Source organism: Neopsephotus bourkii, unplaced genomic scaffold (assembly GCF_033783945.1).
Source record: "Neopsephotus bourkii isolate Nb327-2 ecotype Australia unplaced genomic scaffold, CSIRO-AGI_Nbou_v1 NB_1820, whole genome shotgun sequence".
Lineage (NCBI taxonomy): Eukaryota > Metazoa > Chordata > Aves > Psittaciformes > Psittacidae > Neopsephotus > Neopsephotus bourkii.
The window spans coordinates 6298356-6420251 of NW_026902293.1; the positions used below are offsets into that span (position 1 = coordinate 6298356).

Sequence of the window (121896 nt, forward strand, 5' to 3'; positions counted from 1 at the left end):
CCTTCCGTGTCCAAAGACAAACACGGAACTGGAAGCGCTAGTATTCAAGCTTGCAGTGCTGTGCTGGCCAAGGGTGGCATCTGCTACATAGGAGACCTGGCTTCATATAAAAAGGATAAACTTGAACTTCTACAGTCAGGTAATCTTATGCCTAATGAGGGGACAGAACAAAACAAACATGCAAGTTTATGGCCCTCAAATGCTGTGAAAAGCTTTAAGCTGGTTTTAGTAAGTCTGTGTAAAAAAAAAATGACAAAAAAGCCCAGGTCTTGTAAGCTTACATTTGCTACACAGGCAAACATCACTCCATTGTGACAATTCGGTAAATACATAATCGTGGCTGGTTTCAGATAGTGTGTGTGGGGGGATTAGGATTTAAACTGATGTATTTTTTCTTACCCTAGTGCTAGAGAGCAGAACAACAACAGTCTTCATTCCTGGGAAGAAGTATGGAGAAGAGGCTGACCAGCAAGTTACTATTTCGCTTCAAACCAACTTTTGGTCTTACGTGGATTCTTCCTCAAAGAAACATATACAAAAGGACAACTTTTTAATTGGACAGATGGTAAAGCACACACCTTGTTATGACTAACTGTATTACAGCAGCCATGCGTTTACTTTTATTGTTTCATGAGTTCAAATAACCATAATCAAATTTGTATTTCCCGAAAAGTCACATCTTCAGTGACTTGAGCTCATCATGCTAAACTGTAGCAGCTGTTTTCTTTCTCTGGGTCTTCCCTCTAGGACATGAGTTTGATTCCACCTAACCTTGTAGATGGATTTGGACTTTTGATACACAGTGAGTTTCCTTCATGCCAACAATCTTCACCTCTGGTACACCATATCTTGAAAAAAGCCATTCATCCTGAAGCCATGCTGTACAAAGTCTCCCAGCAGTTCAGAATGCAGGATTATGAGGAGGTAACAAATACTACCCAGCAATTTAAGTGCATTATACTTGGGAATATCATACTGTTTCTGGGATTGGAAGGTTCTCTCCACACATTCAGACTGCTAACACTAATTTTCTATACTTCCCCACCCCACCCAACATTCCCACCAGCACTAACAGGATCATTGACAACATTAGCTTCAGTTCCTCAAAAGGACCAGCATAAGAAATCCCATTTGAACTTGTTTCTGAAAAGCATCCTGGGTTAACACTGACATGAGAACTGATCTCCAGTACCTACTTTTGACCGCAATATTTTACAATTAGTAGTAAAAGTTAGTATTCCATTCTAAGTAAACTGTCAATGCCTCTAGAATAATTAACAGATGATTCTGTTTAGCATCTGCGATGCATTCCTTATACACAGCTGAATGGTGACAGCTGTCTTAAAAAAACTATTTCTAGAATACACTGCCTAAACTACATTACTCTGCTATTGGCATGTTACAAGGTATAAAAAAGGTAAATTCTTCATTTTCCAGTTAAATATTAAAATGTATACCCCCCTCTCCAGTTTATTTCGTTTGCTAAGAATCTTCATGTTGAACTGAGTCCAGAAGCAGAAAACCTCATTCAGGGCTACTATCTTGCAAGTCGCAGAGTGAGAAGAGATTCTAGTCATGGATCAACACTATCAGCATCTGCGCTAAAAATTCTGTATGTCCTACTTTTCATAGTAAAGGAAACACACCTACATTTCAAACAAACGGTGCTGAGCTCCTCAGGAGCTTGCTAAGTAGAAATCTAGACAGGACTCAAAGTTTTGAACAGTTCAAGCATAAAGAATCTCACAATTTATAAATGCCATTTATTTTATGCATTGATGGGGGGGGAGTTTAAAGAACTTTGCCAGGCAAACCCCATGATTTAAGAAACAACTTTCAATATTAAAGCTATCTAGAAAAATGGGATTTTAGTTATTACAGCTTGCTGTTATGCAAACAAGGGTATTAACAGTATATAATATGCCAACTTCCACTGCTTTCAGAGCATGAGAAAATCATGCCTAGTAACACACACCTTGTCAGTGACAAGTAACTGCACAGTATCTGGGGGAGTTACACAGACAAAATACAAGAAAAACCCACTTGTGTTAACTTTTGAGGTATGGAAGTGCTTGAAGCAGCACAGTACATACTACATTCATGTACACAATATTTATTTCTGACACACTTGTATTAATCTCTCAGGATTTCACTGTCTAAGGCTCATGCTAAACTAAGTTTAAGAAAGAAGGTACTTAAGGAAGACGCGTTGATTGCCATCTTGTTCCTTGAATCATCTCTGACCCTAAAACACGGTAACTAATGCAACTCAAGTCTTTAGTCTTGGTAGTTTTCAGATTTTGTCAGTTTGAAAAACGTTTGTATCATTGATTGCAGTAACAGCTCATTTCAAATCAAAGTCCAGAACTTGCACTGAAGACTTTGACACACAGTTAGTGCTGTCCTTTACGCTGGTAGAGTTCCCTCCCTGGAGAAATGGAACACAAGGGTTGGGGGGCTAAGGTTAGTTGTTGTTTATCTAGCATTAGTCACAAATTTGACACTTGAGACAAGGATTACTATCTAACACTCCATAACATAACCTTCTATGTTACCATTTAAGTAATCTGTGTCACAGCTTTTTTTCCCCTTCAAATGGAAGGTCCGGCAAAAGTTTATCACACATCTTTTAGCACAAGTCTTTCTTCTTTGCTTAGGCAAGTCTGCGTTATGCATAGCACCAAATCCTCTGTTTCCATTTGACCTCAGTGATGAAAACTCCCTGCAACAGAGAGACCATTACCTCATGCAGTGTCACCATCAACTGCTGAAGTTCATTGGTGCATATGGCCCAGGAATTCACATTAACACTAACGAAGAGTGAAAAGTCCATTGTGCAAGTAAAGTAAAGCCTGAATCTTTAGGCTTCTGAGACTGCAGATAGAAATACACAACTAATAAGTTTCTAGTGTTTTTGTCAGACAGTTCAGTGCTGGTTTGCTAAGGAATAAAGCAAGGTTGACAAGATTTAATTACAAACTTTGTGAATTGTTTGTAATTAGATCTTGTCAAAGTGTTGTTTGAGAGGCAGGAGTTACATCTTCATCCTGAGAGGCCACAGCTACAGAATAAAGCCAGAACCTGAACTTTACTTCCTGGTTACCACTGTTCATCCACAGCTAAGTAAGGAGTAAAGCAGGACTTTTAATAAGACTACAACTAAGAATTAAACCAGGAGTTTAGAATCTGTCTCCAAGAAGTTTCTCTTGTTGTTCTTTTTAAATACACCACCCAGTGAGGGGTGGTAGGTTTCCAGCATACGCCAACTTTCTTAAATTACTCATGCTCTGTAAATTGTAAAATGTATAAAAGCGTCACCATGCTGCTTGATGTTCTGTGTCTTAGTTTCACATTACAGCGCCATTTTAGCGCAGGATGCCCAGTGTGCTCCTGCAGTTAAAAAACCTCAGTAGTTCCACATTACTTTGTAGATATTGCAGGGGAGAGCAGAACCTTACAGGAAAGTGAAACAAAAAAGCTATTAGACAACCTGGTGGGTAGGCAGCTCAGTGAGATCAACTCTTATCTCACTGCAAAAAACAGTGTAAAGAGTGGTGTGGTAGAAGATGAGGTGTTCAAGACACCACATGGTTTTACAACTATGGACTTTCCTGAATTCCATCTTCCTGACAAGGATACGGTAATAGAGAGAACACTGACCAAGTTTTACACCCAAGACAGCCCTGGTTAAAAAAAGGCAGCAGAAAAATTGTACAAGCTTTCTGTCAGCTCTTGACAAGCTGAAAACCAAAGGTTTGCTTGGTTTGACTCCTACCCAGGGTATCCAGCAGGATGTACCGCTCGCATCGCCTCAACAAAAAACTAGTCATTGAAAACAGAAACCCAAGATTTTACTCATACACACACTGCCAAAACCACTCTGATTTAGACAATTTTTCCTACAGATTTTAACACTTGATTTACTCAATTTTGTTCTATTTGGTACATTCAAATACTCAGTTTTTTCAAATGCCCACAGGACCATTTCCCTTTCTAGAGTTTCACCTGAACATCATTTGAGGATTGTTCACAGAACAGCTGTTCCCTTGCCTTGCTGTTGAATCAAGCCATATTTCTGAGGAACAGGAAGGGCCAGGAAAGCATTTCCAAGCACATTAGAACTCCGAATTTCAGGCTGCTGTTTCAAGCTAAGGACAGACAGAACAGAAAAAAAGGAATTTCACAATTAGTGTTCTGTGCCCTTAACTGATCTTACACAAAGATGCTAACTGCACTGGCATTATCAGAGTCAAAGATACACATCAGAAAAAATTCAGATGGGTAAACGGCAAAGATTTCATCATTATGCCAGCAAAAGTTCTCCTAAAATAAACTTAATACAACAGCTTTTTAAATCACTATTTTTGCAAAGCTGTATTAAGGAAGGTACATCCTCAGAAAAGGGTTTTCTCTAAAAGGAGCATAGCTTTTATTATAGAATCATGAAATGGTTTGTGACTTAAAGATCATCCAGTTCCACCCCCCCCTTGCCACAGGCAGGGACATCTTCCACTATACAAGGTTGCTCAGTACCCTATTCAGTGTGACCTTATCTTCACCTCTCCCCAGTTTCTTCTGGGCGGTTTCAAGCAATAAATTAGAAGACAAGCAGCAATACCACAACTGAAGGTCAACAAAGGCAGGCAATAGTCCAGAAGTGTTCCTAACAGGCAACACTTCCTGCTGATGGAAGCCTGCACAGCGTCAGGCAGCAGCAAGTGTGGTCACTACAGGCCTTCATCAATACCACTTACCAGTTACTTAACTAGTTTTGTAAAAAAAGCAACTTACCACCTTAAATACCCATTCTTCTAGAGGTGGATGGAGTCTACCGTTGGCTGTATGTGCATACGCAGGTTTTGGAGACAGTGGAGAAGGTCATCTGAAGTCACAGCACCTTTAAAATGATGAATAAAATCAGAACTGATGGTAGCAAATCAAACAGGGAAAACCCTCATAATTAGCTGGCACCTCAGATGCAAGACTGCTCATCACACATTTCAGCTGGGTAAACGGCAAAGAGTGATCATCATCATGCCAGCAAACAGGTTCCTGCCTGTTGTAAGGCTGCTGTAATGTTCCTAAGGTATCAAACACAAGGGGATTTGTTTGTCTCAAGAGACTCACTTCTATAACCTTAAAGAGAGCCTTGTTTGTAACTATTAAGCGCAGAATGGTTTCAGTAGAGCTAGAAGCAAGAGAAAAAAAGCTTTCAGTACAGAAATACAGGTCCCTCCCTGTTAATTCAAGCCCCAGGTGCCAAGTATCTTTCCAGAGGTGAAGTTTAGTGCTGCAGCCACCTTTCCGTTCAGGATATATTCCAACAGACTGACACAGCTAAGTGCCAGCAGAGGCAGTGACTGTTCTTCAATCTCACTTAGTTCTCCACAGCAGAAGCCTTGTTTCCCATCCCAGTTAAAAACTAAATTCTCTGATACTATTACAAGCCTCTCGCTTACAATTCCTTCAGAGTTCTTGGGTTACACCTGATTTGGAGCACATCTGGGAGGTTTTACAGCTGGCGGAACAGCTTCTGTTATTGAGTTCCAACCTCTTAACACTACACGCAAGCATATTCCTCCCTGTTCCACCTCTAAGAGAATTTACAAGCCAAAAAACATCTTCAGAACTCTAGATTTCGGAAGGCTTTCCTCAGCATTTTTAGGTACAGGAAGAAATAATTACTTCTGTAGCTCCAGAATTCATGTGACATCTTTCTGCTTGCAAGGCAACAGCATAGCAGGGTCCAGACTGAGGATTCCCAAAGCCAGTAACAAACTCACAACTTCACTTGCTGCCTGAAACGGTGAAAAGAAATCAAAGCCATTTCATTTAGAGAACTCCACTGCTGAGCCAGTAGCCAAAAGTATTGACACTTCCTTGGGGAAAGTAAGCCAGTCAAACAAACAGCAACCTCACTGCTGCCTTTGTCACTACCTGGGGAAAAAAACCTACTGACAGCACCAGCTGAGCTGGTGGTTAGACAAGATTCACCTAGAGAGCTCCTGCATCAAGAATGACTGATTGCAGGAATGCTACACTAATCCTGAGGAACAGCCATCCCTGGGGAGAGGAGTACCCCAGCAGGGTACAGCCTTTAACCCCAGCCCACCCACCACTACTGACCCATTTCCCTATTGGTTGAGATAGGGTCAGCACTCACACGATAGTCCTGGCAGGAAAGCATGGCCACAGCGACCACTGAGCCCCTGGGGTTATGATTCCCCCCCCATTTTGGATCTGTGCTAGCAGGCCAAAGGGCACAGTCAGGGTCACCATACAGCACTTGCCAAATTCCCAAAAGGAGAAAAGCGGCTATTTATCTTCAGAATTAGGACATGCATCTGCCGATGAAAATGATTTATCAGCAAAACCGAGTCTCCCTGGATGTCTGATCTGTCATTCCTTTGAAGACTTGATGACTCAAGAGATAAAGCAATCACCGCAGCTCGCTGGCAGCAGAGCAGCGCACACTACCAAGATCCCTCTTACTCTCACAACACACACGCGTCCCTTTGTGGCCAACGGGTGTCAGCCTGTACTCCACAACTCCAGCATCCAGACTCGGCCTGTTGTTAGCACACAGTCACTACGCTTGGCAGCCGAAACAGTTACAACACAGTGATAATTGCTCACCTTTAAGTGATGCCTTACGCCGTTAAGGGAACGGTGTCAGCAACCCGCCCCTTCAGCTCCTGAGGTTGTACTGCTTTGCGCTGCCATAACTTAACTTATAACCACAGCCTGGTTTGGGTTGGAAGGGACCTTAAGGGTCACCCAGCTCCAACCCCACTGAAGCTGAACAGCGGAGAATAGTCCTAATTCCTCCGAAAAAAATGAGCGAAACGGCTCTGTTGCTTGGGACGAGCACATGCTCTGCCGGAGGAGCTGCCTCGGGGAGGCAGCGGCAGCACCTCTGAGGCCGGGTCCACCACTCCCTGGGCCGCTGCCGTAAGACCGGCACAGCCGCCCGGAGGCCCAAGCTATGGCGCCAGCGGCACGGACGGAGCCGTGCACAAGTCACAGAGCTACCGTGCATCGCCCCCGCCGCCGGGCCGATCGGCACCGCCGAGAGCTGCTCCTGCAGCGCGGGTCCCGCCAACGCGGGCGCACCGGCCTGAGCCGCCGCCCGGAGCCTGCGCAGGGCGCTCGACACCCACAGAGGCCTCACCCGCCGCCCCCGGGGCGCGCGAAAGAGCGAAAGACCTTCCGGGACCCCCTTAAATAGGCCGCGCGCCAGGGGCGGGAAACACGTGCGCCACAGCGGCGCTTTGCGGCGGGGCGGGGCTTGGCAGAGGCCTTGGGGGTGGCTGCGCGCGCATGCGCACGGGAAGGTTTTGGTGCTGTTGCAGTGCCGGGTTTGGCCTGTCCCGTCCCGTCCCCTCCCCTCCCGGCTGTGTCCTGGCAGCCCCCAGTGCTAGGCCCGCGGGTGGCACCCGCGTCCACATCGCCTTGGTCTCCCGCCCTCAGGCCGCCGCCGGCACAGCTCGTCCTCGGCACTGCGGGGAGGCGCGGTCCGTTGGTGCCGCAGCTACCGTAACGGCGCTCCCGCTGGAAGTGGGGCAGGACAGCCGGCGTGTCGCGGGAGCTGCGGGGCCGCCGTGCCGGGCCCCGTGTGGAGGAGCTGCCGGCGGCCCCGGGGCTGTGTGTGCGGGACGGCTCCTGGGGTGGCGGTTTCGCTGAGAGAACCGAGGTGGGTTATTCCAGGCGGGTTACAGACAGGACTGCCAGGGGTGGGAGCACCTTCGCTTGCTTTTTGGTGTGTCTCATCTACAACCCGGCGTTTAAAACGCTTCCGTTCCCACCGAACAATCAGCCTTTGAGAAGTCAGAGCCATGGAAAATTCGTGTTTCTGGTGTTGTCATTCCTCAGTTGACACAAGCACAATGAATGCTTTGTCCTAAAGGTCTCTCAGGGAAAGAGGAGGAATTGGTAGGGTGTGTGCTAAGAGGAAGTGCTATGTGGCTGGAGGGCACGGTACTACAGTTACAGCCGCAATAGGGTGTGTGAGGAAAGATCTATGTGCAGCAGGCTTTGCATAGGCAGGTTATTTAGATAGGGCCATTAAGGTTTAGCAGTCCCATCCCTTTCAAGGAAAAGCTGGGATTTCAGTAACTGAGGTTTGCTAAGACTTTTATGTTACTTCTGATAGCAGTGTGTGAATATCACAGTTTTATTTCCTAAGCACCTATTTCCAGTATCAATGCCAAACTGTTGTTTCAGTATACAAGGGTATGAACTGTTCCTAAGAAACCTGGCATTGGATCCAGGCATCAGATTTGAAACAAAGAGGTTCAGAGGGTCTGTTTTGATCCTGATGTAGATTCCTGGAAAATGAGCTTTAGCACTGGTGGAAGGAAGTGGGTTTGCCAACCTGGTGTCTTTGTGCTGGGGGAAAAGGCATACAGATTTGCAGCTGATGCTGAGTAATGTCTTGGAATAAAAATCCCAGCTCATAGTGATGGGGAGTTCTTCTCAGGTAACTCTATGGAGTTCTGTTGCAACTGCAGATTCTCACTGGCCTTTAATGCATCTGTAGAACGCTGCTGAGGTCTTTGCGCTATCACCTCTGTAGCCACACCTTCTGCAGACAGGGTGCGCCGTAGCCAGTGTTTGCTGCTTGGCTCCTCTGCCTTCCAAGCATTGTGAACACGAGTGTAATCGAAGTTTGAGTAGACAAGTCCTCTCCATACCATCCATGCATAACTTCCTATGATTTTAACCCTTATCCCTATCTATTTTTCATGGATAAACACTCCAAATCATTCATTTACATTTAGAGGAAAGAGGCCTTTAAAAACAGCAGGGGAGCTGTCATTTTCATCACTTTTTTTTCTCCTTTCTGGATTTCTGTCCCTTACAGCTGCATTATTCAAGAGCCCATGAAGTAACCAGCACCACTGTGCTAGGTGAGAGCCCACAGTTGATGTCGACCATCACCACAGTTCGTGCTTTCCTCACACTGTTCTGTGTGCTTGATTCACACATGGTCTGCTTTTACTGTCACACTGCTGCTCCACAGCAGCAGCTCAAGGTTTGATGCTGAGATTTCACTTGCCCTTTTCCCCCTGATGCCACCTGTTCAGATCTCAGTTGTACACAAAACTAGTTTGAATTCTCTGTGCTTGTGTGTCACCATTTAACATTTGAAGCGTGATCTGTGTCTCAGACCCTCATCTTGTACAGCTGAGTCCTCCTGGGAACCCCCACTGCTCTGTCACTCTTCTCTTACTTCACTGTTGTCACCTCTACAACTCCTTCGCATAGCCTCATTAAGAACTCCACACACAAATAACCATCCCCATGATAAGAGGTTGTGCTAACCCACTTTTTAGTAATATGGAAAGCACATATACTTTAAAAAGTCAGGCTCTTATCTATGAGTAGAGATTTCTGTATGCAAAACTACTCTTTTGTATGTATTTTTCCACAAAATGGAGTAGCTCGTGTGTTGAGTGATGCCCTGGCAGTGTAACCATCATATCTTAATAAACCACTTACAGCTGGAAATATGAAGTAAATGTATTTCAAATCTTAAAGTATGTTTACTATTTAAAAGAATAATCTTGCTAAAAGCTCAGAGTGCTGCAGGGGTGATGGCAGCTCACACTTTCACCATACTGCCATCTGAGATGGCTTGTCCACCTCTTCCTAATGATTCTCTCTTTTGCCAGGGGCTTGTGGTTCTGTGAACCTGGGCACTCAGCACCTCTGAAAGACATCACAGGTTTGACTCAAGACCAAGAGCAACAGATTACATATATATAGTATATATAAAGGTTGTTCTTCCTAGTATTTTTGTTTTACTTTTTCCTAAATGTAATTTTAGAACTTGAACCATGAAGTCTTCAGAAAGAAGTTACTCTAAATGCAGAATATTACTATTAGAAACTAGCAGTCCTGTACAATGAAAAACAGGCAGTTTTTACAACTTGGTAAGTATATAATGTTCACTGAATAATGTTTAATAAAAGGTTTACCTCGGCAGTAACAAGTAGTACAGTGTTTTACAGAACAGACACATCAGATGGCACTTATTCACTTAGTTTCAACTTTTCCTGCCTAAATACAGATGATGCTTAAGTAAAAAAATGTGCTGTGAACAAACCAACTCCTCAGGCTTCAACGTGAAGTTTTTCTGCTTCAATGCATGAGCCCACTAAAAGACTGGAGAAATGCTCCTCAGTGTCTTGTGATTGTGCAAGGGAAAACACCTAAACACATTTTAAACACGCACCACAATCATACGGATTGACACAAGTGATACTTGATGTGCAGAGCAGCTCGTGGCTATTGGACATGGTGCTGCAAGACAGACCTCAGCACATTTTTACTGGAGGTGAACATGCATCCACCCCTCTGGGAATAGCTCTGGACATCTAAGATTCCCCGAAGGATGAAGCCCTTGCCTGGCAGCCGTGGTCCATGGATTTCCAGCATTGGCTTTATGCAGTGAAGAAAGTGCAGACAGGATTCTGATTGCTATTTTGAGGCTTGCCTTTCGCTTTCCACCTGAGCCCACAGTGCTCTGCTCTCAGCCAGCACTGCACCCTGCCTTTTCCCCCCTTCTCTGCAGCACACCCCTCTACCACTTGTCCCGGAGGAGGTGAGTGTCTCACTCTACCAGCAGCCACTTCTGCTGGTGGTGGCTGCAGTCACCTTCCCTAATTCCTCTGTTCAGACCCCAGCAATGCCCTCTGTGATAGAGCCAACCACACATCACATTCACTTAATGAGGTATTAATTACATTTAAGAATCAATTCCTTCTCTATAAACAGTATTTCAGGAATTGCAGCTTGTCTATAGATACTATTTTTAACTTAAATATATAAGGTGTAATAAATAATTATTTTTAAAAGCCAGAAGGGAGGTTAGATTTGTGAAGCTGTTGATGTTTCTCCTTGGTTTGCACCATCTCCTTGTGCTGAGTGAGTCAGAAACTGCCCTGTGGCTCCAATGTATAACCTGGAACGCATTGGCCACTTCTGCAAGAGAGGAGAGACAAGCAGAGTGCTGACACACCTGGGATCTTTGCAGTCTGAATGCCGCTCTGCAAAGCTTAAGTGTTGATGGATTACGGAATGAGAAAATAGGAAGCTTGCTATCACCTGGAAGTTCCCATTTTGTCACTTGTTGGGAAAAGTCATTAGAAGCTGGGTAAGGGAAAGGGAACTTCAGCCTGGGTGTTTGTTATCTTTGGTATTTAACCACGAGGCTCTGCTCCCAAACCCCGCTGTGACCCTGCAGGCAGGAGTGGTTCATGCTGGTCAATCCTCCTACCACCACATGTGTAACCAATGCACCATTGGTCAAATAAAGCAAAGCATTCCTCTTTACAGTGCTGGAGGTACTACACGGATACACCAACGCCTGCAGAGACTGCAGCCCTGTGCACATACCTTCCGTGCTGGCAGCCCTACAATACAGGGCCTGCCAAAAACTATCTATTAAAGGGAGTATCTAATTGCTGTAGCACTGACATCTGCTTGTCTTTGTCAGCTCTGGCAATGAACACTGAGACACCCCATCTTTCTGTTCAGTGATTGTTGCAGTCATCAGTTAAATTTGTGTTGGATACTTGCAGCTCAGGTTTCTTTACCCAAGGAAGTTCCTTGGGTAGACAGCAGACAGCTGCTGGACACCCATCTCTAAAGAGGAAGCATTCAGCTCCACTTTGATAAGCCAAGTTCGTTATCAGAGAGGTAGATGCTTGAAAGACAACTTGTCATACACATTGGATGCAAAAATACCTGACACACAAGTCTCTGATGGTAGTTACCAGCTGCCAATTATCACTAGCAGAAAAACACTTTTGTTCCAAAAGAACACAGTTTATTTTTGGACACTTTGGGGAGTAGGCTGGAACCTTTACTGGGTGAAAAGAAACAACAAACACTGCTGTAAAAACTAGAGAGGCTTAATACTGCAGCTGACTCTCAGCTCTTCTATTTAAAGACAGGAAGCAGCAGCATTTTCTCACTTGGAAAGACCATACAACCTCATTCAGTATTTAAATCTCAAGCATGATGTAATGAATTTGTCACCAGCGAGACAGCTGAGTTTAAAGCCATTAACTGTATCTTTTGTTCAGTTACACACAACGGTACCTGAATACTTTCCTCACTCTATTTACTGTGGTTAATACATAAATGCTGTTAAGGTCCTTATTGTCCTGGTTCTCTCATATCCTGCACTTGGGGGGGGGATTGAAGCACATAACATGATTCATCTGTGACACGTGTTTTAGTGCCAACTAAAACAATTAAATTGGCACATAAGCTTGGTTAGACTGATAGAATTTCAAGCCTAAATAAATGCAGGTAAATGGCACATCTGTAAGACTAAAAAATATAATTGCTTAAATGAATCCAGTATTGCTGTATTCCAGCAGGCTGGGAAATGTGCGTCTGGGTCATTCAGCTGCTGTAATAACTATTTACAAGGGTTTTTCTGCAAGTAATAGTCAGTAGCTGATAAAAAGCACTGTAGGAGACCTGTGTCCTTTCACTCTGACCAAGGGACTAACAGAAGCGGCTTCAAAGTTACTTGAAAATACATCACACTGTTTTTGTTTCTTAAATTAGAGCCATCTTCCAATTGCTGTACAGGTTTTGCTTTCTGGAAGAGCTGTTGATCAATCATATGGCCTCAGCAGCATACATTCATATTGCACTTTTTACAGTCACTAATGCCATGAATAAGAAACTCTGAATTAAGTTCACTTCATAGGAATTAAAGATTACCTCACAGATTAATCTTAATTAAATCATTCTGAATTCATCAGACTGTTTAAAACAAACAAACACCCCACCCCAGGGCTCTTAACTTGCTCCCTGAGACCAGAGCCAAAGAAAACACACCATGGTATTCGAGTCCCTTCAGTCAGTGAGCAATGCATGTGAACACAGTTTCTAGCCGCAGGCCCTCCCCAGGAGCAGTTCCCTGTTCTTGTCCCCTCCACATTGCCCTGATGTTATTTTCTTGGATGAAGGGAAGATCTACACTAACCATATGAAATGAACACATCAGGAAAGCACTTTCACAGAAGGGATTAACATGTGGCCAGTGATTAACACCTCCCTTCATGCCATGGCTGCCTGGCAGGAGAGCCAAAGTGGGCCCGGCCCCAGGGCTGCTGTCACAGGACCATGCATCATAGCCAGACGCATCCCCTCCAGTGGGCTCCGATGGGTTTGGTGGGGGGATCACCAAGGTTCCCACATGGGGACTGAGGATGTGCTGGTACTTACTTCCAAAGGGACTGAGCCCCACTAGGTCTGGACTTACACTGGTAGTTTTGTGCAAAGTCCCTGAGGGAGATGGCTCCCAGATATTTCCAACAGGCCCCGAGCACCGAGACAATGGCTAGTCTAGGCAGTGTTCTCGCCTACTCATAGAATAGAATCATAGAATGGTTTGGGTTGGAAGGGACCTCAAAGATCATCTAAGTTCCACCCCCTGCCATGGGCAGCAACACCTCTCGCTTAGACCAGGTTGCTCCAAGCCCTGTCCAACCTGGCCTTGAACACTGCTAGGGATGGGGCAGCCGCAGCTTCTCTGGGCAGCTTCCTCATGATCCTCACAAGGAAGAATCGCTTCCTAATATCTAATCTAAATCTACCCTCTGTCAGCTTAAAACCATTTCCTCTTGTCCTATCATTACATGTCCTTGTAAAAAGTTCCCTCTCCAGCTTTATTACAGGCTCCCTTTAGGCACTATTAGCACTAGGAAGGCTGCTATAAGGTCTCCCTGGATTCTTCCCCAGGATGAACAAGCCCAGCTATCTCAGCCTGCCTATATTAACATCAGCAAGGTAAAAGTAAACTGAAATTTTAGTCTCATCTAAGACCACTCCTCCACTGAGGAGAGACAGCAGCTGATCCTCAGCCCTCCTACCTTGACAGGGTGGAGGTATCCATCCCCTCGAAGGGTACCCAAGCCTTCTCCCGGTGATTCCTCCTCATCCTGAAGGCTGCGGGTGAGGTGTGCGATGTAGGTGGTGGCCAGGAGGAGCACATCCAACTTGGAGAGCTTGGTGTCGGGCGGCACAGAGGGCAGAGTCTTCTGCAGCTCGAGGAAGGCATGGCGCAGGGTCTGAACCCGGCTGCGCTCCCGGGCGGCATTAGCGGCAGCGGGTCTGCCCGGAGAGGCTCCGGCCTGCCGCCCAGCCCCCGGGAGGCTGCAGGGGTTGCTGCCGGCAACAGGAGGCAACACGGAATCGGGCTCTGCGCCCGGGCTGGAGGTCTCCTCGCCTCTCTCATGCAAGTGTCCGCAGTCCATCGGTGACTTCCCCGGCAGGGAGGGACCTGCAACCAACAAGAACATCTCTGGAGCCAGCCCCTGCAGCAAACGCTTTCCAAACCCAAAGATGATTGGAGATACAAGCACTGCCCGTGCCAGGGAAAAGCCGGGATGCAGCGGTGCAAGCTGCTCTTCCACTCGCTGCTTGCAAATTTGATACCACACACAGGTACAGAAGCAGAACTCTCCAGATATTGTATTTAATACCTTTTGGACAGTACTGCATAGAACAAGTTTTCATTCCTCAGAGTCCAGAGACTGCTTCTGAGAAAACCCTTTCTGAAAACAGGCTCTGCTGAGCAGCACTACCTTGGTGGCTCCCATCCACAACCAAGTGAAAATCAGGCTAAATGTGATGTTTAAAAAAACATTATCTCTATAATCTGGTGTGCAGGACTGTCTATATGTATATATATATTCTATTTAGCTGCAATTATTTCATAAAAAGTCTTATAGGTGATCAGTTTGGATTAACAAAAGAAAAATCGCTGCTTTCAGGCAGAGCAGGGTGTGGAGCCACAGGGTGCAGCACCGAGGTTCTGGAGGGCAAAACTTGGTCCAGTTTTATAGGATCAGGAGCAGACTTCTCCTGCCCTCCCTTAATATTATTCAAATTCCCTTGCTAATCCTCTAACACTTTCAAGCTTTAAAAGAATCCTGTAAGCTGTACTTTGGCCATTGGGGGGCAAGAGAACCTTTGGAAAACAACAGCAAAAAACTTTCGAGCAAAGCTAAATGTAAAGCCCGGGAAGTCTTTCCCCAGCTTTCAGAAGTGTCGGCCAGCTCTGCCTGGAGTAACACTCACAGTCCTTTAGCTCATTTCATTCTGCAGTAAAGTGTAATTCCATCAGTGCTCCCAAAGTGCAGCACTCCTTAGCCAGAATCATACCTGTTCCTGTCGCCCTCAGCCAAGGAGCCCTCCCAGGCCTCTCAGATCCTGGCTTCCACGTGCTGGGAGCAGCTGTTTCTGTGACAGCCCAGCTGGAGGAGAAGAACAAGAACAAGCCATCAAAACCTTTAATTTCATTCAAATACTATGCAATTAAAAACAAACAAAAATGAGGTACATAAATGACCCAATATCTACATTTGCAAATATTAACCTTGATTTTGCAAAGCGTTTCAGTCTCACACCAAAGTCTCACAGATGCCCCTCTGCAGCTGCAGCTGGTCACAGCGAAACCCAGGACAATGAACCAAATCACAGGTTTCTAGCAGAAAGGAGGAGAGGTTTCTCAATAACCCATTTTGCAATGCTCTGGTTTGATGGCATTTAGAAGTCACCATTACTTTGGGTGGTCTATTGTGATTTGCTGTTAATGAGGCTCACAGTTTTATCAGGTCAGGGTCTCTTAAACAGAGGTACAGTTCAGGCTGAGGTTATTTGTTAAATACTGTATGTGCATCATAACTGTAAACCAAAGGGGAAAACCCTCTTTTTTTTTTAATGGTAGTACCTATGACCAATATAAAACACTGAACTTGTTTGAGGGAGGGCTGAAAAATGGTCCTTAAATTGGCTGTTTCCTTTGACTTACAGGAAGAAAAGGTGCCATGTGCTTTTTTTATTGGTGTTTTCTCATGTGTTCAGGCACAGTCAGGTCTGGATGCATTTTAGCATCAAAGAGAAAACAAAAGTCATCATTATTGTTTAGTCAAGACGATCATGAGAAGTAGCAGAAGAGCACAGGCTCATGTCTATCAGCAGTGTTTCTCGTTTGTCACCCAACTAAAATCCCACCAAAATGAGGAATTATTCCCCTATTAGTGGAAAAGCCTGAACTGCCCAACACAGACCAGCTTCATATAAATCCCTGCTTGCCCACTGCAGTACAGGACTAGGGCTGGTGTACACACTGTTCTTATGGTGCTGTGTTGGTACATAGCCAGAGTTAGAACTGGGATCATTTTCTGCACGAAGTACAGGACATTAACATGCATGTACCTAAAACCCTCATCTCCTTGGGCGCTCCTTGAAGTAGGAATTTCTGGTTTACAAGCTTCACATCTACGCTGGATGAGATCCTGGGCCTATGGGAAACAAGAAAAGGCAAAGTTTCAGCTGTGAAAAGGAGAGATTTCACTCTGAGTTAATCTGTTCTCTGTCAGATTTTCTATCATATACGTACAGCAAACAGCTCAGGAAAACCTGCTGCATAGAAGCGCGGGATCCGCTGTAGGTGCGTACGTACATGCAGTCAGAACACGGTGGTTCCTGTGCACACACTGGGGTGGGCAGCGTCACACTCCCGGTAAGGAGGTCGCGATCACCCAAACCTCACGGCCCGAAAACCTGTTGCTGAGCGCTAAAGTAAACGAAATGCCCCAGAGCAACAGCCGGTTTCAATGTAGCCGCCTTTAAAAAGAGAGAGGTTTGGATTTTAAGGTCGTTGCAACGATTTTTGCCAACACCTGCTTGCTGCAGACCTGGAAACGCAGGGGTGAGTATTCTAAGTATTCTTATTTAAGTATTTATACTCTTCTTAAGGCATCCCTATTGCAGTATTTCTAAAGCGGGCAGATGCATTCACGGTTTTACATGACAGTACAAAAGCAGAATCAGTTTGAAACCTAATCAGTTTACCGAAGAAAACAAAGCTTATTTTAGTTCTATATTCCGTGTGAACAAAAGGACATCAGGAAAAGATCGAAAACACCAAAGCGGAGCACACAGACTAGAAAGAAATAGGTGGGAACCTCAGATATAGATGAAAGCCTCCGGTAATCTTGCTGTCAGCTTTTGCCGTTGTTCCTAGGGGGGGAATACAGTGAACCTGCGTTGTTTTGCATCGGGTTTAAGAACACCTCGTCCTTCGCGTAACTCAGTAACAGTTAACGAAACCACTGTCTCCGAAGCAGTGAAAGCGGACCTCGCCCGTTCGCGTGCGAAGCCAGCACAGTCGCTGACCCGACCAATACCGTCGAGTCCCCGCCGGCTGCGGTACCACGGCCGCCCCATCCCGCACCGGCGGAGGATGAACCCGTCCCCTGCGGGGATCCCCCGCGGTCCCCATCCCGGGGATGAACTTACCGCTCTCGTCCGGAGCAGAGCCACCCGGCGCAGCCCCAGCACGACCCGTCCCGCGGCGCCCGTCTTAAGGCGTCGCGGCCGGTGGGCGCGGCGGGGCTGGTCGCACCTGGCCGCTGGGCTCCCCCCGCCCGCTCGGGCAGCAGCGACCGCCCCTTCCCCGGCGGGTCCGTCATTAATCACAGAGCTGTCGGAGGGCGGCATCTCCGCACGGCCCCCATCTTCCCCCTCAGCCGGTGCGGAGGTCCCGCGCCCGCCGTTTTTCTCAGGGTGAAGTAACGTTTCTGCTGGAGGACAGGAACACAACCGCTGCGTGGGACGGGGGGGTCCCGGGCGAGGCTCCGTCCCGCGGCCGCGGCAAGGGGGTCGGTGGTGGCTGCCTCCGGGGCCCCGACACTCCTGCGTGGGTCCAAACGCGAACGGGACTAGGCGCTGCCGGGCGATTGCAACGTGAACGGGGAGCGATTAACAGGCGGTAACGTTAATAAGAAGGGGCAGTCAAAACAAATCCTGGCGGTATAGAATCGGCCCGGAGAAACATTTTGAACGAAGCCCGATCGTGCGATAACAGGGACCCAATAAATCACGCCTCGGGGGCAGTAGAAAAACAAAAGTCTGAGCTGTTCGCTGCCGCTTTTGCAGCCGAGAAAATCAAGAACTTAATCTTTAGCGGCAACGGGGAGTCCCGGGCAGGGACGATCTAGGGGCGGGATGGACAAGCCCGGCGAGCACACGGCTGGGGGCAGCCGCTCCCGGGGAGCCGCGCACCTGACCCTGACCCCGGCCCCTGTCCCGGCCTCGGCCGCCGCAGCCGTGGGCCCCCGGCACGGCTCGGAGCGGGCGGAACGCTCCGGCCCGAGTATGTCACACCGAGAGGAACGCGCAGGAGCTGCCGGCCGGGGGGGACCCCCGGCCGTGCCCCGCCGAGGCCCAGCGGCTGGTGAATTTAAATGCTAAAGCTGAAGCTGTGCCTCAGCATCGGCCTTTGCCTGGAGCTGGCAGCCTCGGTAGGGGGTTTCCCATCTTCTGTCTGGCCTTACTGTGACCAAAGTTATTCTGTCAGTGTATACAAGGTCGTGATTATGGGCTTCACCCACAGCACAGACCATCCTTCAGCCTCCTGGTGCCTGGAAGAATGATGGCTGCAGCCTCTTGGAGGATGGTGGAGGTATCTCCAAGCATCCCTGCTGAGCCAACCTCACATCCTGGCCCATGCCTTAGTGACAAGGTTTCTAGGTTTGCCTCCAGTGCAAGTGAACATTCCCAGAACCTTTCTGCAGCTAAAACCTCTTAGAAGTTCACTTGCTGGACGCCTCTCTGCTTAGCCGGTCTCTGGGGCTCAAACAAGCAGTTCTTGAACAAAGCCCCAACTGGTGTTGAAAAGATGCTGGCTAATACCAGTTCTGTAGGGAGCAGAGCCTTGTCTTCCAGACTCAGTTTCCCTGGGGCTCCTCTTCCAGTCTGCAGCTGTCAAACGAGTGCTGACTGGGTCCAGTGCCCAGATCTGACTGGGGGCCTGCTGTCCCACACCTCACAGAGGTGTCCTGGCTCTGCCTGCCCAAAGAATGCCTGCTCAAAAGGACATCTAAGGAGACTGGGGGACACTTGGCTCCGTTAATGTGAAGGGGTCAGTGACAGGCAGGTGTCCAAACTGCCTGAGACTTCCCAGCACCTTAAATTAGCAAATCTAGGTGCTGTGCTCACCTTCACTGCCCTAATGGATTTAATGACACAAAGTTACATGCTGTTTAGACCTTAAGCAACCTGGTCTAGTGGAAGGTGTCCCTGCCCATGACAGGGGGCTGGAACTAGATGGTCTTCAAGGTCCCTTCCAACCCAAACCATTCTATGATTCTATGACTGCCCACTGTACATGCACGGAATTCAGCCTCGGAGCAGGAAACCCAGCAAAAGAGCCTGGAAGAGAGGTGATGCAACCCCTATCACCAGCTTTTGGCATCTCCAAATCCCACTTTCTGCAGGGTGCAGTTAGGGAGATTTGTGAGCAGGGTTTGGAGAGACCACCCTGGCTGCTAAGACCATTACCACAGAATATGTGCTTTAGATACATTAAAAACCCCAAGAGGTACAAAGGTCAAGACAGTTGCTCTTTTGCCTCATCAAGACTTTCTCTCACCAGAACTCCTCTGTTGTAACCACGAGTAGATCCAGTGATTATTTTCTTGTATGAACCCACTACTGAAGTCTAAAGCTGTGACAAGCTGCTGCAGCTGTTTCTTCTCCCCCAGTTAAATGCCTGAGAATTCCTTTCCTGCCTCACCTTTCGCAGTACATTTCAATGAGAAACACCAGGGCCACAGAAGAGCCATATTTCCAGTGATTTAAGTAAGACAGAGTTCTGCAAGAGACAGAGCAATGTTCTTCCAGGTGCACTTTGCTCCCTTCATGTCAAATTATTTGCTGGCTTTACAGCTACAACTTAGCAAAAAACACTCCCCTTAAAAATTCTCCTCTCTCTAGATTTTTCCATCCAGTCATAAATACAAATATTTTAATGTAAATGGTTTGGGTTTTTAAAAAAGACAGGATTTTCAGAGGCAAGTTGCAAAAATGAAGCTTGAGTGACTTTAGTATTTCATACTCCCAGCTACCACCAGCAAGTAATAATAACTTTAAAAATGTATCTAAAATACATACCAGAAAAGCTCCATTTTAGGGGGGGGGGAGGTGTACTAAGGGTTAGAGCATAATTTTTCTTAAAGCCTTAGAGATACTGAGATCCCACCACAGTTCCATTTCATACCCAAACCTATTTAAGGAAATACTTTCTGACCTGTGGATCAGAAGACAGGTGTCTTGTTTGGAAGGGTCTCCCTGACCTTGGCTGTTCTAACTGTAGGAGAAGACGAAGGAGAACCAGGGTAGAGGCAGCGCATCCCAGGGTCTCTGGCTCATAGGAGCCCTGGCTCACAGCTCTCCCCTTGCTAGCAGCCCTGTGGGAAGCACAGCACCGCAGCCAGCATGAGTATCGTGGGAGCCAAGCAGGGTCAGGGCTGTCTTTGCTGGAGCTGAAGAAGTGGGAATATTTAAGCATCAAAGACAGAGTGAAAGACTGCACTGGAGAGGGACTGCAGACTTAAAATGCTGGAGGGCTTTGGAGGAGGCCAGAGAGTGGGACTGAACATACATGTGTGCGGTGGGGATGTGGCCATATTACTACAGAATGAAAAAAGTGAGAGGAAGATTAGATCCAGTGACAGTGAGACCCACGTACCACACTGGTGCTACTTCACCAGTGGAAGCCTTTGACAGGCTAGATGTCAGCTGCTTGGCTGCAGGATTCTCTGTGGGAAACCCCACGGCCTGCATTGTAGGGGCTCATTTACTACTTGAGGTTTGGAAATCTTTATAATAAAGATCATGTTATTCAAGGGGAGAATGCCTGCAGGAGTTAAGTTTATTTGAATAGTATTTATCAAAGAGCAGTAAAATATTACCAATAACAAAATACACAAAATGTTGAAGGTGAAAAGACAGACCTGATCTCCTTATTCAGGAAAAAATCCCTTCTTATTTCAGAGAGGGTCTCAAGCATAAAGTAATAAGGTAGATTCAGATTAGACATTAGGAAGAACTTCCTCACTCTGAGGGTGGTGAGATGCTGGCACAGATTGCCCAGAGAAGCTGTACCAACCTGTGCCCTGGCAATGTTCAAGGACAGGTTGGATGGGGCAACCTCGAGCAACCTCGTCTAGTGGAAGGTGCTCCTGCCCATGGAAGGGGGCTGGAACAAGATGATCTTTAAGGTCCCTTCCAAACAAAACCATCCTACGATTCTATGAATCTATGCTGAGCTGAAATTCATACAGAGAAACTCCATTAGGAAAGGTTTTATTCCAAGGACAATTTACAATCTGGGCTTTCCTTTCCTTACCTGTATGTTTGGAATTTTCCTATATCAGGAGTCTTTTAATCACTCAAACCAGTGCAAAGCAGCCAAACTCAAGTCCCAGTTACTTAAAACAGAATTTGAGTTAAAATGAATGTGTAATACTCCCAATCCAAAAATTAATCAGCACAGGCATCATTAATCTTCTTTTACCTTCCTCTCTAACTATTCCACATTATTCACCAGAACTTGGAAAAACCCAGATGATGGAAATTACTTGTTAGGACTACAGATCTTCTCAAAAACCCATGTGCTAATAGCTACTTTTTCTTGAAGTAAGAGACTGTAAGCATGCCTCTGTGTAATTGCTAGGAGTACAGAAAGAAGCAGGCCTTCAGGTATTCAGGTCACAAAGTAGGTAAGACACTGGTTAAGAACAACTCCTTTCTTGAAGAACTGTGAGAACTAGGTAACCAGTTTAGCCTACCACGTGCAGATGTTTTTACATGCCCTCAGTACGAAAGCACTGCTCCTACATAAATAAGCAGCCCCCTTATTTTTCTGAATGCTCTTAAAAAGCAGTGTTAAGTTCAGCATACTTCACTGTGGAGATTCCTACAGGACACAAGAGGAAAATTTTTCACAATGAGAACAATCAGGCATTGGAATAATCTCCCCAGAGAAGTGGCGGATTCCACGGAGTTGGATACTTTTAAGGTTTGGCTGGACAGGGTGCTGGGACATCTAGTACAAGTCATGTTTCTCTAGAAAGGTTGGAGCAGATAATCCTCAAGGTCCCTTTCAACCTGGTATTCTATGATTCTACGATTCATTTTGTCAGGTTTTGAGATTACAGAGACACAGATAACACATCCATAGAGACACCAGTACCTTTCTTTCTAAGCTTTGAGGGAAAAAAAAATCAATAAAATAAAAACCCAGGCCAAGTCTTCACATCCTGGAACTTCTGGGTGTTAGCCTTCAACTTCTGCTGTTACTTCAGATTCCTCCTCAACCTACGTCAGAGAGATCAGAGAAAACAGATGAGACTTTCACATCAGAACCTCAGCAAAGCCCCCACTGCTCACATCTTCCTTAATGCTTCCCAGGACTACACAACACTTCTACAACAGTTCTAAGCAGTATTATCAACAGCTGCATAAGAAAACCAAAAAAGGATATAGAGATGCAGTAAAAGACTTATTTTTTTTTTTTTCCCCAGTGCCAAACCTGGGGCCAGACTAATCTGACTTGACCTAATCTAATCACTGGGGCATTACACATTCCTTTATTAAAAAATTGATTGATTTTTTCCACACATAAAAATGGTGATAGTCAACACATAAATTTGTATAAAGAACGACAATTTTCAAGTTCCATAAGAAACAAAATCTTAGTAATAATCAAAGCAATTTCTCATACAAATGAAATCAGATAAGCCTCAGTCTTTTATTCCAAAACATTTTTCTACGAACTATGTGTAAGTGATTATACCAAACTTTCCTGGGCATGTAATTAGTGATTACTATGACAGCATAATATATTAACTCTCCAGGAAAGGAAGAGCTTATTGCTTATTGCATCCATTTTGAATGAAAGTATTAGTCTATTACATGGATCATTTCACAGCTGGCTCAGATTTATCTAGAGTTTGATGCAGCAATTAATTCTGCTCAGAATTAAGGGAACAGAAAGAAGTAGTCAAGTCACTTCTGTAGTCTCTGGTTACAGTGTTACATGATTGCAGAGGTAACACTGATCTTTTTTTGGCAGTGAACTCCTAGAGTCCTTCAAGGCCATAAAACCTCAGTAGTTTGTTTTTTAACCTAGCAAAATGTATTATTTAGAGTTACAACATATAACATTTATGATTTAGTGCCTGTGAATAAGCAAGTTCATATATTACCTGATTCTCCTCAGAGCTGTCAGGATAGCTACTTTGTACAGCACGCCAAGATAAAAAAATCACAAGAAAACCAAGGAAGAACCTTTCAGATCCCCTTATCTTTATCAGTTACACTCTGAATTAGTTACATGCTTTCCCATATTAATAGATCATGTGTCTGAATCCTCATTCTGAAGAATCAGTGGGCACACTAACTAAATTAGTTGGCTGTTTTTTTCCCTTTCTGCCCCTGTCTCAGAACTTTTGGATTGTATAGCTTTTATAGCTGTAGCACAGGCAGTTCTATGCACTGCTTTGTACCTGCATATAGAAAGAAATAATATGGCATTAAAATAACTTACACCTTGCACTAGTTTTAATGCGTCATTCAAGAAAAATAGTGGTTTTTCATTGGTTACTGAAGTTCAAGCGTCAACTTTAGGTCAGTAACTAAAACACTGTGTGTGCACACAGTGATGACAATGCTTATGTATCACAGAATCAGAATAGTTTGGGCTGGAAGGGACCCTAAGATCATCTAGTATATCTGGTACCTATAAATCTATTCTGATTATGGTCAGAGCAGTACCAAGGAGAGGTGTTCAGGCACGGAGGCCTTATTTCTTTCCCTTTTGGTACTTCTAGCACACCAAAAAGCTACAACAGTACTGCAGGTGCTCTGGAGGCATCAGAACCGTTACTGGCAAGGCCTGATCTCACACCTCCTAAGTCCCAAGCACAGTTTTTGGTGGGGGGAAATACTACCAACAATAGATGATGACTAATTCAGGAGCCACTAAGACCAATCTGACATATCCAAGTCTTTGCAACTGGATGGGCTGCATCCCAGCGTGCCAGAAGTGTTGCTAAGGAATTAGTGGTTGTAACACTGTCCTCCAAAAAATGTCACATCTCAACTTGCCAGATAAGGGCACAATTATTCTGGTTTCACCTCAGGTTTGTTAAAACAGCTGCATATGGGAGTATGCCTTCACAATGTGTGATAGGATACAGGAAGGCAAATACTGAAACAGTGTTTATATCACTTCAGTAAATTAGTTTATTGGAACTGACTTCAACTGAATTGCTTCCAGGGTTATACTGAAGTGGTTAAAGAATTTATTTATATATCCCCATTTAAGTAGCATTCTTTATTTTAACCTCAAATTACTTTTAAATTCTCCATGCAGTCTGCTTTAAAAACCTGAAGACGCAGCATTATTTTTTTCACTTGGTTGATCTGATTTATGCTTTGTGTATATAGAAGTGATTTTTATAACTCTGTATATTAGATACACAATAAAAAGTGTGCAATGTTAACACAGCAGCCTAAAAATGTTGTGAAGTTTTGAGTTTGTATCTCAACTGTAGCCTGTAAAAGGTCTGGCAACAGGATAGGAATAGAGTAAATAGTGCCTACTGGATGTCTGTTTCATTTATCCAACAACAGTTACAGTGAACACACAACACCTGAAAAATAAATATGCAAAGACTTGGGTCTGCTTTTTGTTTATGTTACCATTCTACAGTAGTACTTTGTTCCTGATACAGTTTTGATGGAGCCACTTACAAGATGCAGCTCACTCTGAAGTCACTACTAGTTTGCGCTGTATATGAATTCTGTTAAATGTTATTGACCTATGACTGGACTTGATGAGCTTTAGGGTCTTGTCCAACCTAAATGATTCTAAATATTAATGTATTTTATGTACAACTTTTCAGACAGTCTGAGTTTCAACATTCTTGAAAGTGCATTACAGCCTGCAGACTCAGATGTACCCTGGTAGTTTTTAGACCCACTGCTGGCTGACAAGCTGCATGTGCCATTTGATTTTCTAAAGCTCTGAGAAATAACCTGTATCTCCTGGAAAAGGTAGTAGATTGAAAAGAATGTGGAATGCGTCTGCATGGTATCTGGCCATCCAGACATGTAGGAGTACATGTGGTCTAGCTGGCAATCTAATCATCAGGAGGTGCGCACTCCCTCTCAACAATTTGGAAAAGCATTTATTCTTTTCAAGGGCAAAGGGTTCTGTCGGTGCATGTGTTCTGTTGGTGTATTTTAGTTCCTTTCTCTTTCACAATTTTGTGCCAGCAGCACAGCAGCACAGAGCACTGGAGAGGGGAGGCATGGACATGGCCAAAAAGGGATGCCTTTTAATACTGGTTTTAGGATGCTGAATGATGTGTCAGTGTTAAGTACTACAGATTTGGCATATATTAAAACTACATATCTGGTTTTGTTTTTAAATTACCACTACTGAAATGTAGGTTTATATAGAAGATAATGCCATCTCTATGTCATCTTGCATGCTTGTAATGACAGAGTTGAATTCTTCCTCGTAAATAGATTATGAATCATCCAGGCAGAATCATCAAACACCACATTCAGCAAGGCTGTAAACATGGATACAGAAAATACCATGAAGATACACATTACTGTAATGTTAATTGTGATGCTACAGAAGCACTTAATTCACCTTTGTAGGTAGTACATACCCTCCAGAAAAAAGAGAATCAACCACTAAATTGTGTGAATTGCCCTCTGAAACCTTACAAGGGCCACAATAACCAGAAACTGCTAGTACCTGACCTCCATTCAAACAGCTCTGATTCAGCAACAATTTTCATTTCAGAACTTCACTCCATCTCTTTATCAAACTTACACTTTATCTCACGTTACAGTGACTCCTTTCATATCCTGTGTCATGGCTGAATAACTCAATGAGAAGTAAATTCCTTACATTTCTCTTCCACAGCTTCACCACTACTTGCTGATAGATATTTTCTAGACCTCACTGAGGTGACTTCTACATTTTTCCTTCAACACCTTCACCAAGGAAAGGCGGTGGGTCAGCCTATAGATGCTGGACCAGGCACTCCAGGTCTGTTCAAAACATGCTTTCAGCTCTGCCAGACTACTCTAGCTGGTATCCAAATATCTAATGCACCTAATTCTGAATTCAGTTTTAGTGCTTGTAGGTTATTCAGTGGATAAAACTCGCTGTAGGATGCACAGCTGAAACTGCACTGGTTTGTATCTTAGTTCTGTATTTCTTCTTGTCCTGAAGCCAAGGCTAAAAGTATTTTTTATTTTTGAATTTTCAGAAGTTTGCTGGAATTGATATTAGTAGGAGAACAAGATTTAGGTCACCTGGAGGTAACATATTCCCCCATGGTTCTCTCAAATAAGAGAACTATATTCTGTAATAAGAAATAAACATAAGATTGTAAAAGTTACAGTTTGGGTATGCAATCTTTATAGCTTGTATCAGCCCCCCCCCCCCCCAAACTGTCATATAACAGGCCTTAATAATTCTAGTTATTGTAATGCCAGTTAGATTCATATAAACAAAAGCCCAATACACATGCAGAACACCTACATTCTGTTATCAAATATACATTACTTTATAAAGATTTCAGACCACACAAATCACCTCTGCTCAAGGCATTTCTAAATATTTCATAAATAAATACATACAATGGTGATAGAATCACCTGCCAAAGCAGCTAAGAAGAGGAAGAAGTAACATTGCTCACTTCCCTTTGAACTACAACTTGAGCTACACAGGATGTGTATGGTGGCTCAGAGAGTGGCTTATGATTAGTTGCACAATACAGTGTACTTACTATATGCTGACTGCATTATTTAAAGATATAAACATATTGCTAATCACATCACATATACTGGAGAGACAAAAGGTGACTTTCCCACCAAATTCTGAATTGCTACAATATTGCTATGAATACCTATTATGATACTTAATTCCATGAGTAAGGAAATGTGGGCAGAAACTGCTGGTTACAGGTTAAGTTTACAACATCGAAATTTCAACAACTTCTCTATTTAGGGAAAATTCATATTCATGCATCCCATTGGAAGGTATTAGGTATCTTTAAAATAGTTAAGAGATTTGTTTTCTTTTAATTACTTCCTGCCAATATCCATAATTCTCTCTAAATGTTCAAAACTAACTTAAAATCCAATATAAATTTGCTATTGTTTTTATATCACCCAGAAAGAAAGATTAATGACATATTTCAGTAATCTAGTAATAACTGGCTTTGTTTCATTGTTCAAGCTGTATGTAATCCTCAGTGGATCTTAGATATAGGTTAAAAAGGCATTTAATGCCTGTTTTTCAGTTGCCAAGGTCAAACATCACCTAGCATGTATAGGGAAAGAGGAAACATCTGTTGGAATAATTTATTTGACTAACAGAAAGGTTAGAATTCAAATTCACTAATTTCTTTGGTCCAATACTGAATTTCATTAAACAATACAAGTATTTGTTCAGTTCCTCATTTTACATGTGGGCACATTTATGCATATCCCTAATTACTGGGTCTGGCAAGGGAATACTGTGATTTGTCATTATTTCATATTTGCATATACTCTGAGAATGAATATTTATGTATTCTGAGGTGGGGTTTTTTTACCCCCCAAAAGAACATTTTAAAGAATTCACCAACCTTTAGGTAATTCCCAAGACTCTTTGGTTTCCATGGAGTTCCACTAATAACAAGATTAGAATAGGTCTTAAGATCAGTGATTACACATGAAATTGTAATTAATGAACAGCAATCTTCAGCATCCAAGAGAAAAGTCCCACTTCCAAGCTTTTTGAAAATACTAAATGCATGTCATCTGACTGTAGTTTATTCTAACCTTTATGTGATTCAGAGTCAAACCTTCTAGACTAACAGTAAAAAAAAGGTAATTAAATAAAATCACTCAAATAGTTTAATTTGCAAATGTGCATTTATACAAATATAGGCATTAAATTCCGATCAAGTATGGGAGATGCAATCTTTGCCTTTCTAGGATCAAAAGGGATTTAAAGGGATTTACAAAGGGCCAGGATTGTAGTCCAGCTTCTTAATACTGAGAAAACTTTTGTCAAGCAAAGAAGCTCAACAATTGGTCAGCTTTTAAATACAGTAGTGTAGAATCAGAATTCATTATCTCAAAGGAGATAGCAGAAGTTCTCTCACTGAAGAAAACATCTTCCTGGGAGGTGCTGTACACACGCGTTCCACCCTTTATTGTCACTACTTATAATTGTAAAGAAAAAGTGTAGTTTTATTCTACCTGGCTCAAAAGACAGAATGCTAATAAAGATGCAATACAAGCTCACAGAGCCCTGAGCATGTGGACAAACTCGTTTGGCAATGGAATTAAAGGAAATGCATGTTTGCATGACATGAATCCTAGCCTGAACTCCTCTATATTTCACAAGCCTGGGCTATCCACTGGAAAATAATTGTGTAGCAGTACTATTTTGTGATAACTGGTGCATTATTCCTTCAGTTCTTGTTTTTCCAAACTTCTCCACTGCAGCAGCAAAAAGAAAAATAAAAAGAACGGGCAAATATATGATGAGTTCAGTTTCTTCCTAGGCCAGAATACATCCATTGTCATATGAAGGACAAAAATGATGCTTTGGAGGAGAGCAGCTCTGTGATTTGTAATTTTTCTTCCCTTTTTAAAGAAAAAAACAGCTATTTTTAATCAGAACAGGAATCAGTAAGAACAAAACTGATGGAATTGAAAGTGGGAAGTTGTCAAGAAAAAATTCTATTAAATGCTGCTCAGTTACTAATAAATTCGGATTTGAATGAAAAATAAAACACTACCTTTAGTAATTTTGTTACCAAAGAATTCCTGTGTCAGTTGAATTTATTTACCTGCAGCACTGCATAAATGATGAATTTTTTGTGAGCCAGCACAGCTGATAAATAATAAAACAGTGATGTTAAAAGTAGCATTAAAAATCTGGAGGGAGTGATATTAGGTCCCCAATACTGAACTAAACTATTACTACAGGTAAAACTGAAAAAACTGTAGGTCCCAAACTGCAAATCCCTGTGAGCAGATATTTCCACAAACAGTTGGACTACAGTTCACAAAGCTGCTTAAGTGAGTAAGAAATACATACGCCAAACTCAAAACTATTTAATTTAATCTAATGTCTAAATGTCTTTCAGGGACACACAGATTTTCTTTCTAGGTTATCTTGATGGTCTTGAGCTGATGCTACAGGAAAATGCTAATCAAGTATATACTACACTGGAACATGCCTATTAGAAGTAAGCTAGAATGATGAAACCTGATTATTTCTCCTTCTACATATTACTATGTGCATGGGATCAGCCTTTGCCAATGTTGTTGACAGTGACTGTACTTCCAAGAATTAACTTGGATATTATTTTATCTTTGTAGAAGATTACAATCAAATGCATATGAGAGAAACTAGTAACACAGAAGTTATTGCTGTTAGCTAGTCTACTGATTTATAACCAGAAACTGAAATCTATTGTCCTGTGTTTTGAAGAAAGAAATATAAAAAATATAACATGGTTAAAAAACCCCCCAACAAAACAGAAAACTTCTTTTATATTAAATTCTACCTTCATGTCCTCATTTTCCAACCGACTCAGTAAGAGCTGTGCAAGCAATAACCAATGGAGCTAAGAGAAAGATATTTGAGGAACATACCTAAGTTTTTGTCTGACTTATTTTTTTCCCCAGGATTCTTGGCAGAGGTTTTTTTATAGCTTTCTGCATCTCAGACAAAACTAAAAAATCTGGTTTTCCTTTCACAGAGTGACTGTAGTGACAGGGAACAACAGGATAAAGTGTTTCCAAGTCAGCTGCAGAAAACAAACAAACAAGGATTAATTCAATATCCCAAGTCAAACCATATCTGTTTTAATACTCAGTATGATTGATCACAGGTTCCAATATATCTTGTTAAAGAAAACAGTATAATAAGCCTTAGGGTTATGCCTTGAATTTGATAATTGAGAATAGAAAACTTTGTATGAAATTATGGAAAGTGCTGCCAACACTGATGAAAGGGAATATTAAAGCAGGTATTCCCATTCAGGTAGTTATTGAAAGGGAGGAAATTCAATTACATAGCACCTCCTTATATCAGCAGTTATTCAGAAGACAGAATATTACTTTCAGAATTGTTGCCATTCATGTATGGCTTCCAAACACTGAATAAACTGCAACTTTATTGGGCCTGAGGCTGACAGGCTGACTGCTTTTTTACTTCATGTCTTCAGAAACAACTGATCTTCATGAGATTTCACGAATTAAAAATTAGTATGTATTAGTAATTAATAAATAGTGTGGTTATAAAGAACATGCTCTCTCCATTAAGCTACATATCACAGTTAATCCTTTGAAAGCAATAGTGTAACTTCTACCGGTTTTATTTGATAAATACAGTCACTCAAACCATTTTGAGTAATTTGAAGTCTAATGTCTACTACCAAACCCTGCAAGATGGCAAGACATGCTGGTAAGGTTTTAATCTGTAGTCAGCTCTGTAACAACAACCACCCCCATGTTTTGATAAAAAAAAATAAAAATCAAAGTTTATTTCAGGTTTTGCTTGAGTTTCAAAACTAATTTGTTTCCCACCTCAAGAACATGTTGCCTTTTCTTATAGTTTTAAGGCTTTTTTTCAGGAGGGTTTTCTTTTTTTCTAATCTTTCCAAGTTTAAAACTTTTACTTCTGCTAGACATGTATCTTGGGAAAACCTTTAGAAGGACTGTAAATCTACACAGACCAAATAAATACCAACAAATAAATTTTAAAAGTCTGATGTATTTCATGCACATTTATTCTAGAATGCCCCAAAATTTTGCTTTTATTTATTATTTATTTTAATATGGAAAGTAATCAGAAGTAATTACAAACATTCAAAATGTAGCTACTCTTTTCCATAATTCTGGGAGATTGGGATGGAAGGAAAAAACCACCGTATAAATTACTGCTAAAATCAAAGTTTATAATGGGAAAGTTCAGTTTCTTTTCCTGTGTTTGGTCTTGCCACCAATACAAGTCTTATTCTTAGTATCTTTACTGTTAGTTGCTCTTTTATTTTTGCTATAATATTACAAATAAGCATGAAGTAATTGATTAGTTTGCTTACATAAATGTAGATGGGCTGCATGCTCATTTGTCATTCTTTCTTTCTTTGTTTTCCTGGCAGCTTTGGAGGCTTTCCAATTCATTAGGAACTGTCTTTCCATTTCTTTAATTTCTTTCCCATCAAGGGATTCTGTCAAAGAGAAGTGAACATTTTCTGTGATACCCAGAGTTAACTAAAAGCCTGTGCAAAGATGTACGCAATGTGTACTCCTTCTTTATTTGCTCTCTTCAAATCTTTTTTGCTGCTTTTAGTCTTTTGGTAAAAATAAATAGCCAGTAAAGCTTGATACTGATATTCAACCTGCAAGAGTAAGTTGACATGTCTGAATTACAGACGAGAACATCTATTATTTTTATAACTTTCAAGGGAAATATATACATTTCATGTTCTGTTAGCATGCACCACTTTTTATGCTATGCTCTTACACGAGATATATCTAGATGCAGAAATTCGGGTTAAGAGAGAGAAACTGCATGTCTTGGCAATCAAGGGGTCCTACTGATCACAAAGACAGATAGTTTCGGCTCTTTGAGGTTAACTTTACTCACTTAGGTGAGTGTTTATGCTCTATGTTTCCTTGGTTGCATCTCCATTTTTGAGTCAGACCAAATGAAATACCTCATTTGGCCACAAATTTATGTTGTGTTAGAACTGTCCTAAGGCACAGTTAGTTAAACTGTGCAGATAAGCTTTTGCTTTTCCTTAAGGGCCAATATTTTGTACTCTCAGAAAAAAAGAAAAACAGGGTCTGTAATTACAACTTCTAAGATAATTGCCACCTTTATTCCAAAAAGTAAAAAATGAGCAGATAGGTTTTACTTTTTTCTGCAGCATGAATACTTCTGCAGCATGAAGACTAAATTACTGCCTTTATGCTAAAATTATCTCAAAATAATGTAACAGCATCACAGTAAGGTTAATAAATACATTCATCACAAGTGTAGATTGCTTTTAAGGACAAATGTTATATAACAAATTCAAACATGGTAAGGTACAGCCTGTACAACTGTAACTGTACAAATAAAACACGTAAGCAACTGCTACAGGCTGATAAGGGAGAAGACTAGACTTATCTTTGAGAATCATTTTCACAATGACTGGAATATGAACGCAGGAAAGTCTTATTGTTATAGCATAACAGGATCTTATGATAATAGAATTTTATTATAATAGCATAATAGAATAGAAAGTTTAGGTTGGAAAAGACACTTAAGATAATCAAGTCCAACTGTTAACCTAGCACTGACAAGTCCACCACCAAACCATGTACCAAGTACATTTACACGTTTTTTAAACACCTCCAGGGATGGTGACACAACCACTTCGCTGGGCAGTCTATTCCTGTAGATGACAACCCTTTCAGAGAAGAAATGTTCATCAGTGGCCCAGCTAAACCTGCCCTGGCACAACTTGAGGAACAATCTCACCAATCATCTATTGTAAAATGAATTATTACTTCTAATAGCAAAAGCTAAGCATCATGGTTTGTGCAGTTGATTACAGAAGCAAGCTTAGATACATTATCTGTACATAAATAAAACTATTATAATTTGACATCAATACCTATGGCAGTAATTGTATTTGCATACATAGTATGCAAGAATGATTAATATATCAGTTATGCTCTAAAACAGGGAGGGTTATGGATGGGTTTTGGGGATGGCTGTTGTTTTACCTAAAGTTTGTGACTGTACTACAATCCTGTCCCTGTACTTAGGCTTGTTGCAGATGGGGTTTCCTGCAAGTTCCATTCTGCGCAGCTTTGTCCATTTGTTTAATACAACCTCCAAATCCTGCAATTGATAAAAGAAGAGAACATTGTCATTATTTTTTCACTCTCCAGAGTAAACTTCAACAGTAATACTACTTGTTCTGTCAGGCCCAAATCCTGCACATAGAAATAACTTCAACGAGACTATTCATGTATTAATATGCACGTTAGCAATGTGTATTTTCAAGTACAGTGGTGTATAGCATTCTCTGAATATGTCAAAATTGCAAAGAAAAATGGTGATGCAGTTGGAAAACTCTGCATGATTATGCACACAGTAATACCAGCTATGGAAAATCACCACCTCAATCCCATTCATGAGCACCTAATGCTAAGGAATTACCAGCCAAAAAAAAAGTAAGATATGCAATGTCTGTTAATGTATCCCCATGGTTCCACAGGGCACTCAAGAGTATCAGTGTCTGATTATATATTGAAAAATCTGTGGAAGAATAAACACTTTACAGAGAAAGAACAGACTAAAAAAAGCTAAAATTGTGCAAACCACAGTAGGCTGCCTCACTCTATTTATATGTAAACATGTATTTTACAGAAGAAAGAGTAACACCCCCCCACATAACTGAGTGTGGTCGGTTACAGTATTGGCCCAAATAGTGAAATTTTTGAAATATACCTTTCTCCATCTGGGTTCCGTCTAGTTACTCAAGGGCAGTATGACCTAGATAAAATTTCTTCTGTCTTTTAAATACAATAAATTCAAGTTAAAAGGATGCAAAGCTTAGCAACTTGGTCCTTTCTACTCTACTACTTTCTAAAATACTTTTGTCTTAAAATTGCACTTAGTCATCCTTAACGGGCTTCCTTTTGTGTATGAAAAGCTTAAGGAGGGATTCAGAGCAATCCATATGACTGAAGGAGGAGAGAGAATCTATATTCTACATTTGTAATAATCTGGAAAAAAATCTACTGATCATGTTGTGACAGATTCTAAACTGCACAGTCTATAGAATTTTGTAGCTTAATGCCAATAATGAAGTATCAAACAACACAGGTATCACTAAAATTCTCCAAATTTAGAAAAATCACCTGGGTAATGCAAGTAAGGAGAATTCTGTTTTTGCAGGCCCTACTCCCTTGGTAGAAAATCCTCCTGGGAATATTCTGTGGGTTATATAACAGTGTTTAGAAAAATCATATGGAAGAGGAGGTGTAAGCAAAGCCTCACACCTCCAAACCATGTAATTTTTTGTCCATTGATATTATCTATCATCTATTGTTACCCAGTGACGATAAAGTCTTTTCTGAAAAACAGAGAGCAAAATCAGTTCTGTGAGGATCAAGACTGATAAAACAATGCAAGAAACTGAGGACCAGTCCACTGGAAGAAGCGTTGATAAATCTCATAATATTACACAAGAAAAGCTTAGTCAGCATGTATCAGAACAGCAATATGTATCAGATCAGCATGTATCAGAACAGTTTCGGTGCACAAATACAACATTTAGGGGAAAAATATTTCAGACTAGGGCTATTAAAAAAGAAATATCATTTAACAAGTGTATTTATTTATTCTTACCTGAGCATTCAGGCATTGTCACTGAACTCTGTAATGTGTTCTAGATTTTACTAGGAAGAATTTTTTCAAGTAATAGTTTTGCAACACAAACTTGTCTATTACTGAAATATAATGTATACAGTTTATCTTTGATGAATGTGTACAAAGAGTCCTGTAGATCTTTTTTTTAAGCTGTTACTTACTTGATAAATGACCCAGAACATGCTTACTCCAGTGTATGTTTATCTAAGAGCACACTAATCCTGTGCTGAAATATGATTACCCTTTCGATACGCTCTAGTTGTTCATTGCCTTCCTGTCTCTAATAAAGTGCTTTCACTTCCCAGCCTTTCAATAAGCTGTACTAAAGGGACCAGACACTCTTCTGGGCAGTCTCCGTTTGATAAATGATCATGTCATGCTATCACTTTGAGGTTTGCTACAAAATACTGACAAGCAAATTGTATTCCATTGGGGGTGGAGAAGAGGGGGAAGGGCAAGTGCCTTAGTAGACAGCTGTAGAGTTGGCATTAATGTTCTTACCAATTAATGATGGCCATTTAAGAATTGGTATTTGACCAGTATGCTCCAGTTTTTATCAGAAACGTCTAGTCCAACTGCCTGACTACATCTACAGACAGCAATTTGTCACCATTTTGATTACCTGTCATAATCTATTTGAGAAAATCTATAATTTTTCTCTTGTTCCTGACTCAATTCTGAAGAGAATGAATTCATCTTTTGTGATATCCTCTTGTCATAATCAATATTGGGCAGAGGTTGAATAAATTAAAGACTTAAGAAATACAGATTTTTGTAAGTAATTCTACCTGTATTTTCTCTATCTATCCAAATACTCACACAAGTCATACTCTTCCCAAAACTAATATAATAAATAAATACTATACTTTTTGTAAACAGGAAGAGTTGTGGGCATTTTCAATAGGAATAGTTGTTTGTTTTTAAATTCCCTTAGTATTCCAACCCCAAAACACTGGAGCTTAGAAGTCCTTGTGAACGTGTCTATAATAAACCAGAAGCTTGGTAGGATAAATAAATAAAGTAGCAAGCAATAGGAACCAAAGAAAAGCCAATTCTATTAAAATCAATTATATTCTTGATAAGTGAGCCAAGACATGCTTTCTACATGTGGTAGCTAGTCCTATTAAGTTAGACTGCATGAACTGAGAAAAATGACTTAATTTTGCTCTGTCTACATATAAATTCAGTCATGTGAAACAAGGTCATATGCCTTGATGTCTGTTAATTTTGCTAACAGTGCCCTGAATTAGCCAGAACTTCAAGTGCTTGAATTTCCTAGCCCAGATTTTCAATTACATCGAGATCAACATGGCCTTGTTGACAAGTGAAGGAGTATGGGTTTTTCTAGTAATGTGAAAAAATTCAGTTAAATGTTTAGATATATGATAATTCACCAGTTCTTTAAAAGTGAGAAAAGTCTACATGAGAAGATTGTATTTCATGCATTTCTTATGCCTTTCACATTTCCCTCTTTTGCAAAGATTCTGTATTATTCCTGTTGCCATCCACCTCTGCTACACAGCTCACTGCTGTTGACCAGCCCTGCTTGGCAATGCATGGCTCCTCTACAGCTTCTCTTCCCATGGGGTGAAGCAGAGCTGGGTACATAGCCTTCTGACACTTCTGTCATATTGCACTCCTATTGTCTCTGATCAATGCCAGGCATTCCTGGGGATGTTCTTGATGGCAGTGATGGGGAAGCAGGAATGGGAAGGCAGGGGACATAGAGCGTTTGGTGTGAAAAGAGGTATACCTAAGAGTTTTGAATACAGAGGGGCAAGAAGGAGGAGAATGGAGGCAGCTTGTGTGGGAATGAAAAACCCTTTGCTGTTTGTAAAAATTTCAGCCAGCAGAAGTGATTAACTATATGTAGTACCATGTATACTGAAATCCTTTCAGCTATCACAATTTAGAATAATGTGAGCCATGGAAATATGAAGTTCAGGGTTGCAAAAAAGTTGAAGCATACTTAATGCTTCCCTCAGCTATGTTTATTTTTAAACAGTTATTGGATATATAAGATTGTTCTGCTAGATGGTCACTCTGAGTTAAAGCCTTTTAAATAGAGCTTAAACTGCCTTTTAAAAAAATATTTTTCTTTTTCAGTACTGTCAGGTTGGTGTTTTCAATTTAAATAAGAGCTTATATTAGTGATAAGTAGAGCCTCCTAAAATGTAATCTCTAAACCTCAGTAATTGTAGCTGTAAAGTTGGATATCCAGCTGCACTGCTGTTAGACTGTAGCTGCATTAATGTCAGGCAGATTGAATATGGTCATTCATTTTATGGGTCTGCAAAAATGTGAAGAGAAATACACAATCTCCTCCATATTTGCAACTTGGAGACTGCTTAGAAAATGTTTTCTAAATTTACCAGAGCTTAATCCAAGTGTAACTGGCAGCAGCAGCAGCAGCAAACTCAAATGCTAGCCACGTAATTTTTCAAAAGCTGTGACTGTGTAACATGGAAATGTAAATGTCTGATGGCTTTGGATAAATATGAGCTCTGGTCTTCTTGATGATTAAATAATGAAATTTAATAATGATTAAATAATATATACACAGCTTCTGAATAATGCAGACTTTTTGTTCTCTCCTTGTTCTTTGTCAGAAGATACTGATTTTCCTTCTGAGACACTGAAAATCTCTGAACTGGCATCCTTATTCTTAAAAATAGTTGGTTCTTTGGCTAAGACAATTTTCTAAGATCATCACAACTGGAATATTTTGTATTCATAAGAAAGAAAACAATACAATAAAAAAATCTGTAAAAAAACATGGTAATGTGTTTTATTTAGAAAAGAAATCCTTTTCAAAAGGAAAGCTTCAGACATGACCTATTTAAGAAAGCTTACTGTTATTTTGTATGTAACTAACACATTCAATATGGCTTTAATTACCCATCAAAAGCCTACATTAATTCTATTTCGATATAAATTCAATCACAACTGCCAGCCAGAAACACAGCTTGAAATGCAATACATTAATAATCCTCTTGTAAAAAAGAAATGCATTGTTCAACATTTTAAAATAATAAAATGCAACAAATTAAGTCCAAATAAAGTACATTGACTTAGAGAGCTGATAGATTATGCAATAAAATACTGAAATCTCCTCATCAATAAACAGAACTGGCAAATTTATTACGTGTTGTAAGAAGTAATAAGAATAGTTATTTTAATAATTACTAACCATTAAAAGTTAACTTTTCTAAGGAAATAGGATGCATATGCAAACCAGTAATGCAAACCATTAATTATTTTAATCATGGCTTTTTCTTGGTGGTTTGGGTTATTATTTAAGCCAAATCATTTTAGTATTTATTAATAAAAATATAAATTTAATAAAAAGCAGAACACTCATGTCTATGGTTTATATCAAGTGAAAACAGTGTTTATTAAGTTATTTATAAAAGTTTGTTCCATGCCTCTACCATGCAATGATGGTGACAGATAATGTTCAACAGAAATATGATATTCAGTTACTGGCATGACACTAAAATTATTTTTTAAGTGTTCTTTATGTCAAGAAGTAGAAGACATGTTAACTTATAAAGATAATGAGAAGTGACAAGGCCAATTCTCCTGTTCCTTTTTGAGAAGATTAGCTGGAAATTTTAAGTGTAGAATATTCTGTTCAAATCACATGTATTACTGCAAAAGAGAGTGAAAATACTTTTATTTCACTTGGTTTCACTTGGCTGTGACTGTGGAAGTTTTGAGTTTCTGCTTATGAAGACATGTCTTTCCTTAGCAGAAATTCGTATCACCCATACTAAACAGAACAAATATTTAGTACCTTGATATGTCGAAGTTGATTGTCAACTGCTCTAAGATAAGAAAGATTTTCCAAAACTGCCAGTTCGTCTAATTCATCAATGTTGTTATTGCTGATATTCAACACAGACAAAGATTTCTGGAGGAGGAAAAGCAGAGAAAGAAAATATTTTTTGTCATGCCAATCATGAGTAAAGTTATAAATTCATACAGAAAATTCTCTTAGAGCAGGAACAAGCATATGAAGCAGAAACATGCAAATACAACAACCACATATCTCACGCATTGTTTTATGTAGGCTTTCCATATTGTCCTAAAACACTGTTTATTTTCGAGTCAAAGCAAAACAAGATTATTTCTCAATTACTTCAGGAATTCTTAGTGAATACAAAATTTTTATTTTTCTCTAAACATGTTCAAATGCTTTACAGTTCTGTGAATGCTACTAACTCTATATTTGAAGTATGAAACAGACACAGAAATTGACTGCTTTTACCAAGGTTAAGTCTGAACCGCATAAAGCTGAAATCCATGTCTGATGCCTACCTCATCTTGTTTAATGGCTTGCCTACGCTGTTTTCCTTTCAGGCTTAAACTTAATAACTTCTGGGTATACATACATCTGTTCCTTGTTCCTTCTTTGGAACACTAGTGAGTCACATAATGCACTTTGTAACAGATAATAGCTAGAGAGATCTTTACATTCTAGATAAAATATAAATGGGTTTCAGGTAGTACTTAATGTAGTTTCACTTGAAAAGAACAAGAAGCTTCTATCTTCAGAAGATTAAAACTGACACCTATTCAAGTGAGGTTAAAATTATACCAGATATGGGATTTACCATTAGTTACAAAATGTCCTTTTCAGCAATGTATATAGGAAATGGAACCCGTTAAAAAATCTGACCAAGGTCTACATTGCAGGCAGAGATTACCATAATCACCCCGATATGCACAGTGCATAAACTTAAACTCCTCAGTCAAAAGAGTCATTATATTGTCATCATCCAAACATTTGCTTCTAGTACACAGAGAACTATATGGCCCCATGATTTTTGCTCCTTCATCTCTGATAGCATTAAGAGCCAGAAACAGAAGATGATAAAGTAAGAAGTGATGTCTTAAAGATGGACCAAACACTTCGCACTTGAATGATGAAAAATAGAATGTTTTCACATGTAGCTTTCACAAAGATGTTACGTGGTCAAGAATGCAAAGTGCTTCTTTCAAAACAAAAAACAAACCCACACCAAAACACCTTAAACAAAAGCCATGAAGAACTAAATGCTAGTGATTCTAGGCCAGGATGCTGAAAAACACTGAAGTATCTGATTTATCATCCTGGGAAAATATTAGCTCTATAACCTCCCTCTACTTTCATAATATAGAAGGAACAAAATAAAAGTGCTCTCACAGAAATGACTTGTTTCTATTAAAGGAAAATGGCAATACATGTCTTGGATTACTTAATCTCAAAACAGAAAGAATTAGAGCCAGATCAAATGTTCATGACACACACATGAACAGAGGGACTCACTTTTCAGTGAGTGCTTCATCTTCACAAAAAAAGCCCCCTCATCAAGCCCTGACTACACTTTGGGAGATACAGCAAGATGAATATTTTTAGTATAGAACAACATCCATTCATAAGTAAAGTCTAATTTTTTAACCACTTCAAGGATATATTTGATGTTTAATGTGTTGAAAGAACTTCAGAAGTTGGCTTTCCTGAAGCCTTGATATAACACAACATAGAAAAATTGCACAACTAAAACTGAGTATTTTTGATTGTGTTGCTGTTAATATCCAGAATAAAAGCTGTTTACACTTCTTTTTTTGCCATTGTACTCTCTAGAGAAATACAAAAGGAAGTAAATAAACTAATATAACAACAAACTGACTACAAATTATGTAGACTGAGATAACTAGCAGTTATAAATTCCTACCCCTTTTTATTCACATTATGTTATATAGGTATATGGCATTCACATTTTTCCTTACTTCCTCTCTCTCTTTATTCTCAATTCCATCCTCGATAGAAAAGTAAATGAAGAAGTAGAATCTGTTGGGCTCCTTGCTTATATAAAAATTGGAATGGGAATCCCTTGAAAGAATGCCACCAATTGGCAGAAAAGGAAACCACACGGAGATCAAGCCTTAATGACTTTCTTTAAAAAGATTGAACTACCGATTAACGGCTCACTGAAATTCTCAGAATGTACTTACTGCCAGGGACCTAAGAGATCTTGGATCAAACAGAAGCTTTTCACTATGGGGGAGATGTTGACTTTCAATATGTAGCTCCCTTATTTCTTCTATTTTATCCAGACCTTCTACTACAGTAATGTAGTTGCCCCCCAGATACCTGCAGAATAGAACACAAAATAGATTTAATAGCCTTTGACAGTAAAAGCGAACACAGGGCCTCAATATGTTAAAAAAAATTAAATGTTATTGAATAATACCTTGGAATTATAATAGAAAAAGTAAATAACCTAGTATGTGAGTAGAGCATACAGCTAACAAACAGATCCAAGGGGTTTTAGCTACTTTATCTATTGCTATTATTATTTTCATAATAATAATAATTATTATTAAATTGCTGAAAAATGAAAACAATTTAAATGTAAATAAGTATGTTACGATGATGTGTTATTACTTACATCATAGAATGCTTCATTAAAAAAAAGCAATAACTTTTATTTGAAAAGCAAAATTTAAGAGCCCAAAGGACCTTAATGGCTACATAGTATTTAATTTCTTAGTGTAATTATTATTATTTTACTAGTGAAATAAATACATTGTTTTCAACTTACAGCTTTTCAAGTTTTTTCAGTGATGAGAGATTTTCCATACAGGAAATACAATTGTTCTGAAGGTAAAGGTGCGTTATGTTTGAAGCAAAGTCCAAGTTCTGGATTTGACTGATTTGGTTATCATATAAATATAGAACTCTAAGATTTTTGCATGAAGAGAGGTCACCCTGAAATAAAGAATAACAAATTAATTCTATGTAGGAGTTCATTCACTGCCTGCTTCTGGAAGCTGTTTATTGGTTTTATATTTATGTTCTGCTTCATGGTTTATACTTTTTCACCTTTAACTAACACTTTTAGCAACTTTTTTTCCTAGAAAGGCTAAATGTCAGTAATCATCAGATTAAGACTGACATCCATCTATTACTGTTCTGCTGTACACAAGCTGAGGACTACCGAAACCATCACAGTTATGTACATGTTTGCCTTCATGAGGTGGATTTTCAGAAAAGTTAGTGTAGTTGGCTGTGCACATTCCTAGGAGTGGGCTGAATAAACCCATTTGCTTGCATGGCTCTGTTCACATAGAACAAGCTATTTTATCTTGACTGAAATCACACTTTTAAAGCGGAAATCTACCATACACAACAATTCAATTGTTCAGGGTTCATCAATTTCAGAATGTGCTCAGTATCTTCAGGGGATTTGAATTAACTCGGGACTTACTGAAACCTGTCTAAATTTCCTATTATTAAACTCAAAGGAAGAAGGACTGGATTAGGCTTGCAGGTTTAGTCTTTGAAAATGGAAAGGTCATGGATTATTTTTTAAATGAATAAGCCCCAGGGAGCAATTTATAAAAAAAAAAGTAGATTTTAACCTGACTAATTTGAAAAAGCCACCACACCAGTCTGAATCTGTTAACCTCACTTGGCTTATATCCTGTTCTTGAACTCCCCTTCCCTTTCTTGGACTTCCTCTGAAATCTAAGGAATAAATCAAAGATAGATTGAAAAGATAGTGCTGTGAGTTAACAACTCTTTGTACAAAGTCCCAAGACTAAAAAAATATAGCATTAATGAGGCTAAAGTAAGTGTTACACTTAATTGTACGTTCAGCAATACTGCTTCCTTAAAAAAAAAATTTCAATCTGATCTGCAAAATTTCTCATTATTACATCTTCTTCTATTTCACAGTTTGCATTTTTATAAAGGTAACCATCAAGAAATACAAATATTTAAATTAAAAAACAAAACAAACAGCAAACCTGCTGAAAATATGAACTTTGGTTTTAACCTCAGACCTGAAGTCTCCAAGAACACTGGAGCTAGATTTCAACAGGGCTAAAGCACTGCTGGCAAAGCCCTGCACCTACTGATTCGATGGCAACAGCCTGAGTATATTGTATAGGAAAAGTGTCAGGTCTAAATGATTAATTTGAAATACTTTTTCTGAAGTGGCTAAAGAGGTAAGCAAGTTGAATTATTTCCATTCTGGTGACTTCCTGAAAGGTCCTTTAAAATGCAGCAACTGTACGAAATAAAATAAAACAGCAAATTTTGTTGTATTTTATGATATTTTATTTTTAAGAGCTGCAAATTTCTGTTATAGAACTGTGAAATACTGGAAAAAAAATACTTAATCACCCTTGTGTAACTACTTATATAGATTTTCTCTTTAACTAATGGCAAAAATAGGGTACCGATAATACTCTTCTTGTCTGCTATACAGATGATATAAGTTTCCACAGTTTGAGATAAGTAAAATAATTTAACAAGATTTTTGGCACATAAAGAAAAATGTGTCAGGTCAATAATAACAAATGCTGCAGACTGTTGGAGCTCCAGTCACTTGTTTTGATGTTTTATATGAAAAGTTACAGCTGAAAGATTATTTTCACATTTCAAATGCCATATATTTAAAATCTATTTAAACACTGTTATGTACAAGCAGTGTTCCACACAGTAACAGGAGTGAACACTAAAGCATGTTTCCAAACAGATGCATGATTAAGGCTTAGTTACAAGACAATATAAATGTTTAAACGTAATATACCTGTTAGAAAATAGAAATTTGTTTTATTTGTCTCCCCACCTATAGAAAATTCATCATATCAGTAACTACAAAACATATGAATAGGTAGGTTAAAAGGAACAAAGAAAAATAAATCTTACAATTGCATCTATATTTTTAGCTGATAAATTCAGATGAGTTATTTTTCGCAGGTACTGCCCAAAGTCCTCTTCACTGCGATTCTTGTGACTGATACTTCTAGCAATTAGGTCCACTGTCAGTTGAACCATGATTTCTTAGTAGGCCAAACTGCTCTAGCACCACTTTTAATAGTGTATTCCATGTGCTCTTCTAGGTGGCTTTATAAAATGCCTTAAAAATGAAAAAGGAAAATGTTATACTTGTACCCCAGATCTTCAGCAAAGCTTACGTATATACTTCAAATCTGTTTCCTCACCAATTCCCTTTTGCTTAGTAACACATTTATATGTAGTCTTCGCTGCTTATAAGACCCTATCCATTTTTTGCTGCCATTTTTTCCAAGCTTATTGTTATATTTCACCTGCTGCTTCAGTGTGCTTAAGTAGGTTGTACCCTAGTCTTCATCTTTTTGATACAGAAATCTGAGCAAAATGGTCCACAGCTGAAATAATTCACATAAATAACTAATTAATGGCAGCTCATAACCTAATTATTAGTTAGAAAGCACATAACTCTGTATAGCAGGTTTTACAGGCTTTGAGAAGTAGTATAAAGCTAAAATACTCTTTATACAGCTGCACAACCCTTTTGTAATGCACAAAATTGCTCATGCATTTGTTATGCACAGTGAAAAAATGTGCTTTTTTTTGCACTGAAGCAATACTGTAGAGGCTCTCACAATACCAGTGTTTTGGGGTTTATTCCCTTTTTAAACTCTGGCCACTGTTCCACGTGAGCTTCCCCTGATTCACATGTTCAAACTGGATGGGGATAAAACTGGTCTAGGGATAAAAATATCCTCACAAATACAATTAACAACTCAAAATAAAAAAGTCGCCTTTTCACGCAGTATGTAATACAATGTACGTGTTATACTGTAGCCAAGACATAATGCCCCCCCCTCCCCGCCTTCAATGTATAAAAACAACCGATGAGGCAGCAAAAAACATCCCAACACTAAAGCTCATGCAGTCACATAAACCAAGGCACGGAGAATCCTACTTGCCAGTACTACGTTTATGAGAATCTGAGGAAAAGCCAAGACTGAAACTATGAAGGCAGAAGAAACTTCCTTACTTACTATGCCAGATGGAAGCTCAGCAGTCGTGTCCCCCCGTCCCCCGTCCCCCCCCCCTTATTCATGCTAATTTTTTAAGGTGAGGGAAGAGGGAAAGCTGAAAAGGTTTCTGTTTGGTTTGGGTGTGTTCTTTTTCTTAACTGTGTGTTTGTTTCTTGCTTTTTAAATAAAAATATCTCTCAGTGTCCTTTCTCATTCCTTTCTCCAATCCAAGCAATAGCAGCAGAGAGAAAGCCTGCCTGCAGGCCGGGGTCTTTGAGTGAGGCCATCTCCCTCGATCCCCCCAGCTCTCACAGTCTGGAGGGGTGTGTGTGTGTTGCACTGTCATCCCTCCCCCCCCCCTCCCCCGCACCCATCAGAAGGCCCAACGACAGGGACCAACCGCCACCCAGCACAACCAGCGGGAAGACTGCTCTGACCTCCCCACCCGTAAGCCGAGAGAGAGGAGTGGCAGCAGCCAGGACCAGCTCCCGAGGCCTGTCCCAGAGGAAATCACCCCACAGCCTCCGCCGCCCCGCTCCCCCCCTCACCTCCCAGCAGCAGCGGCGGGACAGGAGCGCACCTCCACCCCCCTGGTTGCCACGGCAACCCCACGCCAATAGCCGAGGGGGCGGAACGCTCCCGCCGCCGGCTGCGGCGCGCGCCCAGAGCACCCAATCAGCGTTGAAGAGAGACCACAGGCGGGAAGGGCGGGGTCAGGAACGCGCGTATGACACGGCTCGGGCCCGCGGGGTCGTCGATGTCACCGGGGGGGTGGGGGCGGTCTGAGGGGTGCAGTGGGGAGGGGGCTGCTGGGGCTCCGTCCGTGTGCGGCCGTGCCTCCACTGGCAAAACATTGTGGTGCTGTAGCGGGTCCATAAAGGGGCAGCAAAGGTGGTGGAGGGCCTGGAGCGCAAGTGTGATGAGGAACGGCTGATGGAACTGGGATGTTTAGTGTGGAGAAGGCTCAGGGGGGACCTTATTGCTCTTTAGAACTACCTGAAAGGAGGTTGTATTGAGGTGTAGGTTGGTCTCTTCTCCCAAGTAACAAGCAGTAAGACAAGAGGTAATGGCCTCAAGTTGTGACATGGGAGGTTTAGAGTGGATATTAGGAAAAATCTCTTCACAAAGAGGGTGATCAGCCATTGGAACAGGCTGCCCAGGGCAGTGGTGGAATCACCATCCCTGGAAGTGTTCAAAAACCGTATAGATGAGGCTCTCAGTGGTATGGTTTAGTGGTGGACTTGGCAGTCCTGAGGTAACGGTTGCATGTGATGAGCTTAAACGTCTTTTCCAATCTAGCTGATTCTATGGTTCTATAAGGCCCCTTCTGTGCCCACAGGAGGGAGCTGGGGTGGGGGTTGCTTTTCAGCCTGCTATGGGCCTGGCTACACCTCTGAGGACTAATCCTCTGGGGTTGTTCCTCCCCAAGTACAGGTTGGGGGCTGACCTGAGCAGTTCAGCTAAGAAGGACCTGGCAGTACGGGTGGATAAATTGACTATGAGCTGTCAGTGTGCCTTTGCAGACAGGAGGGCCTATAGTATCCTGGGGTGCCCTAGGAGGAGTGTGGACAGCAGGTCAAAGGAGGTGATCCATCCCCTCTACTCGACCCTGGTGAGGCTACATCTGGAGTACTGTGTCCAGTTCTGGGCTTCCTTGTACGAGAGACAAGGAACTGCAGGAGAAGGTCCAGTAGAGGGCCACAAGGATGATCAGGGGTCTGGAGAGATTGTGGGAGCTCGGCCTGTTTGGTGTAGAGGAGAGAAGACTGAGAGGGGAACTCATGTTCCATTTCATCTTTGTATAAAGGTATAAAGTGTCCATCCTTCCAACTTCAAATTTCCTATATCCTCTCTGAGGATACATAAAATGTCCTTATTTCTGTGGTGGAATCCAAACTGAGCATGCCCTGGAGCTGCTTATTCTGGGAAATGTTTCTCTAAAAAAAATATGTTAAAGTTTTAAAAGTTAATTTTGGACTTTCTTCTCCCTCATGGCTGTAGATTTTGCAGGTGTCTGGGACTGTCTGTGAGTAATTTGATTTAAAGGCAGAAAAAGCTATGAGAAGTTTCAGAGAGAGTATTTATTCATTAAGATTTGAAATAGGATTCTCATCTGGTGGCACAGAATATTAAACAATCATCTGTGTACTCTCCAGGATGGCAGTAATTTGGCTCAGTACAAGAAGTCCTTGTCTTCCAGAAAGTTTTGGAAATACCTGGGTAAAATAATTGATGGCTGTATTTCTTATGGTTCCAGACTGGAACATGGAACTGAGTTTTACTTTTAAGGACATAAAACACCTTTAGAGATCCTCCCTTGCATAAGCACTGCCACAGATTTTGCATAAAGCTATTTCTGTGTATATGGATTCTATATGTGGGGTGTGTCATATAACGAGTAAGACAAATATCCTTAGAAGATACTTACACTTCATTGTAAAACATTAAATTCAAGCCTAACAATTTCTGACAGTCTTTTTCAGGGTCAGATTTCAATCTTTTTATTCACCCTTTTTCCTGAGTATCGCGTCTTTATCTTTTGTAGCTAGACAACTATATAAAAAGGAATCCACACAGTTTCTTCAGCATAGTTGTTTTAGAATGTAAAACGTATGACACAACTTTCTCCACTGAATTGAAATTTGTTTTGGTTTTTTAATGTATTTAAAGGTAGCAAATGCAAGGTTCTCAAAAACAGGGCAGAGCAAATAGCGCTTTAATTTCAACAAACTTGCAGAGAGCTGTACTGAAATATCTTTGTCTGAAAAATAAAGCTGTGATCCATTAAGTCTGATGTTGTCGGCCTGGTTTCTTCACGATGTGGTGCTTATCCATTCTTCGTTAAGCCACAGCCCAACAGACGTAAGAGAGAGCTGGAGCAGCGTGGACAGCCTGTTACAGACCTGGGCGTAGGAACTCCAGCTATGACCCATGAACCTTGTAGTTACAGTCAACAGCAAGTAAAATGCTGCAGTAGAGAGGGCATCATTATTTTTGCTGCTCATGAATAATAATCCTAGTAAATATGTAGTTTCCTCAGTTTTGTCCATGTCAGACTTTTTCTGAAGTAGGTGCACGGAGCCATAACTCTGCATTTATGTATTTTTATCTTTGAAGTGGTTTAGGTGAGACAGGTACATGGATCATTACTTATGTAAAGCCTTAGCCTTGCAGGCAGTGCTTTAAGCTGTCAGGCTTGTTCTGTTGCATGACAACTACTTGACAATACCTTTTGATTTTATTTGAGCAGGAAACTACAAAAGTTCTTCACATTATGTCTGCAAATACAACTAAAATCAAGCTAAAATAGGTCCACTACCAGACAAGGCCTAAAACCCAATATGGTTTAATTATTATCATAAAACTTTCAGGTTTGTTATTAGTACAAAACTGTTATCATCATTAGTATTATTGGCAGGTGCCAAAAAGTGAAATAGCCTTTCTGCATTTCCCAGCATTAAAATCCATTAAAGCCTGGATGTAAAAGTGAAGGTATTAGAAAACTGCTTGTTAGGACAAACATTTAATCTTCATAATGCTTATGATGGTGTTTTTTTTTTTTTTAATGAACAATGTATCTTACCTCCAGCAGAGACTACAGGGTTGATTTGGGAAATGCAATATTCTGTTTCCAAAGATAAGTGATGAGAAATAATTCAAAACACACTTTAAAAATTTTCACCGTAGAGAAAATAACAGCTTTCCAAATATTTTAATGAGGTTTGACAGATGAACCAAGAAGAGAAAATAAAAATTACATGCTGCTATTACTCAGACACAGACAGAAGACATAATGGTATCTCAGCATTATTTTGTCCAACTCTGTATAGACAGCAAATCTGAGTATTCACACAGTCCTTTGTTCTTAAACAGATGTAAGATGCTGTTTACATGTTATTTGTCCCTGGCTGGTATTTTATGTAAATATTGTGTTAAACCATTTTTGCCACTTTCAGAATTTTACCTCGTTGTCATTAGAATTTTTGAAGTGGAAAAGGAAGATGTTCCACAAAAACATGGTATAATGAGAAGCTAATTTGGGGTTTGTATCACCACATACAATACATACATCTCATTTAAGATGGAAGAATATCTGCTCTTCTAGTGCCTCTGAATTACTCCAGTTATATCTCCAGCTTCGTGGAGACTAAAAATGCCTCAATTAGATTGAAAATAAAAGCCCAATTCTAACCTAAAATGCTATAGTAAGTGAATGCAACTTGTTTTCAGATGGAGAAGAAAGTTCAGATGGTTGTAATTACTAAAGACTGCATGCCATTAGATGCAGCCCCATAAATTAATTTCCTTTTATAATAAAGTAATGCCACTGCAGTTACACACAAGCCCTAAGGTAATTGGGTCTAAACCAAACAGAAATTCACACAGGAAACGGTGGACAAATTACACAGGAGTTGAAGACATGTTTCAGCTGAAAATGAAGAGTTGCTGATACAATATATTTACAATCCCCTCAAAGGGATTAGGCATTTCCTATCTGAGATGATCTAAATAGACAAACTATACAAAACAGGGTAACCGTTCTTTGCTAACAGCAAGAATTGTTACTTATATTTATGGTAACGTCTGACAAAGTCGAGATGTAGTGAAAATAGTAGTACTTACATATCCTTTTTCATCCGTATTTTAAAAAGGCCAATGATCAATCTTACTGTTTTATAAAGGAAAACAGACACTAGCTCTGGCAAAAATGCCTTGCTAAAGCTTATGCACTCCTAGTTTGTGAAAAGTCAGGAAGAAAACCCAGTTCTCCTGAGATGCAGTCCTATGACCTCTCCACTGGACCATGCTACTTCCCAGAATACTGTAGTTTTCAGAAAGCCCTGTATGAAGCAGTTTTTCATAATTAAAAACAAACCAAATGTCAGAGCAAATCTTTCATATGTTAGAAGTTTCATCTGAGGGTCAAAATTAGCTTTCCTAAATTACATATTTCCTCATGGATATTATTCCTGGGCTCTGAAAAGTAAAACTAGAGCTCATAAAAAATACACCCTGAGGAACAAGATACTTCATTAATTTCTTAAAGGTTTAGTGTAATTGTTTTGAACTCCAGAAAAATCCTTCAACTAAATGGAGACTCTCTGATGTCAGCTCTTCAAGACAATAAAAAAATTCTATGTGCATGCAATTAATCTTATGTATAACCACCTCATATTTTAACCATTTTCACCTCTTAGGGACTTGTGCCCTTAAAATGGTGCTAGCTCAACTCAGTCGTATTTAAATTTTGTCTGGTTTTGTACTTTTTAAAGTATTTGTTTTGTCATTTTACCTTAATCCAGTTTATGGTGTGATATACAAAATCTTTTATATTGGGATTTCAAGAAATACTTTAAATATTGTAGATAAACATGTTAACTCTATGCTAGTAGTGTAATTTTATGCTAGTAGCATAAAATCCAATTCTGATTTGGACTTTCGGGGGCACAGAGATAAAAATAGATTAAATAGTATGTTCATCAAAAGAAAGTAACATACCAAGCTTATTTTAAAGCACTGACCTAAAATTTAAAAGATCTCCAAAATAAGTAATTGTTTAATTATGTTTAGCGTTATTTTTAACCTTATAAACAAAATAGTATCATGTTAACTATTAGCTTTTCATTTTGGATTCTTGTGGATTTAATAATCAACAGCAAGTAATCAACTGGCATTAACCTTCATAATAAACACAGAAGTACTATAGAAGCACTGTATGCCTTGGGGCTACATGCTACACTATACAGGAGTGATCCAGTACCCAAGTTCATGGCAATCTTACACCTTCTAGAGCTATTGCGTCTAAAGCTACTGTGAAGTTTCATGAAACACTAGACAGGTTAAGATAAAAACAAAATATCCAAAACCAGATGCAGTTGAAGCTTCATGAAGGCACAAGTGATAGAAATGCAAGAAAATCACACTTGATTTACTAAATAGAATCATAGAATAGTTAGGGTTGGAAAGGACCTTAAGATCAAGTTTCAACCCCCCTGCCATGGGCAGGTGCACCTCGCTCTAAACCATATCACCCAAGGCCTTGTCCAGCCTGGCCTAGAACACTGCCAGAGATGGAGCATTCACAATCTCCCTGGGCTACCTATTCCAGTGCCTCACCACCCTAACAGGAAAGAATTTCCTCCTTATATCCAGTCTAAACTTCCCATGTTTAAGTTTTAACCCATTACCCCTTGTCCTATCACTACAGTCCCTAATGAAGAGTCCCTCCCCAGCATCCCTATAGGCCCCCTTCAGATACTGGAAGGCTGCTATGAGGTCTCCACGCAGCCTTCTCATTTCTAGGCTGAACAGACCCAACTTTCTCAGCCTCTCTTCATACAGGAGGTGCTCCAATCCCTTGATCATCCTCGTGGCCCTCCTCTGGACTTGTTCCAACAGTTCCATGTCCTTTTTATGTTGAGGACACCAGAACTGCACACAATACTCCAAGTGAGGTCTCACAAGAGCAGAGTAAAGGGGCAGGATCACCTCCTTTGACCTGCTGGTCACGCTCCTTTTGATGCAGCACAGGACACGGTTGGCTTTCTGGGCTGCAAGCGCACACTGCTGGCTCATGTTCATTTTCTCATTGACCAGCACCCCCAAGTCCTTCTCCGCAGGGCTGCTCTGAATCTCTTCTCTGCCCAACCTGTAGCTGTGTCTGGGATTGCTCTGACCCAGGTGTAGGACTTTGCACTTGGCATGGTTAAACTTCATGAGGTTGGCATCAGCCCACCTCATAAGCGTGTCAAGGTCCCTCTGGATGGCATTCCTTCCCTCCAGTGTATCAACCAAACCAAATAGCAAGTTTAAGAGCTCATTCTATTTAATCTGAGCTCATGTGCACAAACTGTCATCAAAGGCAAGTTAAACAGGAGAGTCCCTTGTATAAGAGTCTGAAGAGACACATTGTGGGGTAAGGAGAGTTTTCCAGGGAATATCAGCTAGATGGTTAACAGATCTGTTGTAGCCAGCTCACAGCTGCCTGTTATTCCAGCACCAGAATCAAAGATAATTTATGAAAAACTCAAGGAATATTTCTTCTGGCCTGGTGTGAATGTGAGACAAGGGATGACTGAAAAACTTGTGACACTGCTCAAAGGAAAAGATTAAGGTTAACCTTTTTATTAGCTTTCTTTACAGGAAAAACATTTCGAGTCAGTGAGGTTGTTCATACAAATATTGCTTGTCTTCGTTCAAAGGAGAAGGAATTCTGGCAGGACAGTGAAGCACCTTTGACTGTTCCAGTAATCAGGGAATAAATCTGCAAGGGTCTTATTAAGGCCTGTGCATGATAAAGGCAAACTAGTTCCTTATCAGGAAAGACACCTTAGTCCTTAGGATCTGATTGCTCCAAATAAGCATGTATTTCTTTGGATTTTGTTGAAATTAGAATGCATAAATTGTTTAAAAATGCAATTTGCATAAATGAACAAGCTGAGGACAACTTGAAAAAGAAAACCAGAACAGGAGGTAAGTTCAAACATGATTCAGCATTCCATAATTTTAGTATCTGCTGGCAAATAGTGTTAGATGAAATTAATTGTGGTCACTGAATTATTTATTAAAATGTCAAAGGCATTCTGAATTTCTGTAAGCATGCTTGTCTTAAAAATCTAAATGAAGAGAATCTATTTGCATGTGCTTTACTCTGTACTGAATTACTTTAGCCATCACAGTCATTACCTGGTATGTGGCACTCATTTACATGAATGAATTTCTAAATAAAAAGCAGGTGCAAATGTGGAAAAATGAACTCACATTTGTTGTTATACAACATGGATTGTTCTTAGGAATACCTTTATTCCCAGTATTTTTTAAAGTCTCAAAACTACTTGGTAGAACAAAGGTGCACCTTCTACCCCTTAATGATTCTTTATCATTTAGGATACACATGTGTGCATGTACTGAATGACTCCTTTGTGGTAATCATCTTCAGTGCATGAATTCTGATCTGAGTTAAGGCAGAATTTGCAATAATGATAGCATTAAAAATGGTTGATCGACGAGAAGGGAATCACAGGGCACAGGCACAGCCACAGTGCACGTATGATTTTAAACTGAGTTACAACGCTAGTGTGTGTTGTTACTTGTTGGGCACAAACACAATAGACAACCATTTATATCAGCATTCAAGCACTGGCATTTATACTGCTATAGTTTATAAAACAACTTGGTATTTTAAAGGCAACTGTGACTAACAAATGAGAGATGAAACTATTATTTTGTATTGCAGGTAGATACAAGATGTCAAAAACTTTTGGATCATGCTATGCAGAGAATTCTATAAAGTGGCAATGTAAACACCTATTAGGAAATATAACCTATCTCACAAAAGCAGTGTGCTACTTTATGTAAACACATGGTGGCTGTGTGCTGAAAGTCTCACAAACACCTGTGGAAGAAAGTAAGTAGGAAAAGTTACTGGCCAGGGAAACTTGCTATGTTGAACCTAAAACAGATTTCTGTGGACCTACATACTGTGCTTGCTTGTATCGAAGTCTGTTGCTGTCATTTTCAAGAAAATCAATAGCTTTGAATATTAAAATCCCACAGCTTTCTTCTCCTGCATCCCCACCTCTGCCATGCTGGAAGAAGCATAAAATTGTTCTATCAGACTGCACATCAGATAATTATCTCAATTTTACTAGCTCTGACTAAATATCTTTTTTTCTATACTACTGGATGCTGCTGCTTTTAAACTCTTGATGAATTTCTGCTTCAGGGTTTTTGCATTTCCCTGATGAATTATAATTTTCCACTGTATAAAACTTGCATCTTAGCTTCCAATATGAATGATGAAAAAGCCCCAAATGAGTAATAGCTGTTAAAATTTCCAGACCAAAACAAAACCAAAACCCACATTAAGGCGGAGTTAAGGTTGAAAAGTAGTAGTATCAGTTAAGGTATAAAGCTTAATAATATATTGTATAAAGCATAAATTATCCCAAAAGTAAACATTCTAAAAACCCCAGGAAACTTGGGATTAAGGATAGAAAGCTTAAAAGAAAGCCAAACATCTTGAATTATTGAAATGCTGTATGGAAGCCTCCAAAACAAACTTACATCAGTCCTGCAGCAGCACCATGCTGTAAGCCAACAGTTATGACTAATGCATTTTAGTATTTGTGGCCCTAAATTACCCTAATGTGTATTTCAGAGATAATTTTTCATTTTGTTCCTCTGCATGCAACAAGTGACCGTGACAGGCAATAGGAGGTGTGAGCAGGAGAAAACTAATGGCATATAACCATATTATTAGTTTCATGGCAGAACTGGTTCCTACCTGACTACGTAGAAATACACAGTATCATAAAACCACAGACTGGCTTGGGTTGGAAGGGACCTTAAAGATCACCTAGTTCCAACCCCCCTGCCACAGAGAGGGCTACCTTCCACTAGACCAGATTGCTCAAAGCCCCATCCAGCCTGGCCTTGAACACTGCCATGAATGGGGCAGTCACAGCTTCTCTGGGCAGTTTTTACCAGTGCTTCAACACCGCCACAGTGAAGAATTTTTTCATAATATCTAATCTAAATCTCTGTCAGTTTAAAGCCATTCCCCCATGTCCTGTCACTACCTGCCCTTGTAAAAAGTCCCTCTCCATCAGAAGTGTGAAGCAAAATACATGAATGCTTCCTCACTGTGAGAAGAATGCATTTCTGACTGGACCAGTAGAACTATTAGATCTAAAGGATCTATTAGATTTAATAACTTGTTAAAACATAAGCAAATGGGAATAAAATTCTTCAATACAAAAATGAGAATCTGAGAAACAAATTTCTTACACTGCATAGGTTACCCATCTGATCTAAAGGAGCAGACAGAACTTTTCTATGGAACAGTAAGAAAAAGAGTAAGAGGAGATGAACGTTTGACAAAAAATGCAAGCCCCAAACAACTCATTTTCAAGATTGTTTTATTGCAGGTGGATAACAGAGATAAATACCTAACAAGAAAATCCAGTAAGTCACATTTATTTTCATTTTGGAACAATTCTCTAAGCTGGTTGTGTTTTATCATAAAGAGAACAACAAGTTGTGCTACATTTCAGAACATTTTGTTCTTTAAAAGTGGTCAGACAGGTGGGAAATACTAAATGTACTACAAATTAAATGGACAATTTTCCACTCCAGCTTCATTTCCCAAATTGAGCAAGTCCAAGCAAAAGAAACCATGACTTTCTCTGCTCTGTTGATGCTTATCAGTTGGTGATGCACTTCAAGCTATATTAATTTGATTAAAAAGTTTATCCTTAATAACCTGAGACATCAATCCATGTATAGCTTCTATGGTGGTCTTGCAGCTGAAAAACAAGCATAAATTCAACATTGGCCAAACACTGAACTGTCATGTTAATTGAAGATATTCAGCTGTTTTGGAAGTTCAGGGTGCCCATAACCCCATGAATCTTAACAACTGTCCAGAAAGGAAAAGTCACACACAGTTATTTAGCCATTGTTGCCAATAGCTGCTTGTTACTTGAAAAGCAAACTGATGAGCACTATGCATACAAAAAATGATTCCAGAAAACTTCTTTGGCAATTTAGGACATTTTACATTAATGAGAGCAAGTGAGCTCTGTGGTCATCTGAGCCAAAAAATAAAATAAAATTAAAAACCATCCCTGGGAATGGAATGGAGCTGCCAGCTGTTATCAATACCCAAAGGCTCTCACACTATTCTCTCTACCTTATCTCCTTTGTAAAGCTCAGGCCAGTAGTGCACAGTAACCACAGCTCCTCTGAGAAATTGTACAGAGAACGTTACAAGAAGAGTTCATAGAGCTAATCAGTTATTAGTCAAAATATGAAACATGCAAAACCCCCAAACAGCTAAGAGGATTTCTACCCATCCAAGTTTCAACCAGGGTGTCAGGGGGATATATTTAACGAACAAATGAAAATGTCTCAAAAACAATATACAAATGCCAAAGATGACTCAGCCGTGAAGTCATGGAGAACAGGAAGAAATTACTACTAGACAGATAAAAGCAACCCAGCAAAGGTCAGGTTGGAGCAGAGTTTGGCTAAAACATACGTACTCTTAGAAAACAACTCTTAAGAGATGTATATGTACTGTAACAGAAGACACCATACAGCCAAGCATAAGTACCTTTATGCTAACATCTGACACCGTTTTTCTGAAAACAGGTACACCCAATTAATCCTTTAGCTGACTTTGCAACCTTATTTTTTGAAAATAATTTAGGTGCCACTGTAATTTTTCTTAGGAAGGTTTACTGAATATAAACATGCATCAGTGACAGTATTACAATCCATTCTGGGAACTACACTAGACTGTTACACAGGAGAGCAGAATGGATGACAACACCAAGCCCTTCCAGTCTTACAATTTATGAACTACTGATGACCACCAAATAAAACCAGAAAAATTTCTAGAAATGCTGCAAGAAATAATACAGTTTGATGATCAGAGGAGTTATCTCTAAGCAACTGTAAGCATGTAAGAGTAATGTGAAAACGTGGTCAGTATTATGGAACACTAAACAGGGATCAAAATCTAAGCAAATCTGTCAGCTGCTCCATCCTTCTCATGTCTTTAAAGCATTGCTCTTGTTAACTGTTTCACTACAGCAACTGCGAAGTACTGCCTAACCTGGCTGTTGTGAGTCAGCAATAGCCTTAACTCTATTGCAACTGAAATAGTCTAAATGGGTATTAACTTCTTAAAGCCAACCTCCCTCCAACTTGGTAATGTTTGTTAGAAAATAAAATGCTAACATATCTGTTAACCTTCTGTGACTCCTGTCGTTATAAAGGCAAAGCCTGTGTTCACCTGAGTGATACTGAGCAAGATGTAAATAAAACTGTTTATTTGTAAACCACTCTTCACAAAAAAAGCCATTTTTTTTTTTTGTTTTCGTGTTTTCTACGCATCAGGATTAAATGAGAAGAGGGCTACAAAGCCTCCAAAACTGAAAAGCACAACCCAGATTTTATTACTTTTGTTTCAGTCCATTCCAAGGGATTCTACAGAACTGTTCCTTAGTAAATGGAATTGTATCTCACTCAGAACACTCCTAAGATGCATGTAGGTGAGTTCTGACTTCTCCACAGATGTGCCTGAGATTGTACCAGTGTGTACAGCACAGTACTTCTTGGTTTTCAAAGTCTGAAATTTGCCAAATACAATGTTCTTGAACAGCCCAAGACACTGTATAACTTGCTGGACACCATTACCCTTTATTAAAGGTTTTATTTGGAAAAGTGGTGACTATAATGTTATGCAGATAGTCTAAGCAATATGTATTCTTCAGACTATTGTGAGAAAGATGTGTTAGCAAGAAGGAACATGTTACTTCTGTAACATTTAACATTGTCCTTCAAAGCTCAAAAAAGAAACAAGCTGATTACCAACAAACACATAAGGAACACTGAAGGGAAAAAGTACACCTTCTTTGAAATAATGCTGTACACCCAGTTCATTAATTGATAATAGCAAGTATTTGTATCAGGCAGGGGAGGTAAATGTTAAGGCTAGAATGTCTGTAATGTACTTCTTAGAAACAAGACACAAAACAACATAAAACCTCCCTTATTTGATGCATTAAGAAATATGAAAAAGGGGAGTTCTTAATTTTTAAGTGAGTGACTGTTAGTACTAGTTCTTACAATCATGTTCTATATAATAATGTTATTTACTGCGAGTTTAAACCTGATTAACCATATAAAACATGCTATTTTTTAGCAATGTTACCATTTTGCACTGGACAGAATAGATCTTTTTGGCTTGTCATAAATGATGGAATTTAACAGGGATTTTTTTGTTTAATAAACTTTAAAACTAGAGTTGAATTTTATCCCAGAAGCAAAGCTTGAAAAGCCACTGTACACTTAATAAAGGCAAGATTTTCTTAAACTAACATTCGGAGTCTCATCCTTATGTATAATATGACCATTCTTACCTGCATTCTTGGTAGGTTACAATTTAAGGCATGATTAAGAGCTTGAAACAAAAATAACACTTCTTACAGGGAAGAACACAAATATATGTTATCTTACCTGTCTCTTGTTGCTTTTGCAAGTTTGTCTTCTGATTTCTTATCGTGAGTCTCCAAACCCAGCATAAAACTACCCCTTCCAAGCTGAGCTTCTGACTGCTCTAATTTTTCAGACAAATCAAAGACTTGGCCAGTGGTGTAGTCAGCATTCTTAGGAGAAAGAAGGCAATAAACATACTGACTTCTAAGGTATAAATTTAAGCATTTATATACAAACTGTATCTGAAAAGAGCCTTTAAGCCTGTAGTACTGCATATTTTAACCTGCAACTGCAACTGAAGTGATACAGAATGTGAGTGGCACATGAGTGATGGTTAAGAGAACAGAAGCAGAACATCTGACAAATGCTCAACACCTACAGCCTGAAATGGGTAGTCTTTACTACTTTGAACCCATGCCTTAAGTTATGAAAAATTAAAATTCAGTTGATTTGGACCAAGAGAAAAGGTATAAAATTGGCTTTTGCAGAAGGAAGGTGTTGATGCTGAGCTCTTACATTGAAGGTCTACCTGCAGTATTTCTGTTGAAACCTCATGTGAACAGTTCCACTGGTTTTGTTGCTGTTTTTCATTTGTTTTTAAAAAGTGTTTACTTATTCAATACCGTTATTTTAAAGCATACCATTTATTAAAGTGCTGTAAAAAGGTGCAAGTTTAAAATCTTTAAGACAAAATCTAAGTGTATCAAGAACTCAGTAAAATTAAACTTTACTCCCACCTTCTACTTTTGAAGAGCAGACATATGCAATGTTTCAGTATTTATGATTAGGAAAATCCTCCTTTCTTGTTTAATCTGACAAACAGATTCTTAATGTAGAATCTAAATCTGTCAGTGTCCCATTTACCATTTTACAGTAGAGGGTCTCACTTTCAGCACTAAGGAATTAATACATGCACATGATAACATACCATGGTACTTACAGTAAGCAAACTAGAAGAACTGAGAGTATTCACCCAGTACTTGTTCCACAAAAGCTCAAGCAATTTGCGATCCAAAGATGATTTAAAGTATGAAACTTCTAAAGCATAATACCTTTAAAGACAAACATGCAAAGTAAGCTTTCATCTAAGTATGTCTTGTTTAGCTGTGACACCTAAAGTACATGCACCTCAAAAAATCCTTATCAATGGCAAATACCTTACAAAATTCAAAGCACTGAACAACAGAAAAAGATATCCCACCTACAATTCTAACTCCAAACAAATATCGATGCACCAAAAATGTAAAAACACTGAGCAGCAACCCACAAGACATGACTCTGGTGTCAATTTGATCCTAAAGTTCTCTGCACACAGATGTTAAGCTACAGTGCTTGTCAGCATCTGAAGGCAGAACTGAAGCCAGGCCTGAAACCACTGAAAGAAGTGGTTCCATCTTTCCTTAGCTGTTCTTTGCAAACACTGTGTCTCCAACATCTGCCTTTACTTTCCACCCCACTGTAGCTTAACTAGCAAGAACTGGTGCTCCAAGCTGGATCAGCTCAGGCAACTGACCCAGCAAAACAAATGCCTTGCCAAACAAGTAATGCCTCACAAAACAAGTATGAAGTGAGGAACACATGGCTGGGGATAGAACAGGTAAAGAAAGAATGGTTAAAACTAAACTATCTTTCAATTCATGGACAGTAAACTAGCAGAAGAGAAAAAGTATTAATTCTTCCTGTTGCTGATGTTATCTCTCCAGGATCTGTACTTTCCAATTCTTCCAAAGACAGAAGCCATCTTAACATGGCTGGTGATGCAGAACAGAGATATATATAGCACTTGCCACTACTTAGAAGAGCAGACATTACAGTCTCCCTAGCCCTGCTACTAGGGAAGCATGTACATCTGAGCCTTTCCTCCCTGCTCTAAGAAAACACAATGGTGTTCAAAAATCAACTGCTAAAGCTTTTAACCAGGTTCATCTTTGTAACAGTTCTCCCATAAATTATCTCCCGATAAATGACAACACTTTTTCACAAAGCCAACAGTGCTAAAGCAACAAAAAACTTCCTGGTCTGAAACACAAGAAATGCAGTTTTCCATACTGAATCACTAACCTAAACACAAACATTGAGAACTTGTGGTACAGGGAGTAGGTTTTTTGTTACTTACTGTTTACAATGTACACCAAAGTCTTCTATTTTATTAAGTGGAATAGTCTGGTATTCAGAGGGACCTTCATCTGGAGGTTTATAGCCCTAAAAATGCAACAAAGGGCAAAGATTACACAGTATCTCAAATATTTCTGTGATTTTCTAGTTTTCAGCCTAACCTTTCCACATTGTTGGAGTTTTGTATATTATTTTGTGGAAAGTCACAATATTTATTTGAAAGAATTAAGTATAGTTTTGAACCTTCCTTTTCTAAAACGAAAAGCACAATACCACATATTAAACGTGCCATTATTGTTTAGTTTTAGATCTAAAAAATGACAGAGAATTAACATAAATGTACTTTGATGAATGCTACCTACAACTATAACCGTTAAAAATTACCACATGGAGCTACGTAATTTTAGGGCAGTTCCGCTATCTAGACAGTCTATTTGACACTGCCACAAATCTATGACATACAAACTAGAAGTCAACCTTTGTAAATCTAATCAATATCCAAAAATATGCAATAACCAGTATATCAGCGTATCTTCCTTTTAGAATGAACAATGACATACAGTACAGCACAGCAGATCAAACTGTCAGATGATCAAACTGCAGTAATCTTTAGAGCCAATCTATTACTTAAAGGCCGTTTAGTGATCACATACTAGATAATTTTAACTATTTACCTTAGGATATGTCCTAAATGCTCCAAGATTTACTTTTCCTGCAGATATTGTTCTTGTTGGATCAATCTGTAGAAATAAGGGTAATGTCTGTTATACACATTTTATAAATTATTACAGGCATACCCAAACTCTACAATAATTTTATTTCAGAAATGCAGTTAGTGCAAACTGTATTCATTTTGTCATAAATGGTACTTTTTCAGTCAGCAGCTACTGGTATGAGATTCGACTCTACAAAGACAGGAATATCAATAGCCTTATATGGACCATTTTTTCAAACTTATTTTCCTTGTTTCCAAAATACATTAAAATCAGTAAACCATAATAAAAGTCTGCATTTTAATCTTATAACCCTTAGAAGTAAGAAATAGCATATTGTGATCTGGTGCATTTTGGTGGAAAATACAGGAAACTAATGAAAGAATCTCCTTACTAGTACCCTGTTTAATTTTAAAAATAACTAAAAAACCCCAAACCAACAATAAAAAAAAAAAAACAACAAACAAAAACATAGAAAAACGGAGTCACAAGAAAAGTGATCTGAATCTGTGAAATTATGTCATAACATAGGAGAATTCACATGGTGGAAATACTTTTTAAGAGTGATTTATATTTTTCTAATGTAATTCTTCCATCAGCATTATAGTCCTTTCTGACTAACTCCAGTCTTTTTTCCCCTCATTTCCTTCAGTAGGAAATACAAGTACTATAAAAAATAAGGTTTACTTTTGATTTCAGATGTGATCTGAAGCCTGGAAGACCCTGGATGGCTCAAAGAGTTTCCTCAGATTATTTTTTCTTAAATAGTTTTCGTAGTTTCTTCTACCTTGCACTACGCCATTGATTTAATTTAAAAGGCACGTTAAATGCAAAGTAACATCTAGGTATTTAGCTGCTCTATTTTGACAGAAGAAGCAACGAAGAGAACAAAAGAAATTATTTTTGTTACATAGCAGGAGCTTGAATATGGATTGCTCAATATACTGATTTTCTTAAGTAGCAAGTAAAAACTGAAGTTGAGAATAATGCATTGATTTGTACAGAGCTACCATACCTGAAACAACGCAGCTTAAATGGCCTTGGTAAGCAACACTACTAGTTTGACCAGCTTGTGGCCAGCAAAGCAAAAGGAGCAATACCAATTTAACATCTGGATCCAACACTTCTGTCACGCAAAATGTATTGTATTGGAATGTTAGCAGACTGAAAGCTAAAAATTATTATCCCCTCAACGTAATTTGATATGCAGTTTTATCAGCTATCAGACAGTACTTACAACCACTGCTACAAAGGGTTCTTGAAACTGCTGATTTAGCATTTGGGTACTGACGTCGATCCCAGAGAGCCAGCAGCCATAGCCAGGGTGACTGTGATACCAGCCAATTGCATTTTCTAGACGACCAACCTACCAGCAGTAAAGGAAAACAAAACTGTTGTTAATCTCCATTCCGAAAGTATCAGCTGCCCTCTATTGGGCCTTCCAGCATACTACAACAGAGTGAGACGATAAAAACAATTGCACACACAGCCTGCGATGCTCAACTTCGTAATACTGAACGTCTTATTTTGTTAAACCGATTTCTAGAAACTATACACTCTGAAGTATTAGTTACTTTCTTTTACAGCTACTACCACAGAGCAAAGAACTAAAAGGAGCTAGGAGCTCCTTCTTCAATGACAGCTGATGTACAGAAGATTCCACATGGTGAGATTGTAAGCTGGGATTCCTCTGTGTGGGTAAGAAATTTCTTAGGGTAGCTATGACACAAGTATATATAATTCCATATAATATATGGTATGTCTGTACAGAGTGAATGTTCGTTATTTAGTACAGTAACCCACCTCAAAGGCATATAGAAAGCTTAGTGGTAGGTTTAAAATGTAACTTCAGAGACATATTTTCAAACATGGTGACAGAAATTATTGCCAGAGCATGCTCTGAAAGCCAAAGATGATTTTTAAAATTTTTTTTAGGCTCAGAAAAATGCAAAATAGGAGTTTCCAAATACCCCTGGCTATCTGTACAAACACTGTAAGAAAAACAAACTACAAATAAAACACAACAACAAAAAACCAGAACAAACACCCACTGCACCTAATTTTGTACCCCTCTCACAGAATTGCTTACGGGCTGCTTCACACTGAGTTGAATAATTCTGGCATGACCACATCTGCTAGTTCTTAACTAAGTTGTGTGTTTGTATGTATCATCTGCTTGGTTTTGCCAAATATTGAATATATCCAGAAGGTCAAACCAGAAAAATGCTGAGATGACAGAACACGCAAACTGCCGACTGAAGGGAACATATAGTTTATTTTTGAATTGGTGAATATTATGTTTTCTTTATAACTCCCATAGAGAGACCAACAAACCACTGAAGAACGTGTTATTTTTCAAAGCCAAATAACGCATTTTGACTATACCCCAGATCCTGCTCACACAGAAGCAAATAACCAGAACGCTGGTGTCTGTGAAGTGCTTATGCAGGGGAATATATCAACTTGCAATCTAATATTAACAAGTTATTCCAGGAACAACTACTTGCCAAAATCAAATGTGCAATTGCCAGCATGCAAACTCTGACAGAGCACCAGTAAAGCTGAGTTGGTGTATTTGCACAAAAGTTCAATTTCCCATTTGTACTCCTACATAAATCTGGTTTTAAATACCAGATGAACTAACTATATGAAAAAATACTACTATTATGCTATAGATCTACGATTTTGAAACCCATTATTTTGACCTAAGAACTGGGTAGTATGAATACATGTTTAGGTACATGTATCTTTTCAAGTTACCTACTTTTCTGCAACAACAGTATTATTATGTCATTAATACTTTCCAGATAAAAGGAACTATATTATTTCTAAATTTGCTCGTAAGTAGGGATGAATTATTAAAGTATCAGAACATACCTACTTTTGGATTATGTTTAGTCTTTTCTGATGTTATGATCTAACCAATTCACATCTATTTAAGTAACTCTTAACTGCATATAAGGCTGTGAAGTACAACTCTCCAAAATAACCCAAATACTGCTCTGTTATTTCCAGTGAGTAAGTAAGGGGCTTCTGATTTTAGTTGGTTTAAAATATTTTGAGAATTAAAGAAGAATCAGAGAGTAAACTCTGCCTCAAACATCTGAGCTTGGAGAGCTAGTTATTCCAATGCTTATTAGTAGCATGGGATTGCCCTCTATTGGAAGGAGTGCACCAGTAGGGGATAAGATGTGCCATGCTGGTTCCTGTATCAGCCACAATGCAGCTTCGTATTTCTATTACCCTTCTGCATGCAAGAATTTTACTACACAGTCAGGCTTAGTATGCAATGGATTTCTGAATACAGGATAATGAAGATGGTATTTCTTCACAATGTTTATTTTCATGGAAAACAGCAGCATGGTTATGCAATAGACTTCAAAAAGGAACAAGTTACGAATAAGTATCATATTCCTGACCTAAAAATAGTAAACATTTCTGACACCTATTTTATATTTCATTTTGCACAGTGTGTTTAGAAACATGTATTGGTTATTCTAGAAACACACGTCCTCCTTTTTCTATCTGCAAGCTACCAACTACAGCTACAAAAACACTTCCTCAGTGACGAAAATAATTTATAAAGGAATTCGAGAAGAATCCAGTACTTGATGACCTACTGCAAGACATGGAAATAGGTATGTGAAAATGTTTAGAGGCCCCTGTGGTTGCTTACTCCCAACACAGTTATCTTAGCCATTTTTGAGTTAAAAAGAACAGGGCACTGGGCAGCCACTTTTATCACTGTGAAAGGGAGGAGGCCTAAAAACCCCAGAGCATGCTCCTGCGCGATTACCTTACAAGATCTGCAGCTATACCATGGAAGGTAAAGAAACACACTCTGCCACTTCTTACCTGCTTCGCGTTTTCGATGTAGGCAGCCATGTACTCATAGGCGGCCGCCTGAGCGTTGACGCGAGTCTCAGTGCCCTCCACCGGCAAGGCGAAGCTGTCCATGATGATCATGGTCTCCCCGTCCACCTTGCCCAGCATAAGCCCCATCACCTCCAGGTTGCCCCCCGACCTAGCGTGCATCACCATCTTCAGGAGAGCCAGCGCCGAGATCTTGCAGTACTTGAAATAATGGTGGCTGCAAGACAGAGACCGCGGAAGCCATCAGGGCCAGCCCGACCGCCCCCGCCCTGCCTCACGCCCCGGCCGCCCACCCCTCCGGGCCCCGCCGCCCTCCCCGTTCCCTCTTACTCTTTGGTCCAGGGCTTGGCCGCCAGAATCTCCTGCTGCTGCTTGCGGTCGTACTTGTAGATCTCGTCGATGCTCTGCGCCTCCTGCATGTTGTTGGCCAGCTCCCACGTCTTCTGCGCCATGCCGCTCCCGGAGGCGCCGCTGCCCGCCGCCGCCATGGCCACCTACCGCTCCGAGCCGGGCCTGGCCCTGGCCCCCCTCACCGCCGCACCGGGCCGCAGGCAGAACCAAGCGAGGCTGACAGGGTTCCGCGGGAAGTGGTACGATCCGCGCAGGCGCGGGGTGGGAGGAGCTGCGCCCCCCAGCGGCCCCGCACGGCAGCTGTCGGGCGCTGCGGCCCGGGTAGAGCAATGTACGGCCTGGCGGAGGCGTCCGGGGGCTGCTTTGCGTTCTCCATACCTGCCGCCGCCCGGCCTAGCGGTGTGTCACGGGAGGCGACCCCTCCGTAGAGAGGAGATCGCCGCCACAACCATCTTGCTTCCTGCTCCTGTTCATCTCTTAAAGCCGCACTGGGGCTGCTCCGCTCTCGCCCTGTGAGGCTGCGAGAGAGAAGGCGCCCCCACCAGGGGGCGCTGTTCGGCGCTCCCGCCGGTTTCCGGGGAAGCGGTAACGGGCGGGACGTGGAGAGCTGCGACCGCCGGTGAGCGGTGAGTGGAGGCCGGGACAGCGCCCGGGAGCGCACCCCACGCAGCCTGGCCTGCTGAGTCCGCCATATGGAGACCGGGGCCGAGCGGCTGCCTTGTTCACAGCCCGGGGCGAGCGCGGCTCGCCGGGGAGCTGGACGGGCCCGGGAGGGGAGGGCGGGGTGTGAGGGGAGGTGCGGTGGAGGGAGCGGGACGGGGCAGGGCGGGTCGGGGGTGCCTCGGCTGGGGCCCGAAGCAGAGTGTCAGGTCTGGGCCTCCTTACTGGGGCAGCGGTTTCTGCAGGGCCTTCCTGCGGGAGCAGTTTGTTTGTGCGGCCGTTGCCTAACAACGGCGCCGCACTTCTTAAAGGGTCTGGAGCCCGGGGTGCCGCCTGCGCGCCCCACCGCCGGCAGCGCCTCACATCTGGGCCGAGGGGCACCGATGCTCCCGGGAGTGCTCGAGAAATGCTGCTGAGGAGGGAAGGAGGGAGGTGGTACGTGTGCTGGTCGGCGCTGCAGGCCCGGGTGGGGGAGAGGCGCTGCCCCGAGCTGTCAGGCTCAAGGGGTAGACGCTCTCTGTCCGGGCTCTGAAGGGTTCTTCCGAAGATAATGCCCTTTTGGATCATACGGGATGTTTTGGGAAAGTAGATAAGCCCTTAATGGTGAGGGGAAGTAACTCGCGAAACTTGTTGGGTTGTTTCAAGGGTTAATTGCCTACACAGTTATGAAGAACTCGTGTTGGTTTAGTCAGTTTATAAATTATGCACGTCCAGACCCTGGATTTTCTTTTCTTTTTGTACTTTTCCAGCTAAGAATTTGAAAGAAGTGAAGGTGGAAGGTAGAGCAAGCATGTCTGTGACAGCTAGAGCTTATTGTAAATGCCGTTCCCAGGGGCGGCCAGTGATGGCTGTTACGAGACTTCAGGCAGTTTGCTTGAAATTTTAAAAAATACTTTCCAATGACATTATGTGACCATATAACCTGTAAGCACAATTATTAAACATAGCATATAATTGCTTTTTCAAAGCACTTCCCTCCTCACCACCCTTGTTGCAGTCCGTATGGATGGGAATTGCCACCTTGTCAGTTTTCTTGGTGGTGTTTTAGTATTATGGTAGCACAGGAGAGGTGAAATCTCTTTACTTCTACATGCTGGTTTTAAATTTTGCTCCCCATTTTCCTGAAAAAATAGGAGGGGAAGGGAAAGAACAAAAAGGAATGCAATAAACACTGCTTTAGATGATGAAGTTGGTACACAATACACAGCTAGGTATAGTACCTATGATACAATACATATGCACATAGAGTTTTGCGTATCTCGAATACAGAGACGTGCATTATTAACTCTGGCCATAGATCCTGTAAAAATCTCACTTTCAAGCTTGACTTATTTTCTTGAGTATCTGCATGCTTTGCTTTCTATTGCCTCGTACACTTGCTTAAGTTGAAGTCTGCGCGGGTGACTCTTAATTATTCAGAGTTGCTTTTTGAAAACTTCCAGTTTAAAAGGAAAAAAAGATTTTATGAAAACAAAAAATCTTAGAAGTAAGCATATAGAAAATAGTATTTTTATGGGACATTTTCAGACAGTAGTTGAGTGTATAGCAGAAATATGTTTAATGGAATTTCACTTTCAAGAATACAGTGTTTTGGGATTAAAGATACAGGATTTAAAGATGCAAGAGTGAAAGGAAGAGCTGATATGTTAAACTTTTTTTTTTTTCCCAATAGTATTTTCAGAATATTCTGTTTTCCTAAAAACTTGAAAAATACAATGTCTGCACCTCATAATTTTTGGGGACGTAGGGTTCATCCTTGAGTTTTCAGGTGTTTACAACATGTTCTAGCTTTCCCTTTTTCTCTGTGCACATGCTTGTGGAGCTGCCTCCAAGCTTACTTTTGAAGCTGCCGCTTTTACTAGTAGTTGCAAGGGTCTAGAAATACACCAAATGCATTCAGATATACTGCTAAACTGAAAATGGATGATTTTGTTTTGAATTGGAGTGGGTTTATAGTGGCAGGCTGTGCTTTGGTATGTTTGTGCAGTCCTATGAAGCCAGTTTGATGGCTTGCTTTGAGTTTAGTGCTGTCACCTCTGAGAGTTCACTACATAACTGGGAACTGTGTTAGCACTCTTTTCAGATAGAAACATGTTTCTTTGTTGTGATTAGTCATGATCTCATCACTTGATACAGTAGTTGATAAAATTGATTAATATTCAGTAAGTTATTTGCTAACATACTGGTTTATTTTTTGAACTTTGCAGTGTATATATCACATTCAAATTGCCAGTTTTTGCTTAGAATATGTAAGCATTTTTAATTTTTTATTTCTTTCAGTATAATACAGTCTTTTTGCATATCTCATGAGAATTGTGCATATTTTAAGATCAACTCCAGCAGAAGGATATAAGAAACAAATGTCTAGCTATTTTCTAAAAGTTCTAGGAAGCATTTGGCCACTTTTCCTGGTTATTCAGCTGTATTAAAGGTATGCTGAATCATTAGTGCTGTAGCATTTTGTCTCAGTGTTCTCCAAAGCCTGGAGTTGTGAGATTTCTTCAGACCAGTTGAATTGCCTATGTAGTTCAACTGTAACTGTTTTTTCTGTTTTTCTAATTTATTAGATTGCTCTCTGAGCAATATGATTGGAATGCAGAATCATAGAATATTCATTGTGTTACTTGTGCTTGATACAAAAACCACTGCAAATACTCCTCTCTTTATACCATCTCTCAGAATAGGTTTGGTACCATTCCAGTACGGTGATTTGGAAGCAGTTCTGGAGTTTATGAATATTATTTTAAATAGAAGTCAGTGAAGTTTTGGAAAGACTTCTTACAATGCCTCCTTCTTCTACATGAAGTAATTTTCCTCTTGGTGTTTATGTAGCACTGGATAGATGATGAGACCAACTTTTAAATTCTTTAGTATGACAAGTTGTTTCATCCATTTAGAAGAGTTTTTTTCTTTATTCTTACGTAATCTAGTAGGCTAAACAAAATTTATCAGTGCCTGAAAACTTACCCTCTTTTAGATTTATCCTTTATCAGTGTGCAGAACTAATGAGATTAAAGATTTAGGACAAATCAGATGGGAGAATTTATATTTGGAATTAACTGTCCTGTATTATCACCAGGGGTTGTGAATAGGTTGTCCTAGTTCTGCCTTCCTTAACAATATTATAATTTCATATTATGAATCAAAAATGGCATTAATATGAGAGAAAAAGTTGAAAGGAATATGTTTTAGGGAATGCATCAAGCAGATTTATTCCTTAAATTAAGTTAGCATGCAATTACTTGAATTTATCTGGTGGAATTTTGACATTTTTTCTCTTCATCTTACTTTTAGTCAGCATTTATCTCAGTCTCTCCAGATACTTTCTTCTATGTTTACCTATGAAGTGTCTTATTCCCCTGTTTTTTGAGGTTGGTTTTGTTATTTATTTATTTTTAATTCTTTGGTCCTCTTCTTGAAAGTGTTTTCTAATATACTTTTATTATTGGCCTGTTGTTTACTTCATGCAATCTGTAGGCTTTAGAGGGATACTGAATTAGCCTTACTAAAACTGCTGTGCAGTCCGAGTTCAGATACTGTATGGGATTGCTGAGGAACCTGCACAAGCAATCCTTTTGCTTAAGTTGTTAGGTATTAGAGGGATGGAGGGTCATAATTCTCTGCTCAGTTTCACCTTTCCTTTAAGTGTAACATATATGTATGGATTTTTATCTGTAGGCTTGGTTTTGCAAAGCTTATCCAGTGATTTATTGGAGAAAATGCTGAGTGGGGATTGTGATGAAGTAGGTTTTATTTTTGTTTTGGTCTGTCTTCTTTCCATGGTTACTTATATGCAGATCTACAGTACTCTTAGTCCTGGCAAGACTATCCTAGCAAAGAATATTAAAAGTCTGAGTGCAAGCCTTCACTTCTCTACAGTTCCACTGTCATGAATTTGATTGACTTTAGTTTTTATTGTGAGGCTGTCTAGGAGCAGCAGTATACACTGAATTGCACAAATAGGATGCTTTCAGTTAAATAGGCAAGATGCAGAACTAATGGAAGCAAGGTAATGAGCTGCTCCTCAGTATGTGTTTTCTTACAGAAGGGTGTCTTGTCTGATTGTAAGTCAGTGCTGCCTCATATCCATGATTATTGCAGAGTTGGAGATGTTCTTACTGCCTCTGCTATTTTGTTGGTAGAGGAGGTAATGATACATTGTTGGCTCCAACTCCAGAAACACTATGCATGTGTTTTATGCTTGGTTGTGGCGGGTTTTATTTTTTTAATGGATTTTCTTTTTGTTTTGAGTAAGCTTGATGATTCTTAAGACTTCTTGTGATAGTAAGTTAAGCACAGAATTAATTGTATGATTTGTTCCTTATTTTAGAGCATATGTGTATTTTGTACTTTTTTGGGTTTTTAACTTTTTTGGCCTTAACAATTCCTTTATTCTGTTTATTTTTGTCTAATTTGATTTTATCATTCACTAGCAATAGGCTTGTGCTAGTGTGAAGGGCCATTGATAGACTTGCAGTCAACGAAAAACAACCCCAAATCACTTAGAAAAAAATAAAATAGAGAAATACCTTCAATTTTATAATCTGAAATATTTGAATTTTTTTCTCTGTAAAAGTAATCAAGTGAATTACATCAAGAAATGTCCATGGATGGGTTTCCTGATTCAGGTATTGCACTGACCTAGCAAACGTCTTATGGCTTCTAGTTCTAAGGGAGAAACTTGAACATTACTTAACTACTGTCTTAAGCAACTGTAATGGATCTTTACATTTTGGAGGTTCCATGTTCAATGTCTTTTCCATAACCTTAGAAATGATGGCGGATGATTTAGACAAATTTATTGAAGATCAGAAGGCCAAGTTGGCACAAGATAAAGCAGAACTTGAAAATGATCCACCATATATGGAAATGAGGGTAAGAGTATTAACTAGTTTTCATAAATTTAAGCACTTCTATTGCTTGGGTCTTGATTTAAGCTTACTTTTGCTGTGCTTCCAAACTGTACTTTTAGCTCAAGTATATATTATTTATCTATTCAAAGTAATTTCTAACTTAAATTCTTTATTTTTATGTAGATGATGCAAACCCGCATATACAGTAACATTTGTGTATTACAAGTGGAAAAACTCTTGTAAATGTTTATTATTGTTCCTTCCTCCCTCCCTAGGGAAGCTGACTAAGCAGGGATCTGCTCTCAGCCCACTCCACAGCATGGGTATTGAGTTGGTGATGGATGATATAAATATCCTCAAAATTCCTGTTGCAGAAACTAGGAAATATAAAAGGCAAATTACTTAATCCAATCAATTAAACAAAATCTGTTCTTATCACAAATTTCCTGTTGGAAATTTTAGTACCTAATTCTAAACATTTTATAATTTGCAGAACACCATTACGTTGTGTAAGAGTGCCAGTACCTGGCAAAAAGCTGTATCTAAATAATTCAAGCTAGCTAAGTGTTATGGTGACTAAGTCAAGTCCTTGGTGAAAAAAAGGAGTTTTGATTTATCTGTTGTTTGACTTAAAAAGCCCCAAATAGCTTGAGCTTTTATCAGCAATTATAACATTCTGTTTTCATTCCCTTTTTTGTTTTATCAGAATGTTATGAGAATTCATCTTTCCTCTTCTGTGGGAAAAGGATGTATAAAAGATTTTTTACCTAGTTATCATAATTCTTTCCAGAAAGGTTTATTTATTCACTCCAGAAAGTTACTTCTTGGGGAGCTGTGGAGAGTTGGGCTTCCTTTATTTTTGCTTCCTCTGCTCAGAGCAAGTCTAAAGGGGAGAATGTTTCCAGCCTATAGTTTGATAGTCCTGAATTGCATGATAAAAGTTCAGTTACAGGGAACAGGTGTGTTAAACCTGACCATAATACCATGTAATTCATAGTTTCAAACAGGGTGCAGTTTGCCACATCAGCCCCCATTAAAAAAAACCCAAACCAGAGAAAATATGCGTCAACTATGAAACAATTGTAGATTATGACATACAGTTTATGAAATAAATTGCAATATATATTGTCAACATATTTCATGACATGAAATACTTTGAACATACTGAACTGGTAATTCCTGTCTTGTAAAGGAGAGCTACTTTTTTGGTGGTATTAGTGAAATGTATAACTTGCTTACTGTGTTAATCCAGCATCTTTTTCGATCTTTCTATTCCTCTGTTCTACAGTGCTAATAATTATGTTAATAATGTTGTTCCTGTATGTGAGGTTTCTTTTACCTTGTGATGCAGCAAAGTGTTCTGTTTTGTTTTCAGAATAAGGAATCAGAGAAGCTTTCTGAGACTAGAAAAATGTTAATATCCATGGCTAAAGAAAATATACCTCCAAATAGTCAACAGAACTATTCTTTAGGTACAGTATATATATATATATATTTTGTATGTCTTCTAGATTTAACTAGTATTCAGCTACCTTTGAAAATTTTTGGAAGGGAATTACTGCTTTGGATTTTTAATTATAAGATAACCATTATAATTCAAGTGAGTACCAATTCTTCAGTCTTCCAAATGTCTTTGGGTTGTGTGGAATTTGTTTTGTAGTTATGCTACTCCTTGTGCACCCCCAGTCTACTCACTGGTGAGATGGGAGCAGAAAAAGCCTTGGCTCTGTGTAAGCACTGCTCAGCAGTAACTAAAATATCCCTGGTTTATCCACACTGTTTTCAGCACAAATCCAAAACATAGACCCATACAAGCTACTATGAAGAAATGTAACTCTACCCCAACCAAAACTAGTGTGTTCTGTAATAATAATCTGGGCACTGAACACATTTGATTATTGGTGGATAGTTGTTGATATTATTGGCTGGTTCTGCTTTAAAGCAGTGTAATTTCATTTGGATTAAATTAGACAGACTTGTTCCTTGGAGAGCAGTGAAAGTGGTTGCAGAGGTGGGCTTCTGAGGCAGAGGGTGTATCTTACAAAGTACTTTAAGATGCCAACTTGCATGGCATTATGTTTTAGGAGTGCTGCTTTTATGAGATCTGTGAGTAATCTTGGAAAAGTACTGTGTATTTTGGGTCTACTACAATTAAAAACACTGAGGTGGAAAGAAAAAATGATTTTCAGCATATGGCTAGCTTCCTTTTAGTTGTGTGGAAGCCACGTATTTTTCACATGCTTCATGCTAAATGAATAGATTGTTTCTTTCTACTTGCAAAGTGTGTTTTCTATGGTGTGATTAGCATGGCTTAAAATATCAGAGTAATTTAGAAACTAACATGTCAAAGGAGATTTCCTTTGAAGCATACACATTGGCAAAAGAATATGTACAATATTTAGGTTATTTTATATTATTTGTCAAACTATCCAAATACTGTTTATGGTGTTTTGCTTTGTTGTTTTTTGGTTTTGTTTTTTCTTTTTCCTAGTGGGAAGAAAAAGCACAATGACTAGAGGAAAATTGACATCCAAAACCCAATCCAGTTTTCTGTGTTTTCCACCCAACTGCTCATAAAGAGAGGGCGTTTTGTATTTCAGCTGTTTTGTAATTATTGCTTGCGCAGTTCATTTTTTTTATTGCTGATATCTAATAAAAATCCAGATGCAGGAGGTGTTTTGTATTGATACAAAATAGTATACTAATAATATTTAATGGTGTTAATCTTTCAGGTGACTATGGCTTGAGTTTACCTCTTGGAGAAGAATATGAACGAAAAAAACATAAACTGAAAGAGGAACTCCGACAAGATTATAGGCAATACCTTTCTCAGGTAAAACTTCCTGTCTGGTTGCCTGAGTTGAGCGAGTCTTTTAAAAGGATTCATTCATTTTAATTGAATGAAAATTAATAAAGTCTGTGCAGAATCTTTATAGGAAGGCATTCATTATGGACCATGGCTGATTTTGCAGACTTGAGTAGAAGTAGTTTCAAAATGTCACTGCTCGGAAGGGTTGTATATTCCAGGCTTCCAGAGATTTTGCTGCCATGAGGCTACATATTACTTAGTATCTTTTATCCTGAATAGTTTAATTTATTTGTATCTACTACTTTCTTAGTATCTTCTTAAGAATTTAGAGTATCATGTTACTTCCTGAAGTACTTTTGTATTGTGTGGTCTGTAATTCAGTAAGACTATTCCTATAATTAGTGTGATTGCATTTGACAGCTTCTTTTCAGTGGTAGAAATAAAATTGTTCTGCTTAACATGATTTATTAAATGTCACAGTAAATTTAAAATTGAAATGGTATGTGTGAAATGTTGTAGTCTTGGGAATATTCTGTATCCCTTCTTAGCCAACCAGAAACAAATTAGGAACCAGATAATATCTGTTGTCTGAAAATGCTAATTATCTTTAGTTCTTAAAATGACAAAAATGGATTGGTTTTAAGAGAAGTCATCTTTTTTGTTAAGTCAGATATTTTTGAATGAAAGACTCTTTTTGAATAGTATCTTTTCCCTGATTTTTAGGGTATTTCACAGGCAAAAAGAAAGGTAGGGTGCCTGCAATATCTTTTATTTTTGTTCTTTTTTCTTTTCAAATTAGTCTCTTTTTGCTTTGAAAGCTTTGTGCAGTTTGAATAAAAAAAAAATCATTATTGTGCTTTATGTGATTGTGCATGCCATAGTGATTAGTTGTGTTTAACAGCGTTGTTGGCTTTGTGCAAATAATTACTTGAGTTCATTATTTCCATTGGTAAGATTTTAAAACAGTTGCTGATTTCTTTTTTTTTTTTCCTTTACCATTGCTATTGTTGCTGTCTAATGGTGACTCCGTAAAACTTTTTCGTTTAGTAGACTTTTGCTTCAAGGCTTTTAAGTTCCATAGATGTTACCAGTTCAGACCTATTTAATTATTTATTTATTTATACACATACTTTACAAAGCTGGAATAAAATCATAAACCCTGAAATGTTATGTCGTTGGAATCAAATCTAGGGTGCTTTTCTTCCTTATCACTGACATCTCATCAGTGATGGTTAGGGGAGCAGTAGGGGCAGTTATTCAGCACCTAGTGTCCAGAATGTGAGAATATAAGTATTGTGAAGAAAAAGTAATACAAGAGACACATCTTTGCAATCTTTGTTCAATTACAGTAATTTTTTATTATTTATATCATTATACTATCAAGTATATATAATTTTAAAATTTAGCAATGTCCATCCAGGTTGTTCAGATTAAGCAACTTGAGTAAAAGGACTGGGAGGTAATGTGGTAGAAACACAGCCCTCTGGTTTTTCTGAGGCTTTGAATAACATGCATGTGATACAAATTAGCTATATTAGCGTGCAGTAGAATTCCTGAATAGTAATAGCAACAGCAGAACAGGCTTCTTAACATTGTATCAAAATAATGCTTATATAATTGTTGTTTCTTGTTTAATCTTAAACTTCAGATTAATTTCAAAGTTAAAATATTGTGTAAAAACTTATTATTTCATAATTCTCACCAAAGTACCTGAATAATATAGTTTAATATAAATTTCTAGTGTTTTATTCCCAACTGAACTTCAGTTGTACAAATTTTGTACAGTTTATTTTTTTAATGTACAGTTTAATGTAGTTTACAGAGTTTTTTTTTGATGTAGTACATGTAAGCTTGTAATTCCGCAGAAGAGGTAGGATAGCAATCTCTTAAAGAGACAGTGCAACTCTTAGCATCTCTTATCATGATATTTTGGTTAACAACTTGCTTAGTCTTGCTTACGTAGAAAATGCAGTTTCCATCTCAGCTTCTGATTTTTAGCAAATACCTTTTAAAGATCAAAAGTATTCTCTATAGATCTGTTCAAAAAGAATTAATAATGAGGATTACAATTTATTTACTTTTTCTGGTAAAAATAACTTAGTTCCTATATTAATCTAGTTGGTTTAGTGCTTGGATATTTACATGGTAATTAAATCCCTTAAATCTTTCAATGTTTAGTTGTGAAATGTAATTCATAATGATGTGGGTTTGCACTGGAACAGGTAGAGTTCTTATGTGTTGACATGCCTCTAAGCTTTTAAGCTACATAAAGGGTGGAAGGAAACAATGCTAATGAAATACCGTATCTAACCCATTCCTCTCATCAGCCCATGCCAAACAAATAGATGATCTTTTTATTAAAGATAATCAGATTTATAAAACATAGGTGATTGAGAATGGCCTGGGGATGCTTTTAGTGAATGATATAGGAAGAAGCCACTAGACCTGGAAGCTGAGAACCTGTTCCAGCACTGGTGTTTGATTTGAAAGGCCAATACTTTGATGTATTGCACAACCCAGTTCCCAGGCCGTGGCCCAGGGAGCTGTATGGAGCAACCACATAGTGTTTTCAATGCAAAATTCTGTTCTGAAAGTGACTGATGGTCCGTAAGGAATTACAAGATTTGGTGACAAGTCATTACCCTGAAGTTTGGGAACTGCCGTTGCAGAAAACGTAGTGTTGAGATGCAGAGTGGTGGCTGTGCTGGTGTTAGTATGGATGGCATCTCCATCTGTTAAAATAAGAGGTAGACATACGTTATCTTTTTTTTTTTTTTTTTTATTTTAGAAAAAGTGGGTTTTCATCTTAAGTAGTGTCTTGGAAGGTTCTTCTTATGCTTGTACATATGCTTGTGCTTATTCTACTTAATTACAGGAAAACTGAGCACTGATGTGGTTTCTTTGAATAAAAATATGTATTTTTAATATAGGAAGACTGTCTTATGTGATCATGGAAGTAGTGTAACAGGGAAGAAGTGACAAACTCTTCTAAACTTAGGCTTAAAGTATGACAAAGCCCTTTACTTTCTGCATTCCTTGACTTCATTCATGTGCTCCAGGATCATCCTGCATTTCCAAAATGTGAAGGTTGTCTTCAGTTTTTATTTAATTGAATTGATCAGATTTATTTCAGAAAATATTAATTCCTAGCAAGTATTTAGCAAGTAAGATTTGGTATTTTAAAATATATTGAATATATATTGAAAAATATATTTACTTTATATTTTATTTTATTTTTTTTAAATGTAGAAAAATTATCAGACTACTGGTGAAGTAGATCCATATACTCAGGGATTATCTCTTCCTATTGATGAGCGAAAATCTGCAAAGGTAAGTATGTGGAGGAAATGAAGTGGTATATAACTTGAAAAAGAACCCAAATATTTAAACTGTTGTGGAAAAATGATTTCCACTTTTTTGTTTGTTTTCCCCCAATGTTTACATATAAATGTTTTTGGGAGGTGGTCGTTAGAATACTCCTAGGTTACCTGTACTCGAAATTTCTAGATAATTAGATGTGTAAGTTTGCACTGATATTATTTGGAGGTTTGCTATTTGCAGTTCATGGCTGCAGGGCACCCACCGGCTGTTTTCAAAAGCTCTCATTGTGCTTGGGTTTTTGTTCAGCAATAAATATTGATCTAATAAAGAGCACCGTTTTTCTTATAAATCCTCTTCTAATTTATTACTCTTCCTACTGCAGCCTGGGGATAAATTTTAAAGTATTTGGTTGTAGCTGTTTCTACAGTGATAGTTACCAGTTCTTATCAGAACTAGATCTTGTATTTCATGTATTGCCTGCTGTTAATATAGGAAACTTACCAATTTCCAGTCTGTCTTTCAAAATACTGATGTGCTTTGTCAGAGGAGTACACATTCTCTCCCTGTGTTTGACCCCTTTGGTTTCTGTGAGATTTCTTACCAGTTCACAATCTTGCTTTCATACATTGGAGAAGGATACTAGCCATAACTGTCTCTCTGCTATTGGAGGTTAATGGAGGTTAGAATATGAAGATGCAACATGCATATGTGGATTTTCTTAAGCTTTGATCTATTCCTCTGATGCACAATATGATTCTGTGAACACCTAAATCAGTCTTACCCTTCTGCTGTTCGCTTGAATTCACAGTTCCTTTCTTGTGTTTGCTTGTAAATTGATCCAGGAAGTTGAAACAGCAGAAACACTGTAATTTAGCAAATATTTTCGCTGTCTCAACAAACACCACTGGTTGGTTGTTAGGTTTTGTCAAACACCAGCAGAGATGCAAGGCAGAAAGAGAAACTGTCTTATTGGAGGAGAGCTGGGCTGTTGCACCTTTGGGGATTTTGTTTCACTTACTTATTTTTAATTATTTTTTTTAAACCTGTATTTCTTTGGAGTTGCATGTTGCTTTGTGTTTGAGGCTATGCTGTTGTTGTAATCTGACACAAGACTTCTGGTATGGAATGTGTTGATCTTGCCCTTGCTGTGATTACTTACGCTTTCTGCCTTTCCTCTGCTGGCAATAATGTTTGACTGTATGAGGAGCCTGGTGAGAACTAAAGTGAAAACTGCTGTTGTGAAAAAGTCTCAAACTCCAAATTATACTAGCATTAAAAAAGAAAAAGGAGGCAGCAAGAATGAAATGCCTAGGAAGGGGAAAGGACTCCTCAGTGGCAATGTACACTTGTGTTGGGTGTTCTTTAGCTTTAAGTTATTGTGAAGTTAAAGAACCCTAACACATACTTGTGTTAACCCTTGCAAGTATGTGTGCTGAGACAGTGAAAGATAAAGTATCTTTGATTAATTCTGTAAAAATTAAAGACGTATCTAAACTGGGAATACGTCTGATCATTGATGGTTTTATATCATAGCAGCTCAACATTTGCTGAGATTTTCTGCCGAAGTGTGTTGTATCCTTTTTACCCACTTATTTATTAGAATTGCAGAACCTAAAACCTGCCAGAAGGTGTCACAATGTGCCCTGCTAAACGGTTAGCCTCTGGGCAGATGATGATCAGAGGTCAGCGTTTGCATTTTAGCTTCCTCTATTAGGTAAATCGTGCAGCCACACAGCGTATCGATTTTTCTGCTGAGTGTTTTGCCACCTGTTACAGACAATGCTACTTTCTCAGCTTTGGAAATTTCCCTCGGGCAGCTTTCATAGCAGTCTGCAGATATGAAACTTCTAGGCACAAACTTGGGGGAAAAAAACCCAAAGTTTTTGGGAGCATTGGTTTCATTTGCAAAACAGTTACTCAGCTGGTATTTCTGTGGTGATAGATCTATAAATTATTTTTGTTTGAAATTTGTTTGTGGGAAGTAAATGTATATGTAGTGCTAAGGTTTTAAAATACTTTTTGCTTTTTTATATTGTAAAATATTGCAGTGGAGAAGATCATAGTTCTTAATATTGTGATATAACTTTCTTCTGTGCATATATATGATGGTTGGAATGAGTTAGTGTAAGACGTGCCCCATGCTCTAAACATAAGGTACTATATCAGGAAATCATGTAAATTAGAGTTTGCTTTACCTATAGACTTTTGTATTTCATATTACATTATTAGGCTATTAATGTAAAATTCCTGCAGGGATTTTTATGATGTATGATTTCTGCAGGTTTATTTTTAGATCTGAGCAAGCTGGATATAAATGTTATCACCTTGAAAAAGCAGCTAGGACAAAGTGGATGAATCGCGTTTTTCTTAGTTTTCCTTGTATTCTTTGTGCTTTTAACTGTTTTTGCAGTCGGCTTAACTGCTTGTTTGAATTTTGATAGTTCAAGTTATATCCTAAGCTCTAATTGACACATCTTGTCTACAAATGTATTTGGTGTCCTGTTTTAATGGTTAATTGTGACTTGCCCCACTCAACACACACAAAAGTTTAAAAATCATATGTAAATACATTTAGATTTTAAATTAGAATGTGATCTATAATTGTCCAAGTAGTGAGGCTTTGGAACAATTTTGTAATATACTTAGCAAGAGGAAACTGGTTTAAGATTGAACTTATTATTACAGTAGTGTTACTGGGGGCTAGACTTCATGCCCAGGAAGCTGACTTCTACTTACAGATTTCAGATTAAGAGAAAGTAATACATTCAAGAATGAAGAAAGACCTTGAAGCAATTCAAGCACTATTTGTACATCATGGGGAGATGGGAGATGGGGAGAGAGGGGACAAAACCACAGCTTGCATGTGTTCATTTAATACTGCAGTTGTATGAAGCTAAAAGGTACTCAGAAATGCAAAATTATGATGGCCTTTTCAATGCCTGTTTTAGGAGAAACTACGACTTGAAAGAAACAAGGAGTACAATCAGTACCTCAGGGATAAAGAATTGTGGAATGAAAGGCTAAGGAAATTAGGGAAGAAAAACACAGAGGTAATACATGTTTATAGTTTTATCATTGACTTATTTGTATTGCTCTGAGAAAGCCTGTCTATTGCTTGTTCATCATAAAATTTTGTGTGGAATGGATAAATTTTCTTTCTTAAATATTGTTGCCTTAGTTTTAGTGATGGGGTGCAATAATTTGTAACTTTCATCTCCTGCAGGTTTGATTTAAGAAGGCCTTCCACTTTTTTTAAGATGAAAATTCTTAAGTGTAGAGTAGTGTGAGAGCTAGGCTGTTTCATGAAGGGACTTGTATTTGTCCTCACAACAGCTGAAAACTTACCGTCTTTCTTGCAGCAGGCAGCAAGTGCAAATATCCATATATTTCTAAGTTCCATCTAGAAAAATGTTTCTTCTCTGTCTCCAGAAAGATTGTTTTCTTAGGAGAAAGATGTTTTCCTCCAAGTGTATTGGAGTGTCATGTAGTTGAAAACTGTTTTAATCCACGTGGACAGCTATGAGGCAGTATTCAGCCATCCTTTATATTTTTAAATTCAGTGTCTGATTCTTACTGGTTTCTTAAAATTCTGGAGAGCTACACAAAAGCGAGCCCTAGGAAAAGCAAAAATGCAGCTTGTGTTTCGTAACTGAGGCTGTAAACCTCTATAAAGATTTTTATGTATGTTTGGGCATTTATGTTTACTCAGCTGACTTATCTAATCAGGTTTAGGGAATTGAGGTTTTTCTTTTTGCTTTGTTTGTCATTTCTTGGACCTTTACGTTATATTTTTGTTCTTCTCATTTAGAAATAGTTTTATCAAAATCTTTTTGGTAAAAGAACAGTTTGCTCAATGTGATTTATTTAGATTCAGATCTTCTAATTTTTTTTTTTCTATTGAGCAGAATGAGATGGACAGGAATAAAAAATCTGTTGCTGTCACAAGGCTTCAACCAGAACCACATACAGAAGTACAGCCCTTTAATACAAGTGCAGAACCTCTCAAGAAGGATGCATTTACTTCTACAGAAGGTTATGAAGAGCTGCTAAATAAGAGACAGCTGGAGGAAGACAGGTATCATAGGTTAGATGATGACATTGAATTAAGAAGTCGATTATTAAATAAAAGACTTGATGAAGATTTGGATGTTCCCAGTCGAAGGCATCATGGATTTGCTACCCAATCCATAATTCCTATTCGGAAGCATCACAAACTTGATGAAGATCGCAATTTTGGTAGAAGATACTACAGAATGGATTACGATCCTGAGATAAGTGAAGGGATGGACCCTAGATTTAGATCTGAAAGCGCTTATGACAGAAAAACTCCTCGTTTTTTTCATGCTGAAAGGTATTCTTAATTATGTTTTCTCCTTTATTTCTGTAGTGTTGTTGATGGCCATGTTTACTTCTCATTGAAAAATAGTCATGATTTTCATGTGAATGCAGGATTTTTGTACTTCCTTTAAAACAGACCTTTGAATAATTTTTAGAAGAAATACTTTAAAATTGGACCAGTACCTAAGACTATACATCATACATTAGGGAACATTTTGTGTATTATGGCAAACCAAGGGTACAAGAGAAATTACCTCAGAAAAAGGAAGTCCACAATTCATTTTTATGAAGAGTAGTTTGCCAGAAAACATTCATTATTAAACAGCCTTTACTGTGTTAACTGGGAAGTCAGTTTGGTTGCTTTGACATACAAGGTTAATCTTTCTTCTGGGTCACTCACTGAAAAAGGAAAAAAAAAAAAAGTATAACCTTCCCAGTCGTTCAGGGTTTGGCAGTCTGGCCACCTTTGGTTATTCCATTCAAGAACCAGTTGCTTTCAAAAACAGATGGGTTGTGGTGTGCAATAGTAACAAACCTGAAATAGATTTATTTTATATAGCTAAATTCAAATGAACTAAAGCAGTTAAGTTTCTTGTAAAAAAATTTTAAAAAGGTGCTTAAAAGTAAGAGTGCACATTTTTTCACTTTTCAAATCTTGGGAACAGGCCTCTTGCCAAAATTATCCTCCTGCAGCTCCTTCAGTGAAGGAAAAGCCAATTTCTTTCCCTGGTTAGGCAAAATAACCATTTCTTCCCCCTCCTCCCCTAGAATTAACACTTCTAGGAAAAACAGAAGGCAAATTGTACCACTTTCAGCAGTGTTAAATACTGTGATCATGCTTAATTGTTAATTACTGGTGGATTGGTTAAATGATCTTTTGAGTTGCTGTTTACAGGGATAATTTCCTGAATAGTACTGCAGTTTAATAACTGGGAAGAACAAACCCTTAAATGGCTCTACTACTGCAGCAGCGTTTTCCAAAATGGATGGAGTCACACCTCTTTCCCAGTTTCAAATGCCAATGGAATTAAAATCTCTACAAAAATAGCTTTTCGTACTCTTTCCCAGCTTTTTTAAAAAAGAAAAAGCAAAGAAACCAACTACTGTAGTGCAGTATTGGTAGAAAGGAGCAGAAGATGTTTTAGGGTAGGGATGTCTTGTCCTGCAACTTCTCAGACAGAAAAAAGCTAGAAGCTTGACTTGGTGCCTAACAAAGGTAACCAAAATATCTGTAGTTTTGAGACTAACAGCAATGTTAATCCTCTTGTGTAGGTTAACACCCAGAAGAACTAATGCCCTCTTTTTTATTAGGTATCTGTTTGCAATTGTCTAATTCAGTTGGACACAGAGCCTAATATTTAAAGTAAAAATGACCATTTGATAAAGTTTGAGGGCTTATTTTGTTCTCAAAGAATATACTCAGAATTATAAATGTAAAATATCAGCAAGGATAGTGTTTAAACCAGCAGTAGGCATGTTGAATAATAGTATACACATTCTTAGTTATTCAAAAATCACTGATGATGCTTGTATAAATATGAAACTCATATATCCCTAGGCAGTTCACTGCTTAATTGGGGAAGACTCTGAAATAGTTTTAGTTCAATTTTCTTAGATTTGTTATTGGCAAACTTGGTGCCATCTTCTTCAAAGCAGTTGCTGGGCTGTCACCTGAATTGCCTGAACTTAAATGTGTACATGAAATTTAAGTTTGGGTTTTTTTTTTTGTGTGTTTTCTACTTTGCTGCATTTTTATTGAAAATTCTGTTTTTTTAATTAAATGTGCTTTGTAATCTAGTACTTTCTTTCCTCTTCACAAGGAACTCCACTTAAACTTTTATTAATTATTTTCGGTCTCCATTCAAGAAAAAGAAACACTTTTATTAGTTACTGACAGCTCAGCTTCTGTAGAGTTAGCATATTTTTTCTACATTTTCATTCTGGGCAATGTCAACTTTTCCAGAACACATTTGATTCAAGATAGAAACTAAATTTACAGGGAAGAATATTTCTATTTTTTGTATTAAAGTGCTTGTTTTTAAATAGGCTTTATTAGTTTGAAGAGGCAGGTGTTTGCAACAGGACTTTTTGGAAAGACTTCTGTTTGATGGAGACACAAGGTCTGTGGCATATTTCAGAGAATAGAAATGGTGACAGGAAAGTGAGAGGAATACTTTAACCCGTCCCCAGCAGCCAGCTCTGTTGTATAGACGGGATACAGCAGCTTCTTGATTGAATTGGGCCAACGTGTCTGGGCCTGCCATTTGCTGTGTTTTAGAAAAAAGACTGCCTCTTGAATCTCAAAGTTTGTTTTTTTTTGTTTTCTCCCTGTGTCCTTTCATCACTGACCGTGTTTCAGTTTTATGTGACCAGCGTTGTAAATAGCAGATTGATCATGAAAGATCATGTTATGCTGAGAGGATGGATATTGTTCTTTCATATTGTTCTTGTGGGTTATTAAGATGCCAAATCGATGTTTAATAATCTGTTTGCATCCTTTCTCCTTTGATTACTGGCTCTTATTTAAATTAGAGATGGGCAGAGCTATGGGTCTTTTTACATAAAAGAATAACATGAGGTTTTTCCTATGTTTGCCTAGCATTTTTTTGTTTGCTTAATAGGAAGTCCATGGCTCTGTCCAGCTCAGGAAAATATATAACTTTGTTAGCAGGTGTTGGGTAGTTTACTTTTTATTGAACACCTATTTCTGCCTTTTATCAAGGTAACTTGAAGTCCTCATTAGAGAGTAGTTTGTGAGGCAAGAAAAGCCTGTAAATTCAACTACCCCAGATTTCTGATATTTTTTTTCAGGAAAAACTCCCTTGTGTCCATACTTTACTTGGCATCTTTGGAATTATTTGAAGTTTCAATTATATTACTTAATATGTAGATGATTAGGATTTTAGCTCCTGAATTTTTGTATTTACCACGTTACCGTTGTCTTTTTATCAAAAGTTACCTCCCTCTTTTAAATTGTATCAGGGGCATAGTGAAGGGGAGGTTGTCAATAAAGAAGCTTTTCATGTCTGAATTAACTGTTTCATTAGACTTGCCCAGTAACTGTGTGCTGAAATGGGTTGTAGGCTTTGTTGGCTCTTGGGGATTAAGAATAGCAAAATCTGTTTCCATTAATGCAGTGTAAATGCTCTTCAGCTCTCATAATTCTTAATCAGGGTCAATAGATAAAGGCTGCATGAAAGCAGGCTTGGGAATTCAAACTCCAGACAGAGAGCTGCCTTAACAAGGCTAGCAAAGTGGAGTATTTCTAGAAAATTTGTGTGATATTGTCAGAACTGGTTCTACCTTCCTGTATGCAATCAGGCTGAGAATCCATTTGCCTGAAACTGCTAGACCTCCCTTTTAAGGTTGTACGTTGTCAGGCAAGCATAGCTGATTGTTTTCTATTTCTTTAAGGCCCTCTCTGGATGGAAGAGTAAGAGACCCACCTGCAGATTATGAAGATGAGTTAAAGGAGAGAGCACCTGTGCAGCAGACCTCAAGAACTGGAAATTCTAGGTGTGGCATACAGTGTATTTTCCTGATAATTGCCTATAAAATCATGACAAAAAGAAAATGTTTATTTAAAATCCCTAATATGTTGTCTGAAATGACTGATAGCTTTTCCTAGCTAGGATGTAAGAAAAGCATGTGTCCTTTGAGAATAGCTGTTGAAGTTTTCTTTTTGAAACAATAGATGACCTATTCTCCTATTGAAAACTCTTAATTGGAGTGTCATGGAATCATTTTTTTGCTAGTAATTTTAAAATTTCTCTTTGCCTCTTGTCTTGGTTTTGCAAGTCCTGAAGTGATTTTTTTAGTGGATGAGGCAGAAACAGAACACTTGTAAAGCTCTTACCGAAACTTTTGACTGGCACCACACAGTCTGTCAACATTGTTTAAGTGCTCAACAGAGTCAGTGTTTCAAATGGCTTCAGAAACTGCAGGCAAATGGGAACTGTGAGGAGTGCCTGTTTGCCAGGTGGTTTCTTCTTTTGCTTGTGATATTTCTTTGGATTTTAGGAAAGCTGTTTGTTGTAAATGTATCACATAATGATGTAAGTGCATCTATAATGTTTCACACAGACTGCAAATACATTCTTGAGTACATTCCATTTTCTTTTTTGTCTTTGCCCAGGAATCAGGTGCAGATTAGTTCTTCAGGTATTGAACAGGCCAAGTCTGCAGCTGAAATGCCATATACAACAGGCTGTGTTCTTGGTATGTAATAAAACCCTAACAAATGACACTGAGCTAGGCTTGCTTTGCATATTTTATTATTCTTTGGGAATAATTAAAACTTAGGAAAATTAGTTTTTTATTTGTACTAGTTGTCACCAAGACTGATAAATAAAAAGAAAAAACATGTTCCTTTTCCCTGTTAATGTAATGGGGCTTTCTAATTAATTTTGAAGAGCCCAAATTTTTCCTTTGATTTCATTAACAGTTGAAGGCCTTGATAGATTCTTAAGTTCTTTTACGAAATAAAGTATAGAAGAAATACTAACTTGTGTATTGTTAAAGACACAACCTTGGGCAAGAACAAATGATTCTGATCATCTCTTACTGCTTAAATGTAGCCATAAAATTTATCAGGAAGCATTGAGTGTAGTAGAGAGAAATACTGTTGAAAACATAGCATTCCTAGTTAAATTCAGAAAATCATAAGACAAAAGAACTGTAGTAGTTCTTCAGACGGGAGCCTTAGAAGGCAGGCTAGGTTTGAATTGTGGAAAAGCTGACTAACAGTTACCAGAATAATTGCTATGTATTCTTGCATTTGAACTTCCCTGATCTTCAGTGCTGGATTTTTTTGAACTCTTTAAAGGCAACATTAAAGCAGTGGTGTTGTAATGGTCAGTCATCTCACTTGTAGTAACTTGAGTACACAAAGTTGTGAATTTATATTCTAGCAATCCTGGTTAGGAGAAGAATATTGTTAAAGATGTTGTATAAAGATTAAGTAAATTGAAACTTGAAGGTTTTGGAAATGAGAAATGATTTCAGACTCCCCAGAAATCACAAAATCGGAAGTTATCTTGCACTTTTTGGTTACTTTACAGTCCCAGCACTATAACTGAATAAAAAATTAAGTCAGTCGTGTATCATGTTCTTTTGTTCTTGTGTTCTGTTTTTGTGTTTTGTATCTGTTAGTTTGTTGGGGTATTTTTGTTCATTTTCATTTAGTTTCCTTTCAGGTTACTTCACTTCATTGTTCAGGTCTACTTTACTGGTTATCCACAGTCACTTTGTGTATGGAAATATGTTAGGAGTCCTTGTGTTTGATAGTCATAATATATAGAAAGTGTTGATTTTTTTTTTGTTGTTTTTAAAACAATAGAAGACTCCATGCTTACTGTGGGGGTACTACCATAAGTTGGAAGTTTTTTGTTTTCCTTTAAAATCCATGGTAGATGCTATCACATTTCCTTTTGCATATGCATATCTGCCAATACTTTGCTAAATCCTAGTAGTCATGAGAACCATCCTAAAAGTGGAACAGTCCGCTGTCTTCCCTGTGGGTTTGATTCTCTTCAGTTTTAAGTTTCATTTTTATCCTGAGCAGTGCCTCGTAATTTTGGAGTGCTTCTAGTGTATCTTTCTTAGTTGAGCACTAGGGAAAAGAATATGCAAAATAAGTAACTTGGGTTTAAATTGCTGTTTAAGCACATAGCTTTGGAATCTGTGACTTCTTCACTGTACAAAACTAGGCAAATTAAAAAAATAGTAATCAAAATTTTAGTAGTTTGGATCACTGTACTCCAGACAAACTGCATATTAAAACTAGATATATCTTTCTAAGTCAATAAAGAGCCAGTGTTGTTCTGCACATTCTGAAATCATACATGCTGTTGTGTATCATGTTTTAAATTGACTGAAATGTGATGTTTTTCTCCAGTACTTTTTGTGTTTTTTTGTGGAGCATTTAAATAAATGTGTGGTTATTTTCATTAGGTGTTCAGGACCGAGAACTTCTCCAAAGGAAAAAAGAGAAGTACAGGCAGGAACTAATAGAACAGATGGCTGAGCAACAGCGAAATAAGAGACGGTAATGGGAAGTTACTATATTTTTTTAAAGATAATGGCTGAAATTTAAAGGCATTTTATGAATTCAGTATTGTAAGAAAAATTTTCTAACAAAGGAGTTCCAGCTAGCTAGGTAATATGGCGTTCAGTCAAACTCATCAGTGTGAACGCTTTAGTTTTAAATAAACACATTTACCAGCTTTCAGTGGGACAAAGGGAAACCCAGATATTTTTCATTAAAAAAAATATTTTTAGTTTCCTAAGAAACTGAAGTTATCTTTTTTTAACCAGCCCCCCCCCTCCTCCGTACAGGAGTGTCTAATTACTTTGCAAAGTTGAAAATAGACCTTGGTTTGCCCTCTCATTTAGGAAAGTAACCTTTCACTTTCAAAGCACTTGACCATCTGACTTATGCAGAATAATAAAATACAAATTGTCTTGCTTGTGTGTTAGTAGCTGCCTGCTGAATGATAGATGGTGATATTAGTGAAGGTTTAAGGAATTAAAAATAATTTACTATTGATGGTTTCACTGTGATGCAAAAATTGTACATGCTGAGCAAGCTTGAGTCCTGAAATTACAATATACTACTTAGTGCAGTACTTCTGAATCATTCATTTCAGTATGTTTTTTATAAACTTCTTGCTGTAATGCGAATGAAAATCAATTTAACAAGTGTCCTGAATGGTTGTAGTAAAAAAGCAATGTGGTGGTTTGTCCTTTTGTAGGAGTTGGATTTTTATTAGGTGGAAGAGATGATAGCCAGATGAGAGTTCTGTTTATTCTGTTTATAATATAATCTGGAAGGATTATATTACATCCTTTCCTAACTCCAGAAGAAATCAAATGGAATCATGTCTTTTGTTATCCTATATTTTCAAAGCTATTTTAACTAGAGAGTTGTGGGATCTGTACTTTGAAAGAATGAGTATAGTTGTTACTGTTTTCTGATTTGATCTGCAGTGAGAAGGAACTTGAACTCTCAGTTGCTGCTTCTGGAGCTCAAGATCCAGAAAAGAAGGTAAGGAACTTGGATTTTCTTTCCCCTATAGATATATACAGACAAAACATATGTATATAGGCATGTATATATAAATGTATATATATTTTTTTATTAGATGTACACTGTGTTTGCTTAGACACAAAACTTCGTAGAGTTTTTCTAGAATGGTAAATGTGGGTTTTTTTCCTATGGGGCATTAGCATAGAGTAAAATTGAAGCCAGGGATGATAAGGCTGTAAATCAGTACGTGTTTTCAGCTTAAGAGGAAAATATTTTTGCAGAAGTTATCAAACATTTGCTTTTGCTGTGACCAAGTGGAAATTTTGTTCCAGTAGTGGGTGTCATGGAAAAAATACTTAGTGTCCAGTGTTAGCTTGCACATGCGCACATTAGTAACCTGTCCTTGGTAGCGTACAGGATGTTGCAGAAAGCTTTTGCTCTTTTCCAATTAAAAAAAAATCCAGGTGTTTTGCAGCCCAGTTGATGTAATTGTAGCAGATTTTGATTTCAAATTTGTATTTCTTTTTTGAAATCGAATGTAGTGTTCAGTATTGCAAGCATGTTTATAGGATTTTGTAAAAAGCAAGATGTTCTATACTGTGTTGCTTGTTTTAAGTTACTGCTGTTCCACTTCCTTAGTAAGGTGATTATTGTACTAGAATTTTGATTAGCATATATGAAGGAGTACACTGTCAGCACTAGTAACATTAGTAGCAAACTGATTGTCACAGAACTAGCACTATTTGCATGTGTTTGCTAAATGCGGAAGCCATTGGATCTTGGGTGCAGTAGAGATCTACTGTTGGAGGTGTAGGAAGGGTAATTTTGTCAAGCAAGAATAATCTGGTTGTTAATTTAACTGGTTTAAATTCTCAGTTGTGCTGGTTTTGGTGGGAGGCTACAACACAGAAACTTGTGCTATTTGTGAAAGGTGCAGCAAGGTGAAAGAAACTCTTATTTTCTAGAAAATATGAAGATGTATGAATGAATAGCTGTAAGATGCTATTAGGCAGCACATGGGGCAGGAGACTGAGAATGCACGTAGAGAAGCAATGAAGCTGAATCAAAATTTCTACTCCTTAATGGGTAGCGAGAGCACTGGCAAGTGGTCTGGCTGTGTGTTCCTGCCCCTCTCTGCTCAAGTATCCACAGTGCATGTTTTATCCCTTTTGCAAACTGGCACAGCTTAGTCATCTGGCAAAAATCTTCATTTTTTTTTGCTACTTTAGTTGGCTTAGATTGGTCGGTTGGCTGATCAGGGATTCAAATGGTGAAAGGGAGAGGAATGGAGTGTACAGCTGGGAGCCAGGCAGGAAAAAAGGAAAAACTGAGCAGAGAAAGCTGCCTCTTTTGGCACAGCAGGCTGTAAGGTCAGTGTAAACAGTTTCGTCTAATCAAAGCTTCCTGGGCAGGAGCATGCTGTGCTGCAGAACTCTCTGCACCATATGCATCTCAGTCAGAGAATGAAAAATGCATGTTGTAGGAACAAAATTATATCCAGAGTTAAGTCCAGGGTGTGTATAATGTTTTAAAACCATTAATTTAGCTGAAAGCCTTCAATTAAGTAGAATTGCTACATTCATTAAGCATCAGTTACCCTTGGCTTTAAATTGCCTCTCAGGGAGAGATTCTAATTAGGTGGATTTCTTGATTAATTACAAGTTGGTTAAACAGCAATGACTGATTACGAATCTATAAATGTAGACTGTTGTATACACTGCTTGTTTAAAATAAAACAATCCCCAGGATGAGCCGAGTACCATAGTCACATCTGAAATCAGGTGCAGAGCTGCAGTCGGTCACTTCAGGAGCAGTTTACATTAGACTTGTTGGAGAGAAAAGCTGTTTCAGTTGTTCTCCTGCTCAGGACACTGGATTTGAAAAGAGAAGTTAAAAAAAAAGTCTTAATGCTTTATAGTTTTTAGTTGTTGTAGCTCATATTTATTATCTGATTTTGTATTTAATTCTAGAAATTTGAAGCTAAGTGTTATAAACAAATATTCATGTCTAGCAGATTTTGAGAATTTTAATCTCAATGCTGTAGTTCATGATTGGCGAGTACTAACTACCTTCTATATACTGTCTTGCAGCTAAGTGATGAGGAGGTAAAGATTTAATATTTTGCTGAAATACTTCCATATCGTAGGGTGTATGTTTGGCTGTTAGATATTTAATATTTAGTTGCTATTACTTTCTCTGCATGTTAACTGAAACACCATAATGTTAGAACCAATAAATAGAAACCCAAAATCTGTTTTACCTGATGTGTGAATTTTCTGTCTTCTTTTATATGGACTAATTTAAACATTAAAATATTTATGCATAGCAGCTGCTGTAAGGGCTTTCTGGATGTCATAGGATAGTTCTGAAACTAACTGACTTGCATGCCTTCGTGCTATTTGCATGTTGCCTTTGACTTTCTTCTGAGGCTGCCAGTTATCAATAAACATTTGATACTCGTATTTTAAAAAGAACACCACCCCCCCCAATCTCTTCTCATTGTTGTGGGTGAAAAACTTAATAAAATCAAAGGAACTTAAAAAATAAAATAATGGTTTTACAAGGAAATGTTTATTGGAAAAAGTATGGTTTTGATTTTTAGCTTTAACTGATTATGAACTATATTAATATGGGGGCAGGGATTTCAGGAGCTTTTCCTTAGCAGAAGATGAGAATACTCTCTGTGTAAGAAACTGGTAGCTGTAGATAACCTGTAATACAGACAACTGTAGAAAAGTTTCTTTTTTTCTGGACATAACTAGAACCTTGTACTTCCTGAAACCTGCCATAAGAGGTTGGCTTTTTTGTAAATCTGTGATAAAAATGCTAAATTTCCTTGTAGTATTAGATTTCCTGTAATTTCTTGGGAGAAAAAAATGCAATTACTAAAATTTGAACAGCTACTTGGGACCCAGTGAAGTGTTTAATGCTACCTAAATGGAGGTTTGGAGTATTTCCTAGTAATAACAAGGTAACTGTTCTGTTTGTTTGGTTTGTTTTTCTTTTTTCGTTTTTTAATTTTCTTTTTCTTTGCTTATTTGTTTCCCCCCCTTCAGCCAAATAGATTGAAGCAGCTTGGCTTGACAGCAAGAGCTTCTGAAGAGAAAGCACCTCCTGAAAAGCCTAGGGTGGCTTTCCAAACACCGGTGCCTTCAGCCTCTCCATTGAATGAAGACTTTCACAGGGGACTAGCCAGCACTGTTGGTGACATAGCAGCTCCCAGGTTTTTGCCATCATGTTCATTTTGCACATTAAATAAGATTGTTGTTAAGCATGTTATCCCTGTAGGGTAAACCTCACTGGTGCTATTGATCCTTCTCCAGGGAACTAATGACGGAAGAAATAATACTTCGGCAATTAACAGAAAAGTAAACTACTTTGTTCTGAAATAAACTTTTAATATCTGTTTCTTCACAATTTATTGTGAAAAATCTGGGGGGGCTGGATTGTCTGTGAAGACAGCTCCTGGTTAGTGTCTGTTTGTGTAGAATAAGGGTCGTGCTGTAGCAATGATGTTCATGGCTATAATATTGAACCACATTGCAAGAATTCTTGGACACATGCCCAGCAGTGTCCATGTCATTAGGAGGCTGGTATGACAGGAGTTCAGACCCTGTCAAACGATCCCCGAGGACTAAGCCCAGGAAAGCAGTGTGGGCAAGGACACCTTCTGATAGGTGCTGTGACTTGAAACTAAACTGTTTAGGGAGACGATAGGAGCATTAGGCATGTGGCTGAAGTTGTGCTGTGCCACTTACCCTTTGACCAGAAGACTAATCCTTGTCTTGTTTTATTTACTGTTACTGATGTAACCAGTACATATTATTAACTGGACCAGTTAAAGAAGGCATACTTGGTTTATGTTCTTTAGATTTCTGGAATAGTGAGGGTTGACGTACTACTCCTTAGAGGAAGGTTAATTCCCTACTGACACTTATCAGTGGCACTAAGGAGAGGCCTTGGGCTAAGCTAAATCTAGAATTTTCTCATAGTGAATTCTCCCTCCCTCCCTTCCTCCTTCCCTCACCTTCTTTTTTCTTTTAATGATCTCTTTTCAGTGGTACAACAAACCAAAAAATTAATGTTCCTCTTTCTTTAAGGTTTGCACCGATGCCACCACCTCCACCACCAGTGTTGACAGACAACTATAGAACACCTTACGATGATGCATATTACTTTTATGGGGCTAGGAATCCTTTGGATCCCTATCTTGCATATTGTAAGTTGATGATTTTAGGTGGATTGGTTGTTAAGAGTGACTCAGATGACTGCTTTTCATGTAGTTAAATGATGAATAATGTAGAACTAATAATAGCAATTTAAACTAATTTCTTAGATGGGTATTGAATGAAAAGTAGGCTTTTTGCCAGTATTGGTTTTGAATTAAGTAGTTTTCTCCAACTCAAAAGGGGATATGGAATCCAGAAATCTTGTTAATTGCCTGAACAACCTCTAGTCTCAGCTACTTAGCCACTGCTCCTTCCAGATAATTTTCTTCATAGTTTTGGTAATGAAAGAATCATTTTCTAAAATTGCTTAAATCATGTTGTAGTTGATTACATGTTTAGGTGTTATTACAATCTGGATATGATTTTAAGTATTTTTAAAGGAATTGTAAGAAATGATCAAATTTTTTATCTTAAGAACTCCTTTTTTTTGTTTTATTTACCCTTTGCTTCATGATGATTTAATGAGTGAAACAACTGTGATGTATTGGGGAGGAGCTGGATTGTATGGTGTTTGCTTTCTTTTTTCTTTGTTTTTCCTTTTTTTCCTGATTTTTGTTTCTATTTTTTTTTCTTATTTTCCTTTCTTAGAAAAGTTTGTTATAGAAGTTGAGAGTCCTGTTTGTAATTCTGCAGTTTGAACAGTGAGCTCTGTTTTTTTAAGTAATGGCAAGTGTTTATATTGGAGCATTTAAAATTTAAAATACTAGTTGTTTTTTGTTGTACTCTAGATGGCACAGGTATGGGCCATTTACAGACGGGAATGCACCCCACACCTTATCTGGATCCTTCTTTAGGTCAAGCCCCAGTGGAGCAATCTGTGTAAGTATTGTTTTATTCATGTTCTTTGTATTTATCTATATTGACATACTTTTCATGATGGAAGTATTGTGCTGACAAATGGATATGCCTTGGAAATAAAGTATGTTAAAGACAATTCTTCAAACTTTTAATGAAGAATTTCTATCTTAACATTATTCAGTGAAATCATGTTTTTCTATGGATTTGTGAAAATGTTTGAGACATTGAAGTGCCAGGCTGTGGGAAACAGCAGCTCTTAAATATTTCAGACAGGGTTTTTCTAATTTTTTTATTTTTCTATTTTTTTTTTAATTTTTTAACAACTTTCTACCCCACTTCCCTTCCACCTCCCCCCCTTCTGGACCCTATGATTTTTTCCTTTTATATGTGTGGTTTTTCTAATTCAGAAGTAGCATTGGACAGAGGAATTCAGGAGATGGACAATTAAGCACAGGAGTATTTTCTGAAGAAAAAACAAAGCCTTCCAAACAGGCAACATTGTCTTATCAACAGGAATTACAAGAGCAGGTACTGAGTGATAAAGCTTCTGATGCTTTCTTCTTTTACCATTTAACATATGATAGTTGTAACTCTAGTACTCTTTCAAGCATATTTTAGTTTACAAGTAAAAAGCTTTTTAAATTCCTCTCCATCACTTCCCCCCATTCCTGTGACTCTAGCTTATTTTAGCTCTTCATATTTTTTCAGAGGCAGAGAGAATGTTAAGACTGACAGCAAACAACTTAGTTCCAGTCATGGAGTTTTATGTAATTATTATCATAAACATCTATCAGCATCTTAAAAGCAATGAGATGTATTGCTCTGATACTTCTATTATGCTTTTGAGCATAATTAGAAACACTCTTAATTTCACTAAGTTCTTCATGATCATTTGGATACTAATTCAAAAGCTTTCCTAATGTTTACTTCCAGTGTATTTGTAAGTGGAGTCTTATCACCTCTTTTCAGCTTTCTTTTTGATAGACTAAACAAATTTCGAGTCTTCTGTCTTCCAGTAGGCATCCTGGTCCCCTTTCATCTTAGTGGTTTTTAGCAGCTGCACCTAATGCGAGTTTTATTTGTAAAATGTATTCAACCATGATAATATATGTTATTTCAGAAGAGGTTTTGCTAGAACCTAGTTCAGTGGCACTGACATTTTCTTAGTCTTCTTTCTGTATTTGTTCAGTGGAGGTTAATAATTACTATTAAAATAGTCTAATTCTAATAGGGATAAAGAAGAAGCTTCCAATTAAACTAAAATTAAGCATAGACATGTCGGAATAGTGTCTGGTATTGTACTTAAGTTCTCTGAAGGCATTTTTTTTCACTATAGTCTTCACTTGTATTTCTATAGAAGTAAATTTCATCTTGCCATATGAGAGGCTGCACAATTTGACATAAAGGTCTAAAAGATGTTGCGCAATACAGTCTTTCAAAGTTACTATGCTGCTTATTGTTGAAAGCAAACAGAAGGTATTCTGCCTTTTTTCCTGTAGGCAAACCTGTCTGACCATTTTTGTTAACAGTCAAAGGGGCTAGATGGGTCTTTGTATTGACTTACTTTATCTCTTAGGAGATAAGACTCCTTAATAAGGAGAAGTGTTTATTTAATGCACAGAAAAAACAAACTTAAGGAAAACACACCTACCTGCGTAGTGGCTAATGTTTTAAAAGCTTTGAATGGAAGATGGATTTTTTTTTAACAGCTGCTGTCTTTATAAATGCTACGTGAAGTTATTAGGAGACTGTAACTTAAATTTAACCTGATTTTGAAGAAAAGGAGGAATGAACCATATGAACAGTTCTGTTATTTGCATATATCATCATGTACTACTGCAGAAAACTATTTATAGAGTTGTGTAGCATTCTATTAAATCATTCATTGTTAGGAGTCTTTATCTCATGTCATCTCTAGTCTAAGTTTTGGTTAAACAAAACATCCCAAGTTGAGAGAAGCAAAAGCTGTGGTATTGTAGGATTTTGCCTGTTTAATTTTGAGGCAATCTCTGTATCAAAGATCCAGAGTTTTGGGAGTTTTGTGTATCTGTATGTTTTTCTGTGATCATGGATGACTGGACGTGCATGTTTCAACAACAGTGTTCAGTGTACTGCCTGCAGTATAGGCAGTGAAATGTTTGCAGTTTGCTTGATATAGATGGGGGAATGAATAATTATAGCTCTCAGTTTGCTCTGTTAACTTTCAATTAAAATTTATTGACTACTCAATAATATTGATTACTCAACATATCAATATATTGATATTTTTATGCAACTGACTTTGGTTTGTTTTTAGATAAGAGAAAGGGAGGAACGACGCAGACAAGAGAAGAAGGAGAAGGAACGCTATGAAGCCAAGTTAGAAGCAGAAATGAGGAATTACAACCCCTGGGGAAAATGTGGTGGTGGTGCCCCTCTGAGAGATCCAAAAGGAAATCTGATAAGTAAGTTTGCCAGAATTGTGGGTTGTATTTTCAAGACTGATGTTTTCTTGCTGTTGTAAAGGCTCTATTCAGATATGTTGTTCCTTGTTTTGCAACACTGGTAGCCCTTTATTGACAAATAGATGTACTTGTTTCAAGCAGATGCGCTCTAGGAATACTTAAGTAAGTGATTATTTTGATTTCTATAGAATCATTCAAAGAGTACAATTTGAACAAAATGGGAAACACGGGATACGTCAACTAGAGTTAAGGACACGATGCAATAGTAAAGGAAGAAGGAGGAAAACACTGTTAGAATCATCTGCAATACAGATGTCCTCAAGTCTGTTGTGAAGGCTTTTATTTAAACATTGCTCAGGAACATTTTTTTTTAATTCTTTTTCTTTTTTTAAAGTATCTCCTAGGCTTAGAAATCTCTGCTTGTGACATGGAAAATAGAAGCATGCTTGAATAAATATAGAAAGTTAAGTGGAATATTTAAATTTACCCAAGTAACACTGCTGCTGAACAGCTATATAAATATCAGTCAGCAGTAATGTTTTTTAAAGTTTGTTTTTTTCCCAAATGTTGTTTCATACAAGATGGAAACAGTGAGCTGAGAGATAGCTATGATCCAGGCAAGTTCATTCACCCCTCTAGTACATCAGAGATAGATGTAAGATTAAAACTCATATTCCTGATCCTGGTTCTTAGTGAGCCCTTCAGGAATATTTTATCTAAAATAAAAATAGTACATAGGCACAATTAGATTTTTATATTTCAAAATCTTGGCCTGTGCCAGCTCTCTTAATTCTTGCCTTTAGCATCTGAGTGAGTCTTACAGTTTTATAACTATTGATTTTTAATGTGAATAAATTGATGTTATTGAAATACAATGTCGATTCTGATTAGACTTAAATGTCTCCTAGTAATATGAGAATCTTCAAAGCATGGAGCACTTATTGGATAATAGTTTATATATAAATAATTATAGTTTCAGTGTTATGACACCTGAGTGACATACAGATAAATTCATAGTGTAGTTTGAGGGAAGGAAAGAGAGTTTGAATGATTTTTAAAGATTGTGTGCCCAAATTATAAGTTTAGAATCGTTTGTTGAGGATCCAAGCTTGTGTTTATCCCCTGAGCAAATAGAGGTGTTCACACTGCCTAACTTTAGGCACTGCATTTAAGTGTGTGGCTCCTCTAGACTTCACAAGTAGAGTGAGTAGAGTGAGTCAGAGGAAAATGTAGGAATCTCATATTAGCCTGAGCTCTTTGTATTCCTGAATATTCTGAGAAGCTTATCTTCATCTGTAAATGAGGAACCAAGAGAAAGAAATTTCTTAGCCTGTTTTCCTGAATTAAACATGTAATATTCTTTTTTCACCATAGTTTAGCAGCATAATGGTTAAGGTATGAGTCAAGTGTCATGAAACATAACATGCTTTCTGACCTGTCTTTCTCTTTATATCTCTTCATTTGTCTTTTTATCTTGAAAATGTCTATAAATAGCTTTTGCGACTCAGATGTATGCAAAGGCTGCTCTATAGAGAGAGATGTTATTTAAAGTTCCTGGAATTTGTGTGCTTAAATGACTACAGTAATTTGTAATTATCAGAAACAGTATTTTAAAATCTCTGATTGGGGATTTTTGTGGTATTTGGGAGGCACTATGTAAATTGTGGTGTAACTGTCGGATGGCATTGTTTTGCTTGTGTACAGAAATCTGCACCTGGATTACTAACGAAGACACGAAGATGAAAATACACTTCAATGTTCAGTTATGCTTATTGCCGTTATAGTAATCAAATAGAGATTCAGTACTTAAAGTACCAATACTAACCTCAAAATTATTTTATGATTTTAAAGAAGGGGTGGTTTCTGAATACATGCTGGCCAACACAGACATGACAGTCATTCTTGTCTTTGAGCTCTTTATCTTTCCATTTCATGGCATTTTTGGTCAGGGGAGTGGGGAGGTTTGCTCCGAAGAATCCTTTCTGGCAAAAGAAACCCAACAAAATAAATCTTTTAATCAGTAAGTTCCTAATGATTAGTATTTTACTTACAGCTTCTGTATTCTTCTCTTTCCTCAAGTTTTTTGTTTCCATAGTTGGTATGCCCATAAAAAGTTGAGTCTGCTCAAAAGTCTCCTTTTTTGAGAATCTGTGGTGAACGTGCCTTTTATGAGAATAAATTATTATAAACAGTTATTTCCCCTTCCCTTTAGCGGACTTGAATATGATGCACAAGCAAAATGAAGATGCGTATCATAATCCAGAGGCAAGACTATATGAAGATAAAAGGGCTAATGTGTCTGTTGACCTAAGTTTGGCCCCCCCAAGACCTGAGAACACAGAAGCATCTACAAATAAAATAGCAGGTTTTTAAGAATACTATATTATAGCTCTATTTATAGGTCTTAGTGATCAAAATTCTCTAGTTCCTTTACTCCTTTCTAGTAGTCCTATGATAGTGTTAGTGCTCTTTACCTGCAAAGTCACTATCATGCTTCTTTCCCAGACTTCTTCATTGCTGTCACTGTGTGCAGTGAAAATACATTTTCTTATCTCAGTGATAACCAGTAACTTTTAGCACTGACCAGTCAGGATCAGTATTATTAGTGTTCTGGGTTCAGTGTTATCTAATCAAACCTTCATACATATTTCTTTTAATTGACACAGTAAAATACAACTGTATAGTAGGAATAAAAGGAGAAGGATCTGCAGATATATGGTGTTACAGGTTAAAGTGAAATTGGTACAGTAACTAGGTTAACAAATTGTAAAAAGTTACAGGCAAATTGGGTGCGTATGCAGCCCTGTTCACTGCCTCCATGTTTCAGGATTTTATTTTCCTATTTAAAAACTATCACATCTTTATCTTTTTACCTTCTGCAAGGCATCTAAATGAGAGCACTGTGGTACTCCAGCCCTGACCATAGTCTAAGCAGTTAAAACCTGACAGTATTCTAGGCAGACAACCTAAAAACTCTTATTCCCAGATATTCTTTTCCACTGTTGCCTTGAATTACGTACGGCTGTCATGAACTACCTTTTGCAACAAGTGTCTCAGATGCCCGCTTCTTCACTCTGGCTTGCTGTCGTAAATTTGCTTTGATTTTTACCTGTAATTTCCTTCCCCTCTTAGGTTTTGAATTTTCACAGACCTCTCCTTTTGCTCGAGGTAACGTGTTCGGTGAACCACCATCTCCACAGCATCTTAAGCGACAGGAGTCGTACAAGAACTTTCTTCGTCTACAGGTGAATCTGCACACTAGGTTTCATCTGGTTAAACAAATTTTAACAAGAGGGGTTAATGTCAAAGTAAATAATCACTGCTGACAAAAGATTTTACCTAGTCATAGCCAACTCTGTACACAAGAGGTGTATTAAGAACTATGTGCTATTGAGTCTCCCAGATTTTGCCTTACCTAGGAGATGCTCGTAGAAGTGAGGCTGTTAATAGTGGCTTCATTAATATGGGTTCTGTCTCTTTATTTTTTTTTTTCTAAGTGTAGTTCTCTAAATACAATATTGAGCTCTGAAGTGTGCGTACAGTACAAGTTTGCATACATAAATATGCAAAGAAACAAAGATGTTTGCCCTTGGAAGTCTATGTTACAAATGCATGTTCATCTGAAGGAATGGTGATCAGTAAGACAATAATAGTGTAGTTACCTATTGATGGGTATATAAAATATGATTATTCTTCTATCAGCTTATATCTTCTGTCTGTAATACTTTGCATATAATCTTGTGCTGTGAGAATTAATTATTAAAATAATTAAATATCAATATCAGGTAAATCCTAGATAATTTTAGAGAATATGAATGTCATATGGTGGTTTGATGGAGATCTCTTAAAAAGAAAAGATCAAGGTTTCCTTCTATGTATAGTGCTGCAGGAAAGAATAAAGAATGGGTGGACCTTTGCCTTTAGTAAGCCAGCACTGTATCTAAAAAATTTCCTATGTTCTGTTATTTAACCAGTAAAGTATTATTCTAGCACATGTGAAGTAGAGTTGATGTTAGGAAAAATCCAGGTGTTATTAGTAGCATTTATAATTTGTGTTCTTATGGGAAGCTGGTTCTGTAAATAGTGGCCCAAAAGAAATCATCTCATTTTAAAGGAATTTTGAAGCTGAAATGTATGACTGACCCTATAATTTTTTCAGTTGCTTCATACAATCTTTGTGCAAGTAGGTATTGCAGAAGTCATAGAAGATCGTGATGGTAAATATTGATGTTGAATACTCCTTTGCTTTATTTTCTAGATTGAAGAAAAGAGACGTAGGGAAGAAGCAGAGCGAGAAAAACTGAGACTGGAAGAAGAAAAAGAAGAAAAACAACTAGCAGAACAGAGGATGAGAATTCGAAAGGCATATGAAGAGGAACAAGAGAAGGAAAGAAGGAAAGAGGAGGAGGTGTAGTATTTTGATACCTTAACTTTCTTCCATCTCAAATTGACCCTTTTAATATTTGTCTTCTGGATTGAGAAGGTGAACTGGGAAGTGTCCGGTGAACTGTTCTTTGTTTTAAAATAGGTCTACATTAGCTGTAGGAGAGGTTGAAAATTGCTGGTATTAAGTAGCACATTTTTCTCACTTTTTATGGTATACTACCAATTTGAAGGACATTTTAATTCCTCTAAGAAAAGCTCTATAGTTTTATAATTGACAGTGGTGCTCTCCTTGCTAAAGGAAAGAAGACCAATAAAAAGCTTTGTCAAATTGGTGAATTAAAAAAAAAAAGTCCCCAAACCAACCAACCAAAAACCCCCCAAACAAGCAAACCCAGCCAAACAAAAAAGCCAGGCCCCAAACCCCAAACCACCAGTTTTTGTTAGCCTCTTAAGCCTAGCTGTCATGGAATTATTTGTATTCTGAACCTATCTGTACAGGAAGATTTCATAAAGCCTTTTTTTTGAATTGGCCAGAATATATCTTTGAGGTAAGAATACTGCTTGTTTTGGAAAAATGACAAGGAAATCTAATGAATACTTTTCATGGAGATAAACTTGTGATTTAATTCAAATGCAGAAATTTTATTTCTCAGGTTTGGAAAATGGAATGAATTTGCATAATTCAGAATCTCATAAATAATTGTAGGAAAAGGACACAAGGCTATTGGTGATGGAAAAATCTCTCAGTACCTTGCGGGATTATGGAGGATCAGTTCAGAATGTAGGACTTCAAGATTTCCAAGACAGAACACTTAGCTTAGATTGTCTTTTCCTAGTATGAGCAAGTTAGTTGGATGAGTGTTGTCTTCTGCATGGTAGAGCTTGTGTAGTATAGGGTAGGAAGCTAACTGGTGTCATAGATTTTCACGGACACAAGACTAAGATGAGACTGGATGATAATTTTCCCTGTGGGCTTGTGATAGCATGGTGCATGTTTGCAGTAAGTTTTGTTTGAATCCAGATCTTTAGAAATGACTCCTACAGTTTAACCTTAACTGGTAGCAGATCTGGGGAAGCAAACTGGTGTTCATTGAAGTTATTAGGAATTCTGTTACATGATGTTAGCACAGCCAGGACTGCAGATGTTTAATATTTGCCTGGCATATTTTTTAATTTGAATGTTTGAAGTCAGCCTAACGAAATATGCTTTTAATTTCATACTAATCACTTTGATGTGTAATTTTAACTTCTCAAAGACAAATAAAGCAAAACTTCAATAATGTTGAGTCTTTTTTATGTACTAATAATGTTTGTGTTACAGCAAAAATTAAAAAATAAAGAAATAATTCGATTAGTTGAAGAGAGGCAAAAAGAGGCAGAAAAAAGAAGAAAAGAAAAAGAAGAAAAGCAAAATGAACAACGTAGACAATATATTGAGAAAGAAAAGATGGAAGAGGAAAAGAAGATGGTATGCTTCAGTGACTTCCTAAGATAAAAATCCTACTTTCTAACTTTTTAAAATAACTGTATTTTAAAGGAATTGTGTGATTTCTTAGACTTCTACCTTCAGTGTTCCCCTTTTAGTTTCTTGAGCTGTCATACACTTAGTACACACACAGAGAATAGCTAATCATAAAATCAGACAGCAGCAGTTTATCTTCTGATCAAATCTGCATTGAAAAAAAAAAAGGAAAGGCAATATAAATGAGAGCAAGCTGCATTCTGTAGTTAAGTTTTATATCTGCTGTTAAGTACCCTGGCCTGCTTTTACTAAGGCCCAAATACAAATAAGAATAAAATGATATAATGTAGAGGACTGTAGGACTGTTCCTCTTTAACAGTGGTATTCTTTGTATCTTAATTATTTTTTTTTCTTGACATGGATAATGCAAGAAGTCCATCACATGGAATTCTGATGGATAAAATCTAAGTAAATTATAAAACTGTTTCTCTTCTAGAAATGTCTACATGTCACTTCTCTAAAATAAAGATACGATGAAAGTGTTTAGAGAAAAAAAACATATGTAACTTAACCATAAATTAAAAACCCCACATCCTAGGAAAAAAAGATTAAAATTACTGTAGGTAGAAAATATAATCACAGGAAATAATTTTTGCAGTAACTTTATGCAGTTAAGAGTTGAAAGCAAATTAAATAAATAATTAAAGTAAGCAAAAGCATTTTTCTGTCAAATGATAAATATTGACAAAACTCTTTCTGTTGATGATAATACTTTATTCAGAATCTGTAGGAATGTAATTTCTTGCTTTCCTCCTTTCAGATTTCAAGGCAGCCTTCTCCCATTATTCCTGCTCTTCAGAACAAATTAATAAGAAAAGAAGAAAGGATTCCCTCTGCTGAGAGCCATACATCTTCCTATGCACACGTATGATTTTTATAGTAAACTTTTACTGATTTATTTAATGTTTTTTATTTTATATTTTAATGTTTGCCAGTTATTCCGGAATACCACAAATAACTGGAGACAGTCTTTATAGTAGCTGGTCTTGTAGCTCTGAAATTTAATGTTCGATTTTATTCAGAATACTGAAGATAATCTGGGGCAATGTTATTTTTTTTCTGCATGTGCATTTTCTGTAGAGATGAGCACCTGATTTTTGAGTGTGCATAACACTGTCCAGACTCTTACTAAGAGTCTAATGATCCTAAATTTTAGGATAAGAAGGTTTATGTCTAATCTGGCAACTCACTGTGTTCACCCAGAGAATTTAGCTCAGGCATGAAGTTGATTCCTATTACTTATGTAATCATCATGTTACAATGTAATGTTACAATGTAATCATCTATGATACTTGAATCTCAGGCTAGCTTCTGACTTTTTGTTGGGAATGCAGTTTTTGTTGTTTGGTTGTTTTTTTTTTTTTTTTTACCAACTGTATGAACTGGGTAAAAATTTAGAAAAATGAATTTGCCATGAAAAGGATTATTTGGCAAATACTTCTTAGTGAAGCTTCAGAAAATGTTTTAAGACTTTAGACCTTACTCAGAACTGTTGTTTTCCCTAAATGTTATGAATGCTCTGGAGGAAGGTTAGCTTATTTCTGTCTTTCCAGTACGTGGTATAGCTTGGCCTAGATCTCTGAATAGTCCCATTATAGGTATTATCATAATAATTTAGGTTACATAGTTAAAGATGAGATTTTAAAACACCTTAGGCATTAACAACCTGTAAAGTTACTAGTCTGTCTTCCAGAAGTAGAGGTAGTTAATTTAAATTATAACAAGGAAATAAGATGTACTTAATTTAAAATGTACTACATAAGTGTACTTATGTCTGCTATATTTTCTTCCTTTGACATATCAACATTTCATATTATGATCACTAGGATCCTCCAAAACCAAGGGCTCCTTCTCCACCTGTCCCCGCTAGAAGAAATCAGCTGCGTGCATTTGGTAGGTATCATCTTTATTGCAAGCTCACTTCCTATTACAACAAAATTGCTCTCAGTTACAATTCTCTTTCTTACCTGCAAAGGAACTGTCTTACAAAGTTTGCATTTCTGTGTGTTCCCTCTGTCTTAACATTATCAGTTTATTAATACAGTGTGTTTGCTGTATACACGTAGAATAAAAATGCATTTATTACGTGTCTTCATCAGGAAATACTTTTTTTGTAAATATTCCGATAATGAAATAATCTGCATGAGAAGTGCTGGTCTTTCAGTCAAGATAGTGATGAAGGCTGCATTCAGAATGGGAGAGTTGGACTGGCTATGTTAAGGGTTAGACCAACAATGTGTAGAGCATTGCACTCCTAACTCTTAAATTCTCCTTTCCTTTGTTAATCTGCCTAATCCTCTGCTCATTCCTTTTCACTTTCAGTGGTGGTTTTAAAATTCGGATGTGCTGGGAGGATCTCCTTTGCTCTTTATATGTTAGTTATCTTGGTAATGTGTAGGTGGAAGGCAGTAATTTTCCTTCTGATTCTTTTTTGCAAGTATAAAAGAAGCATTACATGGAATGTAACAGTAAATGATGTCCTAAAATGCTACCTTCCTGCAGTCAATACCAGGGTCCATCCTGGGGAATTACATGTCTTCCATTCGATGGAGGGCAGAGTGGTTCTTAATGCAGCTCTAGGAAATCAATTGACTCAGACCATTGTCATGACAGAAATAAAGATATACGAGTTAAATTTATGTTTGAGGATTTAAGCTAGAAAAATGTGCTTTCCTTCTAGGTTCTGGACTTGGAAAAGGCCACTAAAATATCTGATTATTAAGCATGTTATTTGTAAAATAAGGAATTGATGAAACTGTTTTAACTTGTGGAGGAAGGCTGTCCTGACCATAAAAAAGCAGCTTGGTTCCAAAGTAGATCTAAAAAGTCAATATAAACATGTACTAAAAATAAGTGTTGAAATTAGAACTCTTGAACACTTAAGAGGGTCTGCACTTAGCAGACAAATATCCCACTTGTGAGTCAGGAAACAGAAATGAGATTGTGTGCTTGTGGATACCACCTCTTTTCCTGTCATCTGCCTCTGGAACTCTGAGGACTGTGTGGATTTGCTGATTTCAAAATAAGGCTATTTACTGGCAGCACCCAGTTGCTGGTATTTCATTTTCCTTTTTTAAATACAGTGAAAAATTTCCATTGAAGTTTGGATGCTTTCTACTGTTCAGGGGATCTGGTCATTGTGCAGTGTCAAAATATGAGCTGTGATCTAACTTCTAGTGTATCAAATGCTGTGATTCTTGTGCTTGTATAATCCTTTTTTGAATTAACAGTTCATTATCTTGCCTTTTTTTTTTTCCTTTCACCTTCCATTTATGAGATGGGCAGAAGAGTCTCTCTGACACTCTTTATTTTTAAATTGCTTGTGTTAAATTCCAGAGGACAGAAAGAATATGATAAATGAGTTATCAGAGATGAGAAAACAGCTTCGTAGCGAAGAGAGGCGGCTGCAGGAGCAGTTGCTAAATGTGGCCAGTGATGATGATGTACCGATTAAACGGTGAGAATTTCATCTTCAGTTTTAAAAGTTAGATTTTGCATAGCAGCTCAAGGCTACTGTGTATTAGTAGTTATTAGCTGGCTAATGTACATGAGTGAAATGGAATATAAAGATAGAACTTGTATATGAACTTTTCTTCATTTTTTCTAATGTATATGTTTGTTTTTTGAAGAATTTTGGTAAAGCTTAGGGTAAGAATGGTTGTACTGGTAAAGTAGAAAGTTGCAATACCCTGTCTTGGAGAGTGGTCCAGAATAGATGTCTATGGCAGAATTTTATCTCATTACCTTTTTTTCCTAGGGTGTAATTTGTATCTGTAAACTGCAGTACCAGTGCTGATGAATATGCTCATGAATAGCATATTGCTGCTGGAAGTACTTTCTTTTTTATTGAAAATCGTACACTTTTCAATTAAAAAAATTGGCTTATTTACTTCCAAAATATATCAGTTAATCATGCCAATTAGTTGGTGAAGATTAGTCAGATCATCAGTCTTGGTTCCACTCTATAAATGATGAGTGTTTTTTTTTTAAGTTATCCCTTTTTCTAATGCAATATGCAGTGTCATTACTTTCAAATTTATTTTCTTGTTTTGATAGCTTTATTTAGATAAAAGATAATTTAGATAAATTTAGATAAAAATAAGAAAAAAGATACGAGCATTATCAATATTATATTTCCATCCAACTTACTAATATTACAGAGTTTAATTTTATTCTTCTTGGTTTAGAAACTTTTTAAGCGGGAGGAGAGAGAAGAATCAAAAGGACATATTTGAGATGGCCAGGCTTCGTCTGCAGGCTCCAGTAAGGCGACTTTCCTCAAGGGAGGCACGAGATCCTGTCAATATACAGAATATCCGGGAATTTAATGAACTTAAACACAAAGGCAAGTAGATCTTCTTGTTATTGATGAAGAAAAGTAGTGAAGCATCCTTCCTCTTGCATGCCACCCAGGATTTAAAGACAGAAATAAAAGTCAGGCTTTTCACAGTTACTGCCCATATTCAACATACTTTGTAGACAGCGTTTTGTATATGTATATATCTTTCTGTGTGGCTGTTTCTGCAATTGCACACAATACACATTGTGATGCCTAGTTATCACTCAGAGTACTCACCTAGCTTCTAGTCCTTGCCGCTTGAATTTCTTAGGCTTCTTACGCGTTTCTTAAGGCTCTTATGCATTTGATACTGGGATGCTACTGAAAGTAGACTGAATTAGACTTACGTTTTCTTTACCCACCAACAAATTACAATTCTGTGTAACTTTCTGTTCCTCCTTTACCAGAAAATCATTACAAAAGTGGCTTATCCTCTTGGGCAATGTCACCATTATCTTTAATGTTTTTTTTATTACCTTGTATCTGCCGCTAGCTCTTTAAAAATGTTTTTTAGGAAAAGTTGGCTTAGAGAAGAATTTAAATTTCATGTCTTTGCTCTAGATTCTGAAGCGCGTATGGCCTTGAGGCACATGTATCCTGATCCTCCAAAAGATGACCAGACTCTAGAGATTCAACAGCAGGCACTGTTGAGGGAGCAGCAAAAGAGACTTGACAGAATGAGAACAAGGAGAGAAACAGAATGTAAGGAATTCATGATCTGAGATAATGATTTGTTTGTTTGTTTTGTATTTGATAAGAATTAAAAACCACCAGCTGTACTTCTTTCAAGTTCAGTGTCAGCACTGCAGTACAAAACAGTAACACTGGATGCTGAAATGCTGTCATAATGTAAAGCATAAAAAAAATTGAATGCTCTTTTTCATTTTTTTCTTGTCTTGTTTTTTAATTACCGTGGCTGTAATTTGGTTCCCTGAAGGTAATTTAACTAGTACTTAAAAATAGCTTGTGTTCCTTCAATCTTTTCGAAAGTTACAGTTGCACCTGTACTAATGAACTCAGTTTTGCAAGATACAAATTCCTCAGAGAAGTGTTTTTCTCTCTAATTCAGACTGTCCTAACTAAGTTTCTGAAGAGAAAGTAACTTCATTTCTGCAGTGGTTTAGCTAAACCAAACTCCCACCCAGCTGCTCCCCTGCCCATATCCCCTCACTTGTACTCCTTGGCAATACAGTAGGGGAAAGAGGGAGAATAAAGTTTGTTGGCCAAGGTACAGACAGGGAGGTTGCTTGCTATTTGCTGTTGCAGCCAAAGCAGACTCAACTTGGGGGAAAATTAACCTGATTATCATAAAATTAAACAAATATTTAACTAATGATTTTGAGTAGCATGAAACAAGAAGACAAAAATCAAACCCACACCTTTTCTGCCCCCTTCCTAATGCCCAACTTCACTCTTTCACTCCTAATGGCCCTGATCTCCTTCCTTGGTACCACACTGGTACCTTGATGCAGCGAGTGGTGTCAGGCCATTGGGAGTGGGTAGCATCAGTCAGTACATAAGCAGTTTCTCTCTGTTCCTGTCTTGCCCCTTTCTGCCTGCTACACCAGGGGCTCACTGGGAATCTATGCTCTGGTGCTTGGAGCACCTCTTCCACCTTCTTCTACACTGACCATGTTATCTGTTAGGCCCTGCAGTGGGTCTGTTGTGGTACCGGCTGTGCCCAGCAAGGGGCAGCCCCTGGTATTTTCCTGCAGCCCTTCCCTTGCCACAGACACCCAGCACAATTTCAGGTTGCTCTAGATTTTTTTATCCTTAGAGATGAGGTGAAAGTTCAGCATAAAAATACCCAAACATATCTGAAAGAAAAAATAGCCACACCTTTCCATAAGGCTTTAGAAAAACTGCATGCCTCTTCTTATCACTGGTTGTGCTTTGAGGCTTGTTTGTGTTCCCTGTTAGTAGATCCGTATGTGAGTAATATTAACAAAATTGGTACCAACATGTGAAGGGTGGTAAGTTACTTGCAGGATGTTTGGTTTAGTACCTTGTTGAGTGTAACTCTCATCCATCTTGGACAAACGTGTTGGTGTTCAGACTGTGTGCAATATTGCTTATGGATTTTCATTAATTTTAAGGGTAAGAAATCATTTTAGATGTGTGCTAACTGAATAACGCACATGAATAGCTAAATGAATAGCGACAGCCTGAAGAGGCATTTTGTAGAACAGTTTAGATTAGTTGGTAGACAAGTAGCTGATTTTGAAAAAGATTTTCCACTGACACTTGTAGAGGATCCTGGAGCAGTTTTTCCTCTCTTTCTCTTACTGCTTTATAACATCATTTAACTTTATGGTCTGTCATTGTGTACTCAGCAAGAGAATTAATTAGTTGCTATGTATGACTCTATTTCAAGTTTATTTTCCTTGGAGACAAGTTCACCATCTTCCTCCCACTGGAAATAGATGAGTAGTTTTATTGTCTGATTTAAGGCAGAAACGAAGATGAGTTAAAGCTATATGTATTCTTGTACTGTAGGTGAAATATAGTATTATAGGCTGTAATGGCAAAGGCTTACCTTTTTTCCCCAAACTGAAGTGTTCTGTACTTTATATGCTTTATATACTGTTCCCTTGTTATGTTTTTTCTTTCTTTTCTTTTTTCTCTTTATGTAAAGAAATTTGTGCACTATTAGTGGAGAAACAAACTGAGGAACTAAAAATTTTTTTAAATGTCCAAAGTTTTTTAAATGCTTGCTGTGTCCTTATAAATAAGGCAGTTATTTTGCAGACTTCTGGGTTATTATTATTTTGGGGGATAGGAGAGAAAGGCACAGAAGCAGGTCTGATATTGTTGCACTGCAGTGCTGGGCTATGCTTGACTGTGCTTGAGTAGCGTATCAGGAATGGGCTGGTTAGTCAGTTCAGGAGCAGTGACAGCCTGTGTGCTGTGGTGTTTGATGTTAGACAGAGGCTCAGCTACAGAATTTTGCTAGACAGAGATGGAAGAAATAAAAACTATCTTACTAACTATTTTATTTGAGCACTTAAACCAAATAAGAAGAGTAACTTCAGTTTTGGTTCCTTGTATATCCAGCATGCATGGGGTCATTGTTGGATTAACTTTCAGGATAATTCTCTCTGCTCTCCAGAGGTGAGGTTTTTTATCCTTAGAAAGTACTTTCCTCTGTGAAATGCTTGCCTTGATAGTTGAAGCTCTCTTTGAAAGCTGCAAACATGGTGTGCTCAGCATGTTGAGCATAAAATCACTCCTGGGGCTTTCTGCAGTCTTCTGCTCTGATTGTTTCAGATTATTTCCCTAGCAGAAGTCAAGGGAATTGATTTCCCGTAACAGTTTATTGTGACACAGCATCCTTCTTGCTAGTCAAATTGTTTGTTGAGATGTCCCACCTAGGGGAAAGCATCTGTAGTCTTGAGTTCTGTTGATGTAAATACAACTGTTTATCTATACAAACATGCCTATACCTGGCAAGCAGATATCTAGACAATAGAATAAATGTTTTTTGAGTATCCATGAGTTTTAACTGCAAAACTGTTGTAATATTTAGCTTCATATAAATGAGACTCCTGACTCACTCAGTGTAGCTTTTGATAGACCAGTAAAAATAACAAACCCCAAAGTGGAGGCAGGAAATACATGGCTCAGGTGGTCCCTAATTATGGAAAAAAAATTCGGTTTTGGCTCTCTAATTTTTGAAATTCGATACAATATTGATTTGGTTTTTTACGTATAAATAAGAGCGATTTCTCTCCATTATTGTTTTTCTTTTTTGTGTGTCCTAGGTGCGAAGTTGAGATGAGTTTAAAGTGTAACAGTTTAGCACTAGCAACCACAGGGATGTTGAATACCATTAACTTCCACTTTTTTAAAAAACATTCAATTCACAGATGTTTTTAATGTAATAAAAATGGGACATATAAAATTTAATATGTGAAGATGATGGCAAGAAAACCAAAACAGTTATGCTAGGGAAGAGAGGATGATCTTTGTTATAGTGAGAAGGCCATCCATTTTGAGTTCTTTTGTACGCTTTGGAAAATGGGTTTCTGTTTAAATGCTTTTTCATCTGAAATTACTTAACCTGGTGTGTTTTCTCAAGACCACATTCCAGTTGCATTAGGATTCAGCAGTATGCAGAACATGATGGAAAAACATTTTTTGTTAGCTGTGGGACTGGGTATTGTTTAAGATGTAGCAATTCAAATAATAAAGATCTTAAGGTATCAACAAACAAAACATAAGAGTGTAAAAGAGAAAAATGGAGCATTCACGCAGCAACCTTTTGTGCCCTGATGTGTTGCTTTGATGGCTTAAACCATGCTGCTTTCCCAGAAGCTGATGTTTTTTACATTACTCAGTCAACACTTGGACATGACCTTTCCATAGCAAGTGTTGACAATGTTGTAAACACAGCACAAAATTAGTTCTGACTGTTGCAGTGCAGGCAGCTTTTTCAGAATTCAGCACAACTTAGTGTGATTTTAGCATTTAGTGAAGTGTGATTATATCTTCTTAAAAATACTGGGTTTTGGTAGCCACAAAACCAGTTTTTTCTGGATAGCAAGTCAGTTTTTGAACAAGTTGAGAAGCACTGATTATTGTTAGTGATGAACAGTGTAGTTCTAGTGCGAAAAGTGTGTTTGCTTTTTTGGGAGAGACTGATGAATCCAGCCTTAAGAAGGCCTTGCACATGCTCAGAGTTCTTTGAAAGAGCATACTACTGAATTCTGTTTGATTTCTGTGATTCTACATAAATTACCATAAGGAAAGTGGAATAAACATTGCATTCAAAATGCTTTAAAAATGCTTATTGCAATGTGTGTAATTTTAAAGTAGTAATGTGTAGTGATCTTCATTTTTGTAATAACATGTTGATAAAACTTCTAATATGCTTTTAATACTTTTACTGTTTTGTCCCTTGTCTGTGTGCCTTTTGTTGATCCAGATGATTCTGCTTCTGGTGGCAACCCACAAACCATGACACTGGTAAGAATTGAACAGCTTTTTTGTTATATTGCTTTGTCTTTTTCAAGTGCAAGAGATAATATGTCTTTCACAGATTTGGTGAAATGAACTGCACTTAAAAAGGCAGCAAGCTTATTTACTTCTCTTGTTTGTCAATACAATGAGTAACAGCTTCTTTAAACTTGACATACACATTGTTTATCTTTGCATATAGAGACAGTCTTGATTCTTTAAACTCCCTTCTTTTTATTCACTGGTACTTACTTCATATTCATATGATGTTAGATTGCTGCTGGTCGTGGGAATTAGTAGAAAAAGCCAACCCAGAAGCTGTTGCTCTGAATTCAGGTGGCTTAAATAATGCACATAGCCAATAATTATTTGTTATCTCAAATGGGATTTTTATTTTCTGACTTGGTGAGAAGAGTGAAAGAAAGTGCTGTCAAATTGGAATTCTACACTAACCTGAACTGCAAAATAACAAGAGTTCAGTTGTGTCTTAGGGGAATGTGGAAGCATATAAAATGGAAGACTGTGCAAGAGGAAAGCCATTAGCCTCAAGGATAATACTAACTCCACACAGGAATTAAATATTTTCTTATTAAAATAAAACCCCCACCTTTATGTATTTTAAAGTTGTAATTTATTGCCTGAAATTCTTCTTCAGAGCAGTGCTTTTCAGTAAAGAATTTGTTTTCTCTTGTTCTGTTTCCTCTGATAGTTTCTACTGCTTTGATTTCAGAGTGGTTTTCAACACAAATTATTCTGTAGTAGAATTTCTGTGAGAAATGGTTGCAATTATGCAGTGAACTAGAAGTGTTACTCTTAGTGCTTGTTATGACTGAGAAGAAATTTGTTGTTTTAATGCTTTGATATCAAAGATTGCATGCGGTAGGCTAAGTGAAACATGAAATCATTCTTCATTTGTTCAATACATCATACAAACCTTAGGTGCAAAGCTCACTTCTAGTACTGACTGTTCTGAAACTCAAGCAGAGTTACAAGGATGTGTTTCTTTATGGAAATCACTGTGTTACACTAATCACCATTACAGTTGGCATATGTAAGCACATTCAGGAAATGGGTCTACAACAGAAGAATAAAAAAATCCCTAATGCTCAAAGAGAACATGAGTTATTTAAAAATGTATAGGTATCTTGTAGCCATAAAATAAGGAATAGTACAGAAGACTGTAGAGCTGGTGTTGACTTTGCAGAAGTTTGGCAATTAATTTCTATTAATTATAATTTGGCCCAGAAATATATTGAGGCATCTGAATTTGCATGTCTCCTGTCTCACTTTTGTAGTTCAGGAATGAATCTGACGGATTCTTCAAAAACTCACTGTTGGAGTCGGATAGCGCTTTTATCGGTGAGTTCATATCTCCCCTTAACCATGTTATGAGTGTACAGACATGCCCTTTAACCTAATGACCTGTCTTTAAAATGATTGTTACTGGTTTAGAAGTGGCAAGGGGTGTAGCTATGATGGTTGTTTTGAAGTATTAGAAAATTATGCCTCTAAATTAAAATGCAGGTCTTGATGGAAGTGTACTGCAGTAAATTTGTGTAGGTCACACCTAAAATTAATGATGCTGCTCATTTGCTTTATACAGCTTCACATCTTTTAACGAGAAAGCATCTTTACATGCTCACTGGGCTCTGACTGGGGTGTTAGTCTTCTCAAGGAGCTTTTTTGACACCTTTCCAGCTTTGCATGAGGAAAAGCCAATATTTGTTCAGCAAATGTGTAGCAGTGGTTACAACGGTAGAATATGCAATGCTGTCCTATTATTCTGCAGTAAAGAAAATAATTTATTAGCAATCACAGTTTACAAGTATGAGCTGTCTATAGTGAAATATAGAAGTGCTGGGCAGCCAGTGATTCTTTTCATCTTTATTCTTTTGTTTTACAAGCATGCTCAATTTTAAGTCTGATTATATGGGCATAAGTGATTCATTCTAATCAACTGAAGTAGGTGATTTTTAGTTTTCTTAAGATTTTTGTATAGAGGAGTGTGTCTCACATTTTCTTATGTCTCTTTATTCAACCTTTATATGCATGTATGTGGAAGTGCTGTTTCAGATATGATTGTTTCCAGTCACTAGAAATAATAAAGCTAGAATTTATCATCTCTTAAAAAAAAAAAGCCCCAACCAGCTCAAGCCTCGATGAGTTATTTTCCATTAGTAGGTGCTGAAATTCTCACCAATCATCTATGGGAAATCATCTTACAAGGTTTTTTTTCTTTGCTGTAGTGGAGATGCAGTAGATTTCTTCAAGTGCTTTTTAATAAAACTAGATATGTTTCTATGCACCAGTGATTGTTATCTCTGGATTTGGTTTCAAAGCAGAATGTTTCATTTGAAGTGTATTCCGTCTTACTCTGTTAGCATGCAGGTCCTTGAGTACAGTATTGGGAAGGGCACAGGATGGGGCTTTAAGGTTTGTTCAGTGCATTTGATGACTCTCTGTAGTCTGCAATGCATTCTCCTTGAGGTTAGGCAATACTGTGCACTAGTTACAGCCCAAATGATGAAAAGATACTTTAGGAGAGTCTGTCAGTCTAGAATCTATCCTGTATCTAACAGGATGGAATAGGCACAATTGCCAAAATAAGCACACGGGCAGAATATAAGGTGGTGGGCAGACATGCAGCAACACTGCAGATTACTCTCCCAGCCTCTAGTGACTTGTAACTCAGAGGCTTGCTTGGTCAAATGCTGTGTGTTTGCATTTGGTAAAACCTACTAAGATGGGTCTTTAAGAGGTTGCATTTCAAGAACTGGGATTGGCGTTTCTGAATCCTTCTGATTGTTTACCGTCAGTGGTTGGTGTGGATAAGTTTCCTCATTATGCCTGCTGTGAACTATCTCTCTTAATCTACTCTGAGTACACCACCTGTGTAATGAGGCGCTCCTTGGTTTTAGTCACGACTTTCACAAGGTTCATGGTATTTATGACCCTCTCTCCTATTCCCTTCTTCTGCTCATCCAGCTGATTCTTGCAGCTTAGTTAACTTACAGTACTATTCATCCCCTCCGTATTTTCCTTTTTCTTTTTTTTCACAGATCATTTATGACTGTAGTGAAAAGCATATTCTCCAGTACTGATCTGTAGGCACTAAAACATTGTAACCCTTTGCATTGTTTAAGCTTTATAAATAGTTATTAAAAGTCTGAATATGAATCTGGTAATTTCCATCCCTGAAATGAAAAAGGAAAACTGTCATTTATCTGTGGGCTGCCTTTTCTGTGAGTTGTGCTGCTCACGCTGTCTGAGGTCTCTTGTGAAGTGTTTGTGGTGTGTTTTAACAATGTTTTAGCTTCATAAAAAGAGCAAAACACTGCCCTCTGTGGTTATTTTTCTTTAGGTTCTTTTGGGGTTTTTTTTTTGGACATGGGTTTAAAATCTAACTCCGTTTTGTAATAGATGTTAGCATTACAAATTAATTTGTCTTCATGTCCTAGGGCTCAGAAATTTGAGGCAGTTCTGAGTAAAGAGATTTATAAATTTATTTTCCTCTTTATTTGCCTCACTTGAAACCCTAGAATTTATTAGTGTTAATGCAGTGATTTGGAGGCACGTTTGTGTAGAAGCATCTGAATTATAGATATGGAACAGGTAGCATCTCACACTAATGAAACACTAAGGGTACAAATAGATTCTTCTTTAGCTTGTACTTTGTTTCTGTTGGGATAAATTCACATTATTTAACAGCTTTTTGTATTCTGAATAACAGCAGTATTTGGAATATAATGAAGCTCAACTGATCTTGTAACTAAAATTCTGATAAGTGGGTTGTTAGCCATATACCATTTCAAAATTATGCTTTGATTTGTTTTTACTTGAGCCATTTGTGATGAAAGCATCAATACCTTTGGTGAAACTGGGGGAGGGGAAAGAGGACACGGGAATAAAATTTTCTTTTCTAGGGAAAACCCAACTGGTAACATGAAGGGATTTTTTTGAAACAGCTGTCTGTGTCTCTGAGCTTCTCAGTTTTCAACAGAAATAATTGTTACTTTAAAAAATCAGTTTTAAGATCTTTGAAACTTGTGAATGATATAAAATATTTCATGAAAATGTATTTTCAACTGGCTAGGAAGTGGAAAATCCCATTCTTTCCACAGTTGTGGTTTATTTTTAATGTCACATGTCTTTTCAGGCAAATGCTGCAGAATTGTTCAGTACTCTCTGTGTGTGTATATTTACACTTATCTTTTTTTAAACTTAATGTGTCATACTCGCCTAAGAGCCTTTCCAGAACGTGACTGTTGTCAAAGAGTAATTGGTGTTAATGGATTCTGTACTAGTTTTGTTAGGCCGAGGCCTTTCTTTCTTGGGGAGGCTCTGCCTGAACTTGAGAGGCTGAACTAGAAAATGGAGCCCACTGTCTGCACCAAGCAGTGGCAAAGCCATAAACCAGCCCCAAGCAGTGGATGCTGGTCCTGGAATGAAAAAAAGTATCTGTTTGAAATAGTTTCTATTTGAAGTTATTGTCAGAATCAGTGAAGGAAGGGGAAATAGATAAAAGAAGTGTGAAGCAGAGACATCACCTTAGGGTTCATTTATATTACTAAAAATAGATGAAACTCCCCCACTGTAATGGGATACAGGTATGATAAAAAATTTATTTACTGACTTATATGAACAGATTCTAACACTTATTACATGAAAAGACTAAGATACAACTAAGGATATATGATTAAGGCACCAATTACGTTATTATAGTACATCCATATATTTATGTACATGATTTATTCCATGACTACTATGCCTCCCATTTACTCTGTGTTCTCTCTTTCACTACATTCAAGTACTCACCTGCTTTAAAGGTCTAGGTATAAAGAAGGTATGGTGATAGGTGGTGGATCTGCAGGATGTGAAATGCTTTATCCTCTACATGAGAGAGAGGTCTCAATACATATTTCAAGATATTCCTTGAAGTTCATCCCTTGCTGCTGTTGTGGTACCTTGTTCTTTTGTCTGCATCTGGATTATCGCTGGCTTTATGCAAGATGCCCTAATGAATCAATTCCTTTGATTCCTGTGATTAAATCAAGTACAATCTGTTGGCTCATTTCAGAACATAAACAGGTTTGAACACTGCCGAGTATTTTGGTTGCTTTGAAAATGATTTCGCCTGTTTTTCCAGGTGCTAACGGGGAAACATTTCCAGCCTTAGAAGAAGATAATTCATCCCTGCAGCTTCGACCTTCTGCAAGGGAGAGGAGACGAATGAAGCAGAAAGCTTTGGAGTGTGCTGTATGTATGGTAACTGGATTAACCTAAATGTGAAGGTGGACCACAGATCTAATGTCAGACAGGTTCTGTGGTTCCTTAGTAGCTAGATGATATGGATGCATCTATGGATATGGATGATATAAGTATACATGTATAGCTATTTGCCCTTTTTAAAAGGATACCATTTAATTGACGGATTTGTGTGTTTTGGGATTTTCTGCAGGAGGATGTTCCATGGGGTCAGACACCATCGCTGCAGCCTGACATCTCTTCTTTGCACTCAGACTTCAGCCTTGATATTGATCAGTTGAAAGGCAAGAATGAAGAACGATTGCACAGACTGACTGAGCTCCAGCAGAAATCTGTTTGCTCAGGTATGCCCTTTGTGGTAGAGGTGATGCAGTGAATACTAAGTAATGACAATAATTAAAGGAACAAATCTTAAGAAACTGCTTGTAGTTGAAGCAACTGGCTCAAATAGGAGTTACTTACAGAGCTCTGTAGCTGGTGCACAAGGTTCCCCAGCAAACTTCAAAACAGCTTTTAGAATAAGTGTAGAGGAGGGTAGTAGGAAAAGATGCTCTAATTCCTGTCTGATCAGCCACTCATACTTGTCCTGTCTGTACCACTTTTAATACTGTGATGTATCACTGCTAGCAGTAAGATGTAGCTCTCCAGCTGTGTAACTGAAATGTTAGTGAAAACAAATGAAACTCCAAACTGAAGAATGTTGATGGGGTGCCTGTGTGAGTTTATTGGCATTCCTAGGAATCAGATGTCTGTGATCCAACCAGCATGAAGATATGCTATAAAATTGTGTATAAAAAGTACTTAAATTTCTAGTTAATTTGGACTTTCTACAGGTTTGTTAACATAAATGATCATTCAGTATTTGAGGTTGATATTGATGCCTCTTTCACTATACCTGCACTTGAATTTATTATGTAAGTCTTGTAACCATATAAACATCAATCTCGAGGAGTTAATGCAGAGCTTCTCCATCGGCTGACTGCCTGATGTAGATCCATTTTAGGTATGAGGTACCAATTATGGCATCAATTAATGGCCTTCAGTTTCTCACATGGATCCTGACAGCATTGATCACATTTGTGCTAATGAGTTTTTCATGTGTGTCTGAAATCTCCCTTTTTTTTTAGGAGGTGGTTGCTATGCTGTCTAGGCAATTACAGCATCAGTATCCTTTTTATGAACTTAATGAGAGTACAGATGCTGACAGTGTTTCTGTTGCCAATGGGTACTTTTACAAGCACTTCATCCTCTTCTGGATAGTTTGCTTTAACCATCTCACTGTGATTTTTAAGTCACTGAAAAACCCCATTCATGTTCATTTCTTTTTTAACCTAAACAAATGCTTCTGTTTGTTATGGTCCCCAGAGCTTCAGGCTTTAGATATATATATATATATATATTTGTGTGTGTGTGTGTGTGTATGTGTATATACAGGTATTTATAAGCCTCTATGTAGCTTTTTCTTTGGATCACATGGGAACCATCATTCATCCTTAGCATATGTGCCTCTTGGAAATGTAACGGGAGATTCTTTTGCTCAGCTGTGGTTGCCAGGGCTACACTGCTGCCTGCCTCCTGTTCCCTCCTCGTACTCAGTGACATTACAGAAATAATGAATGAAGCAAACTGGGGTTATTCCTTTTCCCTTGCAGTTTGACAGAACCCTCATGGCATCCTCTTGCTTTCCTAACAGCTAGGACTGTTATTCCTCCTCTGCCATCAGAGATACTGCCAGGGGGAAAACAACTCTGTCAGATATATAGTTAAGGAGCTCTGGTTATGTTCCTTTTAAACCAGTGGGATAAGGCAATTGACAGGCTTTGATAAATTATAAGAGGTGATCCTGTTGGCGCGGCAGGGAGGCTCTGTTCACAGCAGTTCACTTTCCTTTATGGGACTGATGTGGGAATCCTAAAGCCACCCAGAATTGTTTTCTTACTTGGAAAACTAGTGCGTATTGGAGCCAGGCCTCCTTCTCTGTTTTCACCCATCCAAAAAGCATTCCCATCAATGTAGACTTGGTGAGTGTTTGGGTGATGACGTCTCTGCAAGCCAGCAGCTACTTTTTGTAGTGGGCAATGTATGCACGTTCCTAAGTGCGTAAACCAGAGCAGGCTCAGCTGCAGAAGAGAGACTTCTCACAGCTTAGAGCACGTTAGGTATGTATGTGGCTGAGACCCATATGTATATGAAGTTGCCTAAATTCTTTGAGACTTAGGGATTCCTCTGTGCCTCTAAGTAAAAGAATGCTGGAGCGCAGATGATCTACAGCAGGGCAGCAGTACTGATTCCTGGTAAGAGCAGGCTGACAGAAGGCAAACAAACACCAATATCCACTCCAGGGCACTGAAGGAGTTTGTTCTCATCTATGAGTAGGGTGTGCTGCTGTCAGTGGTTAGTGGGAATCCGGACATCACTCAATTTCTAAATCAGTATTTCATGTGAAGGAAAGAAGGCTACTTATCCCCAGCCTCCAGGTACAAACTGTGAATTCTCAAGTGGCAACTCCAAAGAAAATTCTTTATATGTAGCCCAATTAGGAACAGGGTTGCTTTTTTTTTTATGGAGTGTACAAAGTGTTGCAATTGTGATGAAGGAAGTTCTGCACTGCAGCTGATCTGTTGTGCTCTCTGAAAGCAGTACCAAGTGAGTTGTGCTATAGTGTTGTGCACAATGACCTGTGATGATCTCATCTCTGACAAGACAGCTGTTCTTCCCTCTGACTGCTGGAAGATCCAATGGCTTTGTTTTTGAAGGGAGTAGTAGTTAAATGCAGGGAAATGCAGCCTTCTGGCCTCAAAGTCCGCAGTTTGTCTCAAAACAGATGCCTTATTTTTACTGTTTATAATCTCTTAAAGAAGTAGCAAAGAGAAAATTAATTTCCCTTAGGCACTGTTTTTCCTGCTGTGTGCTGTTGTTACATACGTTATGGGGGGTTAACACCTGCAGGTTCCAACTGACAGCAGAGTTGGTCTGACCCAGGATTTAGGAGGGAAGGAAGTTCACTGCCAGCTCTACACCGAGCTCAAGCACTGGAGATGACAGGGTCTAGAGAGAGGGAACTAGAGTTAGTTACACGTTGAATGCTACAGAGAAGTTTGATTTTAACTGAGAAGGCTTGGAGGAGGATCAGATCATTGTCTGTATGAAGTGCAGAACTCAGGGGTACACTGCCAAGTTCTTTTACAACAAAAAGGATGTGGTACTTTGGTTTAAAACCTGCATTCCCTTGGGCATTATGAGGAAAGCTGAGCCTTTGCTCTCAGCGCATGTGGGATTGTGCAGTTTCTGTCCTTCCCTTGTCTGCACACCTGGTTGCTGCTGCTTCTGCAGGACTTGGACTCTCCCACCCATGCGTACACCATCAACTTTCATGTTTTAATGAGAAGCTTCAGAGAAACTTTGGTTTAAAATCAGATTTTAAAAAGTCTTTTCCTGAATAAAAACCTGACACAAAGTGAAATGCTTGAGCACTAAAGAACACACAATTCGGTTGCATTTTGCTGAAATTAGGATGTTTCTACAAAATTTTTGGTGTGTTTTTTCCTAATCTAGAGACTTCAAACATTTTTCTGCCTAGCTTAAAAAACTCCCCAACAAACCAGAACGTCCTCATTTACATGGCTCGTCTTTAAAGGAGAAAACTGCAGTTTGCAGTTGGTATAGGTGTGGAGGTTTTCCATCATGTCTTGGTTATATATATAAAAATTGTGTCATGAATCCAAAGAATGAATAGCACAGAGAAATGATACATTTATATCATTTTATATTTATGCATATAACATCTAGTCATGTTGTTTGATAATCCACACTACAAGCCTTTTGTTTGAGGTATTAGGTACGTGTGATTGCTGTCAGATTTGTAACAAGTAGTAGTAGGGTTCAGAGTGACAGTGACCCCAAGTTCAAAGGCAAGGCTGTTCTGGTGTTTTGGGTTTCTTTTGGTGTGCTTTGTTTGTTTTGTAGCTGGAAGGTGATGACTTACCTATCCCATGTGCATTTCAGAATGACACTGTATTAACGTCATTAGCCATGCTGAACCATTGTGCGCAGACTTGCTTGTATTTGCACTGTTTACCAGTTACCTCCTGCATAAGAGACTGCCTCTACCAGGGTGTTTAGCCATAGCGCTGTAATGAATGATCTTGTTTTTCTGTGCCTGTATGCAGTGACTCATTTGACTTCTCCGTACAATAGGAGGCTTTGGGAAAGCAAGAAACTTTTGCAAAGTCTCCCCGCCCATGGCAGGGGGTTGGAACTAGATGACCTTTAAGGTCCTTCCCAACCTAAGCTATTGTATGATTCTATGAAATCCATCCAGGTTTGTCCTCAGGTTGATGTGGCAGGAGGAGGAGCTGTTGACATCAACGATGTGGGGTCTGGTGTTTACTCTAGATGGGCCCAGTTCCTCAGAACACCAGCAATGTGTTTCAAGTAGAAATGAATGTGATTCAGAAGCATTATTTATTCATTCATAGCAGACAGATAATCCTGTTCAGTATTGCAGGATGTGGCAAGCTTTTGTCCCCTTTAACACATGTATGTTGCTCTCCTCTCTCAGGTGATAACCTTTCCCTGGGGGAAGCAGAGGACCTGTTGAAGCCTGCTCCATCCAACGCTGGCAGGAGGCCTAGTTCTGTTGACACGGTTGCAACAGAGCCCTGGCTGCGACCAGGAACTTCAGAGACGCTCCAGAGGCTCACGGCAGACGAGTCGAGCCCAGCAAAGCTTTCACCTGAGGCTGCGCTGCCGCTGAGCTGGCAGGGGCTGTCCACCGCGCATGGCTGACCCAGCCCCCCGAACCGCTGTGCCTTGTGCAGGCAGGGGCCATGCCGCACTACTGCACTTTCCAGGGCTGCTGAGCCCTCCTCCAGGGATGTAGCGTGGAGCTGTAGGTAGGATTTTAAATAGCAATAATAAGGTAACAGAAGCTGCAGTGCAGTGGAGATGGAGGGCAGGGATGTTTTGTATTGTATGCTGTGTGCAGGAATAGTTCAGTGGTTTTGCACTTTTTAAATGAGTTTCAGCCTCAGAGCTGGACTTACCACAAGAAACTGTGTGTTTGTGTGTGTGAATTTAATATTAAAGCAGAGTAAATTTTTAGCTTTGTTTATAGTCAAACTCTAAACCAGTTTGGAAATAGAGTAACCCAGCAGCTGAGGTGCATTTTAAGCTTTCACCAAAACAGTACATAGCTCGGAGAAAGGCACTTGCTTTTCATACAGTCAGGAGTGATGACCTGCATGAAAGCTCAACCGTTTCATGGACTATTAGCAATGTATCTTATTCCCTAACCTGTTATGTGCTGGAAATACAGATAGTGTTGCATATATTTAATTTATGGTTCTGATTTAAGAGTTAATAAATTATTTTGTTACTAAAAGTGTGAAAGCAGATTTGAGTTTTCTTATTTGCTTATATTTACCCATGAACAAAGTAGAACATTAAGGGTGCCTTCAAAGAAGCAGGAAAAATACATATGGAAAAAGCACTGAATAAAAGCATGGAGCTTTAGCAAGGACTTACAAGCAGGATTTTAGATGTTCAGTGAACAGAAACACCAAGGTAAAGGGTAAGGCTGTGACTTTCCTCTGGGTTAGGAATTCCCATGCAGAAGCCAAAATTTGACCAACAGGGAAAACAAATAATGAGACCAAACCAATTTGTAAAAATGTCTTTACTTTCACTAAAATGCTGCCTTCAAGGCAGTCTGCCTGCAAGGCAAGGGCCTGTCTGTGATGACAGCAGGCTGGGGATGCTTACTGAGAGCTGTAGTACTGCGACATTGTGTTGTGCTTCGCTTCTTTGTGGGTTGAGCATGTTCCTTCTCAAGCCGCAAGTGCCACATCATACTCAGCCCTACCCTTAGTTTCTGGCATATCAGTTGGGGTATGTCAGAAATGGCCAGTAAATAATGGAGGGGTTGTGGTGTAATCCAAGGCCTAGGCTAGAGCATGTAACATAGGGCTCATGTTGGCTTGAATCCCCAACTGATTTTAAGCAGCTGAGGTTACCACCCTACCAGGGCCTCTCCTGATGAAGTCCACCTCATGTATTTCACACTTTGTCACCTGCCAGCCCTCCCCTTGGTTTTGATGCTCAAAGACCATCTTCAGTTGTTTCATGCATTGAACTTGTGATGCGTTCACTGCACTATGTACTAGATACAGAACCTGTCTTCTTCCTCATTGAGTGGCCTAGTTCTTTAATTTATCCCCCAAACTATGACTGACCCATAAAGTTAATGTTAGCCTAAAACACCAGCTTCATTTAACTGCAAGGATTTTGGTAAATGTCACTGACCATCCCATCCAAGCATAGGACACTGCACAGCCCCACTGTGATTTGCTTCCTTCACTGCTGCAGTGACATGAGACCACTGAACCTGCTTTAACCTCACTGCTTAACAGCATTTAGCATTGTGATTTACACCTTCATTACAGCTGTCCTCCCCTTGACATTGAGGCTGATATCCAGGATACTCTTGCTCCTCCACGTATTCCCCAGTCTTCCCTTCAGTATATACAAAGCTCAGCTGCCAGCACAGCCTTTCTGTCCACCTCCCTACATGGCTTTATTTTTATGACAGTCTCATCTGCAAAATAAAGCAGCTGCACTCTGCAGGCCTGAGCTCAGAGCTGAGCTGAGCAATGTAGAACTCATTTCCTGCTTTTCTGATAAGGATGTGTAGGTGCAAGTTGAAAATGATACCCAGAGTACTGCAAGTGCAGTTCTGGCACTGC

General features: G+C 38.6%; 5 protein-coding genes and 2 long non-coding RNA genes across 33 annotated transcripts in view; 3 read left to right on the plus strand and 4 right to left on the minus strand.

Annotated features, from left to right (window-relative positions):
- MCMDC2 (minichromosome maintenance domain containing 2) overlaps positions 1-2979 on the plus strand; it is an 8147-nt gene extending 5168 nt beyond the window's left edge. For 2 of the 6 annotated variants that reach the window (XM_061342997.1, XM_061342998.1), the window contains 6 exons: positions 1-139; positions 405-565; positions 748-924; positions 1470-1612; positions 2146-2255; positions 2658-2977. The exon at positions 1-139 is cut by the window's left edge and continues 67 nt beyond it. In XM_061342997.1, coding sequence (XP_061198981.1) covers positions 1-139; positions 405-565; positions 748-924; positions 1470-1612; positions 2146-2255; positions 2658-2824 — 897 coding nt within the window. In that variant the 3' untranslated portion in view covers positions 2825-2977. Of the gene's footprint in view, positions 140-404; positions 566-747; positions 925-1469; positions 1613-2145; positions 2257-2657 lie in introns of those variants that run through there. The other 4 variants (XM_061342999.1, XR_009723869.1, XM_061343000.1 and 1 more) reach the window with 4 other exon arrangements.
- Positions 1-5800, minus strand: part of LOC133206762 (uncharacterized) — an 11158-nt gene extending 5358 nt beyond the window's left edge. Inside the window, exons 1-4 of one of the 6 annotated variants that reach the window (XR_009723872.1) lie at positions 5686-5800; positions 4792-4897; positions 2556-2722; positions 1-151 (exon numbers count right to left, since the gene is read on the minus strand). The exon at positions 1-151 is cut by the window's left edge and continues 17 nt beyond it. This is a non-coding gene — a long non-coding RNA (uncharacterized LOC133206762). Of the gene's footprint in view, positions 152-2520; positions 2723-4791; positions 4898-5685 lie in introns of all 6 variants that reach the window. The other 5 variants (XR_009723871.1, XR_009723874.1, XR_009723875.1 and 2 more) reach the window with 5 other exon arrangements.
- Positions 5801-9944: 4144 nt separating this feature from the next.
- On the minus strand, positions 9945-16377 carry TCF24 (transcription factor 24). Its single transcript, XM_061342838.1, has 4 exons — positions 16249-16377; positions 15193-15284; positions 13899-14308; positions 9945-10986 (listed from the first exon to the last, which is right to left on the minus strand). Exons 3-4 carry the CDS (start codon positions 14280-14282, stop codon positions 10873-10875), a joined length of 498 nt encoding a protein of 165 aa, XP_061198822.1. The 5' UTR covers positions 14283-14308; positions 15193-15284; positions 16249-16377; the 3' UTR covers positions 9945-10872.
- Positions 16378-20731: 4354 nt separating this feature from the next.
- PPP1R42 (protein phosphatase 1 regulatory subunit 42) lies at positions 20732-43530 on the minus strand. Of its 8 annotated transcripts, XM_061342766.1 has the most exons (9): positions 43050-43529; positions 40936-41102; positions 40346-40484; positions 38142-38258; positions 32692-32809; positions 31017-31145; positions 29566-29720; positions 27540-27582; positions 20732-22197 (listed from the first exon to the last, which is right to left on the minus strand). In XM_061342766.1, exons 1-7 carry the CDS (start codon positions 43176-43178, stop codon positions 29566-29568), a joined length of 954 nt encoding a protein of 317 aa, XP_061198750.1. In that variant the 5' UTR covers positions 43179-43529; the 3' UTR covers positions 20732-22197; positions 27540-27582. The 8 variants fall into 8 exon arrangements, with proteins under 8 accessions (XP_061198750.1, XP_061198749.1, XP_061198755.1 ...); XM_061342765.1 differs by lacking the exon at positions 27540-27582; XM_061342771.1 differs by lacking the exon at positions 29566-29720 and having other exon boundaries at positions 43050-43525.
- A 2429-nt stretch (positions 43531-45959) lies between these two features.
- LOC133206655 (uncharacterized) lies at positions 45960-46937 on the plus strand. The gene is made up of 3 exons (XR_009723827.1): positions 45960-46535; positions 46736-46819; positions 46853-46937. It is a non-coding gene; the product is annotated as an uncharacterized LOC133206655 (long non-coding RNA).
- Positions 46938-54052: 7115 nt separating this feature from the next.
- Positions 54053-64406, minus strand: COPS5 (COP9 signalosome subunit 5). Its single transcript, XM_061343027.1, has 8 exons — positions 64186-64406; positions 63838-64072; positions 61220-61348; positions 59944-60009; positions 59271-59356; positions 58095-58206; positions 57176-57324; positions 54053-54456 (listed from the first exon to the last, which is right to left on the minus strand). Exons 1-8 carry the CDS (start codon positions 64341-64343, stop codon positions 54372-54374), a joined length of 1020 nt encoding a protein of 339 aa, XP_061199011.1. The 5' UTR covers positions 64344-64406; the 3' UTR covers positions 54053-54371.
- A 143-nt stretch (positions 64407-64549) lies between these two features.
- Positions 64550-120536, plus strand: CSPP1 (centrosome and spindle pole associated protein 1). Of its 10 annotated transcripts, XM_061342897.1 has the most exons (31): positions 69619-69741; positions 71095-71191; positions 72452-72552; positions 73252-73275; positions 75778-75858; positions 78798-78899; positions 79755-80200; positions 83602-83703; positions 84323-84405; positions 86140-86233; positions 87175-87232; positions 89305-89319; positions 90271-90437; positions 91315-91433; positions 92172-92262; positions 92649-92769; positions 94538-94685; positions 96898-97050; positions 97818-97930; positions 98944-99093; positions 100393-100539; positions 101354-101458; positions 102420-102486; positions 103930-104050; positions 104781-104938; positions 105494-105634; positions 109857-109897; positions 111184-111247; positions 115035-115144; positions 115347-115497; positions 119715-120536. In XM_061342897.1, the coding sequence occupies exons 1-31, from the start codon at positions 69640-69642 to the stop codon at positions 119939-119941; spliced, it is 3699 nt and encodes a 1232-aa protein (XP_061198881.1). In that variant the 5' UTR covers positions 69619-69639; the 3' UTR covers positions 119942-120536. The 10 variants fall into 10 exon arrangements, 1 of the variants encoding a protein (XP_061198881.1); XR_009723847.1 differs by lacking the exons at positions 111184-111247; positions 115035-115144; positions 115347-115497; positions 119715-120536 and adding exons at positions 64550-64832; positions 68165-68237; positions 68912-69013 and having other exon boundaries at positions 69638-69741; positions 79752-80200; positions 104781-104942; XR_009723846.1 differs by lacking the exons at positions 111184-111247; positions 115035-115144; positions 115347-115497; positions 119715-120536 and adding exons at positions 64550-64832; positions 68165-68237 and having other exon boundaries at positions 69638-69741; positions 79752-80200; positions 104781-104942.
- The last annotated feature ends 1360 nt before the right edge of the window (positions 120537-121896 follow it).

Coding starts and splice junctions, on each gene's coding strand:
- COPS5 (XM_061343027.1), bottom strand. CDS start 64,343: ATGGCGGCGGCGGGCAGCGGCGCCTCCGGGAGCGGCATGGCGCAGAAG. Junction 64,073..64,185: donor GCCAAGCCCTGGACCAAAGA/GTAAGAGGGAAC, acceptor TCTGTCTTGCAG/CCACCATTATTTCAAGTACT. Junction 60,010..61,219: donor AACCCTTTGTAGCAGTGGTT/GTAAGTACTGTC, acceptor TTATTTCTACAG/ATTGATCCAACAAGAACAAT.
- TCF24 (XM_061342838.1), bottom strand. CDS start 14,282: ATGGACTGCGGACACTTGCATGAGAGAGGCGAGGAGACCTCCAGCCCG. Junction 10,987..13,898: donor GATACCTCCACCCTGTCAAG/GTAGGAGGGCTG, acceptor CCTCTCTTGCAG/AAGTGGCCAATGCGTTCCAG.
- PPP1R42 (XM_061342765.1), bottom strand. CDS start 43,178: ATGGTTCAACTGACAGTGGACCTAATTGCTAGAAGTATCAGTCACAAG. Junction 32,810..38,141: donor ATCAACTTCGACATATCAAG/GTACTAAATATT, acceptor TATCAATTGCAG/GATTTGGAGGTTGTATTAAA. Junction 31,146..32,691: donor AGTACAGTCACAAACTTTAG/GTAAAACAACAG, acceptor TCTCTTTGACAG/AATCCCTTGATGGGAAAGAA.
- CSPP1 (XM_061342897.1), top strand. CDS start 69,640: ATGATGGCGGATGATTTAGACAAATTTATTGAAGATCAGAAGGCCAAG. Junction 78,900..79,754: donor TAGGGAAGAAAAACACAGAG/GTAATACATGTT, acceptor TCTATTGAGCAG/AATGAGATGGACAGGAATAA. Junction 115,145..115,346: donor AGAAAGCTTTGGAGTGTGCT/GTATGTATGGTA, acceptor GATTTTCTGCAG/GAGGATGTTCCATGGGGTCA.